Below are 144,179 nucleotides of genomic sequence, written 5' to 3'. Positions count from 1 at the left end.
TATGAACATTATTAAATGACAAATTACATAAAGTAAATATATGACAACTAATTCAAATGCAAGCTAGGTCCTAAGTAAACCTGATATGTGAATAGGTTCTAACTAATAACTAGTTAGGACATAAACCACATTCACATAACAAACCCTACTTATTTTAATTCTATCAGTGTTCTCATTTAGGATATTAGTAGTGATAGCTTTCTTGTTACATCTTTTGATAATGATTCACTAGCCTTCCCTCACAAGGAGTGCTTGTTTGAATCCTTTATGGATATTCCAATGTTATCCACAATCTTCACAAGGTTGTTATCACTTGCCCAACACTTAGACATTGACGATGACGTTGTACTTATACCTAATTTTTTAACTATTGTTATCAATGAGATGTCTAGTACGACTATAATCATAATTCCTCTATAGGATCGACCTCCTTCTCCTTATAATTGAGAGATCAATGATATATTTGAGGGTACTTCTTAGAGTGATGCTTTCATATCTTTAGGTTGTGTTATTTTTTCTTGATTGATTTGTGTTTATGCTTGTTAATCTCTCTTGGAGGACCCATGATACCCTCATAGGTAGATGGATACATGGCAGATGAAACATTATCAATTCTTCTATTTGTATCATCATTCTTTTATATGTTGTAAATTATATTTTCAATTTTTGAGGATGATGCAAAATGTTGAGGCATTTGGGCCTCTTCCATGTTGGCCCAAAATTTTTGTCTTCATATGACATTCTCCCTTTGTGTTTTATTTCCAGTGGACTTGGGGAATGAAAAAATTACATTTATTTAATCCAATGATACACACGAGTATCATATATTCATACTAACCCTATATTTTTAGCCTTAGTGTCAATTTTTGCAAGTGATGTATTTCTTTATGACATAGTTGATGCTTACATGTTAAGCATCTCTTCTTTCTCTCCTCAAAGTAACTTGCATTCTCAGCATTATGCAGTTATTTTATTTTTGGGGGGGGGCTCTTGTAACACACATGCCCTACTTTCTTAACCTTTAAAATATTGATAATCTTTATCCCCTCTTTGCATCTTGGTAGCATTCGAGCCACCTATCATAATACAACTTGATATATTGTGGGCCCTCATACATCCCACTCATTTTCATGTTTATCCTACAACACAACCTATAGAAACCATAGTTAATCAAAATTATTTTATGGACTCTACCTTATACAACTTGCTAGCCATGCATATTTAATCTCTCTCTCTCTCTCTCTCTCTCTCTCTCTCTCTCTCTCTCTCTCTCTCTCTCTCTCTCTCTCTCTCTCTCTCACACACACACACACACACACACACACACACATTGAGTGTTATTTTTCGTATGTCGCGCTTTGTGTTTATTTTTTTTAGTGTATTTTCTTACAAATAAAAAAAATTATGTGTAGGATGTCTTAGTATTTTTGTAGGTCTTCTTTCTAGGGGTATATCTACATGGTTTGAATATTTTGCATCCTGTATGGTATCCTTTAGTAATATTTTTGGTCTTCATTTTTTAATTTAACATAGTTTATATGTCTTCTAAAGTGGGGGTAAAATGGAGTGTCGAAAATTGCATACTCTTGCAATTTCACATCGCATATTGTTCCTTCTTTAGCCTTTTAATATAAAATATTTTAAAATTATAAAATATTTTATCACAAAATATTACAACCAAATCTTCTATTTTTAGAAATTTTATGATGGTTTTGGCTTTTTGACTTTGAATTTTTAAGATAGGAGCACTACACATGGATATCCACATGACACATTAGAATTTTGTGAAAATTTGTGGTTCTAGTGGTTGTTGGAGTGTCATCTTCACATGAATATTCAAGAAGTAATTCTCATGCATGCACAATCAAATTTGAACAAAATTATTGACAATTTATGTTATCATTAATGTTTGACAATATCTGTTGTCCTTGATGATGGGCATTCATTGTGTGGTCATTATTGTTGTTGTGTTGTCAAGGTTTGTTGAGGAAGATGTTATATGGTACTGATGGTTGATGGTTGTAGTTTCCTTGGGTTGTGGATGTCCACCTTTCTTGGTGTTTGATGTTTACATTCAACATGATATGTTGATGGTAATTATGATAGTATAATGATGATAAGTTATGGATTTGTATCATAATGATGATGGTTTGGATGTGCTTTCCTTGGCCCTAACACTCTTGTCCAACCTAGTGTTATTTCCAAAATATTTGTAGTATGACAGGAGGTAATATGTAGGAAAGAGTATTTAAAGTTTTGTTGGAAGAATTCTCTATTTTCTCCATAGTTTAGGATTTGGTCTTGCATGTTTTAACATGATATTTATGCTCTATAGACATTGCATTGCTACCTTTTCAAGTTACCGGTGTTGTAGTTGAAGTGGCAAGTGATTGATGTTTGCCAATAGTTTGGTAGTTTGTGAAAAGTGGATTTGATTAGTCCAAAAAAAGTTTCGCATTGATTTTTTAGGTGTTGGGACTTGGAGGAAATGCTTTTAATGTTTGTGCATTATCTTAGTTTAAGTTTCAGGTGTTGAGGTGTTTGTGCAAGAAGATTTATCGATATTTTGTTCAAAACTATGTTTCCTGGCATTACGATAATGAAGTGCTTTGTATCTATTTGTGTTGCGCTTGCATGTATAGATGTAATAGTGAAAAATAAGTATTTGGGAATGTTGTTGGATGTTATACCTGAATTTTGCTTGTCCACTCTGCATGGTGTTGGATGTTCAGGTTGGTGTTGTATTTTGTCTAATGTTGTCTTTCTAGATAATTGTTGTGGTTTGGTCGATAAAGTTTTTGTTTTATAGCTTATGCTATGATCTTATTGATATGTGTCGACTTTGGAGAGAATTTTGAGTTGTATTTGGGTCCTACCTTTAGCATGTAGGGATTTACATTGAGTTAATTCATCTGGATTATATATTTTTTGGGCCGACTAGTTATTTGCTACATTATTTATCTACACGTTACCTTGTTGTCAACCTTGGATGATGTGCACCAATGTGTGAATTATTTAGAGACACTTCGAGAAGTGAAATATGATGTTTTAGTTGCTCTCTATCTCCTGGATTGGACTGCATTCACCACAATTATATTTGGTCACTGGCCTAATTGGACTTATTCTTGTCCCTATTCTAGCTGACCTAATTAAGATTTTGAGATGTAAAGGCCAAATCAGTATGGATAATATAGGATTGTGATGTGTGGCATTGTGATATGAGAGTGTGAATAAAAATGTGTGCGAGTATACTTTCATTATCATATTATTCGCAGAGTTTTGAGATGCAAAGAGAGTGGATGTGTGGTGGTGATTATTGTCAGAGTTGGTTATTTTAAAAGTGTTTTAAGTACAACTTCTTATTTGGAGAAGAATTTATCTTATTGACTCAAATGTTGTGGTATTGTATCTTTCTCTTGAGAAGTGATCTTCAATATATAAGTCTTTATGTATCTTTCCCCAGAGCAATGAGCTTCACCCTACAAGTCCATTTGTACCTTTTCATGGAACAATGAGCTTTAGCCTACAAGTCCTTATGTATATTTCCTTGGAGCAATGAGCTTCAACCTTCAAGTGTTTTTATATCTTGCCTTGGGATAGTGCATCTTAGTCTGCAAGTCCTTTTTAGGTGGCAATGTGCTTCCTTGACAGTGAGCCTAAAATAAATTTGTAATATTTCATATATTGTGAGTTGACTCTCACCATGGTTTTTCCCTATTTGGGTTTTCCACGTAATTCTGGTGTTCTCCTATGCATTATGTTTAATTGTTCTATTTTTCATTGTTGCTAATAAGGTTAAAGATAAGTTGACAAAGTTTTGGGAGAATAAAGTTTAAGGTTTATTATTTTAAGATCTAAACTGCTTCACCACCCCCCTCTTAGTCCTAAGGTGTGTTCAACAATTGGTATTAGAGTCAAGATCCTCTAGAAGAAGCTTAACCACTTGAGGAAGATCCAAGATGGTGCAAGATGGATCTTACAAGATTCTCAAGTTTGATGTCACAAACTACTCTTTCTGGAAGATGAGGATGGAATCATATCTGAACTCTATAGATTATGGAATTTGGAACTCTGTTTTTTATGGCTACACTACTCTCTCCACTCTGCTTACTAATATAGATGAAATCAAGGCACATGTGAACAATGGAAACGTAAGCAATGCAATTATAAGTGGATTGTTTGATACTAAACTCTTGAAGGTGATGGACTGCAAATCTGCCAAGGATGTTTAGGAGAAACTTAGCATCATTTATGAAAAAGACAAAAACATAAAGAAAGTCAAGTTGCAGAATCTCAAAAGAAGATTTGAGAGCTTAAGAATGCCAGAAGATGAGAGTATTAATAGCTACATGCATTGGGTAATAGAAGTAGAATCTGGAATCAAAGGTGTCGGTGGAGAAATGAAATAAGATGAAGTTGTGAGGAAGGTACTTATGACTCTTCCTAATTTTTTTGTTCCTAAGGTGACTACCATTAAAGAAAGTAGAGATTTGGATACTTATATTATGGATCAACTCTATGGATCCCAATCTGTCTTTGAGATATGAAATGATGAACTGGATAAACCAAAGAAGGAAGCTACATTCAAAGAAAGTAAGAAAGAAGAAGATGATGTTGATCTAGATAATGACCTTGATGTAGAAGAAGCAAAATTTGTGAGAAGAATAAAGAAGGGAACTGGTAAATAAAAAGGTAAGTTACCTCTTAAATGTTTCAATTGTGGAAGGATTGGTTATTTTGCAGCTAGATATTCTTATAGAGAAGAAAGCAATAGAAGAGATGATAGAAACAAGAGGTTAGATGACAAAGACAAATGAAATAAGAATAAAAGAATTTTTTACTCCAAAATTCATCTAAAGATGAGGAATATGATGATTCTAGTGATGAAACCCTGTTTATGACTATGAAAGTTGATGAAGATGAGGAAATCAACATCTGACAGTCTAATGAGAATAATGAAAGATCATTAATTATGTGGTTTGTTTTGCATGCAAAAGAGGAGTCGAATGCATGGGTGATTGATAGTGGTTTCTCAAAACACAAGAGGTAATAGAAGAAAATTTATTAGTTTTGAAAAGAATTAGGTGGATTAGTCAAGTTTGGTGTTATGGAATCTGCCTAAGCCTCTGACAAAGGGATAATATCCATTGATGGGAATATCAAGCAAGAGGATGTTCTAAATGTTAAGGGTTAGAGGCACAATATTATCAATGTTAGTTTGATGTGCAGTAAAGGTTATAGACTTACATTTCATGATAAGGGTTGTGAGATCATAAAAGGTAACTTTGCAAGACTGATTGTAAAAGGAACAAGAATTGATAGGAATATTTATTAATTGAAGGGAGCTATAGATGGTAGTTATTTAATTTCTTAGAGTAGTGAATTTTGGATTTGGCACAAGAGGATGAGACACATAACTTTGATAACTTAGTGGAAATTACTTCTACACATGTTAAAGATTTGTCAAAGATTACCAAGCATGCAAATACATTATGCAAGGAATGTCAAATGGGAAAACAAAAAAGACAAGATTTAAGAGCAAGAAGTTTTCTACTTCAAAACCTTTAGAGTTGATACATATTGATCTATGTGGACCAAATAGGAAAAGCACACTTAATGGTGATACTTTATGATACTTGTTGATGATTATTCTAAAATGACATGGGTTACCTTTCTAAAAGAGAAATCAAAAGCTCTAGATAGATTTAAGTTTTTTAAATCTATGATTGAAAATGAAATGGATGCTAAGATTAAATGCTTAAGTTATGACAGAGGAGGTGGATTTGCATCAAATGAGTTTGAAAGATTTTGTGAAGAGCATGGTATTAGGATATATCTATTTTCTCCTAAGACACCACAACAAAATGGGATTGCTGAAAGGAAAAATAGGACTATTCAATAGATGGCTAGAACAATGTTGAAAGATGCTAATCCACCATATGTTTTTTGGAAGGAAGTTGTGCATACTCCATTTTACATTCTTAATAGCGTGAAGGAGAGAGTTAATCGTTCTAAGACCCCTTATGAGACTTGGCACAAAAGACCTACTATTGTAAAGTATTTTAGAATCTTTAAAGCAAATATTATATCAAAAGGGATGAAGATGATCTTAGAAAGTTTGAATCAAGTGTTGATGAAGGAATCTTTCTTGGTTGCTCAACAAGAAGAAAGACCTACATATGTTTCAATAAAAGACTCAATAAGATAGTTGAAAGTGAAAATGTCAAAGGAAGTGAAGATTGGGATCATATTGCATCTATACCTGAGGATTGTGGACTTGATGTTCTTCCTTGCATTTAAGAGGAAGAAGAAGAAAATGAAGAAGAATAAAAGAAAATATAGGAAAAGGAATCAAAAAAGACCTTCAAGATTCTGGCAAGATATGGTCAAAAGAATAACTCTAAAGATTAGATTATTGGTGACAAGAATGCAGGAGTGTAGACTAGGAGGAGACTTTCGAAGGCAAGTGAACAAGTAAATATTTGTCTTCTAGAATAAGTTTAGCCTAAAACATTTGTTGATGCATGAAAGGATGAAGGATGGATGAAAACCATGAAAGAGGAACTTGATCAAATTGAGAAGAATTAGACATGGGAAATTGTAATGTTATTGGAATCAAGTGGGTATTCTGGAACAAATTGAATGAATAAGGAAAATTGACAAGGAACAAGGTCATATTGGTGTGTGAGGGATATTATCAAGTTGGAGACATTGATTTTGAGGAGACTTTTGCTTCGATGGCTAGAATGGAAGCAATCAGAATATTCTTAGATTTTTCTACTCATAAAAACTTCAAGGTATATTTGATGGATGTCAAGTTAACTTTTCTAAATGGAGATCTAGAAGAAGATGTCAAGGTATATTTGATTGAAAAAGGAACTATACTGTCTCAAGCAAGCCCCTAGAGCTTGGTATGCTAGGTTGGCTAGGTATCTACTACAACAAGGCTTCAAGAAAGGTACAATTGATAGTAATATTTATTTCAAAATTGAGGATAAAATTGTTGATAGTAGTTGTATATGTTGATGATATCATCTTTGGAGAAGATGATAAGGCATGTAGAAGATTTGCAAATGAAATGCAAAAGGAATTTGATATGTCAATGATTGGTGAGTTATTCTTCTTTCTTGGCCTTCAAGTTTCTCAATCAGGAAATGGAATTTTCATTTCTCAAGAAATGTATGTTAAGGATATGTTAAAGAAGTTTGGTATGGAGAATGCTAAACTAGTGAGTACTCCCATGGCTACTGGTTGTCACTTGAGTAAGGATGATGGATCTTCAAAAATTTATCAGGCTCAATATAGATCTATGATTGGTGGTTTGTTGTACTTGACTACTTCTAGACCCAATATTATGCATATAATATGTATGGTTGCTATATATCAAGAGAATCCTAAGAAATTTCATGATATGGTGGTCAAAAGGATATTTAGATATTTGAAAGGGACTCTGAATTATGGTCTATGGTACAAGGACACTGATTTCTCTCTCATGGCTTACACAAATGCTGATTGGGCTATTTGTGTTGGTGGCAAAAGAAGTACCAGTGGTAGTGTATTTTTCTTGGGAGTTAGATTGGTCTCTTGGCTTAGAAAGAAGATAGCTAAGGTTAAATCTCCTTATCCATTGTAGAAGCTGAAAACATTGTTGTAACATCCTGTTGCACTCAAGTGATGTGGATAAAACAGACTTTGAAAGACGTCAAGGTGATTTATGAGGAGCTCATTCCTATTATGTGTGATAACATTGTTGGCAATTGACATTGATCCGGTGAATTCTAATGCATGGATAATGGATTAGGGTTGTCATTGATGGAAACTCTCCTTGGAAATCCTATTTGGTAGTCATGGTTCTTGATAATCAGTGAAGGAAGTGGTCTGGTAATATGTCTTCGATATTTCAGGACAAACAGAGAACTCTTACTCTGAAATATTTCGGGTGATTGTAGTAGTTAGATTCATGCATGGGCTGATAGGGTCGACATGTAGAAATCATTTTGACATTATTTGGTTGATCCATATATGTTTTGATGATCTGGTCTAAGCTGACACCTAGTTACATGTTACATTGCATGTTGTGCTTGGTCAACTTGATGAATGTCTTACTTTGTGATTGCGGATATATATGACCGATGTTGAAGATATTTTTGGGTGATGATATGAGCGAGAAACCTTTTTCGTGCAATTTCACGTTCGCATTCTTGATCCGGTAGCTGACTAAGAAGCAAAACAAAGCAGAGTTGCATAGTTGTTATAGTCAGACTTATTGCACTTAACCAAACCTCATCCATGCATTGTTTGATGCTATTTTGGAGTTCAACAATTGAAATTATCATTGTAGTTGAACTGTAAGTCAATGATACTTTCATATTGCAACTGAATCTTTGGTTCTAGGTAGTATGCCTGAATGCAAGTGGATTCCCCTTATATAATATTTATGTACTCCTGATCACAATATATAAGTATTGTAGGTTCCAATCCCACCATGGTTTTTCCCTTTTCGGGTTTCCACATAAAAATCTTGGTGTTATGATTCTGAGGTTGATTATCTTGTGTTTCTGCATTTTACTTTCTTGCATTTTCTTCTGGTTGTCATAGCATAAGTTTGAGGCTTTATTTACCGGTAGAACATTGATTCACCTCCCCTCCTAGTGTTCCTTTATTCCACGATTGGTATCAGATCCTATTTCCTCTGAGGATGCCTAACCACTTGAGGAAGGTCTAGGAGATTGAGTTAATGGATTCCAGTTTGCAGAGACAACTTTGTGTGGCACTTGAGGATCTTGATGCGGCAAGAAATGAAATAAGTTCCTTAAAGAGAAAATTGAATGTAGCTGAATCCTTCATTAATGATTTGAAAGATCAATTGAACACTTCAAGAGACAAGAGAAAAGAGATGATGAACAAGTTGAAGGAGAAAGAAGAACAAAGCATGGAAAATTAGGACAAAGTTGATGAATGTGATAAGCTTGCTAGAGAGAATGTTGTATTAAAGAATGAGATGCAATCCATTGTGATGAAGCTAACTAAGGGGATTGAAGACCAGAAGAAGAATGAAGAAATTTTGACTCAATCATTGAAAGACAAATCGAATGAATGCTTCAGGCTTACCTATAAGAATGATCAGTTGAAGCTTGAATTGAAACAATCCAGGAATAGTGGTCAAGAACTTGAAAGACAGATTATTGCCCTAAGAGATGAACTTGCTACTACAAACGAATACAAAGATAAATTCAATGCTAGCTCAACAAGGCTAGATGAGATGTTGGAAAGTCAGAGACATGGAAACGACATGCGAGGACTTGGATTTGACAAAGGCGAATCCTCCGGATCTGGACAAAGCCATGCAAAGCCTAATCATAATAAGAGCAAAAATCCTCTGGTAAGACAACCTAATGCCTATAAATTCAATGGTAGATGTTTTACTTGCAATAAATTTAGTCATATGAAAAATCAATGTAGAAGTAGGATGAATAATAGAATGAATAATATGAACAATGGTCCTACCTTTACTGGTTAGTGTTTCATATGCAATAATTTTGGTCACAAGTCAAACATGTGCAAAGCAGTAATGAAGAATTTTTAGGAAACAAGAGATATTATGCTTGTGGGATATTTGGAAACATCTCTAACCAATGCATGATGAGACCAAATTAGATTAATTTCAGACCTATGCAGAGAAATGTTGTTTGCCATGCATGCAACGAAACCGGTCACATTGCAAAGTATTGTAGAATCAAGAATAATGATTCGATAAACAAAGGCAAATTAGATGAGAAAGGGAAAGAAAAGGTACAAGAGATCAGGAACAAGCATGAGAAGATGTGGGTCAAAAAAGATGAATCCAAGACTGACAGTGGATCTACACCTGAATCCGGTGCAGGATCTTCATCCGGTAACTAAGGCATTTGGCCTTAGGGGGTGGCATCTCCATGCACAATCTTGCAGAACCCCCTCAAGAGATCTGTGGTTGATCAAGGATTGCAAATGCTTGGAGATGATTGTCCAGAATTCTTCATGTCGATCTTGGAATCCAGTTGAATGAATTATGTAGAACAGGACATCCGGTTGAACTTTACAGTTGCATTTATTTCAACTTAAAGTTAGGGTTTGTGAAGTTAAAAGGGGAAAAATGTGAATCATTTCTCACATTGCAAATGAAGAGTTGAAGCTGCAAAACAAGGTGAACCTATTTTCAAGGCAACCAGAAGGCTTGAGGTGATCCGACAAGGAGTTCTTGTGCATCTGACAAAAGAAAAAGGTATTTATCGAAGCATTTAAACCCTAAATTTCTTGAAATGGCATCTTCTTCTATTGATCCACCTTTGGTAGTAGAAGTTTTTCAGTGAGCAAGGCCACAATTCAAAAGACATCCTTTTAAGTTTGTTGAGGATGATCCTAATGGTGCATTTTCATCCGTTTCATACAAATTTTTGCATGTTGATGATGTGAGGGCATTCATTCACTGTTCAATTGAGGAAACCACAAATAAGGACATCTTAACCATGTATACCGACCACATAATGGATGAAGTTGGAATTCCCAAGCCAAAATATGCATAGTTGTGGAGGAAGGGTTTCACGCAGTTAGTTCACTTTCTGACATTCAATGAAGATGAATGGGTAAGATACATTTTGAGTCGTGTCCACAATGAATTCATATGGTTGGACAAACCCTAAAAGATAACCAATCAGGCAATCTATGTAGTCACATGTCTACATCAAACTGATGGAAAACCTATTTTGAGGAAGGTAACAAATCCAATCGTCACAAAGCTAATCGGTGCTCAATTTGATAGTAGGTCAATGATGATTGATGATATCTTGGAGCATGATGTTAAATTTGCATCAATGGTTATTGGGTACAAATTTTATCAATCTAGCAGATTAAATTTTGTCTCTAGTACTGCGATATATACAACCTATCATATGGTAAAAGAGGATATGCAGTATGATTTGTGCATAGTTCTTCTTGAAGAGATCCTGAGAAATATGAAGAAAATCAAAACTGAGAAGATGAATGTCTTCAAATTTGGTTCACTAATTGTTTGTCTAGCCCTATACTTCATGAATGAAACTCCCAACACAGGCAGAGTCCAATGGGAATATGACTTACCGGTAGCTACTCAGATCAAACAAGGTTTATTAAATTTGGGAAATAGAGAGAATCAGACAGCTACCCTGTGGAGTTTCTTCAAAACATTCCAAGGCAGAATGAAGATTAGAGTAAGAATCCCTAAGGAAGTGGTAGACAAATATGCAGACACTATTTGCTTCATGGTCAATAAGAACTAGTGCCAAATGGAGGGTTTAGAACCTAGGAATTTATGGATAATGCCAATGGTTTCTAAGGTTGATACTCAAACTCTTGAAGGCTATTCTCAACATCTTCTGAGAAAATCGGTTGACCCTCAAGAACCAAAATTTGGCACATTCAAAGAAAAAGATATGGAGTTACATAAGAAATTTACTCAGCCTAAAAGGAAGAGAAAAGTAACAAAGATAGTTGAGGTTGTGGTTGAGCAAATGGGCTTTACCAAAGAAGCTATTAAGAATGCTCAAATGGAAGCAAAGATGAAATCAAAGAAGCCCAAAACTAAACTGGTTCCCTAAAAGGAAAAGACTAAGGAGAGTAAGTCTTCTTCCACTCCGGTGAAGTCGTCAACAACTCAAAGCTCATCCAGAAAAGGAGTGTTGAAGAAAAAGGAGAAACCAAAAGAACCTATGTCGTTGTATCTCATGTTGTTTTTGAGACAGAGTCAGATGAGGAAGCAGAGAAAGAAAAGAAGAAAGGATAATTTGTCAAAGTAATTGGGAAACCACAGTCTGGTGGTCAGCCAAGTAAGCAGAGAAAATTTGAACCCTCTCTAACTAGTAGGCCTAAAAAGGAAGGAGGCTAAGGATAGAGTTTGATAAGGATCTTGAATCCGACAAGGTGGAAGGTAAATATACCTTTATTCCCCCATTGACTACTAAAGAATTGACTGATGAAATAGTTAAGGATGATAACCTCAAGAATATTAGTACATAATATGACGATCTTGATGAGAATGAGCAGAAGGAAATTGAGGAAGCTCTTGTGTTGCATTTGCATAACTTCAACAAGTCACTAATTGAGTTAGAATGTAGCATTTCAAAATATTTATATAACATTCTTGATGCTAGTAGGCTAAATGGAAGCAAATTAGATAAAGAAATGAAAGAGAGTGAATTAATAAGTATCAGTGCTTGCATTTCACAAGAAGAAGTTGATAGACTCATGGAGCTGGACAATAAGAAAGAATTCAAAAGCAAAAATAGTGTAAACAGGCTCATAGTTGGCAGGGTTGAAGAAGTAAGAAAATAAACTGAAGAGATATGAAAAAAGTTTTTAAAGATCAATCAGTTGCTAATCAATGATGATGAATCACACAAGGAAGATACTTCTCATCTGGTAGACCAGGCAAATGTAACCCTTGATCTAGCAGACAGTCAAAATCCTCTAGTTGATCACCCATAGATAGTGGAAATGAAAGGTGAAGAGTCCCAAGAGACACCTAAATATGATACTGCACCAAGTGGTGACACCGGAGCACATTAAGAAAAGGATAAATAAGTAGTTCATACTAAGCAGACTACATAGATGCAGGGAAAGGAGAAGTAGAAAAGGACAAGGCACGGGTTAAGGAAGAAGAGGGTTATAAGGGAAAGTAGAAAACTGACAATGTCCCAGTAGTCATGGAAATTGACACTCCTAAGGAAAAAGGAAAAATAATTCTCTTGGAGATCTCTATAAATCTTGATAAACTGCTTGATATTGGGTAGATGTCCCCAGCTAAAACGCTGATGGTTGTTGCAGCAGTCCAGGATGAAGCTAGTCAGGACTTGGTGAAATCTGAGAATGAGGACAAGAAGTTGATTGAGATGTCTATAGGTGTTTTACAAAAGTTGGTACCAGAACTGAAATTAGATCCAAACTCCAACCCCTATGGTAAGCTGCTACAACTAATTAACAATATCAATACTAATTTTGAATCAATGGAAAAAACAACCACCAAGAAAGTATTGGATAGATTCAAGGAGGCGTGTTTGCATACATTCCAAAAGATGGTTGAAGATGACATAGTTAGACTGAACAAAGGATTGCAAATTATCTCTGAGGCATTGAGTGAAGGAGGGAAGATATACAAGTCATGACTCATACTGCCCAAATTCACCTTAGAAATAGATAAGCAGATCAATGTTTGTCGAGGCAAACTTGACAGTATATCTCAGTCACTTGATTCAAATGTTGCCTTTGCCAGCAGTGTAGAAGGTGAGGTGATGGCTCTAACTGATCAAATCTTGAGCCTAAACTCAAAAAAGGAAAGGATACTAAGACGGGTTGGTGAACTCTGGAACCTTATTGTTCCCCGGATGGACACTATGCTGAGAAACAAAGTTGATTGCTTGAAGACAATGGCTCAACTAGTTCCATCAGAATTGAAAGATGTGGAGATATATGCTTATGTTTTCAGTGCTTTCATCACAGTTTTGGACAACTTGAAGAATGGGTAGGACACCCACTTAGGATTTTTGAAGACCATTTTTGCAGATATCTTCAAGTATGTATAAAATATCTAGTATGTACCCTTGTATATAAGTTTTTGAGAAGAACTCCATCTTTGGCATTGCTGTCAAAGTGGGAGAGTAGAGTGAAAAATGTACAGAATGATACAACTTTTGAGTTTTTGGTCCAAGGGGGAGCCTTAGAAATTTTGATCTGGTATAATGGTCTCAACACTTAGCCATTTTTCACAAGTGTGGCCATCAATGCCAAAGGGGGAGATTGTTGGCAACTGACACTCATCTGGTGAATTCTAATGCATGGATAATGGATTAGGGTTGTCATTGATGGTAACTCTCCATGGAAATCCTATCTGGTAGTCATGGTTGTTGGTAACCGGTGAAGGAAGTGATCTAGCAATCTATCTCCGGTATTTCAAGATAAACAAAGCACTCTTGGTCCAAAATCTTTGCGGTGATTGTGGTGGTTAGATTCGTGCATGGGTTGATAGGGTAGGCATGTAGAAATCATTTTGACATTATTTGGTTGATCCACATATGTTTTGAAGATCCGGCTTAAGCCGACACCCGATTACATGTTACATTGCATATTGTGCTTGGCTGACTTGATGAATATCTTACTTTGTTATTGCGGATATATATGATCGATGTAGAAGATCTTTTTGGGTGATGGTATGAGAAATTTGTGATAGAGAAACCTTTTTGGCATAGTTTCACGTGCACATTATTGATCTGGTAGCTGACTAAGAAGCAGAACAAGGCAGATTTGTAGAAGTGTTACAATCAAACTTCTTGCACTTAACCGAAACTCATCTGGGCATTGTTTGATGCTATTTTGGAGTTCAACAATTAAAGTTATCGTTGTAATTGAACTGTAAGTCAATGAGACTTCCATATTGTAATTGAACCTTTGGTTCTAGGCAGTGTGCTTGAATGCAAGTGCATTCTTATGTAATATTTATGTACTCCCGATCATAGTATATAAATATTGTGGGTTCCAATCCCACTGTAGTTTTTTCCTTTCCGATTTTCCATGTAAAAATCCTGGTGTTATGATTATGAGGTTGATTATCTCGTGTTTCTGCATTTTACTTTCTTGCATTTTCTTTGGTGGTCAAAGAATAAGTTTGAGAGTTTATTTACTGGAAGAACATTGATTCACCCCCCCCCTCTCAGTGTTCCTTGATTCCAACAAATAATAGTGCAATAAATATTTCAAAAATTCTTTGATGCATTCAAGAACCAAGCACATTTCTATTCGACATCACTTCTTAAGGGTTAAATTTGTAGAGAAGGAAATCAAATTGGAGTATGTACCCGCTAAGTATCAGATTGTAAACATAATCACTAAGGCACTCCTAGAGGATACCTTTGAGTATCTCCAATAGAATTTAGGGGTTATTGCCCCTTCCAACTAATATGCATATAATGGTGCATCTATTTAGGGGGATAATTTCAAGTTTTATCCTTTGTCCTGGATTGATGTTGAGTGTTTCTCTTAGAGGGAGCAAGTGGTTGGTGTTGTTATTGTAAGGGAACAATAGTTTGGATATAGAATTAAGGGGAGAGTGGTACTACAATGATGATGAGGTATTTTTGTGTGCCCTTTGTCCTTGATGTCAACCCAGGATGAGAGATATTTTATGGAAGAGATATTATTGATATGAGGAGTCTATGCAGATGTTTTTAATGTTATATGTGGTGTTTCCATCAATGAAAAAAGGGGGAGATTGTTGGCGATATGTGTTGTCATTGATGTGAACTTGATGTTTGACAATGTGTTGTCCTTGATGATGGGTAGTTGTTGCATTATCATTAATATTGTTGTCTTATGGTTTGTTGAGGAAGATGTTATACGGTACTAATGGTTGATGGTTGTAGTTGCCTTGGGTTGTGGATGCCCACCTTTATTGGTGTCAAATATCTACATTCAGTATGATCTATTGGTGGTAATGGTGATAAGTTGTGGATTTGTAGCATGATGATGATGATGGTTTGGATGTGCTTTCCTTGGCCCTAACACTCTTGTTCAGGCTAGTGTTGTTTCCAGAATGTTTGTAGTATGATAAGATGTAATATGCAAGAAAGGGTATTTTAAAGTCTACTTGGAAGAATGATCCACATTTATCCATATTTGAAGATTTGGTCTTACAAATTTGAACATGTTATTTATGCTTTGTGGACATTGCTTTACTATCTTTTTAGGTTCCTTGTGTTGCAATTGAAGAGAATAGTGATTGTTGTTTGCTGACAATCTGTCTTTCTGTCAGAGTTGGGACTTGGAGGACATGCTTGTGATGTTTGTATGTTGTCTCGGTTCTAGTTTCAAGTGTTGAGATGTTTTACAAGAAGATTTATTGATGTTTTGTTAGCATTTTGCCAATGAAGTACTCTCTATCTATTTGTATTGTGCCAACATGTATAGATGTATAGTGAGAAAGAAGTATTTGGGAATGTTGTTGGATGTTATAGGAATGTCCTTATGTGCTTCACATGGTGTTTGATGTTCATGTTGGTGTTGTATTTCTAGGTAATTGTTGTAGTTTGGCCGACAAAGTTTCTACTTTCCAGCTTGTTCTATGATCTTATTGATATGTTCCAACTTTGGAGAGCACGTTGAGTTGTTTTTGGGTCTTAGCTTTAGTGTGTGGGGATCCACATTGAGTTAATCCATCTGGATGATATGTTTTTTGGGCCAACTTCTTATGTTCTAAATTGTTTATCCACACATTACCTTGTTGTTGACCTTGTATGATGTGTGTCAATGTTTGAATTATTTGGAGCCACTTAGAGAAGTGTAAAAGGATATTTTAGGTCTCATATATCTCCTAGAATGGATCACATTCATCACAATTATATTAGGTGGATGACTTAATTGGACTTATGCTTGTCTCCTATTCTAGACGATCTAATTAAGGTTTTGAGATTTAAAGGTTGGTATATATATAGAAGATCAAATCAGTATGGATACTATGGAGTTGTGATGTGCAATGTTGTGATGTGAGTGTGCGAATGAAAAAAATGTGTGAGTGTACTTTTATGATAATATCATTTGTAGAGTTTTGTGATGTGAAGATAATGGATGTGTGGTAGTTATTATTGTTGGAGTTGATTGCTTGTAATAATGGTTAAAATGCAACTTCATATGGAGAAGACCTTATCTTATTGATTCAAATGTTGTGATATTGTATCTTTCCTTGGAGAAGTGATCTTCAATCTACAAGTCTTTATGTATCTTGCCATGGAGTAGTGAGCTTCAACCTACAAGTCCTTTTGTACCTTTCCCTAGAGCAGTGAGCTTCAACCTACAAGTCCTTATGTATCTTTCCCTAGAGCAGTGAGCTTCAGCCTACAAGTCTTTTTGTATCTTGTCTTGGGGTAGTGCATCTTAGTTTGCAAGTCCTTGTTAGGTGGCAATATACTTCCTTGGTAGTGAGCCTAAAATAGATTTGTTATCTTTTCATAAATTGTGAGTTGACTTTCACTGTGGTTTTTCCCTATTTGGGTTTTCCACATAATTTCGGTGTTCTTTTGTGCATTGTGTTTCATTGTTTTGTTTTTCATTGTTGCCAGTAAAGTTAAATATAAGTTGACAGAGTTTTGGGAAAATAAAGCTTAAGTTAGTATTTTAAGATCCAAATTGATCCACCACCCTCAATCCTAAGGTGTGTTCAACAAAAATCTATTTGATTTTTTATTTAAAAAATAATAATATTTTTGTGATCTTACACACTTGGCTCTGTGATTTTGAGAAGAAACTCTCTCATTTTCAAAATACAAAAATATTTCTCTCACTTTACATTATATTCTCTTGAATCTCTTTAATTGTAACTCTTGCGGGCTTATGAAGAACAACAATATCAAAGCAACAAAATTTTCCTTGGATTTTTTTAGAGATTTCCAGTTATTTTGTAATAGTTTGTTATTTTTTCATCATTCCATGATAGGATTTGAAGATTCCCTATGTCATCATAGTGTAACTAAATCATTTTGTATCATAGTTTATTCTACTTTCATTTTGAAGCTATAAAATTTTGATTTCTCAATACTATTTAAGAATCTTGGCTATCATGGAGGTAGACCAAAACAAGGATTTGACTGAGACAAGCCCCCAAAAATCAAACCAAAATTATTTTTTTCCTTTTCTTTGTGTTTAAGTTTTACATGAAAGGAGATTAGAATTTCTTGGTGATATATTTCATTTTTCCTTGAATGTTTATCGTTCCTCCTTGTATTAAGTTTTTTAATTCAAATACCCAATTATGTGTTTGTTATATCATATTAATTATTCTATTTTTCTCTTGATTCCATCTTTTCTTTTGTTTGTGCATGAGAACTTGTTTCGTGTTGTATGATACTTTCTACTTTGCATTCAGGTCGAGTAATAGTACAATGTGGGGATGCTTGTGCTACACTTTAGTATGTATGGCCAAGACCTCCAATGAGTTATCATTGGTTCTTTTTAATCAATTATTTTATTTTTTGGATATCATATTTTAATTCTTCTCCAATAAATATCTTCACTAGTTTGTGTGTTCAACAAACCATTTAATATTAAAAACTCATAGTTCATTGTTCAATTGTTTGTTTTAATTGTAATAAAAAGATAATCTAGCTATTCAAGAATAAAATATTCATCCTACTATAGGATATATGATTTTCTCTCAAGGAAAGCTAGTGTTCCTTTGTCAGAGTTGAATTCTATACACTACAACTGAAATTGGATTTAATTTCCATTCTCACTCTCTCATCCTAGAGATATTTCTCTTGGAGTCTTGATCTATTTAAGGAACTACCTAGCGACCAACTTATATTGCTAAAATCTACAATTTCATCGAAGTCACTATTATTTTTCAACTTTGAAACTTTAGGAATTATATTATATGTCATTAATAAGGTGACTTTTATTCATTTCTTTGTTAATGAGAAAATTCATGTGTTCGCGTTAGTTTAATTTTATATTTAGATGCAAGTTGAAGAGGTGGCTTTAGAAGTTCAAAACCTCTAGGATCTTTTTAATAATTGGAGGAGTGTACCATGTAGCATCAATAAAATCTTACTTGATAACCCACCCTAGGTTTATTACCTCCATGTTGTGGTGATGGAATTTTGTACATTGTTGCAATTGTTCCCCTCCAGGCTTTCTCAATGAAGGGGTTCAATTCTATTATTACATAAAAATATTGTTATTGGGTCATTTTAGTGGTCATCTCTAATTCAAGGTGGCATTGATTCTAGATCTATTATGCCTTCACCACTTGGGTGGGGTGTTCTTATGCCTCTTGTTGTTTAGGATACTTAGGATGGTTGGATGGATTAGTATACTCCCTAGTGCAAGCCCTTTTCTTGGACTAATTTTCCTCTTTGAAATGATCTCCCTCCTCCCTGAGAGTGGTGGTTTTTATGAGTAACCCTTGAGAGTGGTGGTTTTAGGATTTAGGGTTTCTTTGAGACACATTGGTTTATAATTTGATCTAAACTCTCAAACTTTATTCATAGCTTTTATTAGAAACCTTCATATATACTTCACTTTTTTTAATTAATATTATATAGTGAACAACTTCCAATTAAAAAATAAACATAAAATAAGCTACATTTAATATGAGAACAACTTATCAGTACTTGATTTATTTAAATTGATCCAAACCAAAACTAAATCTTGAAGCCTAAATTTGATGATCTATAATAATACTTATAATTTTTTTTCATAAAATTTAATAAAAAATTAGCTACACAATATGACATCAAAAAATATATTTTTAATAGATTGTAAAATATTGAAAAATTATAATTGTATATCTGATTTATAATACATATTTAAATAAGATAAACTTTACCATTTATGGGGCAATTATAAAATGGATAACTATCTTGACTAGTATGATTGACCATCAACTTTTTTATCAATAGTAATCATTTCCATTAAAAGAGATAAAGTACACTATCCACAAAAAAAAGTAGGGGGCTACAAGATCACCTCTTAGGAGTCAAACAGGCAGTGGCTGGATAAACAAAAAACACATCATGGGCTAATCTCGGAGAGCACAAAACATAAAATGGTTGCTTAAGAAGCTAGACCAATGGAAGAAGGAGGTTGATCTCCATCATCCTTAGGATCCCATACATTAGCGAGGTCAGGGTTATTGTCTAGAAGGGACCACCCTTCTTCAGTAATAGACTCCTCTTTCTCCTTGTCCCGCATCGACTTAGAGGGTGAGATTGCCAAATCCAATTGTGGAAATCCTTTAGAAGAACCATGCCATCCATTGTCACCACTAGGAGTTGGATAACCATTGCCAGGACCTAAAGCTAGCCACCCACTGATGCCACCATTGGTAGGATCTGCCCCCTCCCGGAGGCAAAACCCCCATGAGGCAGAGAGGTGGAGTGTCACCTATTGAAAGCACTATTGCCACCAAATTATAAGTGGGGATATTGAGATTACGAGGTTTGAGAGTGGCAAGCAGAGGAGGTACGCCCATGTTGACTACCACGGGGTGGAGATCGATCTCAAGAGGTTGAGGGTCCAACAAAGGTACTTACATAAGGATCTAGAGGCACTCTGCCAATCATACAAGGGGAATTTCCCTAATGACTCAGAAGGGTATGAAGGTGGACCACCTCTAACACAACTTTGTTAGCTTGCACTTGAATTTGAAGCATGACATTATTACAAATATAGGCTTTAGTAAAAAGTAAAACATGAATGTCAATAGAGTAGTGAGAAATAAAGCATGCCAAATCTAGGCAAATTTGAAAGGGATACGAGGAGAATCCCTCAAAAGGGCCATATGCCAAGACAAGGGCTCTCGTCGAAAGGGCTGAAAAAAGTCATAAATCTAATTCCACAAGTTCTAAGTATGACGAAAAAACTAGAAGTGGTTAATAAAACTGTTAGGTCGGCCACATAATTCACAATGCAGCTTAGAGATACCCATATGCCACAAAAAAGCACCCAAAGACAAGCCTTGGAAAAGAATACACCGAGCAAAATGAGCAAGCTTGGGTTCAAGGATAGCATACCAAATAATGTGAAATCTGCTACTCTAGGCTACCTGGGAAGACTGTAAATACCATCTAAGGTTTAAATCTTGGACCATAGGTAGATACGAAGAGAGCCAATGGTAACCCATCTAGGATTTGTAACTACAAAAGGTGGTGTTGGGAAACCAACACCAAACTGTCTCCCAAGGTTTCACAGAAAGAATACCCAACTTGTGTAGCATATTTAGAGGTAGAGTAGAAATGACAAAATAAATATTTGTCAATTGGGTTGGCTAAGATGGAACTAAGTTCTTATATCGTCTCATGAGTGAAGAATCATAGTAGCTCTAGAAAAAAGTCCTGGGGAGTACAAATGTCACATTTATGAAAGTCCAAAGCACATACTTCAAGCACCTGGGCCAAAGGGAGCTCCTGAATCTAAATTAGTAGAGACCGCCAAATGTTATGCTGGTTGAATGAGAGACCATCTCTAAAATCAAATCCAACACCAAAGCTAAGGTTTGACAGATTCCCAAGCATGCCAAATGATTTTGGCCACAGAAGTACTTCATATTTACACAATATCCTTCATAGTGAGAAGGGTTTGAAAGCCAATCCCCTTCCAAGAAGATTTGTTAGTAGGAAACCTAAAGAAATTCAGTGACAGAGAAGAATTTTCCAAGCTTCATCACCAAAAATGGCTCGTATAATCCATTTGACACACAAAAGGCCCTTTTGTTGAGTAGAAAGAAGCCCAAGGCCACTAGACTCCCAAGGGAGGCAACAAAACTCCTAGGCCACTTTGTGAAAGCCATGGTGGTCCGCAGGCGGGGCCCATAAAAGTCTTTGAGAATTTTTCCAAGCTTACTATAAGAGGCTTTAGAAGGAGCCCAAAAAGAAGAGTAATAAACATGAGTGATTGCCAAAATCTTTGAGCAAATCTTAAACTTCCCCACAAGAGAAAGGGGTTTGGTGATCTAATAATCCAACTTCTTCTCAATTTTGGTGAGGACCACATTCCAGAGATCCACATGAGATCCTTGGAAAGAAAAGGGGATTCCCAGAAATCGAAAAAAATTCAACGTGACCAATCCACTTCCATCCATACTAGAGCATTCAAGAAGGGGTCGAAAGGAAGGATTTCCCATAACACTGGGTTTTGTGCCATTGAATAGCAAACCTAGATCCTAAACAAAAGGTGTTAAGAGATTACATGGCCTCTTGGACATTTTGTTCATCTTTGATGAGGGTGAGAAGATAATCATCCACAAAATGGCCATCTACAAGCTAAGAAGAAGACTTAGGGAGCAAAATGCCCCTAACCCACCTTACAAAAATGGCATTGGTGATTAAATATCCAAAACCCTCAGCGACCAAAACATAAAAGGAGCTAGAGGGCAACCCTGGCAAATAGATCTGAAAATCCCAAAAGTTGAGGATTGACAACCATTAATGGTGATGCAAGCAAAAGCACCCCAAAAAGTATTTTCACGGACTAGATAAATTGAGGGCCAAAACCAAGACCTCCCAACACAGCAATAATGAAAGGCCATTCAATTCTATCATAGGCTTTGGCAAAGTTGATCTTAACAAAGATGTCATCCAGCTTAGACTGATGAGCCCGCTTTATGCCTTCCCACATTGCAATGATGTTTAGAATAAATATAGATTTAAAGAAACCAGTTTGTTTAGGGCAAACAATTTGCAGAAGAAGATGATAAATATTCAATGCTAGTGCCTTAGTAATGATCTTGTTGGCATTATGTGAACTGATATGAGGACATAGAGACATTGTGTGTTGTCATTGATGTCAATATGATGAAGAGAAGAGAACCGGTATAACACTGTGAACCGGCATTTGTGCCAAAGTGAAGCGGTGTGTTTGTTCAAGGTGAACCGACATATGGTTATGGGAACCGGCACATGGAAGCTTTGTATGACTACCGGTTGGTAGTCTCAACTTCAAGGTTTCTGGTTGAAGTGCTTCAAGCCTGTGTGGCTTGACTGGTGACTTTGTGTGATGAGTTAGCATGGTAACGAAGAACAGATCGGGTTGCCACATCACCCTTGGGCGCGTGAAGGATCTTGCATGAAGGAGATTGTTCCCATCTACCTCGGGAATGTGCAAAGCCTATAAACGATGATAACGCATGATGGGTTATCAACCGCCATGAAATCGGTGGAAAACGAACGATGGAGAATGTCTTGAGATTGGATCAAGATTGTTGCATTTAATGTAATATGCTCAATGGTCAGGATTGAACCGTTTGAATTCCTTAACCTAACAGGTTTAGGGTTTAGGGTTTATGCTACCGACCTATATGTTTTCCTATAAGGTCGATGTTGTGTTTCTTTCTGAGGTTGTTGGCAAAATTTGTGTGTGTGTATCCAAGAGAAGAGATACGTGATTCTTGCCAGACCAGAGGAGAGAAATGATACCTGCAGAGTGTAAGTGCAGAAAGTGAAGAGGAGCTAAAGCAGATTTGCATTGGCATTGAGTGTTGTTACCAGATCATTGTAATACCTGTTGATCTCTAACCACCTCAACAGTTGGGAAATCCCTTAATAGGGTAGCTTTAACCGGCTTGTTGTAAATCCTTTAACAGGGTGACTCAAAACCATTGAGTTCTTGAAATCCTCCAACAAGGTAACCTTTAACAGGGTTTAACCCTTAACCGAGTATTCTAGCCATCCCTTAACTGGGTGATCCCTAACAGGATCGGTTCCTAACAGGACCTATTGTATCAGTCTTTAACCGGACAAAGCTCCTAACAGAGTGGACTTATAAAGAGTTCAAAACAGCTTGTAGGTATTCATCCCCACTGTGGTTTTTCCCAGTTGGGTTTCCATGTGAAAAATCTGTGTGTTATGTGTGGTGATATTCTTGTGATGGTTTGAGTGATTTGTGTCTGAAGGTAAATCATGTTGATCTAGCTGCTTATATATCTTTTGATGGTAGATTGCATGTTCATGCACTAGGGTGAAATGGAAATGAAGTGTTAGATTGTATGAGAAGATAAGTGTCAACCGGTTTATGCATATCTCAGTTATTCTGGGTTTTGTCGGTTGTACTCTGTTTAAAGACCGGTGTTACTATTTGTCTGTCAATGCACAGTGTCTGCTGACAAACCAATTTAAGATTGTGTTTTTGTCTGTATTGATTCACCCCCCCCTCTCAGTACCGGTTTGGTAGTATCCGTTCATCATTGAGTTATCAATTGGTATCAAAGCATCCTCCAGGTCCTTTGTGTTATAAGCTTAACTACTTGAGGTAAAGATCCCAGTTTAATGATGAAGAGGGAAAGTCCAAAGTTCAACAGAGAAAATTTCAGTATATAGAAAGACAGAATGAAGATATACATCAGAAGCATGGGTGCTCAACACTGGAGTTATGTTGAGTATGCCTATGTTGCTCCTATCGGTACTCTCACCGATGACCAAAAGAGAGAGATGTAGGAGAATGGGCAAGTCATGGAAGCCCTAATTAGTAGTTTATCTGACATTGAGTTTATTGATGTCCAAGATAAGGTAAATCCCAAAGAAGTATGGGATACTCTTGAAAATATCTATGGCGGTGTGAGCATGTAAAACAAGCTAAGGAAGAAAGCCTTAGAGGGAAGGTTGAAGACATGCGGATGGTTGAAGGTGAGACCATTAAACAATATGGAATAAGAATCAAAACCATTGTTGGAGATATCAATAGTGCAGGTGGTAAAATGGAAGATTCCATTGTGGTAAGCAAAGTCCTGAGATCCTTATTACCGGTCTATGCAATAAGGGTTGCTGCTATTCAGGAGTTGAGATCAATAGACAAGACTAAGGTATCCCTAGACTCCATCATTACAAAGTTGACAACCTATGAGCTAAATATTTTTGATGGCAGTGTTCAAAAGACTAAATCCGCTTTTAAAGCTTCTGCTGTACCATCCAGAAAAGGAAAAGAAGCTAGCACTACTAGTGGTGAACCAAGATAGAGCAGAGAAATGGATGATGAGGAGATTCTGATGGAATTTGAAGCTCTTCTTGCCAGGAAACTTCCTAAGGGAACCGGAAAATACAGAGGTAAGCTCCCTTTGAAATTCTTTTCTTGTATTGGATAGGACATATTGCTGTAAACTATCCTAATGGTGACAACAAGGACAAACCGGAAAGGTTCAAGAAATTCAAAGGAGGAAACCAGAGAAATTGTTTTGTGGCAGTTGATGAAGGTGTCACAGATGAGGAATCAGAAGATGAAGAAAATGAAGATATTGTGTTTGTTGCTGTCAAGGAAGATGTGTCAGACAAGAAGGCTCTTGTCTCCTGGTTTGATAATTCCAATGAGTGGATCATTGACAGTGGCTGTTCTCACCATATGACTAGTGACCGGAGCAAGTTTCTATCCTTGGAAGAGTATGATGGTGGTGTGGTTCACTTTGGTAATGATGCACCATGTATGGTCAAAGGTAGAGGGTCCATCTCTCTGAATGGAAAGAGTAGTGCTGACAATGTGTATTGGGTTGATGGTCTCAGACACAACCTTCTGAGTGTTGCCCAGCTGAATGACAATGGTCTCACTCTGGAATTCAAGAACGGAGTGTGCAGAATCAAAGGAAAGAATGGTGAATTGGTGGCCACCGGAATGCAGACCAAAGGTAACCTATTTCAGCTGAATGCAAATATAAGTACATGTCTTATGGCTAAATTTGATGATAGCTGGATATGGCATAGGAGACTTTGCCATGTAAACTTTGATAACATTGTGAAGGCTAGTAAGATCAAGGCAGTTAGAGGGTTGCCGATGCTAAGCAAACCGGACAATACCTTGTGCAGAGAGTGTCAATTGGGAAAAATGTCTTCCTCAACCTTTAAAGGTAAACCTTTCACTGCTGACAATTTGCTTGATCTTGTGCATGCTGATTTGTGTGGTCCCATGAAAACTAGGAGTGTGCAGGGTGATAAGTACTTCATGATTCTCACTGATGACTCCTCAAGAATGATGTGGGTCACATTCTTGAAAGATAAGTCTGAAGCTTTTGTAAAGTTCAAAGCTTTCAGAGCATTAGTAGAGAAGGAAAGCGGTAAAAGAATTAAGTGCCTGAGAACTGATCAAGGAGGGGAATTCACATCCCGTGAATTCAACAAGTACTGTGAAGAACATGGCATCAAGAGACAACTGTCTACCCCCCAGAATCCACAACAGAATGGCCTAGCAGAGAGGAATAACCAGACTGTGGTTGAAGCAGCTAGAACTATGTTGATTCAAGGAAAGGTTGCCCACACCTTTTGGAGAGAAGCGGTGAGCACTGCAGTCTACACAATGAACTGGGTACTCATCAAGAAAGGTAAGGATAAAACTCCTTATGAGTATTGGACCGGTAAGACACCTGTGGTTAGCTACTTTAGAGTGTTTGGTAGCAAATGTTACATCAAGAGGAGCGAACACTAGAGAAAATTTGATGCGAAATGTGATGAGGGAATATTCCTAGGGTATTCCACCAAGAGCAAAGCTCTCAAGTGTTTCAATAATAGGACTCAGAGAATTATGGAAAGCATCAATGTAAGAGTTGATGAAACCTCTGAGAAAACTGAAGAAACCGGCAGTGAGCAAGCCGTAAATGAACCGATTGTAACCTTCTAGGAACCGGTTGTCAGTCAACCGAGTACCAGTAACAGTGTTCCTACACTGGTAGATGTAGATGCTGATACTGATGGAGATGAGGATGAAGAAGAAAAACAAGAGGAATCTATCAAGACCATTCCTTGGTATGTCAAGTTGAATCATGATCCTAAGCAGATCATAGAAGATAAGGATGTAGGAATCCTTACAAGAAGAAAGGTCAGAGAAAACTCATGTATGATCTCTGAATTTGAGCCTAAATCATTCAAAGAGGCACATAAAGATGAAGACTGGATCAAGGCAATGGAAGAGGAACTTGACTAGATAGAGAAAAATGGTACATGGTCTTTGGTACCCAGACCAGAGCATAAAAATGTCATCGATACCAAATGGGTTTTCAGAAATAAGCTGAATGAGGATGGCACAATGATTAGGAACAAAGCCAGACTGGTGTGCAAAGGATATGCCCAAGAAGAAGGAGAAGACTATGGAGAAACCTTTGCTCCTATAGCCAGATTGGAAGGAGTTCGTATGCTTCTTGCATATGCAACTTTTAAAGGATTCAAAGTATATCAAATGGATGTAAAATCTGCATTCCTGAATGGTGTACTTGAAGAGGAGGTGTATATAGAGCAACCAGATGGGTTTGCCCTATCTGAAGACAGTGACCTGGTGTGTAGGCTACATAAAGCCTTATATGGTCTAAAGCAGGCACCTAGAGCATGGTATGAACGCCTGCATTCCCATCTTGTGAAGATTGGATTTGAGAGAACAAGTGAAGATAGCAATATCTACTTGAAGTCTGAAGGAGATCAGATCTTGATCTGTGAGGTATTTGTTGATGACATTATCTTTGGTGGAGATGACAAGATGAGTCATGAGTTTGCAGATGAGATGAAGAAAGAGTTTGAGATGTCACTCATAGGGAAGATTAAGTTCTTCATTGGACTGCAGATCCAGCAGATGAAAGATGGAATCTTTATCACTCAATCCAAGTATGTCAAAGAGGTGTTGAAGACCTTTGGCATGGAAGATAGCAAATCGGTTGGTACACCGATGGTGATCGGTTGTAAATTATCCAAAGAGGATGACTTAGCATTAGTTGATGAGAAGGAATACCAATCAATGATTGGTAAATTGCATTATGTAGTGCATAACAGACTAGATATTGCACATGCAGTTGGCATTACTGTAAGGTTCCATAAAAGCCCAAGAGAATCCCACTTGGTTGCAGTCAAGCGGATTCTTAGGTATCTGAAGGGAACTATTGACTATGGGTTATGGTATCCATACAATAATGATTTTAACTTGAAAGTGTTCACAGATGCTGATTGGGCTGGTAATATAGATGATCGGAAGAGCACAACCGGTGGTGCATTCTTTCTCAGTGGTAGATTGGTCTCATGGATGAGCAAGAAGCAGAGTTGTATCTCTCAGTCTACAGCGGAAGCAGAGTATGTTGCAGCTTTCATGAACTGCACTTAGACAATTTGGATGAAGCATGTATTAAATGGCTTCAAAGTCCCTGTATCTGAACCAATAAGTATATTTTGTGACAATACTAGTGCAATTAACATCTCCAAGAATCCGGTTTTACATTCAAGAACCAAGCACTTTGAGCTTAAGTATCATTTCTTGAGGGAAAAGGTTCAGAACAAAGAGATTGCACTGGAACATGTCTCCAGTAAGGAGCAATTAGCAGACATATTCACCAAGCCTCTCCCAAAGGCTACATTTATGTACTTAAGAGGTGAATTAGGGGTGCTGCCCCTTCAGACAGTAAACTAAAGGTATATGCTCCACATCAGTCAAGTATTGCATAGTCAATTTTTTTTTTCCAGGATTGATGTGTTGAAGGATGCTACTCCTCAAGAGGAGCAACATAATGGAATAGGGAAGCTTGTGCCTCCACTTTGGCATTGTTGTCAAAGGGGGAGAAGAAGTGAAGCGAAGAGATATCTTTGTATACTGCCATCAATGCCAAAGGGGGAGATTGTTGGCATTATGTGAACCGGTATGAGGACATAATGACATTGTGTGTCATCATTGATGTCGATATGATGAAGAGAAGAGAACTGGTATAACACTGTGAACCGGCATTTGTGCCAAAGTGAAGCGGTGTGTTTGTTCAAGGTGAACCGGCATATGGTTATGGGAACCGACACATGGAAGCTTTGTATGACTATCGGTTGGTAGTTTCAACTTCAGGGTTTCCGGTTGAACTGCTTCAAGCCTGTGTGGCTCAATTAGTGACTTTGTATGATGAGTTAGCATGGTAACGAAGAACAGATCAAGTTGCCACGTCACCCTTGGGCGCGTGAAGGATCTTGCATGAAGGAGATTGTTCCCATCTACCTCGGGAATGTGCGAAGCCTGTAAATGGTGATAACGCGTGATGGGTTATTAGCCGCCATGAAATCGGTGGAAAATGAACGATGGAGAATGTCTTGAGATTGGATCAAGATTGTTGCATTTAATGCAATATGCTCAATGGTTACGATTGAACCGTTTGAATTCCTTAACCTAACAGGTTTAGGGTTTATGCTACCAACCTATCTGTTTTCCTATAAGGTCGATGTTGTGTTTCTTTCCGAGGTTGTTGGCAAAAGTTGTGTGTGCGTGTATCCAAGAGAAGAGATACGTGATTCTTGCCAGACCAGAGGAGAGAAGTGATACCTGCAGAGTGTAAGTGCAAAAGGTGAAGAGGAGCCAAAGCGGATTTGCATTGCCATTTGCTATTACCAGATCATTGTAATACTTGTTGATCTCTAACCACCTCAACAGTTGGGAAATCCCTTAATAGGGTAGCTTTAACCGGCTTGCTATAAATCCTTTAACAGGGTGACTCAAAACCATCGAGTTCTTGAAATCCTCCAACAAGGTAACCTTTAACAGGGTTTAACCCTTAACCGGGTATTCTAGCCATCCCTTAACTGGGTGATCCCTAACAGGATCGGTTCCTAACAAGACCTATTGTATCAGTCTTTAACCGGACAAGGCTCCTAATAGAGTGGACTTCTAAAGAGTTCAAAACAGCTTGTGGGTATTCATCCCCACCGTGGTTTTTCCTAGTTGGGTTTCCACGTGAAAAATCTATGTGTTATGTGTGGTGATATTCTTGTGATGGTTTGAGTGATTTGTGTCTGAAGGTAAATGTGATCTAGCTGCTTATATATCTTTTGATGGTAGATTACTTGTTCATGCACTAGGGTGAAATGGAAATGAAGTGTTAGATTGTATGAGAAGATAAGTGTCAACCAGTTTATGCTTGTCTCAGTTATTCTGGGTTTTGCCGGTTGTACTCTGTTTAAAGACCGGTGTTACTGTTTGTCTGTCAATGCACAATGTCTGCTGACAAACCGGTTTAAGATTGTGTTTTTGTTTGTACTGATTCACCCCCCCTCTCAGTACCGGTTTGGTACTATCCGTTCATCATTGAGTTATCAGATCTTATACGAGACATTTAGCAGGGTGACAAGCCTACAATTATAGATGTCTTCAAGGTCACCAACTTTAGTTATGGACTTTATGTTTCCTTTATTGATTAATTGACCAAGGGATTGAGAATGAAAAACTTCCAGATAGACCTTATGCAAATCAAGTCCCACAACTAGGCCAGATAGCTTTGTAGAATTCATAAGGGAAGCCATCACACCCACAAGCCTTATCGTTTGCCATAGAGAAAGTGACTTCCTTGAGGTCCTCAATGGTGGGTAATTGATCACAAAAAATCCCTTGATCTTCAGAAAGACAAGAGGGAACAACATTGAGACAATTCTACAAAGCCCTTTCTTGCTTAGGTGAAACATCTTGAGTAGTGAAGACCTTCTCATAATGGTGAACAAACGCTTGGAGAATGTTCAGTAGCTCATAAAGCGTTCTTTGTCCTTCCTTAATTCTCTTGACGCCAGGTGAGGAATGACGAGAACGAAGAGCCAATACAAATTCCTTGGATGCAGAATCCTCAACCTTGAGCCTGTGAGACTAGCCTTAATCTAGGCACCACAAGCAACATGGCTATCAACAATTTGATTCTGATGGCAGAGCTGAGCAACCCTAACTTGCAGGGTGGGAGAAAAGGGATTGACCGCAAGAGCCTTTGTGGCATGGCGAATATCCAAGGTGGTAGCCTCATATGATTGTTGGTGATACATTGTCAATTGTCTACCATAAATTTGAAGAAAACGAACCGTTCTTTGAATAACATCATTCCATCAAGCAATCCATCTGACTTGCTGAGTAGGACAACATTCTAAATTCTAAACTTGCTGAATGTAAGCCATCGTGGGCTGGTGACTCAACAAGGAAGTATTTAAAAAAAATGAGTCTTGGATGGACGTACACGATCCACTTGCCATTGAATGCTAAACTTGATGGGATAATGATTTGTCAGGGTAACCTTTGGGAGAGGTAAAACTGAGAGATCTTGACAATACCTAAAAGAAAAAAAAGATTGTGTCATCATCATAGACTGATTAAGTCATTTAAAAACTTTGTTAGTATTGGCTCGAAAATTACTCCACGTATGCCAAATGCCTTGAGGACAATAGTGGTTTGCATTGGGATGAAAAAGACCTAATTTATTATGCATGTAAAACCACGCCTCTTTTTCACCAACTGTCCATTGAAAGGGAATTAAACCTTCCTTGTTAGAGGCAACCTCTACCATATAGAAGTTGTCGCACAACACGCAAGTAGTAGGTGCCAATGAATCAACAATCCACTGCCACAACAAAGATCATTCAACATAATCATTGAGAGCATAAACATTAATATCTCAAAGGAATGATTGTTCTCAGACATAAGGATCTAGACCAACTGTTGAGTGGGTTTCGATCCATGAGCCACTATAGAAGATTGCTAATGTGGCGCAAGGAGAGTGACAACACCTCCCTGTCCTGCCTTGTGATTGGAGGCAAAAACTAAGCCAGTTGGGAAAATAACTTTGCATGCAACAACAAGCATGAAAGAAGCAATTTTGATTTCTTGAAGACAAAAGACATCTAAACTAGGATATTTCTATCGAGCATCCCACACAAAATACTTCTTTTGCGAGGTTAGTGAGCTCTCAAACATTCCATGATAGACAATTCATGATTCAAGTTCATGCATGGTATCTTCGTCCCTAAGAGAGGAGAATCTATTTTGCAAAAAAATTGACATTGCTTGGAAATCAAGATAGACAACCCTACGTTTTTTTGGAGCTCCATCTCCTAACATTTTTCTAGAGCCCCATCTCCTACATTTGCACGCCCATAAGGGCTGTGAGAGTGGTAGAGAGATTTAGGCTAAGGGGATAACACCGAGGCAAGTTGAGGAGTTCGAACCTAAGCGGTACGACCATAATCATCACTGGTCACAGGAGCACCTGTGACTGAGGTAGAGATTAAGGTTGCGATTGTGGTTGCAGCTACGGGGCAATAAAGCTTTGTTGCTTCTGAGAAGCCAAAGCTAACAAAGAATTCTTCCCTCTATGAGCAATAGTTGTCCATCCTTCCTTAGATTTAGGGCCCTCAGATGATTGTGAAGGCTCAGGCTTCTTGGAAGGAGCCTTCACCAGTGGAGCAACCAAAGGGCAGTCCTTGATCTTGTGCTTTGAAGACTGATAGTGAAAACAAGTATTGGGCAAATTCAGATAGAGCACTCATTGCGAGTGACAAAGAACTCCTATCTAAATATCAATAGTCTCTTTGAGGTCATGAGCAAGTCTACTTCAACATAGACCCTCTTTTGAGGGTGGGCAAGGTAAAACCGGTCAATCTCAACATAAACCACCTTGCTAATAGCTCGGGCAATGGTTTTCAAAAACGACCAACAAGGTAAAGGGAAACCAGAAAACTCTATCCAGACTGGGACCTTGAGCTTCTTGTCATCACAGATAGAAAAGTCTCTTGACCATGGCTAAAAAATGAGCGAGGACGATTGGACATACCAAGACCCATATAAAAGAATGGCTTGAACATGGTTTGACTTAGCAAAACAAATTAAAAAAAAACTTTTGGTAAGGTTTTGGATGCCATCAAGATGGACCCCATGTGGTCTTGGCAACTCAATCACGAAGCATGCTCTCAGGTGGAACCCTCCCCACAAAATACCCAATCAAAGTAAATTGTTCAAACCATTGGCATGCACCATCAAAATCTTGAACATGCAAAACAACATCAGGGGACCCAATAGACATACTTGTGAAAGACTTTTGGAACACATTTGTTGGGTCATTTGTTCGGGGGTGCCATGATTGCCAGACGCCAAAGCTCCAACACTAGCATTAAATGTTGGGTTGAGGCTGGTCAAGACCATAATAAACCCAAAAAATCCCGCAATTAATGTGGTGTGATGACAATCCTACTAAAAAAATAGATAGTAGACAAAAGCAAGAAAAACCCTAATAGAGTGCAAAAAGACCATCATCCACTTCTATTTGGAATGATATGGACATAAACTTATAGTTTCCCTCAAGAAGTAGACCATCAAATTTTGGCCCTCCTTCCAGTTAAAAGAAAATAAATATCGAAACAAAATACGGTACCTTTAGAGAATATCTCTCCATGGAATTATTTGGGTTTATACTAAAATATTTCCATCCATATTATTGCTCTTAATATTTTATTTCTCCCCCTCGGTGTTCAGACTAGACCCTTAAATCCAGACTCCAACACGTATTGGAATTTGTTGGTAGTCTACGAACCTCATGTGCTCTATTTATATCGACTGGTCCGTGATGTTCTTAAAGGGGGAGATTTTGAAGCCCGAGGATCCATTACTGTATATCATATCAGGAATATCGAGATGATATTCTTTATTAGATTAATTTGCTACATCGAATATCCTCTACAGAGAAGAATTTTTTGTTTAAAATTGAGTTTTTATTTTGTCGGGCTAAGCATCGGGTGGACTCTTTGAATGGTAGATGTAGCAAACATTCTTTGTTATAGTTTCTTCTCTTAACGAGAGACGAGTTGACTCACAGAGCCCAAACTGTTCTGTATGGTGTACTCACACATTAGAGAAGCGTTGCTATGGGTGTCTGGTTGTAAAGTCAATTCTCCAAGCTTTGGAAAATGGAAGAGGATATCTGCTTCTCAAGCTATTCACTGAATAGTTTCGTGCATATCAAAAGTAGAATTTAAGGGATTGTGTGCAAACCCAAAGTTGGAATTCGCATCGTTTTAAGCATACCATAGTTTGAGTTTGAAGGATTGTGTGCACTCACAATTGTTTGAATTCGCATGATTTTAAGCATACGGAAGTTTGAGATTGAAGGATTTAATTCAATACCCAAATTCTAGTTTGAAGGATTTTATGCTTTACCCAAATTTGAATTTGAGGGAAAAATGTGCTGCTTGACAGGGATGCCATTGCTAGAGACAGTTTATATTATAGCTTTGTGTAGATGGGCATGGAAGAGGTGCCTGCACACAGGCTCAGAAGACAGCAAGACATGGGGAACTGCCACTTTTGAGGACTTTGAGCCTGTGCCCAGAATGTGTAGACTTGTTTTAGCTGTGTATGAGGAGGACTTGGACAATCCTGTGTGGGCTCCACCCGGAGGGTATCAAATTGACATTCGAAGTGTTGTAAAGAGAGTAGGCAACCTTGAAACTTCAGGGATGGCACCTCCATATCTTATTTATGTTGATCACAATGCCAAAGATATTATCCTTGCTTTTAGGGGGTTGAGTATGGTGCGGGAGAGTGATTATGCAGTTCTTTTGGATAACAAATTGGGGCAGGAGAAGTTTGAGGGTGGATTTGTTCATCATGGCCTTCTCAAGTCAGCTCTTTGCGTGTTTGAGAAGGAGGCGGAGACTCTGAGAGAGTTGGTTGGTAGTCATCCAGATTATAATTTGACTTTTACTGGACATTCATTGGGATCTGGTGTAGCTGCCATGTTGGCCCTGAAAGTTGCAGGTAACAGGGATTTGCTGGGTAATATTCCCAGGAAACAGATCAGATGCTATGCAATTGCTCCGGCACGATGTGTTTCCCTCAATTTGGCTGTGAGGAGTGCAGACATAATCAACTCTGTTATCTTACAGGCGAGCATACATAGATTTCATCAGAGTACATATTTTTTTAAAAGTAAAACTTTATATTATGAGAAGAAACAATATTGTATAAGCTTTGAATCTTGACAACTATTTATATTAGTAGGCTGGAAACCTGTTTCCAAAATATAACTGTCTCAGAAATTTTGCGAAATTTAAAGATAAAAGCTGTAAGCTTGAAAAACATTTCTAGAAAACCAGAAGAATTATCGGCAGTTCCCAGCCTTTCTACAGATGTTTCTTAAGAGTTTCTGAGCTGGAACTCAGCTTTGCAGAATACTTTTTAGGTTCCCACTAGTATTTTAATGAGTTTCTTAAAGTTTTTGATATTGTTTCCTAGCGTTTCCATAGTTTCTTGCATATTCCTTGTTTCTTGCCATTTCCTTAAGAACCTCAACATCCATTATTTGTGACCTAGCTCTCGCTGCTTTTGATACTTGCGTTCTTGGAGGTTCTAAGTTCCTTTTCTGATTGTTGGTGCGATAAAGCGTATAAGGTTTTTTCAAGAAACAAAATGAGAGTATGGCACCTCGCCCCAAAAGCAGAAAGCAAAGGGCTCATTGTCCAGATGAACTTGAAATGTACATATTCAATAAATTCTTCAAATGAGAAGTTATAGACATTCAATAAATTCTTCATATGAAAAGTTACATAGATTCAAAGACAACTTAATCCAGACAAGAAAGCATAGACCAATGCCTGGAGTTTCTTATTAATAATGTTAGATTCCATATTGGACTCAACCAAATTTGACCATACTGCTCAATCATATGTGATGTTTGATTCCCTCCTCTCTTTTGTGGAGCAGGTTGTGGATCTTTCCCCTTCCCTTTTGTTTTTGTCGTTCAATCTCCTCCTTCTTGCTTTCTTGTGAAGATTGAACTTGTAGAACTTGTACTCTTGAAAGAGAGGTCACAAGTTCAAAGCCTGCAGGGGATAGGGTATGTACACCTTGTTTGTAGCACAGTTAAGGTGGCTCCTGCATGGAGTATGGGGCAGTCCTATATTACTATAAGCCATTTGTAGACCCAAAAACAGATCACCCAGTATGGTGGACTATAAAACCAAAAGGATCCATTTCCATTTCCATTTCCTAAGTTACTAAAATTTGCTCTTCAGTGTCAATTTCGTGTGGATTATATTATTATAAATTGTACTAGGTAAAAGTGTGATCTTAAAAACCTGTTTTTAGGAGTGATGTAGCAGTTACACTCCTCGCTTTCCTATTAGAAACAGCGAACATGGTACTTCTTTTACTGTTTTCAATTTGTATAAAATCTCCCTTTCTCAATTTCTAGATTTTTAAGGCTTTGGAACGTTCCAGCCATTGGAAACTATATTACAAATATTGCCAGGATTGACTCTAGTTTAGAATCTTGTAGACAAATAACATATCGGCGACGCATTCTACTGTGGATTTTTGTTTGGAAAGCTACAGCTTTACCTGTGAGTGAAATAACCAAATACATAATCACTTTCAACTTTTAATGCTTTAGGAAATGATATAAAAAACTAAACTGCTGTGGAGAAACATGGAAACCTCATGATGTTTAAACTGTATTTGGGCTGAAAAAAAGCCTACTCTCTCTAAGTGCATTTACCCAGGCAAAATATGAAGGTTGAGTCTGGTATTTACACCGTTGATTTAGAGATGAGGTGAGCCTTAACAAAATTATTGGTGAAGGCATACAAGAGTGAGTGCCATACAGATTCACATCTTGATGCAGACCATCTCTGTATCACATGCCCTGAAACTGATGTAGATAGGCCTTTGTTTCTGCAAGTTAGTATCTAAAGCAATGCTCTGCCCCTACAACTAAACTGCAACGGAATGCCCTGTTCCTGCAATCCATATTCATGACTAGAACAGTATTAAAACAGAAGAAACTAGTGGGGAAGAATCATGTTCAGGTTACACCAAGAAGCAGATACAATAATGTTCTTTTTATTCATGATCAAACAACGATAGAAAATGGACATGATATAGGAAGTTTTTGAACAATCTAAAATAATAACACACCACAGCACCTCTGCTATCTCGTATGCATTTGACTAGGATTAATTTCCAGATCACGCTGTCACTCCAAATCTCCCCCCCAAAACCAAACTGCAAATACAAAAAGAAAAGTCCAAGAAAAAAAACCAGTACAACCACCCCTAATGCAGTTACAACCAAGAAAAATAGCTAAAGTTCATTGTGGAATCGGTAAAGTAGGTTTAGACGTTTATTCAACATTGCATTTATTTAGTGTGTATTTATTCTTGTTTGGAATATGACTCTATCATGAAAGTAAGTTAGGGGTTGTCAAGCAAGAAGCAACTTATATTTTGAAGCAGATTGTATGATTCGGTTATAAATACCACATCATAGAACTAGTATAACATTTTCTTATAGTATGAGATTCTTATTATCGCTTTTATCTTTACAGGATGATTTCATGCCACGAACTGCTACTCCTTTGGAGGACATGTTCAAGTGTGTATTTTGGTATGTTATTTAAATTCTCTTCATGAAATATCTATTTGAAATTATAACCGTTTATTGGGCTCTTGGATTTTTCCTTTCACTTTGTATTGAAGATTGGAATCATTTAGGATGATATCCTAGGAGCTTCCATGAGATAAATGATTGTATGATTCTTAGGTTTGTTTTTCAAATTTAAAATTTCTCTTTAACTTGTTTATGGAGTCAAGTGTTTTTTATTAAGCTGGTGCTTCATTTCTAATTAATCTAATCACTTTTAATTTAAGGGTAACTAAGATTGTCACTCGTTGAAGATTTTGAAGTATCTACAAACTAACCAAACATGATGTAAAACTCTATCTAAAGCTCAAAATTTTGTTCAGTTGATCAATAAAAAACAATTAAGAATTTTATTTTGAGTGTGCTTTATTATTAATTAAAGGGGCCTCTTAAATTAATCATGGTTTGGTCAAGTCCATACATTAAAAGCCTACATGAATTTATCAATTTATTTGAGTTTCATTCTTTCTTGTTGGGATGATATGCTAGCTATAGGGGACACCGCACAAAGTATGTTTGTTTATGACTAGGACCTCACACTTTCATCTCAAGATCTTACACAAGATGAGTGGCTGTTATGGATAGTGACTCTCAATCTGAGGTCAATTGCATGATTGCCCTTTTACTGGATTAGTTGTTCCCTCTTACAATTGAGGCTCTTTGGGCCCTCAACGTCATTGTCGTGATGGATGAGTCCCTTGATCTATTGGTTTAGTGCTTAAAGGCCCTTGTTCCAACTTTAGAGGCAATTGAGTGTCTTTTCCTATTGCTTGAGTCAAGCTGAAATTGAGGGTGAGTGCAAATTACTTGTTTGACAAAAGGAGGATGAGGACCTTTGGAAATTCCTTAAATGTAGGAGGCAGGGGGTAAAGGACTCTTTGCTCTACCTCCTATGTTGGGGGGGATGCCTTAGTCTCAATGGAACACTTTCCTCGATTCTTTTTCTTTGCATTAATCCTCTACCTTGGGTTTTCTTGTCAAATTCAAATCGCACAATGGTTCAATCTACATTACGAGAGCTAAGAAAATCTCCTTGAGAGAGATAACAAGTAATCAAAAAACTATAAGTGTCATTGGGGACTGTAATACACCTAATATTATCACAATTGTTTTTTAAATTTGGTATTAAAGTCAACTTAAAACTTAAATTAATCTAATCAAGCCACAATTAATTATACTCATACTTTCTAACCCAATTTCAATTCTTTGGAGAGATGGCTTATAGGGTCCTGACTCCTAACCTATCAACCTAAGATTATTATTGAGACCATAGATTTAAAACTTGAGTGAGTACTGACACACAGAACAAGGTCAATTAGTAACTCACCAAAAAGCTTGTCTACATGTTGTTGTACCACAAAAAATTGGCACATGCCAACTTGGCTTTGTGGTTTATTTCTTTATTCCATGCAATACATTCCAACAAAGGTTGCACACCATGAGTGTTGCAAGGAACACAAAAATTGAAACTATAGTTGCTTGGAGTCTGAAATCCCTGTATCCATGAAAGGGCTCTGCACAACATGAAATGGCATATTGTAGTACCACAAAATTGGCACATGCCAAGTTGACTTCGTAATGTATTTCTTGATTCTATGCAGTACCTTCCAACAAAGTTTGCACACCATGACTGTTGGAAGGAACAAAAAAATTGAAACTACAGTTGCTTGGACTCTGAAATCCTTGTATCTATGCCCAATAGAAGATGAAGGACTGCCTAAATCTCCCTTTGACTTTGTAAAACTCATGATAGTTGCCAATGCCTCTAGTGTCCTATATTTCTTTGCTTTCTTTTGATTATAAGACATAAGGAGAGCATTAACCTCTTGCTGAACCTCCTCAGATGCTGCATTACATATCGGATCATCTTGGCTACTAATTTGTGCAAGGTGATATTTGAGGCAATTTATGACTCCTCTTGCATGCATCTCACAATAGTTGCATGTTTCCATTCCTAGCTTTGTACCTGCTATGCCACATTTCCAAGCAGGGTTCTTAGGCTTTCTGCCACTTCTCTTGCTTACAGATGCCATTTTTTTGGAAAAGTGAATGAAACCCTAGCAAAATAGAAAGACAAAAATTTGAACAAAAACCCTAGCAGCTATGACAAACAACTGAAAATCAGAAATAAAAAACAAAAGAGTTAAACCCTAGAAACTAAAAATTTAGAATGAAGGCAAAAAACAAAAAAGTGTTACGTGCCTATGAAATGTGGCTAACAAGTTCGCTAAACTTGATCAATGCTCGCTCCATATATTACCTGCAAACAAATGCTTAATGCTCAAATATGTCAAAAAGATCAAATGCTCAAAAAGAATGATGTGAAAAATGATGAATTTGACTATTTGTTTGGGCTGACTATTAAGTTTTTACAATGGTCAAAATTTCAGGGTAGACTCACAAGATTTCCACGAGTTTTTCTATGAGGTTTAGGCTTGGATGGACAGCAAGATGGTTGGGCAGGTGGAGAAAGGCCACATTGGGTGGTTGGTTAGGAAATGGTTTGGCATGTTTGAGGTGACTATGCTTTAAGGGGATTCGGTCAACTTTAATAGCACGAGGATCTAAGTTAGATAGAGAACAAAACTGCTGAAAAAGTGATGTTAGATATGTGGTAGTAAATTCTCTTGGAAAATAGGTACGTTAAGGTCATCCCAAGGCTGGCAATCCCATCAGAGAAGCAAGAGTGACAGGTAAAGGGCTTGATATTTTCACAAATATCTTGTTTGCATTGTGCCAAGTGGGTGAGGGAGACTTTAGGTTCCAGGTTATTTTGAAAATGGGAGATTAATGCATGGGAAAAATTAGAAAGGAGTGCAGGGAATCAATGTGTGAGTACAAAACCACTCTAAGGCTTAACTGGTTAATGTATTGGGAAGGAATTTGGGTCAAACATTGGGTGGTCTCATATGGTGCAAAGGATCCCCATGGCTGTTAAACTTGTCAAAACAAAGAGTCCCCATAACCACAAGAGAGGACTATGTGAGAATCTTAGGAGACCAAGGAGAGCATAGCCATATGAGTGCAAAAGGATCAACAAGAGGATGAAGAGAAGTATCTATGTTAGAAAAAATTCTTGGAGTTTTAACATAGATAGGATAGATCAAGTAAAGTGGAAGAGGAAGTGGGACATGGATGAGGAGTGGGTAATGATGTCTTATGGGTAAGGGGTGAGTTAATTCACACAAAATAGATGGTGATGCCTCAAAAAAAAAATGGTATGGAAAGCATAGTAGGTAAAGAAGGTAAAACAATGTATTGGGAGGGAGCTTAGATCCTATGGAGACGGATCATATGCAAGAGAGGGATATTGAATAAAGAATCATGAGAAAGATGATCACCATCAATTGTATGAGGAAGGTCATCCAATGTGATGTTAAGAAAGTGATCAATGATGCTATTATGCTCAATATTGTCCTCAAGGTGTGATTCATCCTCTAAAGAAATGAAAGGAATCAGAGGTGTGGAAACACTTTCTATCCTAATCTATTGGAGGAGAAATGTGTAGAATAAATTTAAATTTTTAGTTACTAAGAAAATTAACAAAAGAAAAATACAACCATGACATAGTGATGTAAGTGGAGAAAACACCGACACTCCAAGCACAAACCAATTGTATTATCATCAACAATAGTTACAATACAATAACTAGGGACATGCCCTTACAAGACTATCACTAATTTCAGATTTGGAGTAATTTTGATAGCATAACAATACCTACAAAATACACTAAACTTCCATCTCTAACATCCAATACATAGGAGATCTAATATAGGAAATTACAAGTGGTAAAACACAAACCATGGGCCAATACCATGACCCAAAAATGATGCCCAAACCATGGGACCAAATTCCAATGCCCTCTTTGATCTTGGTCATCTAGGCCAAAAATAGAATATGCTCTTCTACCCCTCATGCCATGTTATAAGTTGTCGTATGTAACTCCCCAAGTTGGGCGTTGCATTGTGGCTTCATTATATCTTTTGAAAGTTGTATGACATGTCATAAGCTAGTCAACTTGGTCAAGTAAAAACTTTATGCCCCCTCTTACATGCTCTTACATGTATCATGGATTCTTTTACAACACCATCTTCGTCATAGATGCTCTTACACATCTTTAATGACAAGCTATTCTTGTACACACACATCATAACAAGACATACATGTGGCATAATGGCCAAGTCATAAATGAGATGCCCATTTTTAAGAGTACTCACAAATAACAAATTGTAATGGTTGGTTGGAAATAAGGATTCACTAGTCTAATTATGTAAACAAGGAATAAAACTTACTTCCAACCTAGATGCATTAAAGGGGGAATAAGATCTGATAGGTTCAACCTCAAAAATCTATGATAAAAGGGTGGCACACATGTTGGATTTCTCTCTCCCTTTATTTGAGTTGAAATTGGATAATTGAAGGTGAGGACTAGGGCTAATGATTTGAAATTGACAGTGATCAGCATGAACAGAGAGTTTCGGGACAGATATGCAGACATCAAGTATAGATCTGGAAATGGGAAGCAGAGAGGAACTTGTGTCTGACTTGGAAAATGCGGGTCAATGATGGAAACCATCTTGACCCAAAAGTGTTGGATACAAATGACAAAAATAATTTCGGGATCAGGATGTTGCTTTGGGTATCTCCTTGAAATTTTGTCTGAAAAGTGTTGGACATTGTTGCTAACCGACCTTGACCCTTCTTTTTCACCTTTGTGAAATCTAGTTTTGTGCATCTCAGTCTGCTTTGTTCGGATCTATATTTGTTGTCTCCAAATCCCGTCACTTGCAAACACGAGTGAAAAATGTTGTTGGGTTGATAGGGGTTTGCCTAGGTCAAACCTTGGGTTGGAATTAACCCTTGAATGAAATAGATAAATTGAAAGGAAAGCTTTGAAGTAGAATGCTGGAAATTATACCTCGAGCTTATTGTAGTTGATAATGGTGATGATGCAATGCTCTTTGAATGTGACACACAAGTGTTGAGCAATAACTTGTATAACAAGACATAGAAGAATCAATCATGAAAACATGCATGAAGATTGCTGCAACTTGCTGCTCCATAATGCTCAGATCTGAAGAATACTTGAAGGATATGGTGGGATGAAATGATGTCTCCTTGATATGCTATAATATGCTTGTGATTAGAATGCTTGAGGATTTTTTGGGTATGAAAAAGAATGAGGAAAAATGCTCTTATATAGGGTTCCAAGGTATTTCATAAATTAGGTCGACCTCCAACGGTCATTAAAATATTGGGATCGGGGATCAACTGGTGGGAACCAGGTGTTGAGACATGGACCATCTAGGACTCGAACCTAGGACCTTCCATGTGCTGCGGGAGTGCTCTACCACTGAGCTACTGGCCCTCTTGGACCAGTCCATCGTCGGTTCGGGTGTGGCTTATTTCCAACACCAACACCCCCCTTAAGCCACACCTCTCATGTGCTTGGGGCTCCTAGCTTGAACTTGGCTCTGATACCATGTAAATGATGTTCAATTTTCAATTCAATAAGCAAGATGTATTCTAATTTGTATTCTCTCTATCTATGTATTATCTATTTATTTTATAAATCTGACTATCTTCTTTTGTATGGCAGGTGAGAGGAGTATTTATCGATTTCAATATCCTTCTCACAAATATCGATTGATATATATATGCAAGAGGGGAGGATCAAGCAATGCCTTGACCGGTCATGTCTTGACCGATCAAGACATTACTTGATCGCACCCTTTGATATATAATTACCAATCAGTGTTTATTCTAAACAGCTCAATACTAATCGGGGTCTACGTAACTTAGTGTTCAATGCCAATCGGTATTCACGTGGCATGTTAACCGATGCCAATTGGTGTTTGCGTGACATGTGAACCAATGTCAATCGGTGTCTAAGTTGACCGATACCAATCACTAACTAATAGTTATAAACCAAGCGGTGCATACTTTGCCACCCGATAACAATCTGATAATCATCATTTGTTTACTGCTGTGAAGATATCCTATATAAATCGGGACACATGGTTAACCTGATAATAATCGGTGATCACTGTTATATTGCAAACCGATATACTATGCTATGATATGATTATGGATATTGATCGACTAAGTAGATTGGACATATACAAATGAAGAATGATCATCAAATGAAATAGCTTGAAGTTTTCCTGATAGTTTATCGATAGGATAAATGATTGAATGAGAGACTTCATTTATCTCTCATTCAATCATTTATCTTACTGAAGCTACCATACATTAACACCATGTAAATGATGTTCAATTTTCAATTCAATATGCAAGATGTATTCTAATTTGTATTCTCTCTATCTATGTATTATTTATTTATTTTATAAATCTGACTATCTTCTTTTGTATGGCAGGTGAGAGGAGTATTTATCGATTTCAATATCCTTCTCACAAATATCGATTGATATATATATGCAAGAGGGGAGGATCAAGCAATGCCTTGACCGGTCATGTCTTATGGACATGATCAATCAAGACATTACTTGATCGCACCCTTTGATATATAATTACCAATCGGTGTTTATTCTAAACAGCCCAATACTAATCGAGGTCTACGTAACTTAGTGTTCAATGCCAATCGGTATTCACGTGGCATGTTAACTGATGCCAATCTGTGTTTGCGTGACATGTTAACCAATGTCAATCGGTGTCTAAGTTGACCGATACCAATCACTAACTAATAGTTATAAACCAAGCGGTGCATACTTTGCCACCCGATAACAATCCAATAATCATCATTTGTTTACTGCTGTGAAGATATCCGATATAAATCGGGACACATGGTTAACCCGATAATAATTGGTGATCACCGTTATAATGCAAACCGATATACTATGCTATGATATGATTATCGATATTGATCAACTAAGTAGATTGGACATATACAAATGAAGAATGATCATCAAATGAAATAGCTTGAAGTTTTCCTGATAGTTTATCGATAGGATAAATGATTGAATGAGAGACTTCATTTATCTCTCATTCAATCATTTATCTTACTGAAGCTACCATACATTAACACTCCCTCTTAGCTAGGTAAGATAAATGAAAACAATATATCAAGCATCACAATTCAAATGATGGTTAGTATTCTTTACACAATCTAACTTTCTAGGAAATCATATGATATGAAGTATCACCTAAACACGTGATACAAAATGTCCATCACGTCAATCTTGTGATGACAGGATATCACCTAAGCATGTGATATCAGTATTGCCTAAACACGCAATACTTAAGGATAAAAAGATTCAATTCTCATCTTTAACCAAGTTGTGGTATGTGCACTAACATCTTATACTAATGTTTTACCACAACACAATCATGGCACATCCATGACACACCAGAGATCCAACATGATAACTGATTTGGACATCATAAGATCGTCACCTTATAATGTCTACATACAAGTGTTCATTATCTTGAGAGATCGTCACCTCTTAGATATGAACCCAGGGGATAACATCCAAAATGTCCTATCATGACAAAGAAGTTTACACATTAAACATATTATTGATATGTAAATACAGATTACAAAGCAAATTACCTTTCTATCATACCTAAACCTTTTTTGAAGTGATCAACCTTCACTCTGGAAAGAGGTTTGGTCAGAATATCTGCCGTTTGATCTCCTGTACAAACATATTTTAATTGGATCGCATTTTTGTCTACCATATCTCGCACATAGTGGTATGGAATCTCAATATGCTTGGATCTGTCATGGAACATTGGATTTACTGAAAGTTTTATGCAGCTCTGATTGTCACAATGTATAACAGTGGGTTTCATAGGTTCTCCAAACAACCCCACAAGCAACTTCCTAAGCCATACTGCCTCTCGGGCAGCCATAGAAGCTGCAATGTATTCTGCCTCGGTGGAGCTTTGGGCTACAGAGGACTGCTTCTTGCTGATCCAAGATATCATAGCTGAACCTAGACTGAAGCAACACCCTGAAGTGCTTTTTCTGTCAGTTACACTTCCAGCCCAATTTGAGTCTGTAAATCCATGTAGGTCTATATCAACTTTCTCATATTTGAGACCAAGGTTTAGGGTACCTTGTAGGTATCTCATGATGTGTTTTACTGCAACCAGGTGTATCTCCTTAGGTTCACACATAAACTGACTTAAAGCATTAACTGCATAACAAATATCTGGCCTTGTATTCACTAGGTACATCAGGGACCCAATCATTTGTCTATATTGAGTAGGGTCAGTGGGTTGTGACTCTGCTACTGCTTCTTTAAGTTTGTGTAAATTGGTTTCCATAGGAGAGGTCATGGGCCTACAGTTTAGCATTTCGAATCTCTTCAAAATATCCAAGGTATACTTTCCTTGGTTTAGTATAACGTTGTCAGAATTCTGCCATACTTCCAATCCTAGGAAGTAATGAAGGAGTCCCAAGTCCTTCATATCAAATTCTTTGGATAGATCTTTCTTGCATCGATCTATAAGGTGATCATTTCTTGTGATTAATAAGTCATCAACATATAAAATCAATATTAGCATATCACCTTTATTTCTTTTGTAGTAGAGATTAGGATCTGCATAATTCTTAGAGAAGCCTAGTCCTGAGAGATAGGTGTCAATTCTTTCATACCAGGCCCTGGGAGCCTGTTTAAGTCCATAGAGAGCTTTCTTGAGTCTACACACATGAGACTTTGCATCATGAATTTCAAATCCTTCAGGTTGCTCTAGGTAGACTTCTTTTGAGATCTCACCATTCAGAAATGCTATCTTAACATTCTTCTGAGATGGCTAATACAACTCTTACTGATGTATACCTAGCAACAGGTGCAAAAGTTTTTTCATAATCTATTCCTTCCCTTTGTGAGAACCCTCTAGCTACAAATCTAGCCTTGTGTTTTTCAATACTGCCGTCTGCATCATGTTTGATCTTGAAGAGCCATTTAGATGAAACAACAGATTTCTTAGTTGGCCTAGGAACAATCTCCCAAACATCATTTTTCATAATGGACTGATACTCTTCAGACATGGCATCTTTCCATACTTGATGTTCAAGTGCATCTGATACATTGTTTGGTTCGGCTTTAGAGAGATCATTCATAAGGGCAACATAGCTAGTGAATTTATTAGGCCTTTTGCTTTCCCTGAAGGTCCCTGAAGGAGCAACAAACTTCTGAGCTTCTGCTATAGCCTTGGTGGCCCATAGTGGTCTTTTCTTGAGGTTTTCTCTAGGTGGACTTTGAGTTTCACTTATAGTTTCCTCAGGATTCTCCCTCTGAAGCTCAGGAGTAGGATCTTTATCTATGCTAGGGGTAGGGATATAAACTTCAGGGTCTAGAGAGCTTTGGGCTCTTTTGAAGGCTAAGTCTTCTTCAAAGATCACATCCCTACTTAGTTCAATATTCTTTTGACTAGGTATATAGATCCTGTAGGCTTTGGAGGTTTCACTATATCCTACAAGGATTCCCCTTTTTCCAGAAGGCTCTAATTTTAATCTTTTCTCCCTAGGTACATGAATATAGACAGGGCATCCAAATATCCTAAGGTGGCTAATATCAGGTTTTGATTTAGTAAAGACTTCCTCAGGGGTCTTATCTTCAAGATGGGAGTGAGGACATCTGTTTTAAATATATACAACAGTACTAGTTGCTTCTGCCCAAAGATTGACATTTAGATTCTGATCAAGAATCATAGCTTTGGCAGCTTCAACGATTGTCCTATTTTTCCTCTCAGCTATCCCATTTTGTTGAGGGTTATAAGGTATTGTTAACTCCCTCTTAATCCCTGAATTTTTACAAAATTCTTTAAATAATTCTGATGTGTATTTCCCCCATTATGAGTTCTTAGGGTTTTAATTTTATGTCCTGAGTAGTTCTCTGTTAGTGATTTGAATTCTTTAAACCTATTAAGGATCTCTTCTGATTCTTTACATTTCCGAAAGTAGATCCAAGTTTTCCTAGAGTAGTCATCAACAAATATTACATAATACAAAATCCCCCCAATGAAGGTACAAACATGGGTCCACATACATTAGAATGAACTAACTCTAAAATTTTACTTGTTTTCCTAGTGCTATTCTAAAAAGCACCCTTAGTATTTTTACCTAGGGCACATCCTTTGCATGCCCCTGAATGATATTGCTTTAACTTAGGTAGACCTGTGACAAGGTCTCCCATTGATGATAAAGCTCTAAAATTTAGGTGGCCTAGTCTTCTATGCCAGACTTCATTAGCATCTGTAGTTTCATGGATTAGGGCTAAGTTGGGCTTTGTACATAGCTCATACAAGTAGCCTTGTCTTTGACCAATCGTTTTAGCTTTCTTGATGGATGAATTCTTTGGCCAAGCCAATACTCTGTTGTCCATGAAGGTCACTTTGTATCCATTGTCCTCCAGTGCTGATATTGAGACTAGATTTCTCTTGATGCTTGGAACATATAGTACTCCTTTAAGTTGTAATGATTCACCTGACTTTAGTTTGATGGTGCAGGTTCCAACTCCTTTGACTGGATGTGTAGAGTCATCTCCGATAGTTACTTCCTCATCATTCTCCTCTTTCATGGAGTGTAGCACTTCTCTGAATCCTGTAATGTGTCTGGATGAGCCACTGTAGATCACCCAGGAGTTAACTTTGTTTGATGCTTGGTTTGTGAGTGTTGAATAGAGTACATACTTCTCGGGATCCTCTTCCCTTTTATATTTTCCTGTTTTGGCAAATGTGGCTTGCTTAGCTCTTTCTGGACATTTGGCAACATAGTGCCCAAATTTATCACATCTGTAACATTGAATCTGAGAAAGGTCCTTCTTGAAGGTGTTCTTGCCGTGACAACTTTTTCTTTTCCTGAATTGTTTCTGCTTGCTTTTCTTGTTCGAGTTCGTATTTAGAACTTGGAGATCTTCATCTATATTCTTTTGCTTGATCCCTTTCTTATTTTGCCTTGATTCCTCTTGGAGACAGTCAGCCTTTAGCCTATCGAATTTTGGAAATTCATCCCTTGCATTGATGCCTTGGACGAATGTCTCCCATATGCTAGGCAACCCATCTAGAGCAATGAGTGTTAATTCTTTGCTTTGGATCTCATATCCAAGGGTTGCCAGTTCATCCCTTAGGGTAGATATTCGCATGAAGTAGGCATTGACTGATTCTCCTTTGATCATGGCTATGTGATTTATTTCTCTTTTTAAAGCCAAGGTTCTACTGGCATTAGATATCTCAAATGCATCTTCAAGTGCTTTGAACATGTTGAAGGTTGTTTCATGTTTCCTTATGATGGGCATAATATTATTTCTTACCCCATCAACTATGATTTTGATGGCCTTTTCATTTCCCTCTCTCCAAGTTGTTTTGTCAGGTTCAGTCTCAAATTCTGCAGTTTCAGTTTTTACAAATGATTCGACTTTATTTTCTTTTAGAATCATTTGAATTCTGAACTTCCATGCTGAGAAGTCATCACCTCCTCTAAGTTTGTCTTCAAATCTGATAGCGCTAGCCATTGAAAGAATTGTGATGTTGAATATATGCTTGATTTGAATTTTCCGCAAAATTGAACAGCCTCAGGTTCGATTTAACTATAGCTCTGATACCATGTTGAGACATGGACCAGCTAGGACTCGAACCTAGGACCTTCCATACGCTGCTGGAGTGCTCTACCACTGAGCTACTGGCCCCTCTTGGACCAGTCCATCGTCGGTCCGGGTGTGGCTTATTTCCAACACCAACACCGGGCACTGACATATTTAAAAAAGGGCCCTTTTTGAGGGGCAAGGGCATGACCACTAGCACAAAGGCACCTGAAAATGGGGTGAATCAAGGATGGCTTTGGTGCACTCAGGCTTAAGATAGAGACCTAGATCACCATATTTTTGGTGCACTCAGGCTTAAGAAGAGACCTAGATCACCATATTATCATATGACAACAGTTTTGCAATATAAAGGCCATAAATATGCTTGGATAAGAGCTAGGAGGAAACACACTAAGGCAGGGGCACAAAAAGGAGTGTAAAATTGTAAAGGGCTACAATTTAGGACACTACACAAATAAATTATAAATCAAATATTAGGATCGTGAGCTATATGACACATTTATCTCAACATTCTCACTTGTGATATACCTTACACAAACAAATGGAGTACCAACATTGTCAACTAATTGATAGAGGCTAAGAGGCCCATAGACTAATTGCACCACTTAAAGTTCTCTATGCTCATTGACTTCATCAATGCATTGATTACATTCTTTAAAGTATCAACCTTCTCTAGCATCACCCTTCCATCCTATATTATGTCTCGAAAAAAATGGTACTAGACATCTATATGCTTCATCCTCACATGAAAGGTTGGGCTCTTTGCCAAACATATGGCACTTTGACTATTACATGAAACTATAATAGTTCTTTGACTTAGGTTATATTTTTGAACAATCTCTAGATCTAGATGGTGCCCTTACAAGTCCAAGTAGCTAACATATACTTAGCCTTGATCGCTAACAAAACAACTTAAAATCATAAACAAAGGAAGGAATTTAGTACTAGAAGGATAAGCTCATTGTCTAGGATGCAAGTGCAATGTGTGGATGTCTAGGATGCAAGTGCAATATGTGGATGTTTGTGCATTGTGTTGGTCATACTCACATGTTATCATCCTAGAGAGACAAAAAATTGGATTGTTTGGTTGAAAAATGGTGTTTTGCACAATAGGGAGATAGAGGCAGCAAAACAAAAGACTAGGCGATACTTGAATGTATAGAAATGCTCGAAAATTGATTCATAAATTTAGAAACAAAATAGTAATAATAAGGAAAAGGGTGAAAGAAAACGAAACCTCTATGTGATTGATTGTTCCAAACACCTATAACTATGAACACAAGAAAGGTTTGTGACTTCTTGGGAGCTTGCCACGAATGGTCAAGCCCTTAATTTGGCTTCTCAATTTCCATGTGTAGTCAAATTGAAAGAGAGAAATTGTATGCTCTTATTCTATGTGTATTAAGAACTAAAAACACAACACTGAGATGAATCTATAAGTGAGAATTCCCTGGTCTATGAGGAGTTACACCCTAGTGTCTGTGTGTGAGCAAAAAGTGAAAATGCTAAGATATATTGTCAAATAGAGATAAATGATATAGAGAGAGCTGCAATATTTTTCAAACAAGAATAATAAATCAATGGAACAATAATCTTAGCATGATGTAGAAGAGAAAAATGAGCATATGAAAAGTATCAATGAATATTTTGTAGCATGCAACCTTAACAAGATTCAACAATGGGGATCTACTCAACAAAGAGAGCCAAGAGAAGCAAGCTTTCGGATAGAGCAATTAGAAATTCACAAATATTGTTGTTGGTATTCAAGAATGATCTAGAAAATCGATGGAGAGATTGTTTGAGCTTGATAGTTTGAGCTTGATAGTTTGAAAGATCATCTTCAAAATGGAATGGGAAGGAAAAGAAGGTCCAAGGTTTGAACCGACTAGTAGGATTTGTCATAGGTCAATTACAAAACTTGAGTAGTTGGAAGGTGGTGGCAAAAATGTTAAAAAATGACCATTGTACAACAAAACATTGGCTAGCTTTGAAATCCACGTGGAATTCAACTGATGTGTCTGGGATGCCATGTTGTCATTTTGAAAAGTCAACCAAGGTCTACCGCATGCCCGCAAGCCTTCAATCTCCTTCTATCTTTCCTTCCCGGGGCTGCGGGAAACTACCTATTAGCTTTGATACCACCCGTGGACCTGCTAATCTCTTTAGCTTCTATAGAATGTACATGCGGGGATGCGGGATGATAAATCCTTATGGAGCTCCATGCATTTTATTCATTCCGCAAGCCCACAAACTTTATTTCCTTATGTTATGCAATTATGCGGGAGTGCGAGATACCAAGATCTAACCTCACTCTTTGTGCTTTTGCCCTTCCGCAAGCCTGCAGATCTCAGTTTCTCTTATTATGTCATTTTGCGGGGGTGCGGGGTCCTTTATTCAACAATTGCAACATCCACCCCGCCCCGCATCCTTTCAGTTCCCTCTACTCTCAATGTTGTGGAGTTACCACTCAGTACTTCGAAGAGCCTCTTCTCCCACTCGCCCGCACTTTCATATTTCCCACTGCCTTCAACTTTGTGGGACTGCAGGATATACACTTGCTAATTTGCATGCCCTCATTTTCAAAACTACCAGAACGAGTCATCCTGTGGGGATGTGGGAGTCCCTTTTAACTCACTAAAATGCAACCTGCGAGCCCGCAACATAAAATTACAAATGATGACCGCCCTGTGGGGGCATGGGGGCCCTTGACTTCTTCACAAAAACTTTCCCACGGGCCTGCAACATGTAATTCATTTATGAAAATGACCCTACGGGGACGCGGGGTTCTCGCAAGAAGCAGCTCATTAAAGATTTTCGCAGGCCCGCATCACAAAATCAACTAAAAGATGACTTGTTGCGAGAGTGCGGGGTTAACCACTAAACCATTCCAGATAGAGCCCGCGGGCCCACGATGTTAATAAAAAAGCACAACAGAAACCTGTGGGGGTGCGGAATAAACGGCTAGGTCACTTACAATGCAGCTCGCAAGCCCACTATGTGAGAAGAAAACCCTAGAAGTAACCTGCGGGGATGCTTGATATACATCATAATGCACCATTTCAGCCGCGTGCAACTTAATACAAGGGTCCAAGGGGTTGTTGAAACAATATGCCTAGGGGAAACATACAAAGGGGACTTAAGGAAAATAAAAGACTTCAATGAAAACCCTTTGCAAACGATAATCATGAAAATAAAACCCAATTCAAATGAGCCTAAAATTGATGACTCAAAAGAAGACTCCTTTGAACTAAAGCAAAATACAAAATTTTGCATTCCTGATAGGGGCTGCTAGCTATGAATACCCCTTCACAAACCTCTTGTAATATGCACATAATCCTAGGAAACCACACAACTCTGAAACATTCCTAGGTGGCAGCCAATCTAGCATTGCTTGTATCTTGTCCTGGTGAACCTTCACTCTATTTGCACAAATCACATGTCCCAAGTATAATATCTCTGTAAGTCCAAATTTACATTTGGACATCTTGGCGAATAGAGACTGAGCCTCCATAATACCAAGAACCTCATCCAAATGCCTCATGTGTTCCTCCCAGGTTCTACTATATATCAGAATGTCATTGAAGAATACAAGCACATACTTACACAACTGCTTATCGAACACATGATTACTAAAAACTCAGTGTCTGTAGTGGCATCTGAATGTGGTCTTATGGATGTCCTTATGAATACAGATCTGATGGTATCCTGATCAAAGATCAATCTTCGAAAAATACACTGCCCCATGGAGCTCATCTAGTAACTCATCTATGCGCGGAATCGGATATCTGTTCTTAATTTTCTTATTGAGTGCACGATAGTCAATGGACATGCACATAGTGCCATCCTTCTTCACCTACACCATGGAAGAAGTGAAGGGGCTAGAACTAGGCTTGATGAATCCCATGTCCAATAACTCTCGGATGGTCTTCTCTATCTCATCCTTAAATGCCTTAGGGTGACGATAAGGGAAAGTAATCACGGGTTTGGCGCCCTCCTGTAGCTCTATCACATGCTCAAACCCACAGTTAGGAGGTCTGCCCGAAGGAAGGTCTCCCAACACTATGCTATGCCTGTCCAACATTGTTTGGGTATCTACATGCAATTTTGGTCTATCATTTGAAGAAGGTGACTTGGACGAAATGAAACATTGCATTGCCCAAGCAACATCCCCATACCTGAAAATAGACTCCATCCTATGTGCTGAAACTACAATAGGTCCACCATCATAGAGAGCCTTCAGCACAACCTTCTTGCCATCCGCTATGAACTCCAACTCAATCCGCCTAAAATCCTGAACACATCTACCAAGCGACTGAAGCCACTGGATGCCAAGCACTGTGTCAATCTCACCAAGACCCACAACATAGAAGTCATCGGTCAAAGTGTAATCACCCATCTGAATACAGAGCCGTGGGACCCTCCTAGTGCAACGCATAGAAAACCCATCTGCAACTATCACACTAAAACCTGGAAAATCCTTTGCCTGTAGCCCACACTTAGCAACCAAACCCTTGTCAACAAAATTATGCGTGGCACCATTGTCCACGAGGCAAGTCACACGCTGTCCCTTAATCACTCCCTTCAACCGAAAGGGATGGATCCTAGGGACTCCCGAAAGTGTAGCAATAGTGACATTGGACGTATCCAAAGTCTCATTATCTCCAAGCTCTATCCGTGGAACCTCCTACTCATCATCACCATGGCTGTCCTCAGATGCTGTATCCTGTGTGTGCTCATCATCTACATCTGAATAAACCTCTATGAGATGTGCTTTGCCTTTCCCAATGCATCTATGTCCAAGCTCCCAAGGTTCCTTACAGGAGAAGCAAAGCTTCTTCCTCAACTCATTCCGTGTCTCCTGATCCATCCTAGGAGGAGGTAGTGTACCCCTATGCTAGGTAGAAGACCTCTGATTAGGCTTAGAGCCTCTGGAAAACTTCCTATCTGAGTGATAAGAAGTGGGTGGTGGTGTGGTGTCTAGGTCTAGGGTAATGTGTATAGCCTCATGTAGGTCAATAGGCTTAAGAGCCTTGATCAGTCCCCATAGTTTGTTATGTAATCCCTCCACAAATAACATCACCACACATCTGGCAGGCATCTTAGGAACCATCATTGAAATGCGTTGAAACTCATTGATGTAAGTTTCAACGTGGCCTGTCTGTCTCAAATTCTCAATAGTGCTAGATCCCTGTAATACAACTCCACTTCCTTGTGGTCAAATCTAGAGATCAACCGCTCGGTAAACTCAGTACAGGAGTGTATAAGTCCATGGTTTTGGGTGACCAAACCATGGTACCACCAATCATAAGCGATGCCCTCTAGATGCAACACTGTGAATTGTATGGCCTCGTCCTCGGGCATAGGCTTAAGTGACAAGTATATATCCAACTTGTGCACCCAAGCACGTGCACTCATCGTCCCACTACCATCAAAAGTAGACAAAGAGAGCTTGTTGGTAGCCCTTTGTAGGTCACCGTTCCACTGCTGATGGGGGCGTCTATCATCTCACCTCATGTTGTCTCTGCGCTGTGAACAATACTGTTGTCTCACATGATCAAGTAGGTGGGCCCACTCATCACTTGCCGCCATCACCACATCCTGAAATGCAACGCTCTCCTGTGGGTCAACTGGGGGTGGCTCATCTCTAGGAGGGAAATGAGGTTGCATGGGTCTGTCTATTGTCCGAGTATGAGCCTTGTCGTGTCTATGGGAACCACGAGAACTGTCAAATGATGATGGAGCTCTACTACTCCCGCGGCTGCTTGCAACTGAAACAGTTCTGTCATGCTTGTCATGTCTACCACGCCTGTCTCTATGCCGATCCAAACCCAATCTGTCTAGCGTACCCTGCAGCCTATCCAAGGCCTCCACAATCTACGGTTGAGACTCTGCAAGAGATCTAAGTAGCTCATCAGGATCTTGTTGATTCTCTCTGTGATTAGGGCTCCTACTACCCTCCTGATGATCACCCATGTCTGCACCTGTTGGGACCACCGATATTAATGGCTAACTGGCGGGTTCCTCTCCTGCAGGTGTAGTATCTGTAAGGTCCAAACTGTCTACGATGCATGTAATAAGCCACAAAACCCTTAGGTTGGCAGGGTCATGGCTTTGATACCACTAAAAGATCCCCAACCCAATCTTTAACAAATCTGATCCAAACTCTGATTTTTTTTTTTTGCAATTGTTTGCTGATAAGAGTCTTTGGCCAGCATATGATGAAAAGGGTTTTGACTGATTTTCTTGTTTTTTGTTTGGTTTTTGAGTGTTTTTGAATGATTTTTGAATGCTAAATGAAAGAAACTGCTGATACAAAATAGAATAATGCATAACACACAAAGAAGAACAAATAAGATGACTTTCTTTCACTTAAATGGCTGATGTGCATATCATTAGCTGAGCATATAGGTCTGATACAAATTTCCAGCTGATTGAATATGAAGATCAGCTCCAATATTAGCGAAAAACCCCAAATACAACCTAGGGTTTGATGCCCTTATTTCCAAGATGGAACGACTGGCTGAGATAATGCTGGAAATGAGTTGCAGTGACCTCTAGAAGGTCTGATCTGCAATTAGTTGAAGAGGATCTGCCCTTAAGCTGATAAATTTGCAATTAGAACCCCAAATAATGCTGCCAACTACACACTAAAGCTGGATAATGCTGAAACCTGTCACCAACAGAGATGGGTCTTCATCCAAATCTCCAAATTCTTCCAGAAGTTTGCGTTCCTAGAAGCTCCAAGCTGTTCAAACCCTCAAGTTTGTTGTTGTTCTCCAAAATGAAGTCATAAGAATGAATCCAAATGATAGACAAAATGCCTTTTTATCCTCTCCAAGAAAGTTCAATCCATTTTGGGGTTACTGTTTGGCCTAAAACTCATAATATAACATTGAGGGTCTAATTCCTTGTAGTGAACTTGGCCCCCTTTTATAAACACCTTAAGTTACTAGGATGGGAGGAACTTTTCACTATTCCTCTTATGTTTCTCTATTACTATTCACTTTTTACTATTCCCTTAAGGCCAACTTTAATATTTCAATTTTAATCATGGATTCAACCCCAAATTTCCAATCTTAAAGGCCCCTTAAAGCTCTCTGCTGAGCTCTACAACCCTTGGTTGGGTCCCCAAACCACACTGCTGACCTATGGGACCCTAATAATAGGAACCTCCACTAAAGTTTGAGATGCCTAAGGAAGGGACATTACAATGGGTCTGTAGTCCTCCATATGAAATCTCCTTAGAATGTTTGTAGCATACTTCCCCTACCCCAGATTGATGTGCCCATCCTCCTGCCAAACCTCCAATCCCAAGAAATAATGCATTAGTCCTATGTCCTTCATCTTAAACTTCAAAGCAAGATCCTTCTTGCAACTAGCTATGAGCTCAACTCCTTGTGTAATGAACAAATCATCAAACATAAAGTACCAGAATGAGTGGATCATCCCCAACCACTATGTAGTAGAGATTCGGATCTGCCTCACTCTTCTCAAAGCCCATCTGCTGCAAGTAAGAATCAATCCTAGCATACCAAGCTTGTGGAGCTTGCTTCAGGCCATATAGTGCCTTCTTTAGACGGCACACGTGAGGCTCTATGCCAAATTGCTCAAATCTCTGTGGCTGCTCGATGTATACCTCTTGGTCTATGAGACTATTCAGAAATGTGGTCTTCACATCCATGTGATGAATGCTCCAACCCATCTCTGCTGCAATGGCTATGACACTCCGTATGGAAGTATGTCTCGCTATTGGGGCAATTGTCTATGAACTCTCATCATAATCAATTCCCTCCATGTGAGAGAATCCCCTAGCCACAAATCGATCCTTATACTTCTCTATGCTGCCATCTGCGATATACTTTATCTTATATAGCCACTTGGAAGTCACCACTGACTTCCCCTCTGGACTAGGCACAACCTCCCAAACATCATTCTTCATGATGGAGTCATACTCCACCATGGCATCCCTCCAAACATTCTGATTTGCTGCCTCCTCAAAGTGGAAGGCTCAGAATCTCTGATGTCTGTCTCCATGGCTAGATAACTAGAAAACCTCTCAGGTGCTCGACTCTCTCTAACCATCCTTTGTAGCTCACCCATTGACTCCTTGGCCTCTTTTAGGGTGTCCTGAAGCCATCTTGACTTCCGTTTCCCTGAAATGACCTCCTGTGGAGCAACATCCTCATACTCCCTAGTCTCCTATGTGAGTGTAGCCATAGGAAATGTACCTCTAGAAACTGTGCCCTACTTGAACCCTGTGAATCTGTACCTGTACCTTGTATACCTAGAGTACCTGTACTAGGTGAACTTGTAACCCCTGAACTCTGTGTTTCTAAAATCTATGACTGTCCTGTGTGATGTAGCATCCTGTACTTGTGAAACTTGACCATCGCTGCCTCTCAACTAACATGACCTCGTGAAGGCTTGCTTCTCCTCAAATCTAACATTCCTCACAACAATCTTCCTCTATGCTGGAATGTAGATCCGATAGGCCTTTGAAGACTCATTGTAGCCTTACAAGAATGCCCTTCTTTGCAATGGGCTCCAGCTTCATCCTCTTCTCTGAAGGGACATGTGAGTATGTCACACACCTAAAGATGTGAATGTCTTCAATTTTTGGCCTCCTCCCAGTGAAGGCCTCTTTAGGAGTCTTGCTACCCAATGCCTTATGGGGACTCCTGTTATGAAGGTAAACTGTCATGTTACAAACCTCAACCCATAAGAAAAGTGGTAACCCCTGATCATGCATCATAGCCCATGCTGCCCCAACAATTGCCCTGTTCTTTCTCTTTGCAACCTTGTTTTGCTCAGGGTTATAAGGTATTGTTAGCTCCCTCCCGATGCCTTCTTGTTTGCAGTAGTCTGCAAACTCATTTGAGGCGTACTCACCCTCGTTATCTGACCTTGGGACTTTGATCTTCTTCCCTATCTGGTTCTCCACAAGAGCTTTGAACTCTTGAAACCGTTTAAAGACCTCATCCTTGGTCTTCAAGAAGAAGATCCAGGTCTGTTGATGTGTTTTTTATGCACATACGAACACAGAATAAAATACCTAAAGGTACCTTATCCTCTCTTGAATAAAGTTTCCGAATGCTGAAGATATTGCGAAAAGGATCAATCGGAGAAACTTCAAGGTTCTTGTGTGTAGGATCTCTACGTGTGGATAAGCTCTTTGTGGTATGATGTGATTTTGCTGGAATCACAAGGGGACTTACACTTGATGACCTGAACGTCTGATTTGTTGGAATCACAGGATTTTACTGCCTTAGATTTGAAAAAAAGGAAAAAAGACGAGGGCAAGGAAAGGATCTAATCCTAACACTAAGAATGTAAGAGCAATGAATGATCTTTGATGAAATTCTAACTAAGTGTTGCTTTGACATCCCAGGACCATCTCCACAAGGTTAGTGCGATCTTCAAAGGAAAGCTTTATGATGTTCAAATCATCACTGCAGGCATAGACACCATCAGGCTGATGCATATCAATGAAGAAGCGACAATTGAAGTTAAGCTTAAGCTGAATGATTCTAGTTGACTACACAAGGCAAGTCTGCAATCAACAAACTGCTAGTAGTATGGATATACGAATTTCACCATCAATCAAGCACATTTCTTCCACTCATTTAATAACATGAAATCAAATATGAGAAGTATAGAGACCATGCAAATTGTCGAATCGACCCATAAATTTCACCATTTCTTCAATGAAGTTTTACAAGTCTTTTACAACAACATCTTGGCAACAATCTTTGCCTTCTCTCTCTACTCTACTCTAATTGCTATACTATTAACTGACTAATCACCTTCTAAGTACTCTCCATTCACTAACTCTAGTCTATTAGCCTTTACAAATGAAATGCCAGGGCTTATATAGTGCCCTCAATACAATTCGATGGCTTAGATCAATTCGAGATCAATGGCCAAGATTTTACAATGAAAACCCTAATTAGGGTTTATTACAAAAAATTTAATGTTGACCAATGAAATAATTGTATTGCTTGGACACATGTCCTCTCTGGAAAATTCCACCAATGAATAGCCGGGGTAGTGTTGACGTGTATTTTATACACAATCATACACAGAATAAAATACCAATAGGCATCTTATCCTCTCTTGAGAAAATAGTCTCTAACTGCTGAAGATTCGCGTAAAGGATCAGTTAGGTAGACTCCAAGGTTCTTTTAGTGGGGTCTCCACGTGTGGACAAGCTTTTTAGTGGTATGATGTGATTTGCTGTTTCCTCCAAGGGGTCTTACGTATTCAAAGCTCGAAGATTTTACTAATCTAAAAGGAACTTTCAAAAAATAGCAAAAGGATAGGGTTTAAGGAAGTCTAATCTAGCCTAACCCTATGAACGACTTAGCATGAATGAGATTTGGCAAGACTCAACCAACTTCAATTTTGCCATAAGATAACAACTCAATTGAAATTAGTGCGATCTTCTAAGGTAATAATGATGTTCAATGCATCAAAGACCAAGGACACTACTAGGAAGGTACATATCCTAGATACGAAAATGCTTGAAGGTTAAGGACTCAAAATGTTCTCCAGTCGACCACGCAAGGCGTTCCTACAATCAGCAAGAAGCTAGTGGTTTGGATTGCGAATCCCACCAAATATCAAATCTCACACTTAGTCTTTCAAATTAACAAACTACTTTGATTGAGCGTGATTCAAGTACATCCAACAACCATGAAGATAACTTAAGAAATTTGCAACAAAACACCATAACTTCAATATTTTATTGATTTCCAAGTCATCATATACAACAATTGCTTGAATTTCTCTCTTCAAGACTCAATCTTGCTACAAAATAAAAATTGCTTCTAACTCTAATCTCTCTATTTCACTCTTATCTGACTATTCGACTATTAACTATTACCAAATGAAATGAAAAATGGGGGTATAAATAGCATCCCCAGTTACAATGAAAGGTCCAGATTGAAAACAAATCAATGGACAAGATCATGACACCTAAACCCTAATTAGGGTTTGTTACAAATGACCTCCTTTTTACTGAACAATATTAAATGCATAGCCAAATATTAAATTCGGCACAAAAAACCTAGGAGGTATCAACCAATGAGAAATGAGATGTCATGTCATCTGTAACAACCTTTCATCTAGAATCTTATTCCCTTTCCAATTCTCTTTCTTAGCATATGCAATGAATTTTGTCACGATTCCTTCGATTTCTGTGATTGGAATCTCGGGAAGATTCTTGATACTCTCTTCTAAGTGGATGACCTGATCGAATGCATCTAGAAGAGCTGCGTCCCAAGTAGGTTCAAGTTCCTTCGTTCTATCAATCAGGAGCATGGTGGCATACATCTGATCATACTGTTCATCTGTAACATCTGCGTCCTTGCGAAAGATGATCTTGATTCTATCCTCAAATTCTTGTATATCCACATCTGTCTCGACCTCGATCCTTCTGCCAAGAATGGTACGAAGTACCTCAAATACTCTGTCCTGGATCGGATTGATCACCTCCTCAACTTGACCACATCTAACACTGACGTCCTCGAAGAGAACATTCTTTATATGGAGTAAGGTTGACCACTGGAACAAACTGTGAGAATCACCCTCCAAGATCCTCTCCTGCGCTAAAATTCTTCTGGATGTATGTCTTATTACTTTCAAGACAGGGATGACAACGTCCTTGGTATGGGCAAATGCAGCTACTGTTGCCATCAATCTGTGGATTATCTCAAGAACTTGGATAGCCTGATGGGTGATCTTCGACATCCTTGAAACAAATTCTATGGCCACTGTGTGAGATCTATCCATCCAACTACATGTACGCTGGACCAGGTTCCTGAATCTTTCTGCTTCGTCGATCGATTGAAGGGGCAATGCCTGCACTGGTGATCTAACTGGATCCTGACGTCCCAAAGGTTCATTGATGTGACTGAAATATGTCCTCCATGCACCGACCTCTCTCTCAAGCTTTCTATTCTTTTCCACTTCTTCTCTAAACTTGTCCTTCAATGCCTCAAATGTGTCGGTGGCATCATCTAAAGTCTGCTCTGCTGTGGATGGTCCTAACTCAAAAGTCTGTACATCATAATCCTCTGCTAGGATCTCACCCTCATATTTATCTGCTGCCGGTGTAGCTATCTGCAGTTTTCTAGATCCAGTCTCATCTCGAATCATCTTGGACATCTTTGTAGCCTTCTTCTTCTCTGTTATCACATGTGAACGTCCAACAAGGCTCTCTAAATCAATTGCATTGTCCTCGTCCTCAATTACGATCACCTTGGTCAATCTTTCCTTCAACCAATCTGGGATATTCGATCTTGTCTCTTGAACTTGAATTTCTTTATGTACTATTTCTTCTTGTCTGGGAGGAGATGTTACTTCATTATCCTCTTCTAACTCATAATCTTGGAGAGATCCATCTGACGAAACATGCTGTGCCTGTCCTTCCTCCTGTCTGTCATTCTGTACCATCGACTCCATGGACTCTTCCACTCGAACTGTTCTATCCTCTGGTCTGGAAGAAGTACTCGGTACTTGATCTTTGTTGGCACCTTGCTTTTTCTTGGAAGACTCTCTCTTTTCTGATCTTTCCTTTCTCTTCGAACCTCTCGAATGGAGATTGCCCTCACTGGCACATCGAAGGTTACCTTCACCTGAATTCCTAGGATTAGGATTGCCTTCACTAACACTTGCTCCACCTTCGGCTGGTTTTTCTTCCAAAGTAAAAGACATAGCTATGCCTTGTTCTCTCAACTTCTGATGCTGAACGTCTACCCATCTGCGAGTACAAGACAAGACTGGTGCCATCAAATCATCTAAATCCACGACCTCGGGCTCATTCCAATTCAAACTTATTGTTTTGCTTTCTCTATCATATGAAGACTGGATGTGCCTGCCATTGTCCTGAGCTTGGTCGGCCACTCTGTAAATCCTGCATTTCCTGATGAAATCCAAAGGCAATCTAGAATGTATCTTTCGTTTCACTTCGAGATCATCTAGGAGATTCATCATAAAATCTTCAATTTGGTGCTCATGTTTAAATCTTCTACCGACCGTCTCCTCTAAATGTCCATGTGGATCAAAACTATTCCTCCAAGCAAAAGATGAAAAAGAATACAAGGCTAACTCCTTCTCTGCGTCATCCATGGCTAAGACATTAGGACATACCTCAACTGAATTACCCAAAATAATAGGTACCTGAACTCCATTCTGATGTCTGTGTCTGAATGCCTTCACATATGCTGCCAATTGCCTTGTTACCTCAAGTAACACAATTCTGTCTGTTGGATACCTCGGCAACATGTATGGAGGTAAAGGACATCCATGCACTCTAATGTAAGTGAACTTGGGAAACTGAATGAACCAAGCACCATACCTCTTGATGAACTCCTGGGCGTCCTGAGATAATCTGTTGTGAATCCCTCCTTGCAACGTCCTTGTGATGTTCATCGTGAAAGTATCATTGACTAACTTGTAGTTCTTCCCTGGTGGATGATGCAAGTAGGTATAGGATTCACAAGCTCTGACCTCGCCGGGTCCTCTTCCAATCATTCCTCTGTGAGGTAGTCCTGCGTACTCAACACTCCTGATCAACGCATAGATGACGTATGAACTCATGTGGAAGGACTTAGTAGCCCTGAGTCTCCTCAACTGTACGTCTAAGCAATGGCTAATTATCCTAGCCCAATGTATCGTACCCTTTCCTTGAACAATCACCTGGATGAAGTAAAACATCCATTTCTCAAAATAGAAGGCATGCGGTGCTCCTGTAACTCTGTTGAGCATGGTAATCAAATCTCTGTACTCCTCCTGGAAATCAATCCTGTGCGGTGTGTTCGGTACTTTGCTCAGACGGGGACGACTCTTAAGTAGCCAGTTCTTGTTGATTATGCTTAGGCAAGCATCTGGATCATCATCGTACACTGACCTGGCTCCTTCAATGCTCTTATATATCATGTCCCTGTGCTCTGGAAGATGGAAAGCCTCACTTATGGCTTCCTCTGAAAGGTACGCCAAAGTGTTTCCCTCGTTGGACACAATTGTCCTGGACTGTGGATTGTAGTGACGGGCACACTCGATCATCAACTCGTGGCACTGAATAGCTGGAGGAAAACCGGCCGCCTTGATGATGCCACTCTCTATTATTCTCCGGGCGACAGGTGATGGCTTGCCAATGTAAGGGACCTCTCGAAACTTCTTCGTGCTAAAGTTCCCCAGGTTTGTATCTCCAATGTTGCTCCACTTAGACACGATCTTGGTCTCCACTTCTTCGGTCTTCTGATCTTCTTTCATGAGAGCCGAGCGGCTGGTGGATGCTCCCGCCTTTGGGGTCGCCATACCTACACAACATTTCATTATAAGAACTAGATTTTGCAATAAATAGCGTAAATAAGAGAGAAAAGCTTTTAGGAAACCTCATGATAAGTCTTTAGAGTTATCATTTCCTAAAAAACAACGATTGAGCTAAGAGATTCAAAATTCAAAATTTCAAAATTTAAAATATGACGACGAATGAATAAAGCAATAATAATTAAATCGCCATACCTCGATAGAGAGCTAACTCTAGAATGCAAAAAGAACAAAATCGCCTAGGCAAAATTGGAGGAATAAAATAGTCTTCAATGTGGTCTCCTCAAAATCGACTTCGCCACCTTTGGATTTCAATGTGATCTTCAAGTATCGCCTTTGGCGTGGTCTTAAATGGATCTCCAAGTTCGCCTTTGACAAGAGTCTTCAACCCTTGGTAAATTCGCCCAAACGAAGGTCTTCAAGTTCGCACCACCCTTAATGTATAAAGCGCCACCTTTGGATGAATGAAATTCGCACCACCTTTGGTCTTCAACGCAATTCGCACTCCACACTTGATGATATTAGCGCCACCTTTGGTTTGAAATCGCACTTCTTTCCTTCTCCTCAAGATCGCATGTGAAAGGATAAAATGATGATGTGACAATGATAATTCCACTCCCCTTATATATAGCGCTCACACCTTTTCATCCCCTAGGCCGACTTGGAGATAAAAAACACCTTTTAAAAATGATTTTAAATGATTTGCAATAAAATAAGAAGGCCGACCTCCTTAAATGAGCGCTTGAAATCGATTTTATATTAATTAATTAATTAATTATTAATGCCTTGCGTTTTTTTATTTGCAAATTTCGATTTTAATAAAGGCAAAAATAATTAATAAAGATCAACGCCACATTAAATGCTAAATAAAAATGGATTTTCAATTTTTTAATCGATTTAGCATTTAAGGAAATTTAAATTTGTTTATTTGGCGCCAAAATTGGAAGACAAAGGGACGTACCTCATCGCTCTGGTCCCTTGGAGAGGGACAGGAGCGATCCATTATTTTGTCTTGGTTTTTTGCATTTTCTACGTCCAACTCCTTCATCTCCACATTAAAAGTCGACCATCTTGATAGGTTCTTCACATTTGATCATATTGCATGTGTGCTTAAGTGCCTTTTGAGTGTACATCGCCCTGGTCCTTTTTCCAAAGGACAGGAGCGATCCTCTTGTTTCCACGTTCATCTTGCATCTTTGTTCCTCGATCTTTCATTGTTGGCGAATAACATCCTTTGTTCGTGTCTTTTGCGCTTATTCCATTTGCTCGCATGAAGTGTTTGGGCGTATTAAAGGGATCATCGCCCTTGTCCCTTGGAGAGGGACAGGAGCGATCCATGTTTTCTCCTTGACCTTGTCAACTTTAAACCTTGATCTTCGTTGTGATGTCCTTCAAACGTCGTCTTTCACCTTACCTAACCTCGCCTAGCTTGGATCTTGAAGGAAAATGAGTGCTTTTGATAGTATCGCCTTGGTCCTTGTCCAAAGGACAGGAGCGATGTAAACTTCTTACCTTGATTAGCAATGTTTGGACGTTGAAAAACTCTTGCATTTATCTTCAAATGATGCCCTGAACCTTGTTCAACCTTATGAAATCTTGTCCTTACGTAAATCGTGCACAAAATGACCAATGCATCTAACATCGCCCTGGTCCCTTGGAGAGGGACAGGAGCGATCTATGCCCTAGGATGCGAATTTCATCATTGTGACAACCTTTTAATGTTTGTGCTTGCTAGAGACGCCTTGAAATGTCCCTCGCCACCTTGTCTTGACTTGGATCGACCTTGAACTTTGGAGGAACGACCTTGAACTTGCATAGGAAGTATCATTACCATTGTATCGCCCTGGTCCCTTGGAGAGGGACAGGAGCGATCCTCCTTTTGTAGCCTTTATCTCACTTTGCCAGGTTCCAAGTCTATATTCAACGGACTCGTCACGCTCTACTCCATTCGTCCATGCCTTAACATCATCTGTAACTTTGCAAGAAAATCATTTATATCAAAAATCGCTCTGGTCCCTTCCTGAGGGACAGGAGCGAACTAGGCATTTAGGACCTTGTGGACGTCTAAAAAAATCTTCAATTTATATTCAACGCATCCATCTCATGTTTTCCCTTGTTTTTGAACGTAAACTTGCCTTGACATTTGCCTGGATTCTGTCTAATGAAGGAAATCGCTCTGGTCCCTGGGAGAGGGACGAGAGCCACAAGGTACCTCGCCCTGGTCCCTTGGAGAGGGACAGGAGCGATTTTAGCATTCTGGGTCGTTCTCCTTCATTTTTGCATCTTAAATTATATTCATTTGGCAAAGCATCCTCCTTTGGACCCTTTCAAATTATCAAGTCATCGAAATTTTGCAAGGACAAGGCGAAATTTGATTTGTAGCTCCGGTCCTTCACTGAGGGACAGGAGCGATTTTCCTCCTGGAGGCATTTCTGTGCTCATGAAAATCTTCAATTTATATTCAATGGAAAGATCTCGTCGTTCTCCATCACTTCAAACGTAAAATTTGTCTGGACCCTGTAGGGATGATGAGATATTTGAAAATGAGCTCCCGTCCTTCACTGAGGGACAGGAGCGATTTTGCTCCTACAGGCCAAAAAAATCATGTTTTTTCACATTTTAACACTTCACGAGGCGATAACAAATCAATTCCAATGGCTTGGATCAAAATAAAAAAAGGTCAAAATTTGGTCAAAATATTCAATCGGACAAAAATTCACATTTCACTTTTCAACACTTAGACAAATTTAAGCTCTGCATCAACATTCCAATTGAAAATTAGACCATTTTGGCGAATTCATTGCATTCAAAATTTGCATCCTAGAAAAGGAAGCTCTAAAGCTCTCAAAAACGACTGGATTTTGGCTTGAAAAGATAAAATTTAAAACCCTAAGGCTTGACCCTAAATCCAGACGACTAACTGACTAACAAAATCCTAAAAACGAAAACAAAAACGAGCGAAAAACAAGCAAAAGAGGGGGTCCCCATTTGCGATGGGGCGATGTGTGAAATGGTCACAACAGGTAGGTACATCGAAGTTTGTGCCATCTCCCATGAGTTAGGTACATTGAATCTGGACATGCTGAGGTGGATCAATCCGACTGGAGGAGTGATGACTGGGATGCCACCTCATTTGTCACTTGGTTGATACTCAATTTGGTAATGTTGAGAAGTTAGCTTTAATTAACTCTTCTGGAACTATCTGCTTCTTCAACGAACCCTTTGCTCTGACTTCTTGTGTCCTTGATTTGCAGGATGATGATGTACCTCGCCTTGGAATACTGGACTAGAAGAGGTTGCCCTTATCCTGATGATGCTGGATCGAAGAAGGTCGTCCTTGTCGATGCTAGACTAGAGGAAGTCGCCCTTATCCTTGCTTGATCTTCTTGGAGGAGACCGTCCTTGATCTGGCTTGATTTTCCAACTTCCGGGATCTCCATTTGATACCTACACAAAATATTAAAGTTAGTCTTTTGAGCATCAAACCTTAAAGCATGAATTTTAAGACCTTTCAAAGGTAAGACTTAAGATATTAATTTGAAAAAAGTCATGATAAATCAAGAATTATACATTTTCAAATTAATCATGAATGGAAATTGGATTTTCAAGTCTTGAATGAGATCTTCAAAAAAGTAATTCTTCATACCTTCCCTTGAGCACTTAACTACAAAACCTTGAAAAATGAAGGAAGAAGACCGGATTTTGTTTGAGCAAGATTTATAGTCCTTCCTTGGATGAAGTACGCCTCCTTTAGCCTTCAAAAGAGCTTCACCTTCCACTAGCTTCTCCAAAATCTGGAAATTCACCTTCAAACTTGCTTAATTTCACCTTCAATCTTCTGGATTTCGCTCCTCAAAATATGCTCTTCAAGTTCGCATGAGAGATAATGCAAGAATGATTTGAATTTGCTAAAGAACCTCTCCCATTATATAGAGCGCTTACCTTGATTCTTGTTGAGGCCGACCTAGCAATTAAGCCTTAAAATAAAATAAAAAACCACCAAGAAGAAGGCCGACTTGATAAATAAAGACAAAATAATGCCTTGTGCGCTCAACCTTTAATCTTTTAATTATTTAAATTAATTTTAATACCTCTAAGATGTTTATTTTGATTATTTCAAGGTACAAAATTAATTTATTAAATTGAAATGCCTTTAATTTAATGTGAATTTGATTTAATCTTCCAAAGGCTTCGAAGTGAGTAAATTTGGTGAATTTTTAAGAATATCACACTCAAATAATGTAAAAATGAAGGATATCACCAATTTCGCCCTGGACCCTTGGTGAGGGTCGGGAGCGATTTTTCAATCTAGACCTTGCATATCTCCTCTTTCTTGTCCAAAACTTTATCTAGGCATTCAAATGGCATCTTTAACTGGAGTTTTGAGTTTGCTTTCGTTTGATCTTTAGGAGGAAAGTGCCTTTAGGGTTTTTTTCGCCTTGGACCCTCAGCAAGGGTCAGGAGCGATTTTTGCAAATTAGGCTAGGATCATCAAGTTTTGGAGGTAAACCCTTGTTCATCACGTTTTGGAGGACCTTTCCACCTTAGCACAACCTTGCCTTAGCACAATCTTGAAGGGAAGTTGTTGGTTTTGTAAATTTCGCCCTGGGCCTTCAGTGAAGGTTAGGAGCGATTTTTGCTATTTAGATCAAAATACTTCACCTTCTCCTTTGAAAACTCTTTGCTAGGGAAGACTTCACCTTGTTTTGTGTTATGAATAGGTCTTTATGTCCAACAAAGAAAAAAAAAGGTGTGTCCACAAGAAATTCGCCCTGGACCCTTAGAGAGGGTCAGGAGCGATTTTGTCCTTTCTAGGCAAAAATCCTTCATTTCTTGATCTTAAAACGAGTTTGGGGGCTTCATCATGTTCATTTCACTACTCATCCTACCTTTGATACCTCAACTTGACCACAACAATGCTAAAGATGTCCTTCATGGAGAATTTCGCTCTGGGCCTTCAGAGAGGGTCAGGAGCGACTTTTTGGTTTTAAGCATATCTACCTCTTGTTGGCCCTCCAAATTTTCTTCAATGGGTAAAACATACCTCTACGCATCCATTCCAACCATAAAAATTGCTTTGACTTTGCAAGAAAAATGTACTTTTGAGAATTTCGCTCTGGGCCTTCAGAGAGGGTCAGGAGCGAGTTTCTCTTTGTCGCCCAAAATTCACCATTTTTCAAACTTTCAAACTTTCCAATCTTCTCTCCGGGAAACCCTGCACAAAACAAGTTAGCCAAAATTAGCGAGAAATAAACTTGAACAACATTTTCGCCCTGGACCCTCAGCAAGGGTCAGGAGCAAAATTTACAATCTAGGCTAAATTGCTCAATCCTTTTAGTTTCAAACCACTTCACAGGGCAAGGTAAGATCATTTTCAAGGCCAGGAACAAGGTTTCAAATTCAAGCGAGTTGGCATATGATGTCTACAATGAATTTCGCTCTGGACCCTCAGGAAGGGTCAGGAGCGAGATTCGCTTTGGACCTTCAGGAAGGGTCAGGAGCGAAACTTGACTTTTTTGAACTCTCTGACAGGATAATTTAAGTTATATTCCATATATACTTTCAGGATGTTTGAGAGTGGTTTCAGACCTCCAGGAGTTATATTGCAAAATCTAGTTTTTTGGAGGTTTTTCAGTTTCCAGACTTAGCCAAATTTCAGTATCAGGACTTTCAGACTTAGCCGAATTTCAGGATCAGGACTTTCAGACTTAGCCAAATTTCAGGATCAGGACTTTCAGACTTAGCCAAATTTTAGGATCAGGACATCACTCCAGTAGGACCTGCTATCCTATTGATCTCTCCGACAGCACTCATCTTGCAAAGGCTAACAGACAAAACCCTAAAAGACCTAAAAAACAAACCCTAGAAAGCAAAAAAGCAGGGGTCCCCATTTGTAATGGGGCGATGTGTGAAAACGTCACAACAAGGTCCTCCTAGAGTAGTCATCAATGAAGGTCACATCGTACTCATGACCGCTCAAGGAAATTGTAGACATGGGCCCACATAAGTCAGAATGTACCAAGTTTAGAATGCCTGCTAATCTATTATCACTGGTGGGAAAGACTGTCTTAGTGTACTTCCCCAAAGTACACCCCTTGCATACCTTTTGGTGCTCAATACTAAATTGTGGCAATCCTGTCATTATCTCCTTTAGTACCCTCAAAGCTCCATGATGTAGGTGAGCCATTCCCCTATGCCATAGCTCACATAAGTGACTGCTGCTACTATTGCTGGTCAAGGCATGTATAGGCTGAAAAGAAAGCCTATATAGGTTCTCTTGTTGAGTCCCAATCACTTTAGCTGAAGTGACATTGGGTCACTTTGGGTGAATAAGTGCCTGTCCTCCTCTAAAGATCATCTCAAATTCCCTATTCTCAATGGTAGAGACTGAAATCAGATTCTTCTTCAGCCCTGGAACATACAACACATCCTAAAGTACCATAGTAGATAGTCTCCCTTTGAAAAGATATAGTTCCACGTCTTGCTGCCCTAACTCTGGTGTCATCTTCAAGTACAATCTCAATGTCATTTCCTACCTCGGTGAGATCTGTTGAAAAATACTCTGACACCTGACATATGGCAAGATGCTACACTATCTATATACCACACACTTGATGATATGGCACTAGTAGATAGGCATATAACTAGTGAGAACTCATTCCTAAACTTCGTGGCAAACTCATCCACCTCAGCTGAAGCTACCACACCCTTCTTCTTCTTGCCGGGACAATGACTAACATAATGTCCCATCTTCTTGCAAGCAAAGCATTTTATTTTACTCAAGTCCTTTGGCTGCTTATCCTCTTTTTGCTGCTTGGCCCCACCCTTGGGACCATTTCCCTTGGTCTTCTTCTTGCCCTTGGCTGCAAGAGCCACATTCTTCTCCTCATCCTCGCCGCACTTCCTGCAAGAAGATCTAGAACTAAGTCTCAACTCCTCCTGCACAAAATCATCCCAAAGTCTCTCCCAACTAGGCATGTTTTCACGTGCTACAATGCCTCTCACGAAACTCTTTGTTGATGTATTTTTTATGCACCTCAAATATAAGCCTCAACTCCTCTTGTACAAAACATCCCAAAGTCTCTCCCAACTAGGCATGTTTTCATGTGATACAATGCCTCTCACGAAGCTCTCTGTTGATGTGTTTTTTTATGCACCTCAAACACAAAGTAAAATACCAAGGTATCTTATCCTCTCTTGAACAAAATCTTCCCAAATGCTAAACTATGTGATCAATTGGAAGACTCCAAGGTTCTGAATGTCAGTTCTTGACGTGTGGATAAGCTCAATGGTTTGATGTGATAATGCTGGAATCACAAGGGGACTTACGTTGAATACTTTGAATGTTGCTGGAACTTGATCATCTGATGATTCAATCTTGTGATACTTCTTCTCCTAAACTAACTTGAAAAAAAAAGACAAAAGGGGAAGGGGTTTAGGAAGACTAATCTATTCCTAGGAATGTAAGAGAAAATGAATGATTAGGTAAAACTCAACTAAGCTCTACTTCGCCATCAACAAATAACTCCACAAAGCTAGTGCGATCTTCTAAGGTAAGCATGTGATGTTCAAATCACTATTAACAACAAGGATACCATCAAGACAATGCATATCAAGGTGTGAATAACAATTAAGTTAAGCTCATTTAAGGATTCCAGTTGACCACACCTTACAATCAGCAAATCTCTAGTGTTTTGGATAAACGAATTTCAACATTAATCATTCACAATTCCCTCATCTAATCAACATGAAAGCAAATAAGAAGTAGAGACCATGCAACATGTTGAATCAACATACAAAATTCACCATAACTTCATTGAAAAACAATGTCTCTTGCAACAAGATCTTGTCAACAATCTTTCCTTCTCCCCTGATCTACTTCTACTCTAACTTCTAATCTATCTACTCTCCTAATATCTAGTTGTTCAACTATTAACCTTTACAAGTGAGAGAGGTGAGCCTTATGTAGAGATCTCATTACAATGAATGGCTCAGATTGATTCACAATCAATGGCCAAGATTACAAGATAAAACCCTAATTAGGGTTTGTTACAACCACCATTACATTGACCAATGAGAGATGAGGGTAGGTAAGATAAATAATATATGATGTAGCACCATGTGTCACCTTTCCCCCCTTGAATGAATGGTGACTTGGTATCCTTTGATTGAATGGATGGTGACTGGGATGCCACCTCAACTTGCCTTGAACATTCTTTATGATGCTTGGAATTCCTTGTGATACTTTGCATTTCATCCTTATGTTAGGGAATTCCTTGAAATATTTCCTCCTTAATGTTCTTTGACTTTGAAATCCCTTGATGTAGCTCCTGATTTCTGATTTCTTGATGTGAAATCCTTTGTGCGTATGTCTTGAACTTGTTTTCCTTCATTTGTTCACCATCAAGGTGATTCTTCATGTTTGATCTAGTCCACATCTTTACCTTTTTGAAATCCTTGTCTTGAAATCCTTTTCCTATCCTTGAAATGTTGATCTTCCTCATTCGTACTTGTGATATTGTCCTTGCAATATGCTTGTAGAGTCCTTTGGATTTGAACCTTGATTCCTCCTCATAGCACTGTTTAAGTTTCTTCATTCTTGCATTTCCCTTGCTTGTCCTCTTAGAGCTGATCCTTCATCATTTGTTGCTTTGAAGTGTTGAGCCCCTTGGTATCCTTGCAAGTTGCATCCTCTTTCACCTCAAGCCTTGATCATCGTGCCTCCCTTCCTTGTAACAGATTTGCAAAACAAACAAATATTGAATCAAACACTTGTGGGATAAACTTTCTTTCAACATTGGTGGGAAATCAATGCTTGTAGTGACTAATTCAGTCCTTGAAACATCTACATTATCTTTGTCCATTTCTTCACTCGGTGGAAGTTTAATCCTTATAGGGACTACTTTGTCATTGATCTTCATTTGTATTGATTTGTCCCTTGGTGGAGAATTGATGGGTATAGGGACAAAGCATTTTGCACATTCCCTTTAACTCTCTTTGCAATTTCAGCCCTAAAGTGGAAATCTGACCCTCATTGGGACTCATTGTCCTTGAAAATTTTGTGTTGATTTGATCACCATTTGATGGAGTGGAAATTTGAATCCCATCAGGACACTTCAATGTTCCTCTGTTTGTCCTCGCAAATAATTTTCCATAATTAATTAAGGTTCTAATTTCAAATAGTTTTCAGACCCGTAAGCTCATGAAAATCAGAAATTCAACATTAGGTAACACAAATTTTGGAAAAAGCAAAAGATTTGATCAATATCTGGAAAATTTGTCCTCAAAAAACCTGATTTTCAAATTTAGGATAAGTCTGATTTTAGTTTGTGTTGTCCTCATTTTCAAAAATGAAGGACCACTACATGAAAGTTTTGTCAAAAAATGAAAATTTTACTCTATGACACGCTTCTCAAGGCAGAATTTCGCCTAATCCTTGGACTAGCTTAATCCTCAGTCCATCCTCGAATTTCGTTTCGAATTTTGTCACATTCTGGGTTCGTTTGCTATGTCTTTCCTTCATTTTCGGGTTTTTTCTCCTTGACTGCAGGTGGGGAATTTTCCTTGAATTGCAAGTTTTAATGATTTTCTTTGTTTTGGTCTTTGTAGGGAAATTTCTAGCTAATCACAAGTTCACTTTATTGAAAAATAAGAACTTGTAATTTGCTTTTTATTTCCCCCTTGTTTCTTTTTGGTTATTTAAGTTATAATAGTGTCTTTTTGTATAAGTTACAAGTTTACTTGTAATTCTTTTGAAAAACCCCTATTTTAATGTCTTTTGCTTGTAATAGGGATTTTTAACCTCTATTACATATGTGCAAGTTATTAAAACTTGTTGTAGGGATTTTATTTTCCATTTGCAAGTAAAATGTAACTTGCACATCTCTCTCCAAAACCCGATTTTCTTTATAAAGTGCAATTTGGAGGATTTTAAACTTGTAATTGCATTTTTAAAACCTGATTTTCCCTTATTGATGAAAAAGTGCAATTTTAAACTTGCTATTTCATCCTAGAAACCCGATTTTCACAAATGCATGCAAAATCGAACTTGCTATTTCCTCCAAAAAAACCCGACCAGCAAGGAGAAACGTTTTTGTTGAAGATTTCAAGCAAAATTCATGGAGATTTTTTAGGAAGGAGAGGCGTTTATGATTCTTTCCTATCTTCATGCAATTGCGAACATCTTTCACGCCATTTGGGGGTTTTTGTTTGCTGTTTTTCTACTTCAACGCCTACCACATGGTTCCTTGAATCCACATTTTGGGGGATTTTTACTCCACAAAGCAGCAATCTCCTAAATTGTTTTTGCCTCCCTTGCTTAGGCGTTAAAGTTAGAGGGAGATTTGGCCACTTCTTGTGCCATTTAATTTGCATTTGATACCACGTTTTTCTGCCCTAGGCGTTTTGGTAAAACGTGGCAAGGGTTTTCAATTGCGGTTAATCTCTTTTTAAGAGCTATTATTCCTTCTTGTAAAGATTGATCATCTTTTGGAGAGGCATTTTCAGATTGAAACAAGGTATGATTTTTTTCCTTTTCTTCTTTCATTTTCTTGTTTTCTTGTTTTCTTATTTTCCTTTTTAGTTGTAAATTTGTAAATATGTTGTATTTTCCCCAAAAATTGGTTTTGTGAGAGAGATTTTCTCCCTTGATAAGCAATTTTTGAATTGCATTGATCTTCCCCATTTTCCCTCTTTACTTGTATTCAGGATTTTAAATCCCGATTACGAGTTGGATGAAAATCATTGTTCTTCCCTTACGGTTAAAATTTTTAAACCATCTTTTGTTGAAATTCCAAGTTGCAAAGATGAAAAATGCCCATCCTTCCAAAATCGGGTTTTTAAAACCGGATTGCATGTTCAAATTTCTTCCCATTTTCATGAAAATGTCATTCCCAAAATCTTTCCATTTTTATCCACCCATAACGCCTATATCCGTACTTTCCGTTCACGTCATTTCTTGCAAGTCTAATTCCCATTTTTCACCCATTTCTCCATTTACCATTTTACAAGTATACTTGCATTCGGGTTTTAAAAATCCGATTGCATGTGCGCTCTTCCAAACTTGTATACTTGTAAAATTTTCCCCACGATCCGAAATTGGTCAAAGTCAAGATTCCTGGCATTTCCCATTTATTTCCCCTCTTTCTCTCACAAAATCGTGAAGTGCAAGGGTTGGAGTTCTTCCCATTTAAAGAAGGAAAAATGTTAGTTACAGCTGATTATGATGTTGCCTTAACACTTTTAAGTCTTCATCACAGTATACCAGGTTGTCCTTCAATGTCAGATTTGCCGTCATCTCCAATTCCAAAGAAGATGAGGTATAAATATGATAAGTACCAAAATGAGGTTTTGCCTTCTCAAGTCTCTTCTCCTTTGGATCGCATAAAAGATACAGAAATAGGGAATGTGGACATGTCAGAATTTGTCAAGAGGGTAGAGGATACACAGGATAGCAATATGCAGTGGCTGTTGGACAGCCTATCCATCACGCATCTTCTTTTCCAGTGGTTGCCCTAGAACCTGAATTTGTTCTCGCTTGCGCCCATCACTTTGACAAGGAGACAAGAATAATTAAAAATGATGATGGTGAAGCAATAATTCTCGTTGACGCAGACACAATTGAGAAAGTCTTCAGAATACCACCGACACCTGTTTATATGGAAATCTCCAAAGATAGTGCAGCTGAGTACTATGTGAAAAGGGAGAAGGACTGCAAACGTCATATTAACAGGTTGATTCATGAGCCACGAGCTGCCTTCTCAAGGTGGGCTAAGTTATACCGCTGTGACTTCAAATGGCATATTGGAGACATCATAACCCTCCTCAGCAGGATAATGGGTTTTGAACATTTTAATGTTTTTGAGCCCTGGATGTACCAGTTCGTCATGTTCATAAGGCAGTCCCATCATATATCATGGGGAGAAGTCATCAGCGATGCTTTGTGCAAACAACTTGTAGCAGTCCCTTTCACCATGACTTTCTACATGAATTCATACTTAGTGTATTTGGCAGCGTCACTCAGACATTTCCCTGGTCTTTCTACCAAGGGTGACCACTCGCTTATACTGGTATGGGAATACTATGATCAGCTGCCTTTGAGACCTAGTAGATTGCATTTCAGAAGAGTTCAAGATGCATTCTTCGGTTACTTCATGTGTCAGTTTGACATAACTCTGAAGAACAAAAGGGTATCAGATGAGGCATGGGAAAGAGTGAATGAGTATGGGTGCTTGTTTTTTCAATTCCCGACCTTTATCTATATGAGAGTCGGATGCTATAGTGGGCAGCCATACATGCTCCCTAGATATCCAACTGATAAGATCATTCTTATGGAGTTGGGAAGATAGATCATGGCTGTCCACGCTCATCAGTCTGTCAGACATAAGGTTGGAATGGGGATTTTTACAACGAACCCATTAAAAATTGGCCGGTATTCTCTTGTCACATTCGTCAAAGCCAAGGCTATGGAGATTGAGATGCAGGAAATTAAGCTCAAAAGGTTTAAGTCCAGAGCTGATTTTGATTACCGGGGTATGAAGGAAAAGATCAAAAATTCCTTCGTGCACGTGCATCGTATTGAGGATATCTGGGTAGATCTTCGTATAGAAGTGGAAATTTTGAAGAATGATTACTGCAGGTTTATTGTTGAGCAAGTTGTTGATTTGAACTTGGTGGATATTCCACAAGGGATGATTGACGATGGGCATGTACTTGATCTTGAATATATTTCATGAAGGGTTGAGGAAGCTCCACTTCCTTTAATCCAATGGTCACACAAGGAGTGCATATCCATTCTTGAGAGATTTTAGCCTATCTTGGCTAACACCAACGCTTGGCTGAAAAGTAATGGTGTTAGACTCATCAAAATCAAGGTTGGGAAAGAAGATGATTCTACGGGGCCTCTTGGACATAAGTCTGAGATTCAGGTTGATAACAAGGAAGGCGCATCATCTTCTGGCACCAGGATGAATTGCAAGTTAGTCGGGCAGTAGTGCTTCCTCTTGAGGAGGCAACAGTTCGCGGGAAGGAAAAGTCACGGTTTCATGTTCAGGTGATCGATCTTGATAATCTAGAAGAAGGGCAGCAATCTGATGATGCTCCTAAGTCTCCAACTTTGGAATCACCTCATGAGATCCCTTCCTCAGTTTCCATTGAGACGCCCCTTTCTCCTCTTGACACAATGGTAGAAGAGTCTCCTCAGAATGCCGTTCCTATTTCAGCATATGAGCCGCTCCCTAATCATCAATAAGAAAGTGTGCTGGAAGTTCCTGAAGATACTCTGCATGTATCCAACTGCCAGAGATTGATACCTCCACTTCTGGCTTTGAAAAATTTATGAGGCAATCTTCATGCCCATTGGTCACTGAGCAAACCGTGGTCGCCATCCAAACAGACACTCCTCCTAGGATGACCACAGTTGTTCAAACAGAAACTACTTCTCCTTTGCTTGCAGCTGTTACTGAAGGAGAGTTGATGACTTTACCTTCGTGGCTTAGTTCTTTTACCCCAAAAAGGAAGAAGCAAGAAATCTCACCTAATGCCTTTGATTATCAGCAACTTAAACAGTCTAGACCCAAGGTTGCTAAAAAGGCCAAGACTATCTCCAGAGTAAATTGTTGACAACAACAAGATGAAGGTAGCTGAAATTGTTGAACCTCTTGCAGATAAGCCACTTGAAGAGATGTCAGCTGCTGATTACAAAGTTACAAGGATAGAATTGGGTAAGCAAACGCATGAGGTGATTAAACATGATGCTCAGTTTTCTGTAGCTTCATTGGTACAACGGTGCGATGAACTTTTAGCTAAGAAAGACAAGTTAGAAGAGGACAACCGACAACTTGTTGCAGCTGTTCGTAAAATCACAAAACATACTGGTGAGGTGAGTAATCCTTCAAGTTCTACCGAGGCACGAGAATCAATTTGTAGTGTTGAAAGGGCTGCTCAGAAAGTACAAGCATTGGATTCCTGGGTTGATCAGTTTCATGATCTATGTGCACAAGTGCTGAAAGACATTTTTCAGATGATGTCTAAGTTGGAGACTATTGAAGAGAAATTAAGTCATACCTCCAATGCTTTTAAGAAGAATCTGGAAAGTGTTGAAGGTAGTTTGACAATCTGGCGCACCATGCCCCAACAACAGTTGAGTGTTCTATAGGAGCAGACCATTATCCCTTCCAGGGTCATGTACTTGGAATTTGAAGAGCTTCTTGAAAATAAGGCCCTTGTTCTTAAATCCCTCATTGAGGAGATTGGTGATGCAATGAGATTGGGGGGTGAAGTTTTCCAAGATATTGTTTCTCATTGTGAAAAGGCCTCTTGTAACATAATAAGTCAGGATGGAGAGTTGATACCAGAAGAAGAAGTTCTTGCAGATTTACAGATGAGGATTCATAATGAATGGAGGAGCGAACAATTCTCAACTGCTTCAATTCAAATTTTGATGAAACACCAAATCTTTTTGCATGAAATTCAGTTCATCTTGGAGAAAAACAACTCTATGCTCCTTCGATGCCATGATACCATTGTGAAGACCATGGTTGTTGCCAAGAACACCCATGAACCGGATCCTGATGAACTACGAATGATCATCCAGAAGTTTGACGGATTTATGTCTTCATGTGTTGCAGCTTAAGTGTTTTTCAACACTTAGTTGTATTTTTCCAGATTTGTAATCTTTTAGTTGTAGTTTTTCATTTGACAAGTTACATGTAAAAACCTTTTGTAATTGCAAATTAATTCTTTACTTGCACTTTTGTAATTACATGTAAGGCAACTACAAGTTGTGTTCAGTTAGAACTGTAGTTGGAATAAGTCTTAGTTAGTTATTGAATAAGTCTTGGTGGCTGAGAGAATCTCTCAAGTTAGTTAGGATCGTCCCACCTTTTTCTCAAGGCTCCTCTTCTATAAATACTTGAGGGGTCTATTGTAATTTTAATCTTTTGGAAGCAAGCAAAAACTTTGCCAAATTTAAAGCAAAGAAGTCTTTGAGCTTTCATGTGTGAATTCAAGAATTGAAAGGAATAGAAGGAAATTGCTCAAGCTTTGAGTCGTTGTGCTACATACTTGAGTTTGTGTTCTATATTATCTTTCTTGCAAGTTTTTCTTCAAAGAACTTAATCGAATTTGATTTGCAGTTTTTGTGCTACAAGTATTTGGGGTTAATATAAATTAGAATAAATATTGTTTTGAGAGGAGTTGTAAGTCTTTGTGCTTGCACTTATTCTTAAGAGAGTTTAGAAGCAGATTTTGTGAGAAATAGCTGTGAGTCTTTGAGCTTATACTACTTCCCATTGTTTTAAGTAGAAAAGAATAAGATATTCCAGTCTTTGACCTGTTATAATTTGTTCTTGATAGAATTAGTATAGAAAAGGGTAGATAGGACTTCACATAATCAAGTCTTTGAGCTTGATATTGCTGTCCCGTCCCGAAGGAAGTGACGGAAGTCCTTGAGCTTTCAGAAAACTTTATTTCCTTTCTCTCATTTCATTTCGAAAGTTGTTACTGTTGTTTTATATCAAATCGCTATCACTTTTTTGTGAAGAGAAAAGGATATTGTCTTTCTTGAAAGAAGAAAAAAGATTGCTGTCCCATCCTATTTTATTTTCAAAGTTGTAGTTAGATAGGGGGAGCCTTCCCTTAATTAGGAGAGTTTTACTCACACAATATGGTTGAAACCACAATTTTGTATATTTCCCCAAGTGTACAAAATTTTCAACCAACAATTTGTAAGTTTGAAAATACCCTCTCAACTCAAAAAATTGAATAATGTTGCAACCCAGCTCACTGTCCAAGTCTGATTTTTGAGTATAAAAAGTCTGAAAACATGTCTGAAAATGCCTCAGAAATCAGTTGAATGTATCCTTCCACTTGTGCGATTAACGTTGCTGACGTAATCTGTGTTTGCTTGGCTGGAAATAGTTCGATTTCCCCTTGAAATAATGGCTAGTAATGTTGTTCTCAGGTCTGATCTTTTGAGTTTGATAACTGAATACAACTCTGCAACTCTTATTTCAATGGCTGGAAATGATCCCATTCATGGCACCATCCTCATGGTTGAAGTGATCTGCCCTTACTCAGCTGAAGTCACCACGTTTTGCCTGAATCAATTGTTGGAAGCAATGTATGTGCTGAGAAAAATGGCTGGTAAAACCATCTCAGATATGGTAATGGTGTCTTTGACCAATAATGGTGCCCAATGCCCTCTATGCTGTAGCAAACTCATCCAATAATGGGGCACTTGATGCCTTAGGGACAAAATCACACTCTTCGAGCAATCAGTCACATAATAATAATAAACAAGTCGCTGGACTGTGTGTTTTATTGATATTTTTCAAGGAAACCCGGGGATGCGTCCCCGACCTGAAAACCCCCGTCCTAGTCCCGGGGACGTTTCAATGACTTGGGGACGGCCATGGGACGTTTCCCCCCCGTCCCCAAACTGCTGGAATCTGGAGGGGACGTCCCCAAAACGGGGGAACGTTTGCCCCAGTTGTGGGGGACGTCCATACGTCCCAAGGACGGATGGGGACGGTTGGGACATCCCCAATCCATCCCGGGGATGAGCGGATGTGCCCCATAGCTAGCGGTGGTAAAAAATATTAAAAAAATAAAAAATGTCATAATTTCCTAATGTGGGCCCCAAATTATTTGCCCGAAATCGTTCCAATTATTTGTTAGGAATTGCATGCTGAAAATATCAATTAAATGCAAATAAAATAATAAAAGTCGTTTGAGCTTTTGGGGGCGCTGTCCCCAAAAACCCCTGTGGGGGCATTGCCCCTCGACCCCGCCTTGTATCGCGATAGGGAGTGCGCTAGGGGCGCTGCCCTTGGACCCCGCAAGGGGCACTGCCCCTTGACCCTATTTTAGGGGCCCCTGTTGAATAATTTGGGGGGAAATTGCACAGATAAAAGGGGGGAAAATTTAACCTCCGAGTCTGATTAGGCTCCATATAACAACATTATTAAAAATTTAAAAGGCAACGATGATAATTCATAATATCGTTACCGTATTTCATGTTTGACTAGATGATATATTTAAAACTTTAAAAGGGAACAATACAAATATTTCATCTCTTACCATATGATATTCATATATTTAAAAGGGCATGCAATATGGGCAATAAAAACAATTATTTCCAGCGATAATTGTTTAAGCAGAGCAGTCAAATTTTCAACAAATCAAACAAGTGTTGGCATATTGACAATGAATTTTCAATTATGAATGCATATTGAGTATTGACAATGAATTCTGAATTATGAATGTATATTGACTATTGTGTATTGACAATGAATTCTGAACACAAATGTGGTATTTTAAGGTTCTATAATTTACATATAGCTGCTTTATCCATGTTTTCATATGAATATAATGTATATATGCATGCTTTATCCATGTTTTCATATGAACATTTAGAATTTCCCTATATTTTATATAGTCGTCCCCCCGTCGTCCCCAAAATTGATAAAAAATTTTGCCGTACCGGAAACTCGTTCCGCTGCCCCCCTGTCCTGAAAACTCGGGCTAACATAGATAATTTTGCCTTAGAATGTCACCCACACAGCCCATGTGGGATAAAAAATTTCCTTTACCAGCACATAGGAAAATTGATTTGCATTGGGATTTCAACACTTGGCACATTTCTCCTTGCTTGATCATTAAATATATGTGGTAGGGGGAAATTGATGCCAATCGGGACACATTTGCCTTCAAAATTTCACTTGAATGGCCTTTATGGGAAAATCGACCCTCATTTGGACAAGTTATTTTCATCACTTAATTCATTTTCACCAACAAATCCACTCCAAGGGAAAATTCAAACTCCATCTAAACTAATAAACTTAGTCATAATTCATCATTTGTCCCCAGTGGAAAAACGCACCTCATCGAGACAATATAAATTCATCCACACTTCACTTTGTTTCACTTAGTTTCCTTTCTGGTGGAGATTCGAACTTTATTTGGACAAATAAACTTGCTCCACTTAGTCATTTTACCTCTCGATGGAAAAAACATGGGTCATCAGGACACACTTTCATTGTATATTTTTGCTCTTAAAGGCCTGGTGGAAAAACGCCCTCCATCAGGACAACCTCAGTGGAAAATACAGATGCATTGGGATTTTCCCCAAAATCACTTGCAAATTCAATTTGAGGGGAAAAATGCACCTCATCGGGATTGAGACCATTTTCATCGTTAAATCAACTTCTTTTGCTAAAAAATGGAGTGGAAAATCATACTCCATCAAGACAAAGTCCATTTTAGCCTTTATTGCTCAATGGAAAAATGCCTCCCATCGAGACAACTCACTTTTACACCTTAATTTCATGGGGGAAAAACATCTTCCATCGGGACTGTGATGATTTTCACACTCTAAAAGCCCAAACTTATCAAATTTTGCCATTTTATGTAGTGGAAATTCTATTTCCATCGGGACTTTTAATATTTTAGCTAGATTTGAGGGGTGGAAAACTGGGGTCCATTGGGACCAAGGATGAAAAAATTGCCGATAAATCGTATGAATCGCGATTCATCGGGAGTTAAAACCTGAAACGATTTAATATTCAAAAAAACGGCAATCGCGATTTTTTTAGAGAAAAATCTTGAGAAAATCGCGAACAACTGCCGGAAAATCGCATTTAAAAAAGTCATTTCGTTTTTTATAAAAACCCTAAAAAGATCATGTGAAATTTTAAATTTTTTGATCTCGAAAGAAGGCGAAATTAGGCACGTGAGAGAAAATAGGCATCTAAATACGTTTAGGCTTAGTCATAGAATTTGCTGAATCTCACGGAAGAAATCTGAAATCCGTTGACCTTCATAAAAATCTGAAAAATTCGTCTGCTAAATACCGTCTGCTGAATAAAACCTTTATTTTTTATGTTTTTCTCTTCTCTATTAAACCAAGTTATGTTTAATGTTCTTTTCTTTATAAAAAGACACGCGATGTCCTCCAAGCTTTGAAATTAAATAATGTGAGTGCAACTTTTAATTAACGGAATAGGTGCCCTCATTTTCCATTTTTTATAAAATTTAATATATTAAAATGTATCAATATTGTTTTATTTTGTTTTTATCTTTTTAATGTATTATAACATTACACATTAAAAATTAATATTTTAAAATATATTTTTTAGAATTTTAATTATTAATAATATATGTGTATATGTGTTTTTTAAGAATATTTTAAGAAATTATATATTTTCAAATGTACGATAATTTTGCTGATTTATTGCCGATTTTTTCCCGATTTTAAAAAAAATTTTGGCCAAAAGATTTATTACCGATTAAGATATTTACATCTTTGATTGGGACTTTGTGCACACTTGACTTATTTAACCTCCTAGGACTGAAGAAAACGACTCCTATAGGGCCTTTTAGCACCTGCGCACAGAAATCACACCAATTTGCAACATTTTTACCATTTTCGCTTACATTTCAAGGCAAAATTGGAACTCAACACTTAGAAAAATAAACTGACAAGCCAAGGCAACTTGACACTTATGATCATTTTAATATTTTAACATCTTTTGCATTTTGACATAACACCCTCTCATAGGCAAAGGCTAAAACTAGGAAACTAGGCAAAACATCTACCCTAACAAGCGAAAAAGTGGGGGCCCCCATTTGCAATGGGGCGATGTGTGAAAACATCACAACACTCTCCCATGACTTTGAAAAGCCATTCAAAGCCATCCTCACTAGCTCAGCTGGATCAACACTCTCACCTACAACAGCTAATTCATCCCGTACCTGAGATATGAGGTAACTGTATCAGACTTTGTCATTTTAGTACTTCTCAGCTTCTCCCTGAGTATCATTTTCCTGTTCTGCCCTGCACTTTGGTAAAGACCCTTCAAGGCCTCCCACATCTCAAATGCATTAGCCTTGGTACTTACATGAGGTATGATGTGGTCTTTCACGGCATCCAAAATTAGCCTTTGGGCTTTAATATTCTTCTTCTTGAACTCTGCAAGTTCCACTGGATTCTGAGGTAAAGTTACAGGATTCTCCACAATGTCCCACAGTTCACTCTCCTCCAAGAGTAAGACGATTCTAGCCTTCCGGGCACTCCAATTTTCTGCCCCCCTCAATCTGTCCTCGTACCTAAGACCAGAAGAAGTCATGACTGCCAACACTTCTCTGAAGAAAACCAATTAGCAAAAATGAACCACAAATTCTGCTCTCTGTAACAGGTTTACTGTGTCAAAATTTTGAATCTGAGTTTAATGTGAAATTTCAGATCCTTATGCCTACGGTAGGTCTGATACTATGTTAAAAACAGTGATAACATGAGTGTTTAACAGCACTGTTTTGTTCCATCACCTTCTGATCTCAGTTTAAACATGTCATTCATAGTTTCAATGCATTTACAGTATTATTTTAAAACATGAAAATTACATGAACTGAGATACATTTTTCAACTGATCTTGAGCATAAAACACACATACAGAGAACTAAATGACACAATATGAACACGTGACACAGGTGTTTGAGCTAAAGCTCAGGGATAAAACCCCCGAAGGGGAAAACCCAGAAGAAAAGTTTTAGTGCAAGAAATCCTCAGAGATATAGTTACAACATTATAACTATTGATCTCAGATTTACTTATCTCATATGCTGTTCAAATCTGCCCAGAACTAGATAAGACACTCTCATGTCTCTATTCACCCTTCTTCTGTTCTTAGGAGAATCAAACATTATGCTCATCACTGTTCAATATGAACCAGTTTAGCCTCTATACACACCTTCGGCTGTGACAGCACGTGCTGCTGCTGTTACTCTCACCAAAAAGGTCGAACTTCCTGCTGAAGGATAATGGTTGCTATCGCTGCAACCTCCTGCTAAAACTGCTGTGAATAACTACTCTTCTTGCACCGCGAATAACATGCCATCGCCACCTCTACTCTATCATTTTTTTTTCAAATCTTAAAATTGCACTCACCCTAAACCTAGAAGTGAATGGTGGAGATTAGAACAAAGGGAAGAAGATTGATGGTCATCTAATCTCACACAAAAACATCCTGAAAGTCTAAGATAGGCACCTCACAATAAGAAAAAAAATGATCATTAGTATTTTTTGATATACTAATGTAAGAGGGGCCCACAACTCCCTTACTAAAAGCCTCGGAAAAATGACTTGAAGTAGGGACCACTTTCCACAGTAACATTTAACAGAAAGATTATCTTTGTTTACTCTCCTATCTGATAAAATGAATATTTGAAATGATGAGTAGAATTAATAATGCATACCGAATAGAGGACTAAAAATATATCTGTTTTTGAACATGAACTTATTAGAGATGTAGAATAGAAATGATCAGCCAAGGGTTAGAGTCGATCCAACTAGATCATATTGCCTCTCCTTGACAGTACAAAATCTATTTAAAGGACCTAACGGTTGCCAAGAGGAACACAACTGTTGACCAACCAATACTTATAGAATCTACTTGAAGCCGACAAACAATCAATACATAGTCGGATAAACCATATTATTGAAACATAATAATAATTATTGTACACTAACTATTCTTGCACAAAGGAGGTGAAAATAGACAATAACATAAACATAACATTAACACCAAGGGTGGAAAGACATTAAAGCAAATTAGAACATACCATGAAAATTGCAAGGGTATGCAATCTCCAATGTTGCATATAGTCCAAGCTTTTTTATTAGTGATGCTTAAGCACTGTTGTGGGTGCTCAATTCAACAAGTACACGACTCTATGAACTACTTTAAACTAGGATGTAGAAACTGGATCTCCATACTTTAATATGCCTTGTACTATTTCCACAATGGTACAATTATACGTCTATGCAACACTGTTTTATTGAAGTGTATATGCAATGGTCAACTATTGTTTTGATTCAATATTGTTGAAGGTAGTTTGAAAACACCTTATTGGTGAATCCCCCTTGACGATTTGAGTAGATGGCCTTGAGTGATCAGATAGCTTTTTTGCAAGGGCTCAAAATTCTTGGTATCTTTCAAATGCTTGATCTTTGCTTGTCAAGCAATAGACCCAGCCGCCCACAAAAAGTTGAAAGTATTGGGCATGATTATGATTGGGTGTCATTAGCCCATATAGATTGATATGCATCAAATCTAGGGGACTAGAGGCTCATGTTTTTTGAGCAAGAAAAGGAGCCCAACGTTTCTTGGCAAGACAGTTAGAACAAATAACTTATATCTTCTTCAATGGGGGAAAGTCCTCACACCATGTCTTGTTTACTTAATGCAAGAAGATAACTCAAAATAAGATGAATAAATCTTTTATGCCAAAGAGTAGTGGATGAATTTTTTTACTACAAGGGTCTTGTCTTCATGGGTGATATCAACAAGCTGAAACATTTTGCTGACCTCTAAGACACGAGCAATAACTTCAATGTTGCAAATCTTCTCTTAATGAGAAATAGTTTCTCACCAATATGTCTATCAAATTCAACCTTTAAGTTGTGCTCTAGTAATTGACTTATTGATAGAAGGTCCTTTGAGCCTTGGAAATTACAAAACCTTTATGAGTCGACATGTGTGATTTTGAATGGAAAATAAATATTCTCGATACCCTACACTTCATAGGATGTATCATCACTACATGAAACTTTCCCATAGAAAGTTAATGAGTTAAGTATATAGAACCACTCTTGTTCTCTTATCATATGTCTAGATGCACCAAAATCAACATACTAGACATGTATTTTAAAATTAAAGACATGAGTTTCACAACATACAAAAAAACTTCATCGGAATCACTTGTTGATGCAATATTCTTGTATTGCTTTTGATTTTTTAGCCTATGGGGATTCTTCTTCTTGTCCCCTTGGGAACATTGTTGTGGATTTTGTTGGCTTGATTCACCATTAGCAAAGGAATTGTACTAGCATTCCTAGAGATTGTGTCCCTTCTTCCCACAAATGACACTTCTTTTCATTCTTAGATGAATTGACCTGTTTGGGTTTGATGAAGTTGATGGACCACTTTGACATTCAAGTTTCTTTCCATTCTATTGAGATTTAAGGGCTTCATTGTCTAGGGAGTTTGAGGTCACGCGTTGCCTATTCTTGTTGAAGTGAATTCACTAACTGCTCAAATGATGGCTTTTTGCTAGGTACATTGAGATATGTAACAAATATGTGAAAGGTAGGGGGTAGTGCTATCAAGACAATGGGTAGAAGAGAGTCATCAAACATAGTCTCCCCTAACACTTGCAGTAATGTCCTCAATTTTGCATTCAACTTTTCACCATTTTGCATTTTCAAGCAGTGTAATTGTCTCTACAAATGCAGGATCTAATTATGATTTTTTCATTCATAGATAGTTTTGAGGCAATTACAAACCTCTTTGGCTATCGTTGGCGTTTTTATGTAATGTTGAATCTCATTTGAAACATTGAACATGATGATCCATTTGGCTTTTTGATTGGCCATATCAAAGCTTCTTTGTTCATCTCTAACTTGTGCTAATTTGAGGACTCTTCTAGGAGCTTCCCATAAATCTTCAAAATCAATTTCGGTTTGGACCTTCGCTTTTAAGCTGAATAATTATCACCTTTCAGCAACTAGGAGTTTGAAAGCTTATTTTTGGAGCATTTGAACACAATTTTGTTAAAAGAGAGGTCTTTGTCTCTCCAAAGAATTGGCAATTTTTGCACCCTTATTTTCCTGCGATGACTTACAGGGTTGGTGCCACAAATGTTGTTGTATCTATTTTAGGTGTTGGATGTAGTAATTCATGACAATGCCTTGACTTGTAAATGCAAATTAGGGGCACCATTTATACCAAAAGTTGCTAGTTTGTTACTTATTATGAAACATAATAAATAAATGGCTTATAGTTTTTCAATTCTTTTAAAAAACATTTTTCTCTAGAAAAAGAATATATATATTTTTAAGTGCAATAAATGAAATTAATGTAATTTGTGTTTTTAATCTTTAAACTATATTTTCATGCACATTTTTATTATTAGTTCCTATTAGAGGTAGGAATACAAATGCCAAATTTTCTAATGTATTTTTTTTCTCAAATTTATTTCAAAATATGAAAATTATTTTATGTTTCATTCTATTGGATATTAGTTGTGAACAGTCTTATTAGTCTAATGTTAATCTATTGGGCTCATAATTAATTGTACGGTTGATGGAATCTTTTCACTTATTCATTTTGACTATAAAAAAGTCAATAATACAGCCAATTATTTTCATCACTTTTTTATTTTATTCGTTGCCCCATTTCATAAATGATACTATTTTGAATTTAAAGGGCTGTGGGCTAACATTATGGAATGCAATTTTAGTTTGTATAGGTATTCAAGATTATTGAAAAGGTGAGATAGAGAAAAGATGAGAGATTGCGATTAAGATAATTAATAATAGAATAAATAAAATTTACATTATTTGTTTTAATGACATAGAACGAGGAATCATGAAAATTCATACAATATTTTAAAACTTAACAATAAGAAAAACAATATTTAATAAAGAACAATGAATAATTATATACATTTTTATCTATTTTATATCTATATGCTTGATAGGCTACTCAAGAAATATTACACTTATGCAAATTATAACATCTTTCATCAATTTAAAGTTAAATGCATTTATGCTCAAATGCAATGATTAAATACACCATATTTAGAGCTTTAATTCTCATTTGACACTGCTAACATTTGCAACATAGTTCTAACTTTTGTTGAATTAAGTTGTTTCATTTTAACTTTTAAATGCCATTTAGAAGCAAAACTTTGAAAATGGTTCAACATCTTCATCTCTAATCTATAATTTCATAAAATTTCATTATTTTAGTAGTATTGGTAGATTAATTATTCTAACAACATTACTTTAAACCAACTAACATAATACACATATCACTGCTAGGAATTAGATGCAATGCATCACTTATTGAACAGTTTAAAGCATGAAAGAATTAAAGATTGATATTTAAAAAAAACAAAAAACTAAAGTCTAGTTTTCCATAGCTTTTATGGTCCAAACTTCACATGAGTGGGATATAAGAATGAAAGTAAATAAATTACATCTCAACTATAGGGTTTGACATTTTATTTTTCCATGCGATTCTGGGAAGAAATTTTAACTTTTTCTTCACAAAATTCCATGCAGAAAATTGCTTGCATGCTTCTTTCTCCATGTTCCTGTGAATGGCAGAGTGGTAATTTGAAATCTTGCCATTTGTCTTTTCTTGAGAATCACTTCGCCTTGCCGTCTTCCACACATTGTGTTGTTTCTGTCAGCAGGTGCAGCAATGCAAATTGTTCATCTTTTCCATGTAGCATTTGCCCAACACAATTCAACCGCTACATAGACTTAACAAGATTATATGCATGCATGCTGAGAGGTCCCTCCAATATCAGCAAAACTCGCTAGCATCAGTTTCTTTGTTGACACATTGCCTTTGCTCAACTGGAAAGATATTTGATACTTTGGCAGTCTATTTTCTGCTCGTGCTGATATTCACATTGGCTTCTGTAACTCTTCTGTCTGGGGATACCCCTGGTGGACATTACAGAGGTGCTCAACTTCAACACCATTTGCAATCTCTATGATCCCTCTACCATTAATTTTTTCTTTCACAATAAGAAAATCATGATTGACCTTGGCAAGGGCAAATCACAAGAATAGAATCACACTTTCTTTGATACCATTACATACCATAATGAATTTGGGAGAATATTTGATTTCTTGATTATTGAATAAAGGATAGTATATTAATAATGAGAAATATCAATTAGAAATGAATTGATCAACCATGAAACTGCTTGTGTTACTATTTATATTTATTGTTAATAATTATACAATGATCAATGATCTAATATTATATATTGATCCTTTCTAACATCATAAGCATGGGCAAGAGTCCAAAAGTTCCTAAAAAAAAAGAAAAACTAAGAATCTGGAACACCACGGGGCGTTTCCTTGTTGTAGACCAAAATTGCCTTTTTCCAGTAGGGTGGTTTTCAACACCACCACTTGACAGTTACAAAATTGCCATTTTTGACAGTTTTCACCATGGACCCAAAACAAAGTGTCATTTTTTGCAATTACATAATTTTTCAAGAGGAATTCAAATATGCAATAATATTTAAACAGTAATTATAGAGTCAAAGACCTATTTTTGGATCTGCAACATAAATGTCCTCTTAGCTGTGATCATTTTGCATGGAGTCTAGATGAAAACCAGATTTATTCACCATCACACCTCTCCAATAAGGAGGTATTAGATGCTCCCCTTGAAAGATGATATGGTTGCCATCTCACCTTGCACAATTGCAACCAATACTGAAAACTTTGCCTCTAACTATCTAAATTGTTTGCCAATGCCTAAGATTACATACGAAGGAACTTGATTAATATTTGTTCTTTCCTTGAAGGGAATGATCTTGGTGCTTACACTCAATAACCTTCCTGCATGAAGATTCATGATCTCAGATTGTTTCTTTTTGCCTATGTAAGCAAACAACATGAAGCTCTTGCCACCTTTGGCTAAGTGGTACTTGTTTTCCCTTTGGTAATAGGAAAATTTATCGTCAAACATGTAGGGAATGCCAAACAAAACACAACCCACTTCTAAGGAAACAATATCTACAACCACTTCATCAACAAATTCGGAATGAACAATCTTCATTTTACAGTATTTATGCACAAGGAAATAAGTCCCTCATTTGATCCAACCCAAATAATAAGGCGTTGGGTGTTGATAAGTTTTTAGGTCCATGTTAGCAACCAAAAGTTGAGAAATTAAGTTAGCTTGAGAACAAGAATTGAAAAGTGCATCAATCTTAACATTCTTTACTTGAATTTTGATGTTAAACAATGCTTTTTGAGCTACCAATGACTTTTCATATAGTGCAAGTAAATCCTAGAATCCATCTTAGAAGTGTAAATAATCTCTTTAAACTCTTACCCTATTTAGTGAAGAGATAAGAGTTTTTATTTCCCTTTTGAACTTCCTTGTGGGTGTTTTTCTTCATTTGTAGCTTCCAATGAGAGGGTTTTAGACAACCATTGTTGTCATTGATTACAATGTGCAGATTTCTTCTCAGTTTTTGGGAATTTTCCTTCTTCATGTTGGATTTAGCTCCACTTGTCCTTGTAGAGGATGGGGGAGTATTTACTTCAAGATAGTGAACATGTGCATGGGCTTCATCTATGCCCATCAGTTTGGATAGCAACACAGAACTTTGAAAATGGCTTAGAAGGCTGTCAATGTACTTCATCGAGACCTCCTTATCTTGCACATCTTTCTCCATTTGGGTAGCCCTTCTACGAAATTCACTAGTGTTCTCTTGCACACTTTGTCCCTATTTTGTTTTGAAAATTGCCATTCCATACATTTTTCCCGTCTATGACAAATAGGATAATATAGTTTCTTAATCAATTTCTTAAGTTTATTTGAACTAATTGGAGCTTGTTTTCTCAAAGTCATAGAAGACAAGAGGACCTCAATCCACGTCCAAGCATTCTTTGTCGATCTTAACCTACCAAAATAAATCTTCTATTCCAAATTAGGAGAATGTATGCTAAACTATACTCTGATTATAGCAATCAATGGTTGATATTCTTTACATCCACATCTCCTTTGAATAGCAAAATCTCAATATAAGGCTTCATTTTGAATAGACATTTGCTTGGAAGATTGTTCTCACCATTAGAAGATTCTTCTTTGTCCTTGGAGTAGGCTTTGCCTTTGCCCCTAGCATCTTCATTAGGCTTCTCATAGACTCCATTGGTTGAGAAAGGCTTGCAATGTCAGCTTCAATCTTAGAGAATACTGCTTCAATATCTAGACACTCTTCTCTACCTATGGGATTTAATGTCTCACTGATAACGTAAAATACCTCTTCTACCCGATCTTGTAGCGGAATGAACTTGCAAAACATTCACAACTTCCCAAAGGAAAGAAATTGCTTTGATATCACTTGATTTGTAATTTAAGATGGATATTCCATGCTATAGTTCATCAACAACGGATTTAATGAACTAAACGATATGTTGTGAACTTGCCAATTTGTAAATTGAATCAAAGGAATGTCAAGGAGAGAAAAAACCATGCAAAAGTGAGAAGAAACAAGATTTACCTTGGAGAAACCCACCTGTAGGAGAAAACTTCACTAAAATGTGAGTTGCAACTCTCTTAAATTCTACACTTTCAATGGAAAAATACAGTTGTAGGCCTCTTGGGCATGCAACTGGTCTGAATATCTGTGGTTTCAGTCCCGAAGACCTTTAACACAACTCTCTGATAAGTCAAGTTAGCTTACAATGGCAAATTGTTCTCTTGGAAGCTTGGAACAATGAATTCCTATGGATTTCACCCAATTCCCTCTATGAACTAATTCAAATGCCCAAATTGATGCTTAATGGCATATTTATGCTTCGCAAGATTGAACAAGATTCCAAAATTTATTGAAGTAAAAAAAAGAGAAGAGTTTGGAATGCCATGGAATGCATCCTTGCCATATAGTGAAACTGCCTCTTTCAAGCAAGGCGTGGTTTCAAAATTACTTCGAAGGTTTCAAAACTGCCACTTTCTAACAGATTTCACCCTTATTCTTCTGGAAGCCATTACTTTTGCGCACAAACTTGAAATGAGGTATTGTGTTTACTTAAAACTGTATAATTTTTCAAGAGGAATCCAAATGTGCAATAATATTCAAATTTTGATGCTATCAAAGACCTGTTTTTGGACCTGCAACCCAAGTATCCTCTTAGGTGTGATCACTTTGCCATGGAGTCTAGAACAAAGGATCTATTTACAAATTACCAACTCAAAGTACCATGTACCTGTGAGTAGGGTTGTCAACACTACCACAGTTTCACAATGCCAAGACTGATACAATATCAAAAAAACTTTACAAATAATGTTCATGTATCTAACAATTATCATATAAACAATTGACTAAGCATTCCCATTTTGTTGATCAAAGAAACTATTTTTTTTCTTGCTTTAAGTGTCTAGAAGAGGTTTGCAAATATTCGACTTCTCATGTTGCAACATACAATTAATTATAATCTTAAATGCGGTCCATAACGTTATCAAATGAATTTGATCCCTTATTAATGTCAGCAATATATTTGCTTACTGATAGACATACTTGAATGAAGAGAATTATTCCTTATAAATTTAATTTCAACTCAGTAACTAGGCCTTGATTGAGTGAGTTAATCAGGCTAAGTTCAAGGTTTCTTGTCAGCCAGGTGGTGACTTAAATTTATTGTGGGACAGCTTGCCATGCTTGTTATGCTTCAGTTGTGTGGGGGACACTTTTACTCCAGAGGATAAGCTGTTGAGAGATCCTCGAAGGCTCTATGTTCCAGGGCGTTTATACCATATTGTTGAAAGGAAATTATGCAGGTAAGTACCCACAAAGCTCTTGTTTCATAACTATGAATGACAATTTCTTAGATTTCAGTTGAAGATATTTATTGTTTTTGTTCACATTAATTGTGAAAATTTCTTGACTTGCTTTCTTGATTGGTTTATCTGAAGAAAGTATTCTATAAATTATATTGAAGAAAATATAACATTAAAACAATATTTATATCAAAGAGAAATTCTTGAAAACTATAGTTTTTGCTACTATGCAAGTCAAATTTTCTCCTGTATGAATGCGTTTGTGTAATATCCCCTGCTGTTGTATGACTGAATATGCAAGGAATATTGCCAAGCAATTCTGTGGACCTGCTGTTCTGATTTTCAAACTGTATAACCTGCGTGTTATGCGGTTGTGGACAGCTGTATAATTCTGCGTGTTATGCAGTCCTTGAAGAATTTCGTCAAACACTTGACATATGACTGAAACAAAACTTCATATTGCTCCTATGGTTGTTTGCTTTTGAAAGAGTGTATGTTTGCTTGTTTGTTCATATAGATGCAATGCAATGCGCTGAAGAACAAATTGGCTAATGAAAACAACAAAGGACCCATACAATTTATTGTTGAAAATAATAGCTAGCTCGGATACCTGATTATAGAATTATAATGTTGTCAATGACAATTAAAATTCATATGTATTATCTCTCATGTAAATGCATTATTAAGCTGGACCCAAGCATATAACGTGCAAAGCAATTGAATGTGATTATTGGGCTGGACCCAAATGTGTAATGTGAGGTAGCATGAAAGGCAATTAAATGTAATTATTGGGCTGGACCCAAATGTAACGTGAGGAATGTATAATAACAATGTAATATAATTTAGATAATCATGCAAGCCAACTTGGTGATAATTGGCGCCAAAAGGTTGATATAAAACTATCAACAAATGAAGTCATTCTACAATCAACACACCACGGATATAATCTGCTCTTCTATATCAACGAACTCTCCTTTAGGCGAAGTTGAAGGCTCTCCTTGTGCGAAATTATTTAAGGATATTAGGCGAAGTTGAAGGCTCTCCTTGTGCGATTCTGCTCCAGCCTATCTTAGAGATCTGCTGCTGATCTCCTTTAGTCATCTGCTGATTAGAGCTGCATTCTTCATTTCTCTGCCAACTTGCTGTTTGGACAACGATCTGAGATAAGTTCGCTATATTGTAATTGCCTACATTTGAGATAATACATATCATATTTAAGGTTGGGTTTTTCACCTCCAAGAGGGAGGTTTTCCTAGGGTATTGGTGTCTTGTGTCTTGTGTTTTATTGCTGTTACTATTTATGCACAGTCTGATTATAATCTAATTGCTTAAATTAACATCTGATTACTTAAAATTAACATGGTATCAGAGCTTTAGGTTCATTCAAATAATCAGATTATTAGTTGCCCTTCACTTTCAGTTTGCTGTTTTAGTTTTGCAAGATGGTTACAGGTCTGAAAGTAGAGGATAGACTTGAAGGTGCCCTCAATTTAACATCATGGAAGGTTCATGTCCTCCTTGCTCTTGAAGAATTAAAGCTGTTACAGTTTGTGGAAGATATGGATCTGACTGAACCTTCGGATCCGGAAGAGCTAAAGCAATTCAAGAAGAATGCTCTCAAAGCAAATAAGTTCCTTATTGATTCTGTGAAGGATCATCTTGTTCCAATCATCTCCAAATTGAAGACATCTCGAGAGATGTTTAAACATCTAGAAGGGATATATGAGATCAACAACATCAGCCGGACACTTACATTGAGGCAGCAACTTCTTCAAGTCAAAATGAGCAAAGGAGATTCAGTCATGTCCTTCATGAAGATTTCAGAATTGAAGGACCAACTCAGCGCCATTGGAAGCGAGGTTGTGGACAAGGATATTGTCATGATTGCTTTGAATGGTCTTCCTGACTCTTGGGATCCTTTTATTCAAAGCATAAGTGGAAGAGCTGAATTCCCTTCCTTCGATCGCCTCCAGTCAGATTGCATTCAAGAGGAGTCACGCCTTGCTGGTAGAGAAATGCATAAAGGCTCTCATGGAGGAGATCAACATGTGCTTGCATCTCAACATGTTAGAAGAAAGGGAGGCCATTGGAATAAGAACAACTTCAAAAGAGATAGAGACTTCAGACCTCCTGCTTACGATTCAAGGAAGAAGCCAAGGGATCTTTCACGTGTCCATTGCTTCAGATGCGACAAGTTTGCACAATATTCATAAGAATGTCAGAACCCGCCCATGCAAGGAGAGGCCAACCTGAATGAAGTTGCAAACTCAAAAGATAATGAAGACTACCTCTTCATTTCTGCCTTGTCCAACAATGTGCCAACCGATAGCAACACTTGGTTGATTGACAGTGGTGCATCTAGACACATCACGGGATATCAAGAGCATCTCTCAGACTTGATGGAGAAAGAGTCCAACCTTCATATGGTAATTGGTGATGATGCTCAGTATTCGGTAAGAGGTTTTGGTAGCACTTCTTTAAATTTAGAATCTGGCATTTCCTTGCATCTTAGTGATATCTTATTTGTCCTTGGAATTAAGAGGAATTTAATTTCTATTTCTACTCTAGAAGATAAAGGTTATCAAATAGCATTTTCTGAGGGTAAAGTACTTGCATGGCCTAACAAATCTGGTATTAAATCTGCTCGTGTTATTGGAAATAGATATGATAGTTTGTATAAGCTTTTAGCTAACCCCATTCGAGCATTCATTCATGAAGCTCCTGAATCTAGCGAGCTATGGCATAGAAGGCTCGGTCATCTTCACTATCAGGCACTTTCTTCACTTGAAAAGATGGTTAAAGGTATGCCTAAACTTAATCAATCTCATGATGATGCTTGCAAAGGTTGTGCATTAGGTAAGAACACTAAAAGTCCATTTCATAAAAATGAAAGTAGAGCTAAGGAAAAATTAGCACTTGTTCATTCTGATATATGTGGACCCATGTATGTTCCTTCACCTAGCGGATTTCTATACTATGTTACATTTATAGATGATTTTTCTAGAAAGACTTGGATTTACTTTCTAAAATCTAAAGAGTCTGATGAGGTGTTAAGTAGGTTTAAAGAATTTAAAGCTCTAGCTGAAAATATGTCTGGTAAAAGGATTAAAGTGTTAAGATTTGACAATGGAGGTGAATACACCTCAAGTAGCTTCAATGAATTTTGTGTAGAAACAAGAATTAAGAGGGAGTTTTGCGTTCCCTACAATCCTCAGCAAAATGGTGTGGCTGAATGAAAGAATAGAGCCATTGTTGAAGCTGCCAAAGTTATGATTCACGATCAGGACCTGCAAACCTTCTTATGGGCTGGAGCATCCAAGACTGGTGTGTACATTCAGAATAGATGTCCTCACCGTGTCCTGAAGAACATAACTCCCGAGGAAGCTTTCACTGGAGTCAAACCAGATATCATCCACCTAAGGATTTTTGGAAGTCCTGTCTATGTTCATGTGCCAAAGGAAAAGAGGACTAAGTTAGAGCCTTTCGGGAAGAAAGGTATCCTTGTTGGATATAGTGAATCTTCCAAGGCATTTCACATCTACATTCCTGGTCAAAGGTACATTGAGGTAAGTAGGGATGTCACCTTTGAAGAAAAAATTTATTTTAAGAAATCTAAAGGTTCTCTTATTGATATTGATAAAGAAGTCAATGATATGGATATTGATAAAGAAGTCAATGATATGGATATTGATACTAACCCTGAGATTCAGAGGGAGTCTTTTGAACCTCCTGAACCTATTGAGCATGATGATCCTCCTGAGCCTCTGGTTCCAACTGATGTTCCTAGAGACATTGCAGTTAGCAAGAAAAGACCACTTTGGGTTAGAAGCACAATTCAAGATGCAGAAAAGTTTGCAACTCCTAGTGGCACTTTCAGAGAAAGTAAGAGACCTCAGAAACTCTCCAACTATGTTGTAGTGATGTGCAACATCATTGAGGTTGAACCAACAAGCATGGAAGTTGGCTATGGATGAAGAATATCAATCCATCATCAAGAATGATGTCTGGGATATTGTGCCTAGACCTAAAGGTAAGTCTGTTGTTTCTTCCAAATGGCTGTTTAAAATTAAACATGCTGCTGATGGTAGAATAGAGAAATATAAAGCTAGATTTGTAGCTCGTGGTTTTTCTCAAAAGGAAGGCATAGATTATGAAGAAACATTTTCTCCTGTTGCTAGATATACTTCCATTAGAACTATTATAGCTATTGCTGCAGCCAAAGGTTGGAAATTACATCAGATGGATGTAAAGATTGTCTTCCTTAATGGTGTTATTGAGGAAGAAGTCTATATTGAACAATCTGAAGGTTATGTGATTCATAATAGAGAAACTCATGTGTGCAGATTGAAGAAAGCTCTCTACGGCCTCAAGCAAGCTCCTAGAGCTTGGTATGAAAGAATTGGTAAGTACTTAGTTTAGGGTTTTATAAGAATGATGCTGATCCTAACATTTACTTTAAAATATTTAATGGTGAAATGCTAATTTTGGTTTTATATGTGGATGATTTATTTCTAACTTGTGAAGATAGTCTCATTATTAGGTGTAAGAAAGAATTAGTGATTGAATTTGGAATGAAAGACCTAGGTCTAATGCATTACTTTTTAGGGTTAGAAGTATGGCAAAGACCTAATGAAATTATCCTAAGTCAAGGTAAATATACTATTGATATATTGAAAAGATTTGGTATGATGGATTGTAAACCTATGTAAACTCCTATGGAAACTAACTTGAAGAAGTTAAGTATTTCTGCAGCTAACTCTGATTTTGCAGATCCTTCAGAGTACAGGCAGTTGATTGGATCTTTGATGTATCTAGTCAACACTAGACTATATATTTGCTATGCAGTGAGTGCACTTAGCCAATTCATGAACCAGCCAAAGCATGTTCACTTGGTGGCAGCCAAGCACATTCTTAGATAATTGCGTGGAAGAATTGGCTATGGGCTAAAGTATCCAATCAACACAGTAATCAATTTGGAAGGCTACTCTGATTCTGATTGGGCTGGAAGTGTTACTGACAGGAAAAGCACTTCGGGAATTTGTTTTAGCTTGGGTTCCGCTATGATCTCTTGGGCCAGTAGGAAACAGTCCTTAGTTGCATTAAGTACTGCAGAAGTTGAATACATCGCTTCAAGTGTGGCAACTAGAGAAGCAGTTTGGCTTTGCAAGCTTCTTGTTGGGTTGTTTGGACAACCTTGGGAATCCACTGTTATTTATTGTGATAATCAGAGTTGTATTAAAATGTCTAATAATCCCGTGTTTCATGACAGGTCAAAATATGTGGAAACTCACTATCACTATGTTCGTGATATGACACAAAGAGGTGTCATCCAGCTGAAGTATATCAGCATTGATGAACAGGTTTTAGATGTTCTCACCAAGCCTCTAGCTCGAGTGAAGTTTGAGTACTTCAAAGAGAAGCTTGGAATTGTGGAGAACACAACATTGATTGAGAGGGAGTCTCAATTTTAGTGATGCAATTTAGTTTGCATCCTCCACACTCTGCGGGCAATGCAAGGTGGAGTTAGCCTCTGCGGGCAATGCAAGGTGACATTGTATCCTTCTCTGGGAGAAGGCTGAGGTATAAGACCTCTTCCACCCTCTGCGGGCAATGCAAGGTGGATCCATCCTCTACGGGCAATGCAAGATGGACATCATGAAATGAGTTCATGATATTTATGTGTTTTATTGCAGGTATACTCTATAGAGCTTATACATTCATCCTTGCGGGCAATGCAAGATGAAAGTCATGAATGGATCATGACAAGTGGCAGATATCTTCCCTAGCTAAGAGGGAGTGTTGAAAATAATAGCTAGCTCGGATACCTAATTATAGAATTTTAATGTTGTCAATGACAATTAAAATTCATATGTATTATCTCTCATGTAAATGCATTATTAAGTTGGGCCCAAGCATATAACGTGCAAAGCAATTAAATGTGATTATTGGGCTGGACCCAAATGTGTAACGTGAGGTAGCATGAAAGGCAATTAAATGTAATTATTGGGTTGGACCCAAATGTAACGTGGGGAATGTATAATAACAATGTAATATAATTTAGATAATCATGCAAGCCGACTTGGTGATAATTGGCGCCAAAAGGTTGATATAAAACTATCAACAAATGAAGTCATTCTACAATCAACACACCACGGATATAATCTGCTCTTCTATATCAGCGAACTCTCCTTTACTTGTGCAAAATTATTTAAGAATATTAGGTGAAGTTGAAGGCTCTCCTTTTGCGATTCTGCTCCAGCCTATCTCAGACATCTGCTACTGATCTCCTTTAGTCATCTGCTGATTAGAGCTGCATTCTTCATTGCTCTTCCAACTTGCTGTTTGGACAGTGATCTGAGATAAGTTCGCTATCTTGTAATTGCCTACATTTGAGATAATACATATCATATTTAAGGCTGGGTTTTTCACCTCCAAGAGGGAGGTTTTCCCAGGGTATTGGTGTCTTGTGTCTTGTGTTTGCTATTACTATTTATTCACAGTCTGACTATAATCTAATTGCTTAAATTAACATCTGATTGCTTAAAATTAACATTTATCACATACACCTAATTGTCATTGCATCAAACATATGGCAGGCATCTAGTCCGAAACTTAACATCCACTGATTTGATTGATGTAGGAAAGCATACAAGAAACTATCATGGAATAATATACCTCAAATGCATCTTAATTTGGAATGGTCATTTCAACAAACGCTTGTCATGCGTGTTTTAGAATAGGCAACTGATAATTGAATAATGCTGTCATAACATTCTGATTACAATTTCATTCTTTTATAGAAGCCAAACAATTTAATAACTTCATGGACAATTGACTTATGAAACCCTATTAATGGCTGCCTTAAAGTCTGAACACTAGTACTCAGAAAATCATTGTTATTGCTATCAAACATTAATAAAAAACCTGATTTGAAGATGCCAGATTGGATAGTATCCCTCAGCGAGCATTTAGGAATTTCCTGAAGATTTTTGGAGGCTCCAAGGATGAAATCGCCCTACTAGCAGCTGGCCGCCTGTTGATGTGTATTTTGTACATGACCCAACACAGAATAAAATACCCAAAGGTATCTTACCCTCTCTTGAATAAAGTCTCCAAATGCTGAAGATGTCGCGAAAAGGATCAATCGGGATGACTTCAAGGTTCTTTGTTGTAGGATCTCTGCGTGTGGATAAGCACCAGTGGTCGTTGTATATGCTGTTTCTTCAAGGGGCCTTATGTACTTTCAGAGAAAGCTTGTCCATGTTACTCTCTTTTCGACTGCAGGAACATGATTTTCCTAACACTAACAGATTTTCAAAAATGTCAAAAGGATAAGGGTTTCAGGGAAGGGATGCTAATCTAATCCTAAGAATGACTCAATGAAGGCTAGATTTGGTAAGATTCTACCAATTTCAGGATCACCAAGAAATTACAACTCTACTGGAATTGATGCGATCTTCTAAGGTGATTTAGTAACTTTCAAATCATCAAGGATATAGATACTAGCATAGGGATACATATCAATACTTCCAAAAATGATTGAATTTTTTAAGCAATCTCAATATTTCCAGTTGCCCACACAAGGCGTCCTTACAATCAGTAAGAAGCTAGTGGTTTGGAACGTGAATCTCACCAAAGATCAAGCACAACACTTAGTCCTTCAAACTTAAACTTAAATACTACTTCAACTGAGAGTGATTCAAGAAAATAAACAATCATGAAGATAGCCACAAGTATTGCAATAAAACACCATAACTTCAATATTTTATTGATATCAAAGCCAAATGGACAACAATTGTTCAAAATTCTTTCTTCACTACTCAAGCGTGCTACACAATTACTTTCTTCTCTCTAAGCTCTCTCTCCTTTTTTTCTAACTTCTATATATCAAAATGAAAATGAGTGAGGGTATATATAGCATCCTCAAATACAATGAATGGCCCAGATCGAAAGAAGGTCAATGGCTGAGATTTTGACACCTAAACCCTAATTAGGGTTTGTTACAAAAAGGTCCCCATTTAGATAAACATCATTAAATGCATAGCCAATAATTAACTGGCACAAATATCGGGGAAACATAGACCAATTGGAATTAAGCTGCCACATCATCCTATAACAACTTTTCATCTAGAATTTTGTTCCCTTTCCTATGCTCTTTCTTAGCATATTCAATGAATCTGGACACAATTCCCTCAATCTCAGCAATGGGAATCTCAGGAAGATTCTTCATTCATTCTTCCAAGTGAAGGACTTGATCAAAAGCAGTGAGAAGAGTTGTCTCCCATCCAGGTTCAAGCTCTTTGGTCTTCTCAATCAGGAACATAGTAGTGTACATCTGATCTCGTTGCTTATCTGTGATGACGTTCTCTTCTTTGCAAAAGATGACCTTGACTCTCTCTTCAAACTCTTGGATGTCCACATCTGTCTCAATCTCGATCCGCCTGTCAAGAATGGTACACAACACCTCAAACACCTTATCTTGAATTGGATGAATGATACCTTCAACTTGACTGCATCTGGTGTTGATGTCTTCAAAAGGGACCTCTTTCATCTGGAGCAGAGCTAACCATTGTAGGAGGTTATGGGTTCCTCCATCCATTATCTTTTCTTGTGCCAGAATCCGTCTTGGTGTTTGTCTTATCACTTGTAGGACAGGAATGATAACATCTCTAGTGTGAGTGAATGCAGCTACAGTTATCATTAGATTATGGATAATCTCAAGGACCTGGATAGCTCGATGAACTGTCTTCATCATTCTTGTTGCAAATTCAACAGCTACCGTGTGGGATTTATCAATCCAAGAGCTCATAAGCTGAACCAAGCTCTTTACTCTTTCTGCCTCACCCACTGATTCAAGAGGGAGTGCTTGTAAAGGGGATACTGCTGGATCCTGACGTCTCAAGGGCTGATTGAGATGACTAAAATAGCTTCTCCAAGCACTGACTTCCCTCTCAAGCTTCTTATTTTTTTCCATTTCTTCTTTAAGTTTGTCTTTAAGTGCTTCAAATGAATCGATTGCTTCTTCCATTGCTTGTTCGGAGGTAAGTGGACCAAGCTCAAATGTTTCTAAGTCATACTCATCTGCAAGAATCTCACCCTCATATTTGTCCACTACTGGTGTAGCTACTTGCAATTTCCTGGATCCTGTCTCATCTCTAATTACCTTGGACATCTTTGTGGCCTTCTTCTTTTCTATTACCTCTTGAGAATTTCCTATAAGGCTTTCTAAATCAAATACATCTTCTTCCTCTTCAACCACAACTACCCTTGTTAGTCTCTCTTTTAACCAATCCGGAATGGCGGATCTTGTTTCCCTTACTTGTATTTCTTTAAGCAGTGGTCTATCCTCTCGGAAAGGAGATGTCGCTTCATCATCATTCTTCTCTTCATGTAGCTCATTAGCATCAACTTGGGGAGATTGACTTGACGGCTACTGAGGTGTCTGTCCCTTTTCTTGCTTGTCATTTTGTACCATGGATTCCATAGATTCATCAATTTCATATACCATCTTCTCTTGATCTTCTCCTTGACTTGCCTTCTTTTCATGTCGAGAAGATGTGCTCGGTGGGTGATCAGGATTGGTTTTCCGTTTCTTCTTGGAAGGTTCCTTTTTTTCAAGTCTTTCTTTTCTCTTTGAGCCTTTGGAATGAGAAGTATTCTCACTCACACTTGCTTCTCCTTCTTCTGGTGTTGCCTCCAAAGTAAATGTCATTGATACATTCTACTCCTTCAACTTCTGATGTTGTACATCCACCCATCTGCGAGTGCAGGATAAAACGGGGGCCATCAAGGCTCTCAAGTCTAAAACCTCGGGCTCATTCCAATCTATTTTCACTTCCTTGTCCTCTTTCTCATAAGATGACTGAAGGTATCGACCATTATCTTGGGCTTGATCGGCTACTCTATAAACTTTGCATTTCCTGATGAGATCTAAGGGTAGCCGGGAATGCATCTTTCTCTTAACCTCTAAATCACCTGGGAGATTCATCCAAAAGTCCTCCACCTGAAACTCATGCTTGTATTTCTTGCCGACTGTCTCTTCCTTGTAACCATGAGGATCAAAATTCTCCCGCGAGGCAAAGAATGAGAATGAGTATAAAGATAATTCCTTCTCTGCATCTTCCGAGGCTTGAGTGTTAGGACACATCTCAACTGAATTCCCTAGTATGATGGGCACGGGAATTCCATTTCCATGCTTGTGTCTGGATGCCTTCGCATAAGCTGCCAACTGTCTAGTCACCTCAAGTAGTACTATCCTGTCTGTTGGATATCTTGGCAACATGTAAGGTGGTGAAGGACACCTGTGAACTCTGATGTATGTGAACTTTTGAAACTGGATGAACCATGCGCCATACTTCTTCACAAGCTCCTGTGCATCCAGAGATAGTCGATTGTGAATCCCACCTTGCAATATCCTGGTAATGTTCATCGTGAAGGTGTCATTGACTAACTTGTAGTCACTTCTAGGCGGATGATGCAGATGAACATAAGAATCACAAACTCTCATTTCTCCGGGTCCTCTTCTGACCACTCCTCTGTGAGGTAGCCCTGCATACTCGAAACTCCTGATTAAGGCATATATAACATATGAGCTCATGTGGAATGATTTGGTGGGTCTTAGCCTTCTCAACTGCACGTCCAGACAATTGCTAATGATTTTGGCCCAATGAAGCATTCCCTTTCCTTGGACTATCATTTGAATGAAGAAGAACATCCACTTTTCGAAGAAGGCGGCTTGAGGAACCCCTGTAACTCGATTGAGCAAAGTTATCAAGTCTTTGTATTCCTCCTGGAAGTCGATCCTATGTGGTGTATTGGGAATCTTGTTTAGGCGAGGCCGACTTTTGAGCAACCAATTCTTATTGATGAGATTCAGACAAGTCTCAGGATCATCTTCATAGATCGACCTTGCTCCTTCTAAGCTTTTGTAAATCATATCTTTATGGTTTGGAAGATGAAGAGCTTCGCTTATAGCTTCCTCTGAAAGGTAAGCTAAGATGTTCCCATCTTTGGTTACGATCGTCCTTGATTGTGAGTCATAGTGGCGGGCACACTCGATCATCAGCTCATGACACTTGACGACGGGAGGGAAACCTGCAGCCTTGATGATGCCACTTTCAATTATCCTCCTCGCAACAGGTGATGGCTTGCCAATGTAGGGGACCTCTTGAAACTTCTTCACATTGAAGTTTCCTAAGTTGGTGTCTCCGATATTACTCCACTTGGACACGATCTTGGTCTCCAATTCGTCGCTCCTCTGATCTTCCTTGATGAGAGCTTGCCGACTAGTAGATCCTCCGGCTTTGGGGGTTGCCATTTGATGCCTACACAAAAATTTCAAAATTAGTCTTTAAGCATCATACCTTAAAGTGTAGAAATTAAGAGTTTTCAAAGGGAAGATTCAAGATATTAATGATAAATCTAGAATTCCTCATTTCTCAATTAACTATGAATGGAATCAAACTTTCAAGACTTAGACCCTTTTCTAAAAAAATTGCTATGAAATTAAAACAAGCCTTGAATAAGAACATCAAAATGATTCCCCATACCTTCCCTTGAGTGCTTAACTATAAAACCTTGGAAAATGATGAAAGAAGACCGGATTTTGCTGGACAAGGGTTAAATTATAGTCTTCCTTTGGATGAATTACGCCTCCATTAGCCTTCAAAAGAGCTTCAATTTCTTTAGCCTCCAACACTTAGCAAAAACTCGCCTCCAATCTGCTGGATTTCGCTCCTCAATCTGCTCCTCAAAGTCGCACTTAGAAGGAATGAATGAATGATTTGAAATTTGAAACAACACTCCCCCTTTATATAGGGCGCTCACCCTAATCCCTTCAAGGCCGACTTGGCAAATAAGGGGTAAAAATAAATAAAAATTCCTTCAAAAGGTGGCCGACTTGCTTATAAAGGCATAATAATGATTTTGAGCGCTCATTTTGTATTTTTTAATTTTTAAAATTAATTTTAATGCCTCTAAGGTGGATTTTTTAATTATTTTAAGGCCTAAAAATTAATTTATTAAATTGCCCATGCCTTAATTAATGCGAATTTAATTCAACCTCCCAAATGTCTTGAATTTAGGTAATTTAGTGCAAATTAGGGAATATCAAGGTTTGATCAATGCTTAATGAAACTTCCTAATGATTTCGCCCTGGACCCTTTGGAAGGGTCAGGAGCGATTTTCTCAATTTAGTCCTGAATATCTCATTCCTTGACTCTAAAATCTCCTGGAGGGTGAATTTATACCCAATTAAAGTCTTGCATTTCAACTTTTGGTATTTCACATGAGGAAATTAGGTGAAAATGTGGATTTCTCCCTGGGCTCTCTGGAAGGGTCAGGAGTGATTTTTTTTATTCTAGGCCATAATCCACCTTAGCTTGATCATTGAACTCTTCCAAGGCAATCTCCAGGGTCCATTTCCTTGTATCACTGAGTTGGCTCATCAAAATTTTTAAGGAAATAGTGCATTTAGGGGAATTTCGCTCTGGACCCTCTGGAAGGGTCAGGAGCGAAATTCATAATTGGGCTCAAAATTTTCATTTTCTAAAGTTCAAAACCTCTTCAAGGCATTCCAAATAGGTTCTTTCACTGAATTCTGGGCTTTGTTTCATTCAAATTAGGAGGAAAAAGGTGATTTTAGGGTTTTTCGCCCTGGACCCTCTGGAAGGGTCAGGAGCGATTTTCCCTCCTTAGGCTTGCTCCTTCATCAACTTTTGTCGAATCTTTCACTCATAGCTACGCAATGTTCTTACTCATTCAATCCACCCAAGTTTGACTTGATCTTGCAAGGTAAAATAGGGGTTTTTCAAATTTTCGCCCTGGACCCTCTGGAAGGGTCAGGAGCGATTTTCCCTCTCTGGCCTAAAATCATCAAGTTTTGAAGCAAACAATTACTCATTAATGGTCTTAAAGGTCATTTCTACCTTAGTGCATCCTTGCCTTAGCAAAAGCTTAGAGGGAATATGTTGATTTTATGATTTTCGCCCTGGGCCCTCTGGAAGGGTCAGGAGCGAATTTTGAGTTTTAGGCATATTCCTTCATGCTTTTAACTTCGAATCACTTCTAAGGCAAAGAACATCATGCCTCTCTCCCATCTAAATCATGAATAGCAAGATTTTGTCTTAAATTTGCACTAAAGAGGGAGAATTTAGAAATTTCGCCCTGGACCCTCTAGAAGGGTCAGGAGCGAATTTCTTCCTTGGCCTCAAAACTTGCATTCATGGCAATCCATTTCCACTCTAGGGCAATCCAAATGTCGTTTTAAACCCATGCCTAGGCTTAGATTTGCTCAAACTTTGGAGGAAAAGATAGGTTTTAGGATTTTCACCCTAGACCCTCTGGAAGGGTCAGGAGCGAATTTCCTTTTCTAGGCTTGGTTGCTTCTTCTTGACTATCCCAATTATCTTCAAAGGACAAAAGATACTTCCTCACATTCATTCAAACCATAAAAAACCAAAAATTGTTTTGACCTTGCAAGAAAAAGGTGATTTTTAGGAATTTCGCTCTAGACCCTCTGGAAGGGTTAGGAGCGAAATTCACAGTTGGGCTCAATTCTTCCACCTCTTGATAATTTCCTCCGACCTTAACATATTCTCAGGGGCAATTCCTTCTAAGTTTCATCTTATCCCCCACTTGGTTTAGCCAAGTTTGATAGCAAAAAGGTGTTTTTGAGAAAATTCGCTCTAGGCCCTCTGGAACGGTCAAGAGCGATTTTCACTATTTTGACCAAAATCCTTCATTTTTTCACCTTGAAGCCTCTTTGCTAAGTATGATTTCACCCTCCACTGTGCTAGGAATAAAGTCTCATGCCCAAGGAAGGCCAAAAAATGTGATTATAAGGAATTTCGCTCTAGACCCTCTGGAAGGGTCAGGAGCGAAATTGCCTTTCCTGGGCAAAATCCTTCATTTTCTTCATCTCCAAACATACCTAAAGGTTCCAACATGCTCTTTCCACCTTTCATCATGCCTTTGATATCTCAATTCGACCAAACTGAGCAAGTAATGCCTCCCATAAAGATTTTCGCCCTGGACCCTCTAGAAGGGTCAGGAGCGAAAGTTAGGTTTTAGGCAAAATCCTTCATTCTTTCAAGTTGAAACTTCCTCAGGAGGCAAAAGGGAGTTGTCCTTGTTTCATTCATGCCCAAAACTTGACCTTTTTCATTGCAAGATGAGGGTTATTCAAAATTTCGCTCATGACCCTCTGGAAGGGTCAAGAGCGAATTTGCCTTCCTTGTCCAAAACTCATCATTTTGCATGCTTCCAAATCTTCAAATGTATCAAATGACGTCCAATCTTTCCTCCAAGATGCCCTGCACATCACAATTTAGCCAAAGTCGGTGAAAAATAAGCTCAAATAAAATTTTCGCCCTGGACCCTCTGGAAGGGTCAGGAGCGAATTCCCTCATTCCAGGCTAAATTGCTCAGTTTTTAAGTTTCAAACCATTTCCCAAGGCAAGGTCAGATCATTTTCAAGGCCAGGAACCGGATTGCAAGTCTACTCAAGGCAAGAAATTGTGTTTAGAATGAAATTCGCCCTAGACCCTCTAGGAGGGTCAGGAGCGAAAATCCTCTTTCAGGCATCATCTTGCTCTCCAAAATCGATCAAATCCCTCTCTAGGCAAGAACATATAAATTCATCTTCAAACATGTCAAAACTTAGCCAAAATTGTGAAGGAAATCCAGTCTACAAAGATTTTCGCTCTGGACCCTCTGGAAGGGTCAGGGGTGAATTTGACATTTTCAGGCCCTCGATTCATTTCATTCTCCATTTAACCAAATCAACTCCCTTTCTTCACTGACCATGCTTAGCTGACTCAGACTCAGAAACAAACAGGACCTTACCAAAAAAAAAACCTTCTTTCAATCTAGACCTGACCTGAGACCTATTCATCCTGCCTCTGACCTAACCAATTTGACTCTCCTGAAAGGCACGTTTCATTCTGGCAATCTGGAATCTTCAGGCAGACGATTAACAATCTTCCAAAATTTGACTGGACTTAGCTTGAAAGAAACCCAAAACGAGCTTCCAAGGTTTATCCCTAATCTAGCCAGCCCAGACAGACCACTCAGTCACTCAAAAAACCTAAAAGCAGAGAGAAAAACAAGCAGAGAGAAAGCAAAACCAAAAAGCAAAAGAGGGGGTCCCCATTCTAATGGGGCGATGTGTGAAATGGTCACAACACCGCCTTATGCCCTTAAGTTGCAGGTTCTTAGTAAAATAAAATAGACTGTCTTCAGCTCCCAAAGAGGTATAAAAATGATTGTCTCAAATTCCCAAAACCAACGCACTAATGCCCACAAAATTCTGATTGTCCAGCAGAGAGGAATGAGTGAAAATGTGAGAACTGATAGGTCTGATCGATTTTTATGACAGACCTGATATAGTCCTCAGAAAGTGCTTTCCATCTCCACAAAATGCTTAAAGGAATTTGCCTAAAGTGACTGTTGAAGAAGCAAGCAATACCAAATGGAGAGGGATCTGCCTTTAGCCAAATCGTGGCCTTCTCCTAGCCGCCCCTGTTTTGATATCTGAGAAATTACTGAGACAAGAACTCAGTGAATGGTAGTGCAAATCAGCTTCAAATAGCAAAGTTGTTGAAGACACTTGATGCCGGAAATGTCTCCGATATGAACCCAAGTGAAACTGGCCCTTGGCCACCAATGTAGCACAAATGAGATGACTGAAGTATCACCTCCTCAATGCAACCCCTCGAGAGATCTTTCACTCCCTCAGTTATGCTATCAATGGGAGTTTTCGTTCCCAAAGACAAAAGATTTGCAGAAACCCTCGTCTCCACAAACTCCACATAGCAAATATCAATTCTTGGCTGATTAGAAGCTGAGCTAAATACTTTTTTAATCAATCATCCAAAAGCTTCTAGAAATAATATTTTTAATATTATTTCACTTAAGTGACTATGATATAATATTAAATTAATTAAATATAAAGTCATCTTTTAATATTTTAATTTATTTGATAACTTTATAAATAATTAACTTAATATTATTAATTAAAATAATTAATCAAGCTATCCATAAGAAATATCAACAATTTGGACAACTTAACTAAATAAATAAATAAATTATTCTTACTCCAAAAATGGGGATATTATAATTTGGTGTTCTGTCTATTGTAAAACAAAGGTCAGTGGTTTACCTTCTTTGTCAAGTCAGAAGTACTAATAATCCTCAGAGGTAAGCTTGCTTCCCTTTGAGCTATTCCAATTTGTTGTCATGAATAATATAATATAATATTTACAAAAATTGAAGAAATTCAGCAATTTAATATATAAACACCATGACTGAGGCTTAGCTACTGAGAAGAATAACCCGAGGTTTGTTATGGCGGATTCTTTTCTTGAGTTCAAGTTTAACAGAACACTTGATAAACCAGAAAATATCTAGCACAATTGCAATCACATAATTAAATGCAATGACATTTTATTGCCGTAATCGGTAAGATACAAAGTACAAGGTGGTTAGTAATCTGGGGTTTGATTCCTGTACCAGGGACATTCTTCTGCACTAATCCATACCATGATCATGACTTAGATTTTGAATGGGGGCCTGTTAAAGACTTGGAAGTTCTTTGTAATGTCCCTTTCTCGATGATGTGCTTTCAGTGGTCCATTGGCCTATTCCTAAGACCCGTAGGCTACGTGGAATGAAGAATTAGGGTTTCAAACGTTGGTGAGGCGAGAACTTACTATTTTTAGTAAGTTAGGGGTTGGCTGTTTGGATGATGTTGTCCTACTAAGCTTTCCATGCTCTGTCATTGGGTGCGAAGATCATGCTTTTCAGAGCAGTAATTCATGACTTACTATTTTTAGTAACTGGCAGTATGGAGTATTTCTATTTTTGGCAGTGGACAAGGTCCTGGTCCTGCAACAGTTCTTTGGTCTTCTTTACCCCGCTTCATCCTGGTTTCTGTTAATGATCAATATGGAAGTCATAAGTAATTTAATTAAATACTATTTCCTTGTCAAAGGTTTAATATTTAATATTTGCAGTTACTGATTAATTGTTAAAGATGACTTAGGGAAAAATAAGTAATTGATATTCATGTGTTATTTCCTAAGTCAAAAGGGCAAAATTGTTGGTGGCAACTTAGGTGGATTAAACATCTTTTGTTTAATGTTTAAAATTGCAAAAAAGACGCCACCTAAGGAAAGTTCGAACTTGCCTAGGAAAGGTAAGTGGGCGCCATGTTGGTGGGGAGACATAAGGCGAAATGAAAGTGAATTTGAATGGAGTTTGGCACCATTTGCATTTGCATTTGCATTTGGGAAGGTGTGAAGTTATAAATATGAGCCTTGGGCTCTCATTTTGGTTATCTTGAAAATTTGCGTTGTTATGTTGCCGGATTGGCGTCAGAATTTTGAAGCTTCAGAGTGTGGCTCCCTAGTGCTTTCCAGTTTCGTACTTGAAATATAGTACCTAGCTGCATGCTGTAATCTATGATACTTTCATTTGCATATCTCAGTCTTTTTGGTGTTTGGAGTGATTTCTGGAGTTGCTGGTTTCCCTGTAGCTGAAGCACGTTTTCTATCACACCTCTCTACCTGAGTCTCTGGTCATTCTGGGTATTGGTTCAATCATCTTTCTTGCTGCTAGCGATTCATACTGTAAGTTTATGGCACTTTTCATTGAGTATTGAATTTAATAATGCAAATCGAAAATACCTGGCTAGTTGTGGGTTTTAGAGGATGCATTGGGATGTGTGCCAATAAAATTGAGGTGTTTTGGTAGCTTACTTCTGGTTTGTCTTCATCGCTGCTGGTCTAGTGTTAGTTTAGGATTGATTTTGGGTGAATTGAGTGAGTAATGAGAGAGATATGAGTAATTTAGTGGGTTTACATGTTGCTGGTTATGCATTTCCAGCCTGCTATTTTTGATGTTGGAAGAGTTTCATGATCATTATCTTTTATGTTCAACATTATTCATCTACTCCCACTTTCCCTTTCATTGTAAGGTTAAGTAGTACTACTACTAACCCATTCTGGATTGTAATCTCTTATCCTGTTGAAAAGTGGAAGAGGCTGGCTTGCCACCTACATTTGATAAATTGTAATTCAGTCCTCCCGCTACACAAGCGGTCGAGTGATGATTGGTTGTAATGGTCCTCCCGCTGCATAAGCGGTCGAGTTGAGAATTTTGTAATTCAAACCTCCCGCTGAAATATTGCGGCTGAGTGATTTGTGTCTGTTGTATGGTTCTCTTGGTTGGTTCACTGCCAAGTTTCTTGCTTTCCTGCTGGCTAAGTGCAAGGGGCTGGCTTGCCACCCAGTATTGTATTTACTTTATCATTCTAGCAGATTTGTGATCTAACGATCCCCTCACCACCGTATGCTCTCACCTTCCCACATTGGGCACTTGGTGATCAGAAAGTGGAAGGGTTGCATTTTCAGCAAGCTTTGAGTTTATGTTTTCTAACCTTAATGGGTTATGTGCTGGTTGGTAATTCTTATTGCTCTTAAAAACAAATTTTTTTTATCCGGGATATTAAAGTGGTATCAGAGCTGGTTTTCCTACCAGCCTATGAGTTTCAGAGGAGTCAGAATTCTCCATGAGTGACAGAGACGTTTGATACTACAACCGAGAACAAAAGAGACAACAGTTTCAGATTCCGGTAGTGCCGGAAGAGGATACATTTTCAGAGGTATTGAGAAACAGAGGGAAGGATTTGGATTTTGCAGATTTAGTGGATTCAATGGCAAACAAGGCTACAAAACAAAATGAGGCACCTGATAAGAAGGCTGAGAGACAATTCAATGCCATGATGGACATGATGTCTCTATTGTTGGCCAAACTTAACCAGAATGTTGTTGGGACCGCTAACCAACCCAACAATGGACCGAAAGCCAACACTTCTAATGCTCCTATAGGCAATAGAATTGGGAGTAACAACGGGAGCTGTTGTTTTGGTGAGAAAGAAGGATGAGACCATGCGCATGTGCGTGGATTACAGGGCCCTGAATCATAAAACTATCAAGAATCGGTATCCTATCTCGAGAATTGACGAGCTCATTGATGAGCTACATGGTGCAGTGTTCTTCTCTAAGATTGACCTCAGGTCAAGGTATCATTAGATTAGGATGAGAGCTTCAGATGTGGAGAAGACCGCTTTTAGATGCCACTTTGGGCATTTTCAGTTCCTAGTCATGCCCTTTGGCTTAACGAATGCACCTGCCACATTTCAGTCATGCATGAACAAAATCTTCCAGAAACAGCTGAGGAAGTTCGTACTGGTATTCTTTGATGACATACTCGTATTCAACAAATCTTGGAAGGAGCATTTACAACACTTGGAAGAAGTGCTAAGCATACTGGAATCCGAATCCCTATTTGCCAAGGAGTCCAAATGTGAATTTGGAATGGAAGAATTGCTCTACCTTGGTCACATTATCAGTGCAGGTGGTGTGAAGGTAGACCCTAAAAAGATTAGAGCCATCATTGATTGGCCTCCTCCTGAAAACATAACACACCTTGAAGGGATTCTTGGGTCTGTGTGGTTTTTGTTGGAGGTTTGTGAAGGGATACTCTCAGTTGGCTGCCCCCCTTACAGATCTTACAAGGAAAGGAGCTTTTGAATGGTTCGAAAAGGCACAAACAATTTTCGATCAGTTTAAGGGGATCATGAGTTCCTGCCCCTTTTTGGCTTTACCTGATTTCACCAAACCTTTTGAACTACAGTGTGATGCATCTGGAGAAGGTGTTGGTGCAGTCCTCATGCAAGATAAGCATCCTATAGTTTTCGAGAGTAGAAAGTTGAGAGGGCCTGAGAGGTTGTATTTGATAAATGACAAAAAAATGCTTGCCATAATGCATGCCCTTGCAAAGTTCAGGTAGTACCTTGTGGGGAGTAAGTTCATTGTGAAGACTGATCATAATAGTTTTAAACACTTCATGCATCAAAAAGATTTGAATGAAAGGCAACAGAAGTGGGTGAGTAAGCTACAGGCTCACGACTTCAATATTGAGTATGTTAAGGGAAAGAACAACATTGTGGTTGATGCCTTGTCCAGAAGGCCCCATTTGAGCTCACTGCTGATTGGAGGGAGTTGTTGCTTGCTAATTATGCCAAAAATCAGTTTGCAACCAGCATTATAGAAGGTACTTTTCATGATGAAAGGTACAAATTGGTTGAGGGGTTGATTCTATACAAAGGAAAGATCTTCATTGTGGTTGAATCTAAGCTGAAGGAGAAGATTTTGAAGACTTTCCATGATATTCCCCTTGCTGGTCACCGAGGTTACTTCAAAACATACAGGCAGATCCGAGAGATATTTTCTTGGAAGGGACTTAAAAATGATGTCTTGAAGTACATCAAGGAGTGTCACACATGCCAGAGAAACAAAGATGAGCACACTCTGCCAGCTGGTTTGTTACAACCCTTGCCCATTCCTGGTCAAAAATGGAAAAGTATATCCATGGATTTCATCATTGGGTTGCCACCAGCGCAAGGGAAGGATAGTATTTATGTGGTGGTGGACAAACGAACTAAGTTTGCTCATTTTTTTGCCATCACCAGCCCTTTTACAGCAGCCCAGATTGTTGAAGTGTTCTTTTGGGAGGTGTTCAGATTACATGGGTTATCAAAGAACATTGTGAGTGATAGGGACAACAAGTTCCTAAGTGCTTTTTGGCAGGAGATTTTCAGATTATGTGGTACTGTGCTCACTCCAAGCACAAGTTATCACCCACAAACTGATGGGCAGATTGAGATAGTGACTAAGTGGTTGGAAGGATATCTTAGAAACTATGTCTCGGAGCAGCAAAATGCATGGGTAAGATGGCTTCACCTAGGAGAGTATTGCTACAATTCCTCCTATCACATGTCCATCCGGATGTCACCATTCATGGCACTATATGGTTATGAAGCTCTTAGCTTTGCTGACTTAGTATTTGGTGATAGCAGAACCCCTCAGGCAAAGGCTATGATGCAACAGAGTCGGGATATTCTGAGGATTCTGAGAGACAATCTCCAGCATGCACAAAATCAGCAGAAGTTGTATGCTAATCAACAGCGAATAGAGTGCACCTTTGAGGTGGGCGACATTGTTTACTTGAGGCTCCAACCCTATAGACAGTCTACTCTCAAGAAGAGTGGAGTTGAGAAATTGAAGCCATGATTCTATGGGCCTTTCAGAGTCAACAGGAGAATTGGAGAAGTGGCATATGAGCTGGAATTACCGGCAAGCAGCAGGATTCATAATGTATTTCATGTGTCTCGCCTCAAGAAGGCTCTGGGACACAATGTTGTTGCTTTAGCTGAGTTACCCCCGCTTGATGAGGAGGGAGAGCTTGTTTTGGTTCCTGAAGCTATCCTTGATTTCAGGGAACGTTACTTGAGGAGAAGGGTAATCATGGAATACTTGATCAAATGGAAAAATCTGCCAGCAGAGGATGCTACATGGGAAAATGAGGAGGTTTTACTGCATCTAGCCTTACAGTTGCTTGAGGACAAGCAATTTTGGGGAGGGCGAACAATAATGCCCCCTTCTCGATGATGTGCTTTCAATGGTCCATTGGCCTATTCCTGAGACCCGTAGGCTATGTGGAATGAAGAATTAGGGTTTCAAACATTGGTGAGGCGAGAACTTACTATTTTTAGTAAGTTAGGGGTTGGCTGTTTGGATGATGCTGTCCTACTGAGTTTTCCATGCTCTGTCATTGGGTATGAAGATCATGCTTTTTGGAGCAGCAATTCATGACTTACTATTTTTAGTAAGTGGCAGTATGGAGTATTTCTATTTTTGGCAGTGTACAGGGTCCTGGTCCTGCAGCAGTTCTTTGGTCTTCTTTACTCCGCTTCATCCTGGTTTCTGTTAATGATCAGTATGGAAGTCATAAGTAATTTAATTAAATATTATTTCCTTGTCAAAGGTTTAATATATAATATTTGCAGTTATTGATTAATTGTTAAAGATGACTTAGGGAAAAATAAGTAATTGATATTCATGTGTTATTTCGTAAGTCAAAAGGGTGAAATTGTTGGTGGCAACTTAGGTGGATTAAACATCTTTTGTTTAATGTTTAAAATTAAAAAAAAGACGCCACCTAAGGAAAGTTCCAACTTGCCTAGGAAAGGTAAGTGAGTGCCATGTTGGTGGGGAGACATAAGGCGAAATGAAAGTGAATTTGAATGGAGTTTAGCGCCATTTGCATTTGCATTTGGGAAGGTGTGAAGTTATAAATATGAGCCTTGGGCTCTGTTGATGTGTGTTTTAGGCACATAACATTACAGAATAAATTACCAAGATAATTTACCCTTTCTTGAACAAAATCACCTCAGATACTAAGAATGAGATCAACTAAAATGATTCCAAGGTTTCTACATGTCAGGTCTTGACGAGTGGGTAACTCAATGATCAATGTGAATTGGTGTGTTTCACTTGGGGACTTACGCAAATTTTGGATTATCATGAATGATGCGGAATAGGTGTGCTGACAACTTAAGATTTATCAATATGGCTCTGGATTTACTTATTAAAAAAAAAGACAAAAGGAATAGGGTTCAGGAAATTTATTCTAAGCCTAGGAATGTAGGAAATGATGAATGGATCTAGTAGAATCAAACCAGGCAAGGTCTCACAATCAGGTATTGACACAAGCTTAGTGCAATTGTCTAATGTATACTTAAAGATTTTCAGGCTATCACCATCAAACGTAGACACCATCCAAGTTGATGCTTGTCAACGGACGCGTAATAGTTGAAGTTATGCTTACTTAAATTCCAGTTGACCACACAAGGCGCACTTACCAACGACAAGAGGTTAGTGGTATGGATTAAGGATTCCACACAAATGAATTCAACAAATCTTTCACTCAATGTAACATACATGAAAATAAATTCTAATCTAACTTGGAGGAATTGAGAACCATGAATGCAAATACAACACTTGAAGAGCAAAACCACCAACAATTGAACAATGATTATGATTCAAATAGCTGCAGCATATGCCAACAATTCTTCAAAAACTCTCTTACAAATGAGAGACAAGGAGGCATATATAGAGTCTCTTACAAAATGGATGGCCAAGATTGATCTATGATCAATGGCCGAGATCATGCCAACAAAACCCTATAATTGCCCTAATTAGGGTTACATAAAAAATGGTGCCACCAACATATGGCCCAATGAAAAGATACCTAGTCATCAAATAGGGAATCTTCAAGAAGATTCCTTCCTGCATCTCTCTCTCTCCTAGCATACTCCAAGAATCTAGCCAATACTGAATCTAACTCCTCCATGGAAATGCTAGGCAAGGTATCCTGTTGTAAATCAATCACGTCCAGTGAATCCGAGCAAGCATTCAAATTGTTCTCCCATTCTGGCATGAGCTTCTGCGAACTATGAACGTGAATCAACAAAGAGACCAAGTCGTCTATCTGACTCTTCTTCAAAGAGTCCAACTGGCAAAAATACATAAAATTCATCTTGTCTCTTAATTCGGCGAAGTGTAAACCACTAGCATCACTAACATCAACACCCAATAATTCCTCAATTGAGGCAAGGATCTTCATCTGAATGTCCTGAATTAATCCTTCCATCTCCATACAACTCAACTGGGCATTCTCATAAGTTGATTTCTTCACGGCTAATGCACAATACCAACCGTGGAAATCATATCTGTCTCCATTGTGCACAATATTCTTGCTGACCAAGGTGGAATTAGGAATCTTCTTCAAAGCTTGGAGGCGTGGAATAGTCTTGTCTTGAATAGGCCAGAATTCTTCCCAAACTCCCTCCAAATACTGGATTTTAAATACGAGCCCTGTTGTCCTATCATATGCATGGACAAACTGAGTAAGGAAATCATCTGCCTGTTTTCTTGTGCTTTCAATCCACTTTTCCACCTCCGAGTGTGTACCTCTTGCTACCTGTTGTGACCATTTCACACATCGCCCCATCGCAAATGGGGACCCCCTCTTTTTGCTTGTTTTTCGCTCGTTTTCGCTTTCGTTTTTTGGGTTTTGTTAGTTAGTTAGTTGTTTGGATTTAGGGCCAAGCCTTAGGGTTTTAAATTTTGCCTTTTCAAGCCAAAATCCAGTCGTTTTTTGAGAGCTTTTGAGCTTCCTTTTCTAGGATGCAAATTTTGAATGCAATGAATTCGCCAAAATGGTCTAATTTTCAATTGGAATGTTAATGCAGAGCTTAAATTTGTCTAAGTGTTGGCAGTCAATGTGAATTTTTGTCCGATTGAATATTTTGACCAAATTTTGACTTTTTTTGATTTTAACCCTGGGCATTGGAATTGATTTGTTTTCGCCTCATGAAGTGTTAAAATGTGAAAAATCATGTTATTTTGGCCTGTAGGAGCAAAATCACTCCTGTCCCTCAGTGAAGGACGGGAGCTCATTTTCAAATATCTCATCATCCCTGCAGAGTCCAGACAAATTTCGAGTTGGAAGTGATGGAGAACGGCGATATCTTTCCATTGAATATAAATTGAAGATTTTTATGAGCACAGAAATGCCTCCAGGAGGAAAATCACTCCTGTCCCTCAGTGAAGGACCGGAGCTACAATTCAAATTTCGCCTTGTCCTTGCAAGATTTCGAAAACTTAATGATTTGAGGACGTCCAAGGGAAGATGCTTTGCCAAATGAATATAATTTGATATGCAAAAACGAAGGAGAATGGCCTATATTGACCAAATCGCTCCTGTCCCTCTCCAAGGGACTAGGGCGAGGTACCTTGTGGCTCTCGTCCCTCTCCCAGGGACCAGAGCGATTTCCTTCATTATGCAAAATCCAGACAAAGGTCAAGGCAAGTTTACGTTCAAAAACAAGGGAAAACATGAGATAAATGCGTTGAATATAAATTGAAGATTTTTGGGACGTCCATAACAGTGTTAAATGCCTAGTTCGCTCCTGTCCCTCAGGAAGGGACCAGAGCGATTTTTGATATAATTGCTTTGTTTTGCAAAGTTACAAACAATGTCAAGGCATGAACGAATAGTGTGAAGAAGGACGAGTCCGTTGAATATAAACTTGGAACCTGGCAAAGTGAGATGAAGGCCACAAGGGGAGGATCGCTCCTGTCCCTCTCCAAGGGACCAGGGCGATACAATGGTGATGATACTTCCTACGCAAGTTCAAGGTCGTTCCTCCAAAGTTCAAGGTCGACACAAGTCAAGACGAGGTGGCGAGGGACGTTTCAAGGCATTTTCAATCGAACGCAAGCATCAAGGTCGTCGCATTGAAGGGATTTGCACTCTAAAACCCAACATCGCTCCTGTCCCTCAGGAAGGGACCAGAGCGATATTTCCATTAAGGCATCGATTTCAAAAGACAAGCAAGTGTTAAGCTACCAAGAGGATCGAAAGGACGTCATTACACGCATTGAAGATAATTGCAAGTTGATAAAAACAAGAACAAGCTCACAATGTTGAACTTCGCTCCTGTCCCTCAGGAAGGGACCAGAGCGATATTGAGTGTATTGATCAATTCATGCAAAATTACGTTGAGTCAAAGTTTTTTCAAGGTCACACGAGGTTCAAGACATCTTTTTAAAGTGATATTCAAGGGTTTTAACGTCCAAATGTTATTAATCAAGCTAAGGAGTCTATATCGCTCTTGTCCTTTGGACAAGGACCAAGGCGATTATTGCAAAAACACTCATACTCCTTCAAAGGCAAGTCAAGGCGAGGATGGACGAGGTAAAAAGACATTATTTCGAAGACGATAAACGATGAACCATGGTCAAATGTTACCAACTTGAGCTCAAAACGGAGAAAAGACATGGATCGCTCCTGTCCCTCTCCAAGGGACAAGGGCGATGTTAGGCAAAACACATGATATTCTTTGAAAATCACGTTAAGACAAGGACGCACAAGGTTTTAAATGGCATTTGGAAGATGATACAAGGAAAGGATCGTATCAAAATGGAGAATTTCAAGCAAAAACCTTAGGATCGCTCCTGTCCCTCTCCAAGGGACCAGGGCGATAATGGTCATGAGATGCACTTGTTCGCACAAGAAAGAAATTCAAGCTTGAAGGACCCAACAAACATCGCAAAATCAACGTGGAGATGAGGACCTTGGACGTAAAAATTGCAAGAGTCATGACAAAGTTGATGGATCGCTCCTGTCCCTCAGTCAGGGACCAGGGCGATGAGGTACGTCCCCTTTTGTTTTCATATTTTTGGCGCCAAATAAACAATTTAAATTTCCTCAAATGCTAAGTTCGTAAAAAAATTGAATATCCATTTTAATTTAGCATTTAATATAGCGTTGCCTTTATTAATTATTTTTGCCTTTATTAAAAATCGAAATTTGCAAATTAAAAACGCAAGGCATTAATAGTTAATTATTTAATTAATATAAAAATCGATTTGAGCGCTCAATTAGGCAAGTCGGCCTTGTTATTTTATTGCAAATCATTTTAAAAATGGTTTTATTTTATCAAGTCGGCCTAAGGGGTGAAGGATGAGCGCGCTATATATAAGGGGTGAGAGATTTCATTTTTCACATAATCATTTTTACCTTTCTTCATGCGAATTGAGAGGAGGCGAATATAGTGCGAAGTGTGTTCAAAGGTGGTGCGAGTTTCATTCATCCAAGGGTGGCGCTTAGTTATCAAAAGGTGGTGCGAATTTGAAGACCACACCAAATGCGAACTTGAGGATACATTAAGGCAAATTTGCTAAGGACTTGGAGGATTTGTTTGTGCGAACTTGAAGATCCATTTGAGACCACGTCAAAGGCGATAATTGAAGATCACGTTCTCTCCAGAGGTGGCGAAGTCAATTTTGAGGAGATCATATTGAAGATTACTTTATACCTCAATTTTGCCTAGGCAAATTTTGTTTTTGCATTCTAGAGTTAGCTCTCTATCGAGGTATGGCGATTTAATTATTATTGCTTTATTCATTCATCGTCATATTTCAAATTTTGAAATTTTTGAATTTTTGAATCTCTTGGCTCAATTGTTGTTTTTTAGGAAATGATAACTCTAGGGACTTATCATGAGGTTTCCTAAAAACTTTTCTCTCTTATTTACGCTATTTATTGCAAAATCTATTTCTTATAATGAAATGTTGTGTAGGTATGGCGACCCCAAAGGCGGGAGCATCCACCAGCCGCTCGGCTCTCATGAAAGAAGATCAGAAGACCGAAGAAGTGGAGACCAAGATCGTGTCAAAGTGGAGCAATATTGGAGATACAAACTTGGGGAACTTTAGCACGAAGAAGTTTCGAGAGGTCCCTTACATCGGCAAGCCATCACCTGTCGCCCGGAGAATAATAGAGAGTGGCATCATTAAGGCGGCCGGTTTTCCTCCAGCTATTCAGTGCCACGAGTTGATGATCGAGTGTGCCCGTCATTACAATCCATAGTCCAGGACAATTGTGTCCAACGAAGGAAACACTTTGGCGTATCTTTTAGAGGAAGCCATAAGTGAAGCCTTCCATCTTCCAGAGCACAGGGACATGATATACAAGAGCATTGAAGGAGCCAGATCAGTGTACGATGATGATCCAGATGCTTGCCTAAGTATAATCAACAAGAACTGGCTACTCAAGAGTCGTCCCCGTCTGAGCAAAGTACCGAACACACCGCATCGGATTGATTTTCAGGAGGAGTACCGAGATTTGATTACCATGCTCAACAGAGTTATAGGAGCACCTCATGCCTTCTATTTTGAGAAATGGATGTTTTACTTCATCCAGGTGATTGTTCAAGGTAAGGGTACGATACATTGGGCTAGAATAATTAGCCATTGCTTAGACGTACAGTTGAGGAGACTCAGGGCTACTAAGTCCTTCCACATGAGTTCATACGTCATCTATGCCTTAATCAGGAGCGTTGAGTACGCAGGACTACCTCACAGAGGAGTGATTGGAAGAGGACCCGGCGAGGTCAGAGCTTGTGAATCCTATACCTACTTGCATCATCCACCAGGGAAGAACTACAAATTAGTCAATGATACTTTCACGATGAACATCACAAGGACGTTGCAAGGAGGGATTCACAACAGATTATCTCAGGATGCCCAGGAATTCATCAAGAGGTACGGTGCTTGGTTCATTCAGTTTCCCAAGTTCACTTACATTAGAGTGCATGGATGTCCTTTACCTCCATACATGTTGCCGAGGTACCCGACAGATAGAATTGTGTTACTTGAAGTAACAAGGCAGTCGGCAGCATATGTGAAGGCATTCAGACACAGACATCAGAATGGAGTTCAGGTACCTATTATTTTGGGTAATTCAGTTGAGGTATGTCCCAATGTCTCAGCCATGGATGACGCAGAGAAGGAGTTAGCCTTGTATCCTTTTTCATCTTTTGCTTGGAGGAATAGTTTTGATCCCCATGGACATTTAGAGGAGACGGTCGGTAGAAGATTTAGACATGAGCACCAGATTGAAGATTTTATGATGAATCTCCTAGATGATCTCGAAGTGAAACGAAGGATACATTCTAGATTGCCTTTGGATTTCATCAGGAAATGTAAGATTTACAGAGTGGCCGACCAAGCTCAGGACAACGGCAGGCACGTCCAATCTTCATATGATAGAGAAAGCAAAACAATAAGTTTGAATTGGAATGAGCCCGAGGCCGTGGATTTAGATGATTTGATGGCACCAGTCTTGTCTTGTACTCGCAGATGGGTAGACGTTCAGCATCAGAAGTTGAGAGAACAAGGCGTAGCTATGTCTTTTACTTTGGAAGAGAAACCAGCCGAAGGTGGAGCCAGTGTTAGTGAAGGCAATCCTAATCCTAGGAATTCAGGTGAAGGTAACCTTCGATGTGCCAGTGAGGGCAATCTCCATTCGAGAGGTTCGAAGAGAAAGGAAAGATCAGAAAAGAAAGAGTCTTCCAAGAAAAAGCAAGGTGCCAAAAAAGATCAAACACCAGGTACTTCTTCCAGACCAGAGGATAGAACAGTTCGAGTGGAAGAGTCCATGGAATCGATGGTACAGAATGACAGACAGGAGGAAGGACAGGCACAGCATGTTTCATCCGATGGATCTCTCCAAGACTATGATTTAGAAGAAGATAATGAAGTAACATCTCCTCCCAGACAAGAAGAAATAGTACATAAAGAAATTCAAGTTCAAGAGACAAGATCGAATATTCCAGATTGGTTGAAGGAAAGATTGACCAACGTGATCGTAATTGAGGACGAGGACAATGCAATTGATTTAGAGAGCCTTGTGGGACGTTCACATATGACAACAGAGAAGAAGAAGGCTACAAAGATGTCCAAGATGATTCGAGATGAGACTGGATCTAGAAAACTGCAGATAGCTACACCGGCAGCAGACAAATATGAGGGTGAGATCCTAGCAGAAGACTATCATATACAGACTATTGAGTTAGGACCATCCACAGCAGAGCAGACTTTAGATGATGCCACCGACACATTTGAGGCATTGAAGGACAAGCTTAGAGAAGAAGTAGAAAAGAATAGAAAGCTTGAAAGAGAGGTCGGTACATGGAGGACATATTTCAGTCACATCAATGAACCTTTGGGACGTCAGGATCCAGTTAGATCACCATTGCGGGCATTGCCCCTTCAATCGATCAATGAAGCAGAAAGATTCAGGAACCTGGTCCAGCGTACATGTAGTTGGATGGATAGATCTCACACGGTGGCCATTGAGTTTGTTACAAGGATGTCGAAGATCACCCATCAGGCTATCCAAGTTCTTGAGATAATCCACAGATTGATGGCAACAGTAGCTGCATTTGCCCATACCAAGGACGTTGTCATCCCTGTCTTGAAAGTTATAAGACACACATCCAGAAGAATTTTAGCGCAAGAGAGGATCTTAGAAGGTGATTCTCACAGTTTGTTTCAGTGGTCAACCTTACTCCATATAAAGAGTGTTCTCTTCGAGGACATCAGTGTTAGATGTGGTCAAGTTGAGGAGGTGATCAATCCGATCCAGGACAGAGTATTTGAGGTACTTCGTACCAGTCTTGGCAGAAGGATCGAGGTCGAGACAGATGTGGATTTACAAGAATTTGAGGATAGAATCACGATCATCTTTCGCAAGGACGCAGATGTTACAGATGAGCAGTATGATCAAATGTATGCCACCATGCTCCTGATTGATAGAACAAAGGAACTTGAACCTACTTGGGACGCAGCTCTTCTAGATGCATTTGATCAGGTTATCCACTTAGAAGAGAGTATCAAGAATCTTCCCGAGATTCCAAACACAGAAATCGAAGGAATCGTGACAAAATTCATTGCATATGCTAAGAAAGAGAATTGGAAAGGGAATAAGATTCTAGATGAAAGGTCGTTACAGATGACATGACATCTTATTTCTCATTGGTTGATACCTCCTAGATTTTTGTGCCAAATTTAATATTTGGCTATGTATTTAATGTTGTTCAGTAAAAAGGAGGTCATTTGTAACAAACCCTAATTAGGGTTTAGGTGTCATGATCTTGTCCATTGATTTATTTTCAATCTGGACCTTTCATTGTAACTGGGGATGCTATTTATACCCCCATTTTTCATTTCATTTGATAATAGTGAATAGTGTAAGAGATAATAGTTGATGTAATAGAGAGATTAGAATTAGAAGCAGTTTTTATTTTGTAGCAAGATTGAGTCTTGAAGAGAGAAATTCAAGCAATTGTTGTATATGATGACTTGAAAATCAATAAAATATTGAAGTTATGGTGTTTTGTTGCAAATTTCTTAAGTTATCTTCATGGTTGTTGGATGTACTTGAATCACGCTCAATCAAAGTAGTTTGTTAATTTGAAAGACTAAGTGTGAGATTTGATATTTGGTGGGATTCGCAATCCAAACCACTAGCTTCTTGCTGATTGTAGGAACGCCTTGCGTGGTCGACTGGAAAACATTTTGAGTCCTTAACCTTCAAAGCATTTTCGTATCTAGGATATGTACCTTCGTAGTAGTGTCCTTGGTCTTTGATGCATTGAACACCATTATTACCTTAGAAGATCGCACTAATTTCAATTGAGTTGTTATCTTATGGCAAAATTGAAGTTGGTTGAGTCTTGCCAAATCTCATTCATGCTAAGTCGTTCATAGGGTTAGGCTAGATTAGACTTCCTTAAAACCTGTCCTTTTGCCATTTTTTTTTTGAAAGTTCCTTTTTAGTTTAGTAGAATCTTCGAGCCTTTGGAATCCGTAAGACGCCTTGGAGGAAACAGCAAAATCACATCATACCACTAAAAAAGCTTGTCCACACGTGGAGACCCCACTAAAAGAACCTTGGAGTCCATCTAACTGATCCTTTTTGCAGATCTTCAGCAGTTAGAGACTATTTTCTCAAGAGAGGATAAGATGCATGTCGGTATTTTATTCTGTGTATGATTGTGTAGAAAATACACGTCAACACTACCTCACAATGTGAATGTATTCCATGGTCAACTGCAATAGGGGAAATAAGGGTGGGATTTCCACGCCTTGTCCCTGCAATATACTCTCTGAGTCTAATATTCTCTTCTTTGTACCTTTCTTTCTCCTCAACCTCTCTGTCTAACCTTGCATCGATTGCCTTGAGGTTTTCACCAACCTCATGAAATTCTTGCTTTCTGGATGTACGACCAAGGGCAACTGAAGTGATCCGGAAATCCATAGGGGTAGCCATGTCCGCTGTCACACCTACAATAGGAACAACAATCTGCGCAATCCGCATTCTTGTCTCATCTCTAGCTATGTGCGACAAAATCTCCGCTCTTTTGGGCTCCTTCTCCTTAGCACTCCTAGCTAGGTAGTCATCAATATCATCAATAGGCTGTACCTCTATCATTTGTTTACTTTTCTCCATACTTCTCATCAGCCATTCAGGAATAGCGGCCATCTCCATACCATCATCGAGACATATTTCTTGATCAAGTCCTTTCAATGCCGAGATAACATCATCATTATCATCAGGATTATTTCTAGTCCAATCATATACCTCATTTCCCAAACTAACTTCCAAAAGGACAGTAGGGGATCCTAGCTGATCATCATTCTCATTAGGAGGTGCAGATGTCGCTGTGGCATGAAATTCCTGAGTATTCTCTAGTGGTATCACTGTGTTGGAACATTGCCGAGTCTCCTTGTGTTGTTCTGTTACTTCAATCACTTCAATTGATGAGACATTGGGAAGGGGTGAAGGAATGATAAATGGAGGAATGATAGTCTTCTGTTTCTTCTTCACCTCCTCAATCTTCTTCCCTTTGGCCTTGACTTCTCCTAGTGTGTTCTTCCTTCTCTTGGGAGCTGAACTCTCTTCGTTTGCATGAATCCGGACATCACTGATAGTCCTCTGATCATCCTCGAAAGTAGACTCTTCCGGTTTCATCCTTTGATAAGTGAAGGGAACACCCATGTCAACTAATTTGTTCATCTGTATATCCACCCATGCACGGGAGAAATTCAAGACCTCTCTCATCAATATATTCAGGTCAATCTCTTCTGACTTTGACTAATTTAGCAATAGGATTGCCTTCTTCATTTCATTCTCATAATGTGGGTGTGTATGATCTCTATCATCTAATACTTGATCAGGAATGAGGAAAAGTTTACACTTCCTCATAAAATCCACTGACATTTTGGACCACATTCTTCTCTTCACTGCTTGCTTGTCCAATAGGTTAGCCCAATAATCTTCTATGTCAATTTTATGAGTGAACTTTTCTCCCCTGATCCTTCCGACCTTCTTGTCTGGATCAAATCTTTCTCTTTTCTTGTATGTAGCAAATCGATAGAATGCAAGTTCCTCACATGCAGTGCTGGCGGCTATGGCGAACTGACAAACCTCTGATGTCTTCGCAACTGAAATAGAGAATGTCATGCCTGTCCCGTGCTTCTCTCTCTGAATAACATCGAACTCTAGAAGCTGTCTTACCACTTCCAACAATATCATTCTGTCGGTTAGATACCTAGGAAGTCTGTAGGGTTCAGATTGAAACCCATGAATCCTGAGGTATGTGAAAGTGGGAAACTGTATACACCACGATCCATATTTTTCTATTAACTCTGTTGCCTCCTTGGACAATCTTCTGTGGTTTCCGCCTTGCAGCATCTGTGTGATGTACATAGTGAATGCATCATTCACTCTCTTATAGACTTCAATTCTATACATGCTCAACTGGGGGTAGCATTCATGACTCCGGAAGTGTCCTTGCCCATTCCCAATTTCTCCTTTGCATATTAATCCTCTGTATGAAACAAACCGTGCAAGCAGGTATACCAAGTAAGAAGTCATGGCAAATGACTTGGACCGCTTTACATTCCTCAACTGAAAATCTAGGTTGTCACTTATAATCTTGGACCAATTTACTAGTGTTCCTCTAAGACAATCCTGGATGAATTAGAACATCCATCCATCGAATATTGCTCCCTGCAACATCCCCATCACTCTGTTGAGTAGGAATATCAAATCACTATATTCCTCCTTAAAATCTATGCACATGAGTGTCTTGGGAGCCTTGGAATGATGAGACCTAGGCTCAATCATCCACTCTCTGTTAATTAAATTCTTGCATACACCCATCTTCTTCGTGTATCTTTCTGCATAATCCTCCTTGGTCACATCCTTCGTGTCTGTTCCGCGTGGAATTCCAAACACCTCTGCAATAGCATCCTCAGCAAGGTAGGCGATGACAACGCTCTTAGGACTCTTGATCATTCTTGTGAGCGGATCGTAACATCGTGCACACTCCAGGATCAACTCACTGCACTGTATGGACTGTGGGAATCCAACGGCATGGAAGATGCCACTCTTCATAATGTTTGCATATGCTGGGGAAGGAACTTGATCTCCGACTCCGAACATCCGATGCTGCATCTAGTCGAAGTCTAGGAAATGCATGTTTGTATCTGTGATTTCCTTCCATCTGGATGAAATCTTAAGTTCTGGATAAAATCCAGTCTCCAGCATCTTCAATAGTTCTTTCCTTTTCTTATATCCAGACTTTGACATCGCACCTGTACAAAGCTCGAAGTTACACTTAGGAAAATAAATAATACTCGTAATAAAATTTCTGACTTTCTAAAGATTTAGCTAATTTGAGCATGGAGTCAGGAAAATAATCCATACACTTGGTAAATTTCAACAATTAAGTTCAAAGTGTGACAACACTAAGACATGGAAGCCTTCCATAAAATTCAATGATACCTCCTTATGCTTAGAAAATATGCAAATTAAAATGCAAAGGAGTATACTAGATTAATGATGACTAAGGAAAGGTGTGAAAGGTTGTGTTTTCACACAATGTATGTCTGAAGACACGTTCCGTAGTCAACAATGGAGGTCAACAATTCTGAAGACAACCTGAAAATCAGACTTTTAAAACATGTTGTAATCTTAAAAAATGTGCATAAACTCGATAAAAATCAGTTTTAATGATGTAAACAATCATATTCAGGAATGTAAGTGTGGCTGGTAAAAATTTAATTTCTGAGGACAAGTCTGAAAATTGGTTACTTCAGACTTACCAACACCTTGCAAAGTAGTTAAAAATCCCTGAAAACGATGAAAAATGGCTAAGGAAATAGCTCCAAGCAAAATCGCCAAAATGGTTAGGTGGTTGGAAATGAAAATTTCTAAAGACAATTGCCTAACAATGGAGTTTTCAGACCTGCAATAGAGATAAGATGGTCTAAAAAATGCACAAAAACTCCACAAAATATCTCCAAATGCAAATTGCCTAAGTTGGAATTGGCTGGGCAATAAAAAACAAGTCTGAAAATTAATGGCAACCATTAATGGAGGTCAAAATCTGAAGCAAACCTCAGATCTGAAGCGAATCAGCAAGCTGGAAATGATGGCAGCCACCAAGAATGCATGAAAATCACCAAAATATGGCACCAAATCACTTCTCCAAGCAAAATCGAAATTTTCCTAACTATGGCGCCAAACTGAAATTCTAAAAATGTTATTAATGGCAGCCCAGATCTGCAACAATGGAGGTTTGAAACAAAAAGCAAAAAATGGAGGAAATATCGCCCAAGTCTCCAAACATAAAATTGCCACTTTTCACCAAAAAATGCCAAATTTGGAAAAAATCGCCAAAATTGGAAGATCGAAATTTCTAGAATTGGCCTTTCATGGAGACACCTGGCAGAAATAATAATAAAATAATGCATAGGCTCCTCTCTTATACTTACCTTCACCTCTCACTTTCACCACAAAAGCAATGTGGGATAAAACACTTGCTTAAATACTTGCTTGGTAAAAACCTAACTTGCTTCTAGAAGGTTAAAATATTAAATGATTATTGCAAGTTATTTAATTTTGCTTTTAAAATTTTAAATAATCGTTAATCATTATTTAAAAGCAATTAAAATGGGGCTTATTTATTAAAATATTGCAATTTAAATCAAAATTAAGCCTCCAGGGGAAAATCGACTTGGGTTGGGATTGAAAAATCCCTTTAAAAATCATTAAAATTGTCAAAAATTCCCCATAAGGGAAAATCGATCCTAGCTTGGATAAATATCCATGCATAACTTCATAAAAAATGCACACAAAACTCCCCAGGGGAAAATCGATGGCAGTCTGGATTGAAAAATCCACACTCCAAACTCACTTAACTTGGAAAAATACTCCCTGGTGGAAAATCGACCCCAGTCTGGATGAAATCCAGACTCAAAACTCTTCAAAATGTTCCCAGTGGAAAATCGACCTCTGTCTGGATGAAAATCCAGACAAAAATCCGCAGTCACTTGTCACAAATATGTCCTGGTGGAAAATCGACCTAGGCATGGAATCATCCTCAACGTTGTCCGCACTTTAGTTCGCACTCTAGTCCACACTCCTGGTGGAAAATCGATGGCAGTCTGCATAAATCCTAACACTTAGCCAAATTTTAGCACTTCCAAGGGAAAATCGATCCAGGTATGGATAAACAGTGGGGGAAAATAGTAGTCAGTATGGATTTCACGGGAAACCCATGTGTAGTATGGATTTTGAGTGGGGGAATGGGTTGGGTAGTCTGGAATGTGAGGGGAAAAACACCCCTAGCATGGAATTTGACCATTTTACCTTTGGAATAAGGATTTCTCTTAGGATTTTAACATTTTAACCACTCAAAATCACTTAGAAACTGGACTTAGGCAAATTTTCCAAAATATGAGCAAAACGCTAGGAAAATATTGGAATTAAGTGCGAAATCAACTTAAATAATACCTTAGAAGTGAGAAAACAACTCCCAAAGGTCTGTGAACATCTTGGCACTTTAAAATCATTGATGCGCGTGTTTAAAAACAGGTTAACGCTCAAAAGGTCAAACACTTAGACAAAACTTAGGATCATTAAAATATTAACGTTTGCAACTTGATCCTATAACTTCAAAAACCCTAGACGGCACTAGGCATGATCAAAAACTCCGAGACTCGGGCACAGGAAACGCAAAATTGCCCACTAAGCAGCCAAAACCCTAACCTAACAACGCAAAAAACTGGCAAAGAGGGGGTCCTCATTAGCAATGGGGCGATGTGTGAAAAGGTCACAACAGGCTCTCATTTTGGTTATCTTGAAAATTTGCATTGTTATGCTGTCAGATTGGCGTCGGAACTTTGAAGCTTCGGAGTGCGGCTCCCTAGTGTTTTCCAATTTCGTACTTGAAATATAGTACCTAGCTACGTGCTGTAATCCATGATACTTTCATTGCATATCTCAGTCTTTTTGGTGTTTGGAGTGATTTCTGGAGTTGTTGGTTTCCCTGTGGCTGAAGCACATTTTTTATCACACCTCTCTGCGTGAGTGTCTAGTCATTCTGGGTACTGGTTCAATCATCCTTCTTGCTGCTGGCGATTCATGTTGTAAGTTTATGGCACTTTTCATTGAGTATTGAATTTAATAATGCAAATCGAAAATACCTGGCTAGGCGTGGGTTTTAGAGGGCGCATTTGGATGCGTGCCAATTAAATTGAGGTATTTTGGTAGCTTACTTCTGGTTTGTCTTCATCGCTTCTGGTCTAGTGTTGGTTTAGGATTGATTTTGGGTGAATTGAGTGAGTAATGAGAGAGCTATGAGTAATTTAGTGGGTTTACATGTTGCTGGTTATGCATTTCCAGCGTGCTGTTTTTGATGTTGGAAGAGTTTCGTGATCATTATCTTTTATGTTGAGCATTATTCTTCTACTCACTTTCCCTTTCATTGTAAGGTTAAGTAGTACTACTACTAACCCATTCTGGATTGTAATCTCTTATCCTGCTGAAAAGTGGAAGAGGCTGGCTTGCCACCTACATCTGATAAATTGTAATTTAGTCCTCCCACTGCACAAGCAGTCGAGTGATGATTGGTTGTAATGGTGCTCCTGTTGCATAAGCGGTCGAGTTGAGAATTTTGTAATTCAGTCCTCCCGCTGAAATATTGCGGTTGAGTGATTTGTGTCTGTTGTATGGTTCTCTTGGCTGGTTCACCGCCAAGTTTCTTGCTATCCCGCTGGATAAGCGGAAGGGGCTAGCTTGCTGCCCAGTATTGTATTTACTTTATCATTCCAACAAATTTGTGATCTAACGATCCCCTCATCACCGTATGCTCTCACCTTCCCACATTGGGCACTTGGTGATCAGAAAGTGGAAGGGTTGCATTTTCAGCAAGCTTTGAGTTTATGTTTTCTAACCTTAACGGGTTATGTGTTGGTTGGTAATTCTTATTGCTCTTAAAAACAATTTTTTTTTAATCCGGGATATTACATTCTTGTATAACCAGAACAATGTAAAGTCCTCGATTTATGGTAGGTCAGCCAAACCCAAAATACTAAATAAATAAAAATTTAAAATTATTAATAAATGAAAATATTAAATAATTTTTCTAACAGTTTCTAGGCGACTTGGATAGAAATTTATTTAGGTTGGTTTCCTTAATCTTGGCCTACTTTGTTATGTTTGGGTAGTTATTTCCTTGTGTAGTGTCATAAATTGTATCCTCGTACAATTTCATTCTCATCTGGGTCTCACTTTAGTGTTTTTGCCTTCTATGCCCTAATTATGCCTGATTCTGTTCAAACTAGTGCCAGATTTGTGGTCTCTATTTTCTCTCCTTGCTTCTTAACCTTTTCCTAGTCCAAAAGGACTAGACCAGGGCGCTAGGCACCACATTCCAGGCAAAATGGACCCAAATTTATATCCTAACGCCAGAAAAAGTTGAGTGGGAAATGATACCCGATGCCAGCCTTCTTCGTAATTTTCAACAGGTTTTGTGAGGTTAGGTATAAAAGCAAGTTTTATCTCTTAATTTGAAATATCTCTCCACAAGTTTGCAATTCAATTCCAATTGAGCAATCGATCAAGCATCATCAAGGCAGTGAAGGAGAGGTCAAGTATTCAAATTTTCAAGTATTCAAGATGGCATTCATGATCAAATTTATATGAAGGCATGCATAGCAACATCAACCTTTTTATGAAGACTTCAAGGCAAAGGAGATTCATAAAGGAAGGTATAACATTTCAATCTAGCATTTTATTCTAGATCTAGCCTCTGCCCTGCAAGGGTAAGCTCTCTTTTGTTTATTCATTGTTATAGGGTTAATTCCAAGCCTGGGGTTTAACCTAGGCAAACCCCTGTCAACCCAACACCATTGTTCCTCTCTTGTGTGTTTAGGTTTTAGATTCAGTAGAGAAGGAATATAGATTCAACAAGTGCAGACTGAGACAAACAACCAAATTTTGAAGAAGTGGAAAACCCTGGACACTTTAGCACTATAGTGTTCGACACTTTCCCGATGAAATTTCAGGGGAATACTTAGAGCGACAACCTGATTCCGAATCTGTTTTTGACATTTGCATTGGACACTTGGAGGACAATGACACCTATTAACATAGTCCAACACTTTTGGGCTCAAATTGTAGACATAAGTTCTTTTATGTTCTATGTTTCAAGATCTATACTCAAAGTCTACAAATTTGTTTTGTAGCTTACTATTTATGCTGATTACTCTCAATTTTGCATCATTAGCCCCAGTTCTTGCATTTGCTCATTCTATCTTATCCAATTGCATCTATTCATCAAGGAAACCACCAATTCATTGTGCTCAGCTCTTCCCAAGGTTTGTAGTTGGGCCTATTGGTTTTTTCCCTAATGTGAGTTGGTGTGAATGGGTTTGATTCTTATTTTACATGTTTAGACTACTGAACCCCATTTCCAACTCTACACCTTGATGTTGACCTTGGGAAAAATATGTATTTATATCTATGTTACCCCGAGTTTCCGGGACGGGGACGACAGGGGACGCTGGGATGAGTTTCCAGGACGACAAATTTTTTTGCCAATTTTGGGGACGGCGAGGGGAAGACAAAGGGGACGGCTATATAAAATATAGGGAAAACTTGAAACATATAGGGAAATTTTAAATGTTCATATGAAAAATATATAAAGCATGTATATATACATTATATTTATATGAAAACATGGATAAAGCAGGTATATGTACATTATAGAACCTTAACATACCACATTTGTGTTCAAAATTCATTGTCAATACTCAATATGCATTCATAATTCAGAATTTAGAATTCAGAATTCATTGTCAATACTCAGTATGCATTATAATTGAAAATACATTGTCAATACTCAATATGCATTATAATTGAAAATACATTGTCAATATGCCAACACTTGTTTGCATGTAGTTCATTGTTTCTTTCTGGTTGGAGGATATTTTAATTTTTGATAGTCTTCCATTTCTATTACTACCTACAACTGCTTCTTTATGCACTACAAAGTTTTGGGTGTTTGTGAAATTCTATACCAAGTTGTTATTCATATTTTTGATTGCTTTTGGCTATGCTTCAGATCTGTTTACTTTTCATAATTGTGAAAAGTCCAATATTGCAGACTTGCAACTGCTTTTTTATGCACTACTGAGTTCTAAGTGTTTGTGAAATTTATTACTAGGCTGCTGCTCATTATTTCTAAGTGTTGAGTCATGGACCAGCTAGGACTCGAACCTAGAACCTTCCATACACTGCTGGAGTGCTCTACCACTGAGCTACTGGCCCCTCTTGGACCAGTCCCTCGTCGGTCCGGGTGTGGCTTATTTCCAACACCAACACCGCCCCTTAAGCCACACCTCTCGTGTGCTTGGGGCTCCTAGCCTGGACCTGGCTCTGATACCATGTTGAGACATGGACCAGCTAGGACTCGAACCTAGGACCTTCCATACACTGCTAGAGTGCTCTACCACTGAGCTATTAGCCCCTCTTGGACCAGTCCATCGTCAGTCCGGGTGTGGCTTATTTCCAACACCAACACTAAGTGCTTTCGGAAGTGATTCAGACATGTTTACCCATCATATTAGTGAAAATCTAGTTTTATAGACCTATAATAAAATTTAAAAATGTTTTGTTTGAGCATTTGAGTCTTTTTTTTTTTTTAAATGTGCTGGGAAAAGGGGGACGACTGGCCATCCCCGGGACGGTTAGGGGACGGGGGGACGTCCCCTTTGAGAATCACTGTCATCCCCAAGTTACTGGGATGTTTTCCCACAAATTTTGCAATTTTGGGGATGGCGGGGGTGTAAATGATGTTCAATTTCTATTCAATATGCAAGTTATATTCTATTTAATATTCTATTGTTCTATATATTACTGAATTAACATATGAATTTGACTATCTTCTTATGTGTGGCAGGTGAGAGGAGCATTTGTTATTTTCTATATCCTTTCTCACGAATGCCATTCGATATATATATATAGCAAGTGAGGTACGATCAAGCAATGCCTTGATCGGTCATGACCGATCAAGACATTACTTGATCGTGCCTCTTTGCTAATAACAAACGATGCATATTAATTACCAATGCCAACCAGTATATGTTTATACTATAACAACCGATAACAATCGGTGTATGTCTAAACCTTAACAACCGATAACTATCGGTGTATGCTTTAACCTTAACAACCGATAATTATCGGTGTAACTTTATCATGCCACCCGATATTAATCGGTGCACATATAACCCAATATTAATCGGTGTTCGATTAATCGTTTGTTTATTATCAATTATGTTAACCGATACAAATCGGAATGCATTAGCATGATTTAGTAATCGATGAACATAAACAATGATATAGTATGATTATCGATGTTAAGCATTTGATCGAATTGAATAGGTTAATTATATGCAAATGTAGAATGGCTATCAAATGAAGGACTAATTGCTTGAAGGTTTGCATCATAATTATCGATATGATAAATGATTGAATGAGAGACTTCATTTATCTCTCATTCAATCATTTATCTTACCGAAGCTATTATGCATTAACAGGGGGGACATTCCCTAGCCATCCCCAAGTCCCCGAAATGTCCCCGATACGGTGATGGGGGATTTTAGCCTGAGGATGCATCCCCGAGTTACATAGTTTTATATTGGTTGGTATTGAAAGCAAAGGCATCAAAGAGTTTCCTATTCCCATGCATTAAAATTTTAAATGAATGTAGAGTTGTGCTTAGATGGAAACCTGAGTATCCATCCTTGGTAGGATGAAATCCCTACCAACTTATTATCAAGTGCTAAATTACCTTGGTTCGATGATTTCCCACACTATCCAACTAGGTGCAACTTGATCTTCTATAGGTTTGATTCATCGAGGGAGGCTATAGACTGAGGTGGTATCACCTAGCACTCAACGACAAGCATAGTCTTGTTGCACGTCCCAGAGAACAACAAGGCTATAGGCGTTGAAGTCTCCTTAGGTGCAAAACTGAGTTTAACAATGCAATTAGAGAAGTCGAGTTCCAAAAGATTGGTTTCAGAGGAGTTGGAGGAGCATTAATATCTCATGCTATTCTATTTGAGCACGGGGTGAAAGAAGAGGTAGATGTCTAGGGGGTCGCTGCTATTGCTTGCGCCTTGAAATGCAAGCCTACAATGGATGATCGTTTCAACTCAACAAAGGACATTGAAGCACAACATAGAGAAAATGCTAGTATGAATTCATGTGGCTCATTTCATATTTATGTTCATGAAGTTCCAATTCTATATGGGAATCTGTTATAAACAATCAGATTATATTCTTTGCAAGAGTGTGTATGTGTATCAAAATGGTTTCATGAATAATGGCATATGATTTTAGTTTTGCGAGCAAACATTCTAAAACTTTGTTTTACTAGGTTGATATGTTTATCTAGAAATTAGTTTAGTTATTTGCAATATTAGTTATTGTGAAATTTGACTAATTCCAACTTGGTATATTTTAGTGGTATTCAGAAAAGAAGCGGGACTCGGACTCGGCAAGGCCGACTCGGACTTGGACTCGGGACTCGGAGTCAGACTTGGCTGGACTCGGGAAAGTGAAAAACTCAAGAAAATTAGAGATTTTTAAAGATTTTGGACCCCAATCTATATCTGGCCGAGTCTGGCGTGTCTAGCCAAGTCCAGGCGAGTTTGGACCCTAGACTTGGCCGAGTCCGAGTCCGAGCCCATTGGACTCGGCGAGCATGATTCGACTCGGAAATTGCCCAAACTCGGTGATTTTGGGCGATTCCCATTTATTAGAGCCACCTTCCTCCTAGCCTGTGAGAAATTTTGCAGCTTCATGAAAATATGAAACCATGGATCTAATGTCATTAGAACGACAATCAAAAGAATCTGCTAAAGTGGCAAGATTTCACACCAAATATACGAACTTAGGCCCAACCATCCGTCAAGATATCACTTTTACCAAATTTTTTAGTTTCAAATGAAGGGACAAATGAGAAGATATGAGCAGCCTTGCAAAGAAAATTTCGAAATAGAACGATTGGATCAAGAAAGGTACACATTTGAAGCCACCAAAAGATTTGATGAATATTTAGGGATGTCTGATGAAATCATTTGTTTTTTTCCTTTGATGTTTATTTGAGATATTTGGATTGGATAAATCCTAACAAAAGAGGACACAATGACTACACGAGACAAATGAGAAAAGAAGAGAAAAATTCAAAAGTAGCAAAGGTGGAACGTGAAATGGTGAAGAGTACAAAAGCACAAGAGGAGGTTAAGATAGAAAGGTTAGAGTCTTAAGATGTCAAACTGGAGGACTCCTTAATGATAGAAGATAGTAATGTCCAGGAAACATTAGCCCAAATTATAAGTACGGGCATAATTGCATCATATATTGATGATTTGCAATGTATGGGAATGATTGGACCTTATGATACTATATAACGTATTAGATGTGTGATGTTATGATTGAGTGCCATGAAGAAGAATTGCAATTTTATCTAGAAAACCCCATGATCATGCACTCCGATGACATGAAGGCGGGCCAAGAAACATTCATACTCCTTTCTTTCCAAGATTGATTAAATTAGTGATGGAGTTTGGAAGAGAGATGATTTACCTTAGAGTAGCGCAGAGGAGTGGCAGAGTGGTGATTTTAAAGTTGATATGGGATCCTAGCATTCAATTTTGGTATGCAAGTGCAGATTGCTTGAGGACAAGCAATCTCCAGGGTGGGGGTACCGTAATGTCCCCAATTTATGGTTGGGTCGGCCAGCCCCAAAATACTAAATAAATAATAAAATAAAATCATTAATAAATTAAAATATTAAGTAATTTTTCTATTGATTTCTAGGCTGACTGGGATAGAAATTTATTAACATCGGTTTCCTTAATCTTGGCCAACATTGTTATGCTTAGGCCAACTTTGTTATGTTTGGTAGTTATTTCCTTGAGGCCGGCCTTGAGAAAAATATGTATTTATATTGGTTGGTATTGAAAGGAAAGGCATCAAAGAGTTCCCTATTCCCATGCATTTAAATGAATGCAGAGTAGTAATTAAATGCAAACTTGAGTATCCATCCTTGGTAGGATGAAATCCCTACCAACTTATTATCAAGTGCTAAATTACCTTGGTTTGGTGATTTCCCATGCTATCCAATTTGGTGCGACTTGATCCTCTATAGGTTCGATTCATCAAAGGAGGCCTCACCTAGCACTCAATGGCAAGCATAGTGTTGTTGTGCATCCCAAATGGCAACAAGCCTATAGGCATTGGAGTCTCCTCAGGTGCAAAACTGAGTTCTAAAACTGCAATTAGAGGAAGTCGAGTTCCAGAAGAACGGTTATGAAGGAGTTGGAGGTACATTAATATCTCATGCTATTCAATCTGAGCACGTGGACAAAGAAGAGGCAAATGTCCAGGGGGTCACTTCTATTGCTTGCGCCTTGAAACACAAGCTTACAATCGGTGATCGTTTCAACTCAACAAAGGACAACGAAGCACACCATAGAGAGAATGCCAATATGAATTCATGTGGCCCATTTCATATTTATGTTCATGAAGTTCTAGTTTTGTATATGAATTTGTTTTAAACAATCATATTATATTCTTTGCAAGAGTGTGTATGTGTATCAGAATGATTTCATGAATAAGGGCATCTGATTTTAGTTCTGCAGGCAAACATTCTAAAACTTTGTTTTACTAGGTTGATATGTTAATCTGGAAATCAGTTTAGTGATTTGCAATACTAGTCACTATGAAATTTGCACTATTTCCTACCTGTTATATTTCAAACAAACACACTAACCCCCGAGTATTCAATTCCTTTTAGTTATATAATTTTTAATTCACTATATTATACATTATATAAGTAAATAATGTGTGAAAACAATGGCTTTGTTTTAAACTATATAATGTACAATACTTTAAATTGCAAACATTCATAATAAAATACTAATAGTGACAATGTCTTCTTTATCCTCTTAAGCTTGGGTGTTCTGCTCAAGCATAGCACCCTGACTTGGACTGCTGTAGAACTCTTCTTAATGGTCTTTATACTTGCCCACCATTTGTGCGGCAAGTCTCTAATTTGCTCACATGCAAGTGCTGATTACCCTATATTGTCATCTTCAATACTATTTATTCCTTATCCTGCTTTTTATAGTTTGTAGGTGCATACATTTTTGAGGTTGATGGTTAGCTGTCTACCATGATTGGCTCCTTGTTTAACTAATCATGCAAGAGGGATATAGAAGTCTTTATGTTGAATTTTTCAACACTTGATCCTGTAATGGCCCCTTCTTCGCAGTGATTAGTTTTGTTGGCCGTTAGCCTTGTTCGGAGGCCCATAGGCTAGTCAAGGCAGAAATTAGGGTTTCCTATTTTCTAGGAGGATTCTTTGGTGTTTTCAGAGGGTATATGTGGGAGTTTGACAGTTTGGATTTTGGATTCCTTCTGGGTTTTCAGAGAGCTTCGGGATGGTTCGACATGCATCTGCATTGGGTGATTTTTTCCAGACTTACTATTTTTAGTAAGTGCGACGACTTCTCAGAATGTGGTTAAAATCACTTTGGAAACACTTACTATTTTTGGCAGTATGCTATATTTAGTAACTACTATTTTTAGCAATTCCATTTTTAGCAGGATGTCAATAGGCCTGTTCAGATGGCTATTTCCGACAGGTCAGTTTGAGCAGTTGGTCTTCTAGCATTTTTTGGTGCTATTCTTGGCAAGGATTCTGTAGCTCAACTCAATGGCTATTTCTAGCGGTATTATTTTGGTAGGATCTTGTATTCACTTGGGTGACTATTTTTAGCAGTTCAGTTCAAAGCCCCAACTCAATTCAATTTTGGTGATTTCCAGCACTTCTTCGGCTCAATTTGGCAATGATCAATATTTGAGGAGGTAATTTTAATATATTAATACCTTAGGCATGAGGTATTAATATTTGATTATTTTATGGATGGACGACTTAGGAAGGGAGAAAATATTAATTTCATCCTAAGTCTATTTTGGCGAAATTTGCATATGACTTCAAGGGAGTCGTCATGGTGTTAATAATTAAATTATAACTCAAGGCAAATGGGGCGATTTTCTAAGTATATTGCCTTAGTAATATTTTTTATTTGGAAGTCATAGTTGGGTGCCCACTTTACACTTTATTTTATGACACTTATATTTATTAAAAAGGGCAATTTTGGGTGAATGTGAATTGGGCGAACTTGTGCGAGGAAATGAAATGAAATGCAATGCTAAATGTGGATGAAATGGAATGGCATTTGGTTTGGGCGTATTTGGAGTGCATTTGAATTTGAATTTGGCTGGCAAAAAGTTATAAATAAGTGACTAGGGCTCTTATTTTGGTATCTTAGACAATTTACACTGTTATGTTGTCATATTGACTCTAGACAATCTTCGAGGGTGAATACCTCCTAGGGCTCTTGACAGACTTCGAGTGTGAGATATCACTCCTAGCTGTGATTGGATCTTCTGAATGTGTGGTTCGATTTTAGTGTGCATTTTCAGATTTTCAGTGTGGTGTGGATTTCAGTGTTGCTAGTTTTTGGTGTGGCTGTAGCACGTTTTAGTTCATAACTCTCAGTTTGTGTGTCAAATCATTCCAGGTAGTAGCTCGTTCTCTTCCTATGCCACAGGCGATCAAGTTTGTAAGTTTGTAGAGCTTAATGTTGAGTATTTAATTTTTAAGTGCAAATCGTACTTCTTTCCTAACCGTACTATGCTGGGCTGCCTGGGAATGCGTGCATAAATTCATTTGGGGGTTTTGGGTGCAGTTTGTTGGTTCTAATCTCATCGTCTGTCTTGTATCTCTCATTTGTATTCGTTTGGGAGTCATTTCGTTGAGTGTGAATAGAGTTACGAGCATTTTTGTGAGTTTCTAGGCTGCTGGTCTATGTGTTTCCAGCGCATGGGTTGCATATCAAAATCTGAAAAATTGTTATGGAGTGTTTCCTTGTGGGGAGTTGGTTTTAGAGTGTGTGGGTTCTTTGGAGTGTGTTTAGAGATAATTTGAGTGTGTGGGGAGTGATTTAGAAGTGTTTGTGAGGATTTTAATGTTGCTGGTTTGTGATTCCAGCCTGCTGTTCATTTATATCAGATTTAGTTTTTTGGGGGTTGAAGCTAGTTTTCAGGTGTGTGAGTCTATGGGTGTGGTGTGAAGAGTCTTGGTAATAAGTTGTAGCTGTTAGTTTGGGATTTGGCATTTGAATATCCATGATGAATCATATTGTAATGCTTGTTAGTAATACTAACAACAATTTATTTGAACTCTCTTAGTCCCACTGCATAAGTGGAAGAGGCTGGCCTTGCCGCCTAGTTTGGACAACGATTCTAGTAATTTTGTAATCCATGTTTGCATTGTAAAGCTGATTAGTAATACTAATAGCTATATACTTGGATTGTTGTTCTTTGGCCCATTGCATAAGTGGAAGAGGCTGGCTTGCCACCTTCTTATCTATTGTAATTTTGTCCTCCCGCTGAATAAGTAGTTGAGTTGATTGTAATCTCATTTCCAGTCCTCCTGCTGAATAAGCGGTGGAGTTGATTGCTATTTCATTTCTAGTCCTCCCGCTGCATAAGCAGTAGAGTGATTGTTCTTCAGTTTCTTGCATCATCCTTGGTCGGTTTACCATCAAGTGATTTTTAATATTCTCCATATCCCACTGAAAAGTGGAAGGGGCTGGCTTGCCGCCCAAGCATTGTATTATTTCCAGTTATTTGTAGCTAACGATCCCCTCAACACCGTATGCTCTCACCTTCCCATATTGGGCACTTGGTGATCAGAAAGTGGAAGGGTTACAATTTCAGCATTATTGTATCTTGATTTCCTAACCTTAACAGGTTCTTGTTGTGATTGTAATTGGAAAAAAATTAAAAAAAATTGTGGGGATACCACAGATCCATAATAACCCTCCAAAGTTTTCTATAGCTTGGGTTGTTTGATTTATTTTCAATGCTTTATCTGACATTGCATCTGCTTTCCCTTTTCTGTTTCCTTTCTCGTCTTCAATACATTCCTCTCTAGTGGAAACTCCCTATATTTAACATCCTCCTCCACAATACTCCAAGTTTCAATGCCCTTATTGTCTTTTGATTTTTTTTTCTTTCTATTTACCCCACTTGCCCGCTCTGACTTTTGATTCACCTTTAATGGTTCATCCATATATGGAATCTTGTTTGTGCCATGCTGCTAGGGAGAATTATACTCTCATCAAGATAGACACAGAACAAATTTGGTGAGATTTATGATGCCAATACAATGTGCTTGCCTTCATACCATCTATAAGCTATTTCTTTGTTCTAGACAAATTATCAGCCTCTTGTGCATGGGCAAGTCTGTAATAATTTATTCCTCTATATGCCAAGTGCAATGTGTCCTGGAAGGAAGACTAGCTGAAATTTCTAAAAACCTTATTGCAAGAAATGAGCTTAGGAAGTAAATAAAAAAGCTTTATAGTAATGGAGGCAAAAATATTTTTTATCATCCTCTTTTAGAGGTGCAAACGGGATGGTCAAGATCATTTACATTATTCTCCAATAACTTTTTGATGAAAAGGAAAATTTCCTTTGAAGCTCTTTTTTGTGCAACATTGTGGTTTGGAATCTTCCTTGGTTCCATTTTGCAAGGCCTCAAAAGTAGCTTGCCTATAAGGATGAAATTGGTTATTTGACCAAGTAAGAAAATCAAGTTTTGCATTTTATAATTAAAAGAATCCCCAGGAAACCTTGTCTGAGTGTGTTTGGATCAGAAACAAGTTCCAAGAGGACTCCAACTCTATTAAAGACACCAAAGAAAAAGAATAGGACTCGACTTCCCCTAAAATTCTACATGCCAAGGATCTTTTTAGTGACACTTGTATTCTCACAATCTCACCTACTAGGCCTGTACTATTTAGTCATAGTGGGCAGAGGGCAAGGTAAGGCGAAGGGTAATTGTGAATGATGAAGTCAAAAATAGGTAGATAGTTTGCACTATTTGCCTTCATTTAGTTTCAATTATTTTCAATTTCTTAAATTATTAAGTGAGAAAGAGAATAAAGTTATATTTAATTTGAATGGAGGTGGCACAACTTGAGGTTGCATTGTTAAGAAGTTAAGCCACAGTATGGTACACTCAATTGGCACGTTATCTTATCACATTACCATGCAAAAGCTCTTCAACTTTTTCCAATCTAAAGGGGTAGTAAATTATGCTTTCAATCTGCTTTGTGGACTTCCAACAAGTATATGTTAGATTCAGTTCATGGAAAACTTGAGGGGAAAATTCATAGGCAGGTACGTCATTTCAGCGCAACACCATTGCAGCCAGGGTATTATCATCAAGCACGTTGTGGTTAACCAATTATTTGAGAAATCAATGTCATGATATGCTCAGTAGTCTAAAAAGGACAGTTATTGCTTTGAAGTTCTTGACTAAGCCCCACAACTTGCTCTAACAGTGCCAGGAAAACCCTTCAGCTTTTGTTATATTTTATGTACTAATTTGCAAGCACAATGATTTGCCTGTGTTCATAATTCCAGAACTTGGTACCATGTCTCTGTAGTCAAGGCACCTATCAGATATCTTTAAGGAGATGAAAGTAATATTGAAAATGTAAACATAGCAGTCAAACATGTCAAAAGTGATTCAATCAACTGAAAAGATCTCAACTTAAATCAGGTGAACTTCAGGGTTTAAAAAGGGCCTCAAAAGAAAAATATTATATAACATTATTTAAGCAATATAATAACTTAATCATATTGTTATAGTTAGATATTGACCAAGTTACTCAACGATCCTAAATTTTCCACAAAGAGAGCAAAAATCAAATGTATTTAATTAGCTTCAGAATTCCATACTTGTGAAATACAGTAAGTGTAAGCCATGGAAAACGGAAATAAAAATTATGGATGCCACTTGCATTATGCCAAGTAAGAATGATACTGACCCTAGTGGAGAACTCAGTTGTAAACCAGTAAGGAATTTTAGAAAACAGTGACCGAAGATTGAAAAAACAACATAATGCTTTTCACTCCTCTAACAGTCTCAGGGTACTTGACCTGATTATTAATGTCATAAGGATTAATAATCTTGCATTGAAGAGGAGTAAATCAAACTAGCTGAAGCAGAAGCAATATTGCCCCCAATTTCTTCCATTAACAAAAATACCTAGTTATTCAACATGAAATTATAAAGGAATTACAAATATTTCAAAATACTCAAGTCAAGCATATGGATCTAGAGTCACGTCTCCTGGAGACCTTTGAGATGGCAGTTTTTTAAACTATTGGGCATGGGGAGCTAGCGACTTTCTTGTAGTTCTTCATTAATGCACAAGTAGCTTTATAGTCAAGTTGTATATATATAACTACTACTATTACAGCTCCCTTCTTGAAAGCTTTGTTTCAAAGCAAGGAAATGATGGTAGTGTGCTTGAACTGCTTCCTCTTCCCAAGATGCATCATTAGGTGATCATCTGTGTTCCCATAAAGGCTCCAAACCATATCCTATACATACATGTTATCATCTTCTGAAGATGTACTACCCAACTGTTTCATCCAAAATGTTATTTTAATATATGATGACATCTATCAGTGGAAATAGCAAGTTATTTTAGCCATAGTTGGTAAATTAGTTACTAAACAACTTCCTGATTTTGTGGTGAATCAGGACTAATATCATTTTATTCCTGTCCTTGTGTTAATCTAGGTATGGACGGCTCCCTCCTCATGTAAAAACAGCTGTACCTGTTGATCGAAGGTTTGAACATGTCGTTATTTCCTGCAATGCAACTACGGATCATTCCATTGTGTGTATAGAAAGGGAGTCTCAAAAAGCTCTAGATGTAAATACTTTCCTTTATACTAGAGCTTCGCTCTTTGGTTTAATTTTTATGCCTCATTCACCAATTACCATGCTATGGTTTTGTTGTGGTTATAACATTTTTCATCTACATACTTGCTATAGATAATGATGGAGGAAAGGATGATGAATGCTCCAATTGTACAGAAGATGGAGAGGCAGATATCCGATAAGTCAGATCATGATAGAGAACACAGCGATGCAATGCAAAGAGTTGTTTCTCTAAGTGTTCCTCATGCTTCAGGACAGCTATATGGTACCTTTACCTAGTACCTTGCAATGGTAAAGTTCTGCTAAAAAGTAATGGGACAGCAATATCTCCAACACAGAGGCATGAACACATCCTAATTTCATCCTGTTGGCTCCAAAGGTAATGGTTAGCAAAGATCATGTTGAACGATGGAATAAAATGCAGTGAAAAATGCAATATACCATCTTAAATAGAAGTTGCAAATTAGTTTATAGGTGGTATGAAAGACATGATCAAGTATTCGTACATGTTTCCAATCACTCTAAAAGTTGATTAGTTTGAGACATTTTTATTGTTTACTTGAACAAGTTCATTATTTTGACTGAGCCACGCACACAACCAATTTTTTGCATTGTCTCTATCATATATTGCACTTGCCAGAGCATAAATATATGTATCTATATTGCATCCTTCAATTGCCTAGTCTACACAACCAAATTAAAGGCATTACAGCTTAAACACTTTCAAGTTTCAAGCCAGAAACCAAAGCTTGTATATTAATGAAAAGATTGAGTGTTTATCCTTCACCTATGCTAACAATGATTAGCATAATTGTAAGTGGATCCCGATTAGATATTTTGAATAAGGTGATTTGTTTGTAATGATCTGTGCAGGATTTACCGCAGCAACTATTTGCGGTTTTATCTCCTGTAACAATTCACAATTTTAAGGTACAAAGACAAAAAAGGGCAGATTATTGATAGATGAATCCTTTATGTGAAGTCAATGCTCAGAAAATGCTATGAACAAAAGCAGGTTGTTTCTTAAAATTTAAAGAATATTATATAAGATTTTTAGTTATAAATGTAGCTGTTCTTTTAATATTATTTTCTGAAGTATCAAATGACATCTCAAATATGGAATGCATAATCGAAGTAATGTTTTTAAATATTCTTGACAGAAATATTGGCAACGCCGACATCAGTTATGGTTTCACCCATTATGTATATTCAATGTTCATTATTGAAATAATATAATGTTAGGCCCTTAGGGGGTAGTATACAAATACTTTAAAGTGTTTTATTATCATCTCCAAAGTGTAACATTCAAAATGTTTATTCTTTGAAATGTTTATTATGAAATTTGTAAACAATTTCATGACTTCATTATCCATCGTCTTTGAATGAAGCTCTGAATTTCATTATCTATTTGTCTATGTAATATGCCGAATGTTTCCTTGTCTTTTATATGTTTTTAAGTTATTTATATGACACCAGTACATTATGTAAATTACCTTACTCTTATAAATGCCTATTATTCATGAAATAAACTTGTGTATCGATTGAAAATCTGCCCTTCATAGATTACAATATTAATGTCTTGGATGTTTTCCCAAGGAATTAGCTAATAATGTTTCCATTGCTAGTTTGAACTATGACTTGAGTCTAATGTGCGTCCTCAAAGGGCTACATGGCCAATTAGAAGTTGAAAATGACTACAAGATTGTTTGA

General features: G+C 38.2%; 1 protein-coding gene across 2 annotated transcripts; it reads left to right on the top strand.

The window, feature by feature from the left end:
• The first annotated feature begins 32,764 nt into the window (after positions 1-32,764).
• LOC131054821 (uncharacterized) lies at positions 32,765-143,555 on the top strand. Of its 2 annotated transcripts, XR_009108062.2 has the most exons (6): positions 32,765-34,166; positions 36,605-36,663; positions 91,847-91,975; positions 142,326-142,461; positions 142,584-142,848; positions 143,343-143,555. XR_009108062.2 is itself a non-coding variant. In XM_057989429.2 (5 exons), the coding sequence occupies exons 1-5, from the start codon at positions 33,462-33,464 to the stop codon at positions 142,746-142,748; spliced, it is 1,194 nt and encodes a 397-aa protein (XP_057845412.1). In that variant the 5' UTR covers positions 32,765-33,461; the 3' UTR covers positions 142,749-143,555. The 2 variants fall into 2 exon arrangements, 1 of the variants encoding a protein (XP_057845412.1); XM_057989429.2 differs by having other exon boundaries at positions 142,584-143,555.
• The last annotated feature ends 624 nt before the right edge of the window (positions 143,556-144,179 follow it).

This window comes from Cryptomeria japonica, chromosome 6 (assembly GCF_030272615.1).
Source record: "Cryptomeria japonica chromosome 6, Sugi_1.0, whole genome shotgun sequence".
NCBI lineage: Eukaryota > Viridiplantae > Streptophyta > Pinopsida > Cupressales > Cupressaceae > Cryptomeria > Cryptomeria japonica.
The sequence above is the reverse complement of the archived record's forward strand: the minus strand, read 5'-3'. Positions and strand labels throughout refer to the sequence as shown.

What these genes read in the sequence shown, in the direction of transcription:
- LOC131054821 (XM_057989429.2), top strand. Translation starts at nt 33,462, where the DNA reads ATGTGCTGCTTGACAGGGATGCCATTGCTAGAGACAGTTTATATTATA. An exon ending in GTTGAAAGGAAATTATGCAG is followed by an intron (nt 91,976 to 142,325) that starts GTAAGTACCCAC and finishes GTGTTAATCTAG; the next exon opens with GTATGGACGGCTCCCTCCTC. An exon ending in AGTCTCAAAAAGCTCTAGAT is followed by an intron (nt 142,462 to 142,583) that starts GTAAATACTTTC and finishes TACTTGCTATAG; the next exon opens with ATAATGATGGAGGAAAGGAT.